The sequence below is a fragment of the Lemur catta genome, chromosome 14 (genome assembly GCF_020740605.2).
Source record: "Lemur catta isolate mLemCat1 chromosome 14, mLemCat1.pri, whole genome shotgun sequence".
In the NCBI taxonomy this organism is placed as follows: Eukaryota; Metazoa; Chordata; class Mammalia; order Primates; family Lemuridae; genus Lemur; species Lemur catta.
Window position 1 is genome coordinate 24,481,875 of NC_059141.1, and position 144,179 is coordinate 24,626,053.

Genomic DNA, 144,179 nt, shown 5'->3' on the forward strand with positions numbered 1-144,179 from the left:
TTTCTTTCTTCCTTCCTTTCCTTCCTTCTTTCTTTCTTTCTTTCTTTCTTTCTTTCTTTCTTTCTTTCTTCTCTCTCTCTCTCTCTCTTTCTTTCTTTCCTTTCTTTCTCTCTCTCTTTGCCTCTCCTTCTCCCTCTGTGTTTCCTCTCCCTCTCCCTCCCTCCCTTCCCTTTTTCCTCCCTTCCTTCCTTCCTCCCTTTCTTATTTCCTTTCTTCTTTCCTTCCTTGCCTTCCCCCCTCCTTCTTTTCCTTCTTTTCTTCTTTCTTTTGACAGGGTCTCATTCTGTTACCCGGGTTGGAGTGCAGTGGCATCATGATAGTTCATTGCAGCCTCCAACTTCTGGGCTCAAGCAATCCTCCTGCCTCAGCCTCCTCATAAGCTGTATACCACACCCAGCTAATTTTTCTATTTTTTAAGGAAGGGGTTTTGCTATGTTGTTCAGTTTGGTCTCAAACTCCTGGCCTCAGGTGATCTTCCTGCCTTAGCCTCCCAGGGCTAGGATTACAGGCGTGAGCCACCATGAACAGCTCTTTTTTTTTTTTTTTAATAACTTAAAAAATAATTTAGGGCCGGGTGTGGTGGCTCATGCCTGTAATCCTAGCTCTCTGGCAGGCCAAGGCGGGAGGATTGCTTGAGGTCAGGAGTTTGAGACCAGCCCAACCAAGAGAGAGACCCCATCTCTACTAAAAATAGAAAGAAATTATATGGACAACTAAAAATATATATATAAAAAATTAGCTGGGCATGGTGGTGCATTCCTGTAGTCCCAGCTACTTGGGAGGCTGAGGCAGAAGGATTGCTTGAGCCCAGGAGTTTGAGGTTGCTGTGAGTTAGGCTGACACCACGGCACTCTAGCCCAGGCAACAGAGCGAGACTGTCTCAAAAATAAATAAATAAATAAATAAAATAATTTAGGATTCACAAGAAGTTGCAAGATAGTACAGAGAATTCCTATGTAACCGTTTTCCAGCTTCCCCCAGTGATAACATCTTACCTAACCATAGTTTTTTACTTGTTTTTATGTGGCATTTAAGAACAAATAATTTATCATCTCTTATGGTTCCGGGTGCTGATGAGCTCAGTTGGATCTCATGGGGGTCTATCAAATGCTTCAGCTGCTGTCAGCTGACAGCTGAGGCTAGAGTCATCTGACAGTTTCTTCACTCGTGTGAAGCTGGACTGGCCAGGCATCTTTCTCCATGTGGCCTCTCCAAGTGGGTAGCTCAGGCTTTGTAACAGAGAAATCCGAGTGATCAGATTTCTTATATGGTGGCTGACTTATTCAAGAGCGGTTGCTCCAAGAGGCCTGGGTGAATGCTGTAAGGATTCTTATGACCTAGTCTTGAAAGTTCCAGAACATCACTTCCAATACATTTTATTGGTCAAGCAAGTCACTAAGGCCGGCCAGATTCAAGGGAAGACAAATTAGACTCCACATCACAACAGAAGTAGCAAAAAATCGAAAGCTATCTTCAACCCATCACAACTGCCCTGTAGTCTGGTGGTCTGCAAATGAGCGGACAAGTGTGCTAAGGAAGAGATCATTAGAGCTGTTGTGATGGTCACTAACAGGGTAAGTCCTTATGTCTTATTGGCCCTATGAAAATTTTCATCCAGTTACAGTGTCACAGCATCAGTAGGCAGTAAATATTCAATAAATGTTGTCTGACTGAGCACTTGAATCACTGTCTCAAGTGAAAATACGTAGCAAAGTAGCGAATATCTCTGTAGACTTTAGGGTAAATCCTGGAATTGGCCTTGCACTGCTATAGCTTCTGTTCTCCAAATAGGCTGGAATCCATCAAATATTTTTTGCTACATTTGTGTCTGTTACAAACTAATCTGCCTGGAATAGCTGAAGCACTGTGCTAGGTGCTCTGCAGCAGCGCTCCAGGGACTGGTTTTGTGGAAGACAATTTTTCCACGGGGTTGGGGGATGGGGGGGTATTAGATTCCCGTAAGGAGCCCTCAGCCTAGATCCCTGGCTTGCCCAGTTTAGAGTAGGGTTTGTGCTTTTATGAGAATCTAGTGCCGCCGCTGATCTGACAGGAGGCGGAGCTTGGTACTGATGCCAGAGATGGGGAGCAGCTGTAAATACAGATGAAGCTTCCCTAGATCACCTGCTGCTCACTTCCTGCTGTGCAGCATGGTTCCTAACAGGCCGGGGACAGGTACCAGTCCTCAGCCTGGGGGTTGGGGACCGCAGCTCTGCCATATGCCAAGGTGACTTAAGTATGGCTCCTGCTCTCAGGAACGTTGATAACAATTCTCCCCCACCTTCCGCTGGGGTCTTATTTTCCAGCCTGTGTTAAGCAAGACTGGGAAAATGGGGAGCACCTAGGTGGTGAGGGGCAACGATGAGGGGAAGGAATTGCCACAACTGTCGTTGGGGTTAGAACAGGTTGGCACGGTCATTCTATACACCAGCAGCTTGCTTCTTCACAGCAGGCTTTGTGCGCCTGTTCCGCAGGGAACCATCCCTTCTGGTTCTCTTACGCGGAAAGCAGGGAATGGAGATTGGCATGTTGGATCTTGACTTTTTTCCTAAAAAATTTAAACTCTTCTGTGCCCGGAAGTCCAATTATCCTTGGAACAATTCTTTGAGCACATATTGTCTGCGTGGAAAGAAATCTTCCCTGAGCGGTGGGGAACATCCAACTTACAATGGGTGGGTTTGGGGAAGGCAGGCGCACAGCGAGCTTCAGTGGGAGCTGGAGACGCGAGGGGAGTGAAGAATGAATCGTGGGCTTCCTGAATTAAGAAGAAATCACGAACTGAGCAACTCAACTGAGCTGGTATTGAACATACTTCCTGTGATCCTCTTCCTCAGATTAAGGACGACTACAGTTCCAGTCCTGGGGTTTGTGGGGGAGGAAATTCAGTGGAGAGGAAATTAGGTAGGAAACGTGAAATGGGCGTGTCTAACGATAGCAAGAGAATTGAATGAAACGGCTCCACCTGGAGGCCTTTCTTGGTGGTGGTCGCGGAAAAGTGGGAGCCAGGTGTGTTGGGGCAGCGGTTTTGGGGTATGAAGAAGTGAGGAGGAAGGTTCTTGGCCTGAGACTCCTTCATAAATGGTGTCAGATTGTGGAGTTCTAGGGCGACAGAATGTGTGGGAAGAGAGCTGTGCCTGTCTGAACCCTGGAGTGTTATCAAGGGGAAGGGGGAGAAGCCGTTAGCCCAATGCCAAGGACTGGGCTTGGGGGCGCTGTATCAGCTGTGGCGTTGCCGGTTCTGTGAATGTCCCTGCACACCTCCGTGCCTTTGCCCATGCTGTTCTCTCTGCCTGGAGTACTCTCCTCTCTTTCTCGGGCCTGGATGACATGAGGTTCAGTAAGAGTCGACTGAAGCATCAGGACTATAGGGGGACCTTTTCTGATCATTCCTAGTTTGGATTAGGGGCCCTTCTTCTGTGTCCTATGTGACTTGGATCCCAGGAGACATAAGCTCCATGAAGGTAGGGATTGTGTCTGTCTTGCTCATCGTAACATTCCTAGGGCCTAAAACTTGTAAATTCTCAATAAATACTCACTGATGAAGTATCTCTGTTGTAGCAGTTATTATAGGCATTGATTTTTGTTTTGAGACAGGGTCTCACTCTGTTGCCTGGGCTAGAGTGCAGTGGCACCATCACAGCTCACTACAACCTCAGATTCCTGGACTCAAGCAATCCTCCTGCCTCAGCCTCCCCTGTAGCTGGGACTACAAGTACCTACAACCACACCTGGCTAATTTTTCTATTTTATTATTATTATTTTTTTTTGTAGAGACAGGGTGGGGGGGGCGGTCTTGCTATGTTGCTCAGGTTGGTTTCGAATCCTGGCCTCAAGTTTTCCTCCCGCCTTGGTCTCATAGTGCTAGGATTACAGGCATGAGCCACCACACCTGGCTTCAAATTGTGAGTAGACTTGTCTGTCTCTTTCACTAGACTATGAACTTCCTGAGGGTGGGGACCATGTCTTATTTATCTTGGTATCCCCGGCACATTAGTTCAGAGTCTGGGAATACAGGGTGGCTTATCAGTATTTGTTGAATGAATATTAGAAAGGGAGGGGGCAGCTGGGGGTACCCCTAAGGTTAATTGGTGATTCTAAGCTCTGGCTCACAATAGGATCACTAGAGGAATTTGAAAATACTGATGCCTAGGCCTCACACCAGACAGATCAAAACAGATTCTCTGGAGAGGGTCCTACGTATCTGTATTTTTAAAAGCTCCAAAAGGGATCTTGATGTTAAAAACCTCTGGGCTAGGCTCTAAAGGAATGTCAGAATCCAGGGCAGCCCAGAGGACATTCCAGAACTGAATCCCTGTCTGCTGGAGAGGGAAGGGCTTTAGTTCTTTCCAAATCCATGCAAGTATTGGAGCAGAAGAGAATAAGGAAGGCTGGGTTCCATCCTTACACTCAGTGGATTCTCTCTGCGAGAAGACTGAGGTATCCAAATATCCTCTGTTTTTCAGAAATTAGGGCATTTCCAAGAACAACTGTCTTTGGCCATAATTCCCAGGACCAACAGAATCAGCATTATGTGGGAGCTTATTAGAATGCAGAATCTCAATCCCTTCCCAAATCTATTGAATCAGAATCCATTTATACGAGATCCCCATGTGGTTCCTGTGCACAGTGAAGTTTGAGAAGCATTGTTCTGAAGTAGTTGTTCTCAAAGTATAACTGGGACACCAGCCCAGCTAATTTCTTTCTATTTTTAGTATAGACGGGGTCTCGCTCTTGCTCAGGCTGGTCTCAAACTCCTGACCTCGAGTGATCCTCCTGCTTCGGCCTCCCAGAGTGCTAGGATTACACGCTCTCGTTGTTGTTTTGAAGTTTGCAATGTATAATTCTTTCACACTTTTTGTCAGATTTATATATAAGCATTATATTTTGATACTCTAATAAATGGTATTATTTATTTAATTTAAATTTCCAATTGTTCATTGCTAGTGTATACAAATGCCATTTTTTTTTGCATATTTATCTTTTATCACGCAACCTTGCTGAACTCACTTATTAGTTTTAGAAGATTTGTTTAGTAGATTCTACATTGTTATTTTTTAGATAATCAATTGGTTTTTAAAGAGATTTAAATAATCTTAATAAAACTTACATTTTTACCCATGTAGTTGCCATTTCCAACTTTCTTATTCCTTTGTGTGGATCTATATTTCTATTTGTTGTCATTTTTCCTCTGACTGAAAGACTTCCTTTAATAATTCTCTTAGTATGAATCTGCTGGTGGTGAATTCTTTCAACCTTTGCTTTAGAAAGACATTTTCACAACGTATAGAATTATTGGTTGATACTTTTTTTTCCTTTCAATTCTTTAATGATGTTGCTTTACTGTTCTCATTTGCATCATTTCCAAAAATAAATCTGTGGCCAACCTATCTTTGTTCCTCAGTATGTAGTATGTCTTTTTTCTAGCTAATTTTAATATTTTCTCTTTATAATTGATTTAGACAATTTGTTTATGATAAGCCTTGGTGTAGTTTTTCATTTGCCTTGTGCTTGGGGTTCACTGAGCCTTTGGATCTATGGGTTTTCATAATTTTGGGAAAAATTTTGGCCATTATTTAATGTTTTTGGCCCTCTCCTTTCCTTGGAGAACTCCAACATATATGTTGGACTTCTTGAAGAGATTACTGATGCTCTGTTTTTGTTTTTAAAATACTGTATTTTCTTTCTGTTTCATTTTGGATAGTTCTGTTGCTATATCTTTAAGGTCACTATTCTTTTCATACTATGTTTAATCTGCCATTATTATCATCCAGTGTATCTTTCATTTTACACATTGTTTTCATGTCTACAAATGTGATTTGGACTTTTAAAACATATGTCTTCTTCTTACAACTCAGCAACAACAATAAAATAATCCAATTAAAAGTGGGCAAAGTGTTTGAATAGACATTTCTCCAAAGATGCTATGCGAATAGCCAACAAGCATGTGAAAAGGTGCTAGATGTCACTCTCTAATCATTAGGGAGATACAAATCAAAACCACAATGAGATATCACCTTATACCCATTAGGATGGGTACTATAAAAAAACCCCAAAGAAATAGAAAATGCCAAGAGTTGGTGAGGATATAGAGAAACTGAAACACTTGTTCGTTGTTGGTGGGAACGTAAAATTGTACAACCACAGTGGAAAATAGTGTGGTGGTTCCTAAAAAAATAAAAATAGGATTACCACATATGATACAGCAATTCCTCCTGTGGGTATAGATCCAAAAACAGGGGCTCAAAGAGATATTTGCATAATGCTGTAAATAACAGCACTATTCACAATAGCCAAGGGGATGAATGGAGAGGCAAAATGTGTTGTATACATACAACGGAATATTTTTCAGCCTTAAAAAGGAAGGAAATTCTGACACTTGCTGCAATATGTGTGAACCTTGAAGACATTATGCTAAATAAAATAAGCCAGTTACAAAAAGACAAATACTACATGACTTCACTTATCTGAGGTATCTAAAGTAGAATGGTGGTTTCCAGGGACCAGGAGGAGGAGGAAATGGGGAGTTGTTTTGGAGAGTTTCAGTTATGCAAGATGAAAAATTCTGGAGATCGGTTGTGCAACAATGTGAATATACTTAACACTACTGAATTGTACACTTAGAAATGGTTAAAATGGTAAATTTTGTTATGCATTGTTAACTAGAATAAAAAAATCTATAACAAAACACAAAAAAATCATAAAGTAAAAAAAAAAAATAAACAGGAAGTCTATTAATGCCAAAATATTTTTGGGAAAAGTAACATATTGTTTGTCTCTCTAGAAAGTCCATTTTTAAAACACGTTCTTTCTAACCATATAATTATAAATAAAACAAATGATATTTGTTTTTTAAAAATATATATCTTCCATGTCTCTACTTAACTTTTGGAACATATGTAATAGTTATAATAACTGTTTTTGACACTCTTGTCTGCTAAATCTAACATCTGTATCTGTTGTGTGTCAGTTTCAATTGTTTTATCTCCTTACTATGGATTGTACTTTCCTGCTTTTTTGATGCCTGGTAATTTTTTACTGCATTGCAGGCATTTGAGTTTTATTTTGTTGGATACTAGGTATTTCTGTATTTTTATGTATATTCTGGAGCGTTGTTCCAGGATTTGGCTAAATCACGTGGAAATAGTTTGATCCTTTTGGGTCTTGTTTTTCAGATTTGTTAGGCAGGACTGGAACAATGTTCAGTCTAGGACTAATGAGGCCTTACTCTTCAGGCATTGCCCTTATGTATACTCTACCCATCACCACCCCTCCCCCGCCCTGGAATCTTGAGGTTTTCAAGCCTGCCTGGCGGGAACAGATGCTAACAGATGCTATTCCCAGCCTTGTGGGAGTGCCAGTCACTGTTACCTCTAATTTTTTTGGATGATTCTTTCTCTGGCCTCAAATAATTTCCTTATATGTATGTGCTGATTGGTCCTCAGCTGAACACTAAAGTGGGAACCCTCTGCAAACATCCAGAACTTCTCTGTGTGCAGTTCTTTACTTTCTTGTACTCTGTTTTGAGAACTCTAGCAGCCTTGGTCTCCCCAGACTCTCAGCTCCGTATTCTCAACTTAGGGGGTTAGCTTGGCTCTGCCTGGGTTCTCCCTTCTTTGTGCTGTGGCTTGGAAACTCTCAAGAAGTAAACTGGGGCAATTGTAGTGCTTGCCTATTTCATATGTTTCACATCTCCCAGGGTTCATTGTCTCTCTTTGCCTGATAGACAGTGTTTTTCAAACTGTAAATATACATTTGTTTTGTTAATTTATTTGGTTGTTTCAGCTAGGAGAGTAAACTAATCCATCTTGGCCAGAAGTAGAAGTCTGCCTTTAAACTTTAAATGCTTTTATCCTAAAAGTTATTTATATGTTTTATAGAATTAAAAAGAATTGATTTCATGTATTTCTCAATAAAACCATAGTTTTGTTCCCCTGAAAATTAATCCTCATCAAGTGAATTGTCCTTTGCTTTAATAGCAACCCCACTGCTGACTCCAGGAACAGAACTGCATCTGAGTGTGAACCGAACTGCATCTGAGTATGAACCAAACTGCATTAAATCGCTGTGTGTGTATTTCTCAGTGACTGGTAACACACTGTAGCTCTAGGCATAGCCACTTGAACTAGAGCAGCGGCGTTAAATCTTTGCCTCACTCAAGTATGGCCATTCTGTGGTTTGGTTTACTGCTGACACGTCAAAGACATTATAAGGAAGAAGATATAACTCAAAGGTAAGATTTATAAACATGCTCCCTGCTCTTAGATTAAGTGTCCCTGAAGAATTCAATGTAAAGTGGATCTCTCTAAGTCAAAATCCTGATCATGCACATGCTGATTCTTTTATCTGGATACCAGTGCGAACCGTTAAGTGACTTTGTAAATCTGATGATGGTGGAGCAGAAGCGTTTATTTGATGCTGTTGAGTGTGTATCTGGGGGGGGGGAGGTGCAAAATGTGAAGCGGTAACAAATGGAAACTTCCTGTAGACACTGAGGGATAACAAGGATATTTCAGGCACATACTGAAGTGTTAAAGTGTAAGTGCACTAGACAAAGAATGAGGACTCTGGAGCCTGGATTCAAATCCTCTCTGTGACAATTATAGCTGTGTAATCTTGGGGAAGTCACTTAACCTTCCTGTCTTAGTTCACAAAGTACTATCTTGCAGGGCCATTGCAAGAATTTGAAATATAATAATGGGTACAGGGGGATGGACATGCTTGAAGCTCTGACTCAGGCGGGGCAAAGGCAATATATGTAACCTAAGCATTTGTACCCCTGTAATATGCTGAAATAAAAAATAATTGGTGCAAAGGGCTTAGAATAGTGCCTGGATGCAGTGAGCTCAATATAAATGTTGGCTATTGGTATTATCATCATTCCTGTTGTTATGGAGAATTGCATGTGCAAGGGCAGGAATGGATGCAGAATGTGTCATCAACAGGATGGCCTCCTCACGGAGGTGGAATCTGACCTGGGCTTTGATACACAGAAAGAATTTCCAGTGATGGAAATGGCAGTGATTCTGGGTATAGAAAACAGAATGAGCCAGCGTCCAAGGGAAAAAAAAAGTGTTTGAGATATGCTCAGAAAAAAAGTAGTCCAACTAGAATGAATGGTGTTGCTGGACAATAGAGCATGATAAGGCTGGAAAGGAAAAAAATTGCAGGATTCAGAAATATACTGATGTGGCAAATGAAGAAGGAGGTGTCATGTATAACCCAGATATAAGCTGTATATCCACAGGGCCCAGTCTCAAAGCAAAAATGAACTAAAAAAACCAGTCTAACAACCAAGAGCATCTTAAAACTAATTCAAAATTTTACTTGCCATTCTCCAAAAACATTAAAAAGCATACAAATTCATAAGCTTTAGGAACAATTCTTAAACTTCCTTTTCCTGGTAAAACACAACTGGGGTTCTAGGTATAGCCACTTGAACTAGAGCAGCAGTGTGAAATCTTTGCCTCACTCAAGTATGGCCATTCTGTGGATCTCCTTTGCTCTAGAGCTTCTCACTCTCTTAACCTCTCACTTTCCATTTCTTCTTCCCTGAAACTCGCTCAAAAGCCTCAGCCCATGAGGCCCTTGTCTTTTGTTCCACTCCTCCTTTCCATCTGCCTCTTCAGTCTTGTCTTTGATTATCCATTCTCTTGATTTTTGAATCGCGAAGCCTAGGAACTACCCTGAAAAAGGCAGAACTCTCCCAAGGGGACAGGCTTAGTGCAGCTATCAAAGACAACATTCTCTTTATGGGTGGGTGGTAGAGAGGCTGGGAAAACTCTCATGTCATTACATTTTTAAATTCATTACACAAAGATAAGACTAAAGTTTTGAGCCTTGGTAATAGGATGATGGAGGGATACCATTAAAGAAATAGAGAAGCCGAGAGCTGGAAGAGCTTGGGGGCAAGATGTTGAGTTTGGGACTGAACATGAGAAGGAGCCGGAGCATCATCATTCAAGAGTAGATGGGCAAAAGAAACTGGATAAACAGGTCAGGAATTTAGAAAGATTTGAGCATCATCCCCAAAGAGGTGATAGTTGATGATGTAGGAATGAATGAGAAGAGAAATACAGAAAAAGTATAGAGAAATATGAGAGTTACAGACAGAACTTTAGAAAATGCCTTCATTTCAGAGGAGGAGTTGAGAGGATTTATGAAAGAAGAGCGAAATCCTCATGTCCAGGCCTCATGCAGCCAGATTCCATCAGAATCTCTGGAGGTGGGATTCATGCATTAACATTGTTTAAAGCTCCCAAGTGATTTCATGTGCAGCTAAGGTTGAAAATCATGTTCTAGTAGCTTATATGATGCTTAATGGTTTTCAGGATTTTATAGGAAACTATAATAGTTTTTAAGGAATAAAGTTCATTGGATTTAAAACCCCCAAACTCCAACATTCTTATTCTGCTGAGAAACTTGAGGCTCAAAGAGATTAATTAAGTTTGGACCTTAAACAAGACAGTTAATGAGTTTCCCACCTCCTACTTACCTCTCACTTACTGTCACTGATGCAAACCCCTCTCTTCCCTCTTCTCTCACTCCACTCTTCCTCACTCCAGCCCAAGTCCTCTACTATCCTTACCCTGGGACTTCTTGCCACTCATTCCAAGGCCATTGCAGTCCTTCCAAAGCCTCTTGGTTCAGATTTTAGAACACAACATTTCTGTCGGGTTAAAGTTTCACTTGAGATACCTTCTGGAGCAACAGACCATACTGTCAGAGGAACTGTTTCCGGGGCACTCTCCACTTTATGAGCCTGGGAGGGAGGGTTAACCTCCAGAAGAAAGTGGGAGGGGGCACCCTGTATTTTGAGGTGCTGGAGGTGAAGATGCTCTGACTTCTAGCACAGCCCCCTCCTCAAAGACTCCAGCAGTGCCCTCCCAGCTGTTTATAAAATGGCGTCAGAGTCTGGGGCTGTGTGGTGAGTCCTGCCAGAGGACACAGCATTTGTGGGAATTCTGTGACTCAAGAGGCGAAGGGTCAGTTTCTTTTCATTGACAGTGTTCTTGCTGCCCAAGGGTTTATCTCGGGGAATCTTGACTGGCTTCCAGGGTCAGGCTTCACCTCCATTGTTATCTGGAAACACAGGAACAGCGCTTTTGTCGTGCCAGACTGGGTTAGACAACCGCACTCCCCCCAGCACTGTAATCACGCCCTTCCCCCATGAGTAAAGTTCCACACACTTCCAAAACAGTTTGTGTATTAAAAAAATACACAAACCAGCTCATGCTCTTCTCATACGCATACATTTGTGCTTGATTTATATACTCCCCTCTGTGCTTCATTTTCTCTCTGGCTCCACAAAGTTACCCATGAATGTGATCTAACGTCGGAATGCACCCTGGAGCTTGAGGACACGCCTGGAATCCCCTGCAAACACCGGTCTTTCACTCATCCTCATGCACAGAGAGGATATGCACCTATAACCCCTGAACTCCCACGTGACTCCCCCGGCCCACAGTCACACTAAAAGTGGTTCGAGTTACATATGTGCTGCTTACACCTCTGCTCACACAATCCCTCCTGGAGGTTTGTGTACACAGGGGCTGTTCGTTCCTAGCAGAGCTAGCATCTGTGTTCATGGCCACATCCAAAACACACCTTTAGCTTCCTAAGAAACAAATGGGAACAGAGAAGGGAACCAGGGCAGCTGAAAGAATGGACTTGCTCCTTCCTCTTCTGTCCTGAAGCAAAGCAACCAGGGGCTTGTGGGCTAACTTGGTGTGCTGGGTTTCAGTGTAGATGCTCACAACAGACCCTGATTCTACCCCAAGGCCAAGAGCAGCAGTCTCCTCCCCAGCCATGTCTGCTGGGTTCCTCCAGCTGTCTCCAGGGCAGTTCTCCCTCAGTGCAAACTATTAGCATTTCCTGTTAAAACATTTCTAATAAATAAATGAATACATCATCTTCCGAACCCAAAGCAGGTCTCAAAAGAGCCTATGAGCTACTCTGAGCTAAGGACGGACATGGACCACCCAGCACTGGCCCAGGACCAATGCTGCTTTTGTTTGAATTCCTGCATGAATAACTGCTCAAGCTGACGCCAGCCAAATTCAGTGAAATATTATTTTTAATATTAAATAAATAGATGGTAGGGTGTGTTGATCTTTTTTTTCCTCAGTAAATTGCAGCATCCCAACCTAGAAGACAGCTCTTGTATCCAGATTTCTTCAGACAGCAGAATGAAGGTTGACATTCTCTTTGACCTTCCTCATGGAGCACTTACCCCCCAAGAGACAGAAAAGTCCCAGTTGGTGTTGACAGGACCCTACTTGGAGCAAGTTAGGACTTCAGATGGTAACAAGGCTTGGGAAGGATCATCAACCATTTTTGTTAATTTTTCGAACTTATTGTTTCCTTTCAATATACAAAAAACACATGCTCTTTATATAAAAATCAGAAAGCACAGATAAACAAGAGGAAACTGAAATGAACTACCCAGTAAATAACAATTACTCCTGAATTTTGGTGAATATTCTTCCCAGCTTTTATATATTTATAGGAATATATCACACGCAGTGTACCTTGATATAACAGAAAAAATGGGCTCACACTGTTGATATGTATATTTGTGGCAGATAATTAATGTAGGACATCTATTTTATGCCAATAAATACTATCCTAAAACTCTGGTCTTCAGGGCTCCATAATACCCCATCATATGAATATGCCACAGTGCACTCAATCGGTCTCCCATTGTTGGATATTAAGGTTGTTTCCAAGTTTTTCCCATTATAAACAACACTCCAGTAAAAAATTCCTTGTAACTAAATCTTTGCTTACATCCTTAATTATTTTCTTAGGCTAAAGTCCCCAGAACTGAATTTGAAGGCTTTGGCTACATATTGCCAAATTGCCCTCTGGAATGATTATACCAGTGTGCATCAAGGAATCAAAATGTTCCCCTGCTTGTATCTCTGCCACGCTGCATATTATTCTTCAAACCCCATCTTTGACAATTTTTTTTGGGGGAAAAAAAGCAACCAACCTTAAACATTTAACAAGAGAGGTGAGCAATAGCTTATAGAACTTGAGCAAATCAAGTGGTAGGTGGCTGCAGTATTGGGTGGTGAAGAGAGCAGACCACAAGGGAGATCCTGGCTGTGACGGCCTTCAGAAAGGCTCTGGCAAGTGAGGAGATGCTTTGACATTGGCTTGGCTGAGTGAAATGAGTGCTCGGAAGCCCCAAAGTGAGCCAAGACAAGAGGCTCTACCATGGAGATTCTGAATGAGTTTCATTTATCTGGAGGGAAGAGACACTGAGGTCAAGGAGGTTTAAGAGAGCTGGCGAGGTGGCTCACGCCTGTAATCCCAGCACTTTGGGAGGCCAGGCCAGGAGGATCACTTGAGCCCAGGAGTTTGAGACCAGCCTGGGAGACATAGCAAGACCCCCCTCTCCCATCTCTACAAAAAATTAAAGAATTAGCTAGGGGTGGTGGCATGCACCTGCAGTCCCAGCTATTTGGGAGGCTGAGCCGGCAAGATCTATTGAGCCTGGGAGTTGGAGATTACAGTGAACTATGATTGTGCTGCTGCACTCCAGCCTGGGTGACAGAGTGAGACCCTGTCTCAGGAAAAATAAAAATTAAAAAAAAAAAGAGAGAGAGAGAGGTTTGGGGAATACTGGGATAAGCCGAGTTAGGTCAGTTTCTCCACGGCAGGATTTGTCAGAACCTGTGGAACATGCCGGCAGGCTGCCACTCCAAGAGGCCGACGTGGCTTGCAGTGTTTCCTGAGCTTATTCAACCCCAGATCCAGCCCCGCTCCGTCGTCGTTATTTTCCACAAAGCATCTCATGGATTGAGTGCTTGGTGGAACACAGTTTTGGAAACACTATCTGATGCCATAAGAGGAAAATGATTTTCACAGAAAGGGCAGGGAATGAGAGATGGGACAGAAAATTAAGGGGTGAGGGAGAGAGGAAAACAGGGGAGGAGAAAAAGCAGGGGCAGAGAAGGGAAATTAGAAAAAAGAGACAGGAGGGAGACACAAAACGGAAAGAAAAGGAGAAAGAGATGCAAAGGGAGGGAGCAAAAGTTTAAGGGAAAAAGGAAAAGAAAGTGGGTAGCAGGAAAAGTACCAACAGAGTCCCCTGGTTACTAACCACCTCCATTGCTTTCAGGAGGGACCTGGGTGCCTGTCATCTCTTCCGGGCCTGTTGCCCCTGCAGGCCACCCCAACCTCTGCCTTTCACTCTCTAAGGCGGTTCTATCGGAAATGTTCCCATGTCACAGCCCGTTCCTCAATGGCTATTACTGAAAATGCAAGAATTCATTTGCAAGGGAAGCTCAGAACATAGAAATAAACGGTAGGCCCTAAAGAAACCCAGGAAAAATAAAACAGAGTAAGAAATTCCAAAAATATTTAATCATAATGTCTTTTATTGTTGTTGTGTAGCTTTATGCTGAAGCACAATAGGACATGCCCAAGTCAAAACAAACGCGCAAATTGACAGCTTTTAAACACCATGCTGGCCTGCTTTCCAGCAAACTGAAATCACCAGAGTGGTAAAATAAACTCCTAAAAGCATAAATGCAGTGCATGTACACAGCACATAAACCTTTTAGACTTCCACAACAAAAAGACTGTTAATTATTTAATAGAAGCTATTTGTAATTTTTTAGAAAGTCTTAAGTAATGCATGCTGAAATAGAAGTAGGCATTTTGAAATAAACTCATGGCGCACTCATCCAAATCTAAAACCCTTAGAATTCTCAGACATATGGGATAGGATTTGAAGCAGTTACATTAGGATTGACATCACATTTCATTAGAACAGTGATTCCCAGCCTCTCAATCACCAAGATTCTTTTTTTAGTATTGTTCCCTGCAAGTGGTCACTTCTCTTAGGTCATCGCTGTGTATTCATGGCCGCAGTTGCTCATGGGTTCAATTGACATGCTGGACTGGCAGGTGGACCCATAGCATTCCAGCAATTTCTGTGATTTCAACAAATGTAAATCATAGTGACTAGCATGATACACCCAGGGTTAGCGAATGGAGTTGATATTATTCTATTCAAAAGGAAAGAAACTTGACGTTAAGTTAACCCAGTCAACCCTATCACAGATAAGGAGTTGGGCCTTCATATTATCAGAAATAAGACATAAGCCACTATTATTGACTTTGTAAATGTTCCAGAAATCCAAGCCCCCAAGGAAAACCGTCTAGCTTTCAGTAATTGTGGCATTTTTTAGAGCTGATTCATCTTGAGCCTCTAACCCAGGGATGGCCAGTGATGGCACAAGAGCTGCTGTTTCCACTCCTCTGCCGGTGCCGACATCTCTAGCCCATCTCCACTCTTTCTTTTCTCTTTTTTTTGAGACAGAGTCTCACTCTGTTGCCCAGGCTGGAGTGCAGAGGTGTCGTCATAGCTCACTGCAGCCTCAAACTCCCAGGCTCAAGCAATTCTCCTGCCTCAATTTTCTCTTTAAAACTGTCCACTTTAAACTCTTGACTGTGTCTGGCACATGGCAAGTTCTCGGTAAATATGAGTTGTCTGACCGCCCGCGTGCCTGTGCATTAGGAGCTATTGTGAACATCCCGGGAAGGGGTCATAATTGGACGGGTCCTACAGGAAGCATAAAGGGAAAGAAATGCCGTCAATCCTAAAGTCAACACCCCTCTGAATTCTGATGTTGTGGCAACACAAAGGAATCCAAGAAAGGGGCAGAAGTTCCTGGCACCAAAAGCTTCATTTAGGGTTTCACTGGGATCACATTGCACCTGCATCCACTCCCTCTTCCAGATCTGGGAAGAGCCATTCCCGTTCTTCTTTCATACAGAAATTGGCATTGGGTCGTACCAGCCAGGTAGGATCTGAATTTTTACCTTATTTAAAACATTTACTGTGGCTTATATCCATAAATCACTTTGTAAATGACTTTGGAACACATCTAGTTTAAAAGTTGGGAGTCCATTATGCTAAGTGAAATAAGTCAGTCACAAAAAGACAAATACTGTCTGATTCTACTTCTTTGAGGTACCTAGAGTAGTCAAATTCACAGAGACTAGTAGAATGCTGGTTGCCAGGGGCTGTGGGGAGGAGCGAATGGGGAGTGACTTAATGGGTACAGAGTTTCAGTTTTGCAAGATGAAAAGAGTTCTAGAGGTGGTGACAGTTGCACAGCAATGTGAATATGCTTACTGCCACTGCTCTGTACCCACTGCACTGTACACTTAAAAATGGCTAAGATGGCAAGTTTATTATGTGTATTTTACCATAATTAAAAAAACTAGGAGTCATGTGTGGGATTTCCTTTTTTACCTTTTACCATCATATCTAAAAAAAAAAAAATTGTTTTTTACATGGGGTCTTGCTATGTTGTCCAGGCTGGAGGGCAGTGGCTATTTACAGGCGCGATCCCATTACTGATCAGCATGGGAGTTTTGACCTGCTCTGTTTTCGACCTGGGGCAGTTCACCCATCCTTAGGCAACCTGGCGGGCCCCTGCCCTTGGGAGGTCACCATATTGATGCAGAACTTAGTGTGGACACTGATTGGCATAGCCCACTACAGCCTAGAACTCCTGGCCTCAAGAGATCCTCCTGCCTCAGCCTCCGGAGAAGCTGGGACTTCAGGCATGCCCCACCACGCTGGCTTAAAGCTCTTTTCTGTTACTATTTTAAACATCTTACTTGGACAGTAAGCAAACAAGAGGATTTTTTTTCCACCCCAGGCACCAAGATTTTTTTATTAAAGGTTAGGCCTTTTATTGAGGGACTCTAGATTATTTTCTAGATTTACTGTGTTATTTTTCTTCTAAAATCTTCCTTTACATTTTTACCCATCCTGATAATGGAATTCTTTTGCAGTTTCTTTTTCTTTTCCCAGAATGGACTAACTTTACTGCCTATTAGAGTTCCATCATCACATATCTTCTTGGGAAGGTCAGACTAGCCTGGCCAAGTTTTGGGTAGCATACAGCAAAAGCCAAATTCTACCACTTACTCGGGCTGTAGCCTGAGTGTCACATCCTTTGTCAGGGGCTCAACAGTCACCTACTCTGCCAGGTCCTTTATGAACATGATTTCTTATGATTGTCATGGCTTCCTTGTGAGGTCTGCATATCATCACCGTTATACACCGGGATACCAGAGATCTTAAATAACTTGTTCAAATTTTACAGCTGGTATCCTTGGCTCCAAAACTTGGTAACGTCTTTCTTTCTATACTACACTGCCTTCACCCGGTCTTTTCCTCCTATTCCAAGGCATTATGATATCCCCATATCTGACCTCCGGGGGCACTGACTGCCTTTTGCAGGCAGCTTGCTGGGAGGAGCTGGTGGTGGCATCCTGCTGCGAGAGATGAGTCATCACGGCTGGCAGTGCCCCCCCCCTTCTCCCCTCTCCATCTGCCCAGTTCCTCCTGCTTCCCGCAGGTCCCCAGCTGCCATCACCACACCTAACCCAAAGGACACTTTGATCTTCCCCTTGAGACAACCTGGGTGGAGACAACCCACCTTCTTCCCTTTGTTCAGCAGGAACAAGGATAGCACTTTTCACAAGTCAAGGAGCATCTACTAGGAAAGTAAGATGAAACCAAACCAAACTGCAACCAGAAAAGACAGAAGGACCAGAGTCGATGGACTGACTGATCCTCTCCACAATTTAACTACGGTCCTTCCAGAGAGGCTAGGGCTTGACTTAGCTGCAGTTCTGCTCCCCATCTGCACCCTCAGATCCCCTCACAGGGAAGCAGAATCCCGATTCCTTCATCCTTCCTGGGCCAGCAGGAGGTCTGAGTGGCCGGATGGACCACTGCCCCTCCGGAGTTACCTCCACATTTCTCCATGGTTAAAGTTCTACCACCATTTTCCATACCTGGAACCTGGAGTCCTTCTCTCCTGTTAAGGGGTTGGGAAAGTGACATATTGAACACTTGGTATGGGAAGAACTTGACAGGAGTTTAAACCTCAAGGCCACTCCCAAGAACAAGGTATTGTAAAGAAAGTTAAGAGTGTGCTCAAATTCCAGCACTACACACTACCCGCTGGGAGACCTCAGGCTGGGCACATTGTTTAGCCCCTCCAAGCCCACATCCCTGCATGTAGGGGATCGGGGGTTTGAAGAGGTCAGCATGCACAGCACTCAACAACCCCCTAAAATGTTCACTGTAGTGACCTTGTGAGCGAGGTGTCAATACTCCAGTTTTACAGATGAAGCAGGCTTTGAACCCAGGTCTGCTGAGGTCAAGGCCCACATTCTTTCTATTTCCCCACTGCTGTGGCCCTCATCTAAGCACTTGTTCTCATACTGTCTTGCACTGTTACCAGACTGTGCATTTGTGGAGGCCATCACAGCCTTAAGGAAATAACTATTTGAACTGAATGCATGAGTTCTCCTGTTAGTAAAAGGAGAGGAAATGATTTTAATTTGAGAGACAGCAAAAGCACTCATACCAGAAGCTAATAGATTAATTCATTTAGACAATCAGTTAGTTAATATTTACTGAGTATCACAGAGTACCTGGCCCTATTCATACAGATTCCATTATTTTAGGTGCCTGGAGGGACTGGAGAAGGCAAGTGGGGTCCGCTGGAGGAATCGAGAAGATGGTCTAAAACACAAAATCTGAATTATTATCTTTTAATATTATTTTATTATTTTTAGATAATTGTAATCCTCAAAGTGGGCTAAATATTATTGTTAGCTTAAGTAAAAAATGATAATACAATATGATTTGTAATAGCTGTATCGTTGTGACAGGAAAACATTTTTATCCTCTTCAGTCCTCAAATCCTCGTTACATGAATACTTTGCATAATCTTACAAAGCTAATGGTTTTAAATTCTAAGTGTAGAGTCCAAGTGAAGGTTTTTATTGGACTGTTGCTATGGGCAGAGAGTAGTTGAACAGGAGACACCATGCCTAGGATTGGAAGACAAGATTCCAGAGAGCAGGACTTCTTACCCTTGAAGATGGTTTATGGTCCTTGACTCAGTCATTCATTTGATTTAAGAAGGGGACAAGAGGACAGGTAGGAGTCCCAAAGGTCAGGGGCATCTATAGTTCATTGGGGGTAACACCACAACTGCTGGGAAGGCTTGATGCCGTCCAGGTTGTAGACAGATGGGTGAAGAGTGGGACAGAGAGGGAGGATCCCAGGGCCAAGAATCCCTCAGTGTGGGCACCTGCAGGTACCAACAGGTAAGAGAACAGACAGGTTAAAGCAGGTTGGATCACAGATGACACAGTGAGAAAGGGCCTATAGGAGCAGCTCCTGAGCACAAGTCCTCAAAAGCAGTGTTAAAACAGGAGTGAGATGAATCTTGGGACCTCAATTCTCTTGCAGTCAATCTTGAGTCATTAAATAAATTTTGGTTGAGGCAGAAAGGGAACTTGCCAAGGCATCCTAGTAACATCCCTCCAAGCATACAGTATTTGAATTCCAGTCTGTTACAGGCTGAGTGATCTTGGTAAAGTATTTCATCTTTGGGCTCCCACTACCCTGTCTGTAAAATGGGGCTGACAACAGTACCTGCCTCATTTGGTTGTTATGAGGATTAAATAACTTGTTGAATGTCACATGCTTAGCATCGTACTAAACACCTAGCAGGTGCTCAGCTCCAGGCAGCAATGGTTATTGTGAACATATAGGACCCAGTGCTGCCACATTTGGTTTGTGGTCTCCCCAAGGGCAGGTTCTATGATTTTGTCTTTAAGTACTTATTAAATTACTTAGTGCATCATCGTTGTTGTTAATAAAATAACTATGAGCTATTTTGAAATATCACTTTTGCCTCCAATGGGGACTAACACCTGATACATCTTTGTGGACCCAAAACCAACTCTTCCAGGTTTTCTCCAATAGCGAAGAGATAGCTGAACTGTAGCAATATAATTAAGCTGTCACGTGAGTCATTCCTGTGCCTGTCACATTTCATTACACTATTCCCTAAACCTCAAATCCCAGGGAAAGAGACAGCAGAGAAAGAAAGAAGAAAGAAATATAACAGCAGAAGTAGAGAATTATTGACTCAGAGAGTTGAAAGGGATCTTGAAGGTCCTCCAGACCAACCACCCACAGGAATAATAGAAGAAATAACAGTGATGTCAAGCAGGAAATGGAGAGACATGAAAGGAGGAAGGAAGGAACCCTCTCCAAGGAGAGGCAGGTGTAAAGTGTTTAAGGTGGTTCAGCAGAAGCTTGTTTCTAATTACAAGGTTATTAACTGCTCTCCTTTCTTTTGGATGGGTTGAGATCTTTGGGGAATAGATAGGAGGTCTCTTCCCCAGATACTGAGTTCTCTGGCTGAGAATCTCTTGCAAAGAGGCAGCTATCTCTTGTGGATATTCTCATCAGATAACCTTGTTTAAATTATAATAGACTTCTATTTTTTTTAACCTAAATACTCTTTTTTTTTTTTTGAGACAGAGTCTCATTCTGTTGCCGGGGCTAGAGTGCTGCGGTGTCAGCCTAGCTCACAGCAACCTCAAACTCCTGGGCTCAAGTGCTCCATCCACTTCACAGCTGCTGAGCAGATGGCAGAGATGAAGAGGAGAAGTGGTTGCTCTTAGGTAGTCGATGTAAGAGAACTTGCCCCAGCTTTCTTTCTTTGCAATTTTTACATGTGAAGTCCCTCTCTACATCTCTCTTGCATTTAGAGTATAATTTTTTTTCTGAAAAGTCCTTTCATTTCTTTATTTTCTCTCCCTCTGCTTCTCCAACTTTCTATCATCTGCCTTTTTGCCCTTCTATTCTTTTTTTATTAATTATTTTCTTTTCCATCTTATACTTCATTCATCTTGCTTTAAAACGGCATATGAATTTCAACTCCTATTCAGGTTTTTATCCTCAGCCCAAGATAACACCATCTTTTCACTGGGAGGAAAAGCTAGAGATTCACCCTTGGACTGGAAACCAGAATTCTGGCCGTTGCCTTATGGTGTGGCTTTGTCATTCCCTCAGTGCTTTCAATTCTTAGGTCTCAGAATTGGAAAGAGGTAATAAACCAGAGCATTGCTCAGTAATGTGCTCCATGAGTCACCTTTTAACTAAAGGGTTAGAGGACACAGGTTTGCCATTTAAGGTGTAAGATGTTCTGGGCTAATATTATCCTCTTGTAGGACTAGATGTTCTGGCCGAAGCCCATTCTCTGCTGCTCCATTGCCACAGGCATCGGGACACTTTATAATTCTGGGTGGGCTTTGCTTTAGAATCAGAGACTTTGGAAGGAAGTTTCTTCAAAGTCATGCAGTCCATCCAGCCATCTGACGTCTGAATCCCTGAATCCAGGGAAGGGACACTCAGTACTTCCCAAGGCAGCCTATTCCTTTCCATGGCCAAATAATAAAGTCGACTTTTCAGAGTAAACATGCCTATGTTTAGTCATGGTGGTTGTTTGCTTAGCAAGCTCCCCTTCCATGAATGATATTTATTTGTAATTTTCAGTAGCCGCAGCTCATTTCATTCCTATCAAGGTCATTGCAAGAGAAAGAGCTTTAAAGTTATCAGAATACGGGATTAATACTGGATTGTTTCTTTTTTAAATTTACAGATGTGGCAGTAAGAATGTGTTTGTAGTGCATGGATCCATCCTCATCATCATTCCAATGACAATAATTACTAATACTTCTATAGAAGCTAATATTTCTAACATTACTATGTGCTAGGCATTATTCTAAGCATTTTGCATATATATGATATCTAGAAATTGTCATTTTTCTAAACAACTTTCCCTATTTGCTTCCCTATCAAGGCCCAGAATATGATGAAACATCAACAAAAGAAGGACTCTAGATGTCATCTAGTCCAATCCCCAACTGTCCAGATAAGTCTCAGAGAGGGTATGTGCCTTACTCAAGATCACACAGCTGTTAGTGGTAGTCAGATCTTCCGGCCTCTGGGCAGAAAACATCCTGAGCACTTCAAACATCTGAACAAGAACAAGCTGACCATTCACAGCCAGGATCAAGTAAGGTATTTAGGAACCTGAAATTATTTTTTTGTAAGAATCGGTCTCATTTTGCTCTACTTGTGGGTAATACTATGCCACAAAGTGCCAAAAATCACCTTTCTATTTTTTCCTAATTTTTTTTTAATCCTTAAAAGTAAGCCCTTCTTTGAATTTTCTTTTAGGCACTTATATCATCTCTGTGCTATGCTGTCCAGGTTGGTCTTGAACTCCTGGCCTCAAGTGTTCCTCCCCCCACAGAAACTCCACCTTAACTTCAATAAAAATTCACTTGGGTGCGGTTTCTGGATTGAGGACATTGGAACTTCTTTAACAATGACTTTCTTATCAGGACTGACAAACCTGACTCGGTTGACATATTCAAGATCTGTTGGATCTTTCTGTGTGGCTTGGGGCAAGGGGAACCCTAGGTGGAGCAGGCACAAAGATAGCGTTTTAGCTGGCTGCATGTTGAGCAGGACACCTCTCCCAGAGGAGAGAAACGCTGGCTGCTGGCTGTTTGTGTCTGCGGACATCCATCGGAATTCTGCTCCTGGGGCAGTCCAGGAGCACCATATGGAAACTCCTTGCCCAATTCTGGTTCTGAACATTTCTTCCCAAGAACATGTGCCCTGCTCACATTTGGAACTGGGTCTGCCAACATCAGTACAGAGAAAAGACTTTTGTCTTCTCAGAATATGGGAATATTCTAAGTCAACAGCAGCTTTTCGATGGGGGTTTGGTGAATCAGTGTGTGGACTACATAGAATATTTTAAAAACCATATTTGCCTGTAAGCAGTGACAGCTTTAGAAACAGCATGGGGATGAACACACTTGTAACTCTGACTTGGGCGGGGCAAAGGCAATATATGTAACCTAAATGTACCCTTGTAATATTCCAAAATACAAATAAATAAATAGATAAAAAAATTAAAAAAGAAACAGCAAGGACATGGACAAATGAGTCAAATCAATTTAAAACTAATGCTAAAACAATATCAAAACCATCTTATTGTATATTGTCCAGAATTTGTATATTGGGTTTGATCTTTTAATTTTACAAAGAAATTAAATTGTTGGGAAAAAAGTACTGAAGATAGATTAGTTGATTTTTAGTTAGGTTTTGGGCAAAAAGTGTATTTTTCCTAATTGTCTGAATTTTTCTTTACTTTAGTAACTAGAAAGGTGGGATTTGTCTGGGTTTTAGAGGCACACACACCTGGAGCTCAGTCTCCATTCTACCACTTACAATTGTGGGAGCTTGTTTATATTATTTAACTCTTTGAATCTCTGCCTCCTTACATGTGGCAGCACTTATCTCATAAGCCATGGTGCGTTTCAAATAAGATACTGCACATGGAATAAGTTTGCAAAGTGCTAGGTATATAGACACTCGGTAAATGTTAGTTTCCTTCTGTGCGTGTGTGTGTGTGTGTGTGTGTGTGTGTGTGTGTGTGTTCGGAGAGAAGAGGAGGAATTGAGTTGATGAGTATGAATTCAGGACTGTTCCAGAAGTAAAGGATCTGTAAACAATCATATTACCTAACTAAAAGCCAAGTACAAAACCAGAAAGGCACACAGGTGAGAAATAGAAGTCTGGAAAAATGTTATCAACAACAAATATTTATTAAGCACTTCCTATTTATGCATTTAGGGTCCTCTGCCAGGTAACCAATTATGAGACCTAAGGGTAATTCTTGTCCTCAAGGAGCCTACAGCCCATTTGAGGAGAGAAGACTTATTCATTCTTAAAAATGATAATTAAAATGCAAAGGAATAGCTATTCTAGTAGTTGAGAGGTGAGAGCAATCTCTGTATTTATTGTATCTTTGGAGACCAGACTGAAGTTCAAAGGTGTTGTGGGTAAGAAGAAAGAGCAGTTGAGAACATTTTGAAAGGACCAGCCACTTTGAGTCTGATGACAGAGACTTGTGAATGTCTACACAAGGGGAGACATTTGGTTTTGTTAGAACAGCAGCAGTGAAAAATTATCTTAACATTCTCAGAAGCAACAGAAAATCCCCAAACAAAGCTAAACGGGGCCTGGTAGCATCACTGGGCTTATGCCAAGGGGGAGGGGACAGGTGGACAAGCTGAGATGTCCAGTGAATCCTCCTGGCTTCCTTATTCGCTCTCAGAGACACCAATACCCTTTGTAAAGTTACTTATCCAGATCCTCTTTAAGCTCCGTTTCTCTTTTCCCAGCAGATCCCTGGAGAGATGCCCTTTCAACCCTCCGTCTCTGCTAAATGCCTGTTGGATCCCAGCAGTAGAGCCCATTAGATGGTTGGTTTTACTTAGAACAGACTATGATGAAGGCCTGTTTGAGTTGGTGAAAAAAATTCTAGCCAAATCTTCCAGGTTAGAAGATAAATGACAGCTCTTTCCAGAGGTATTCCGATGACAAAGCACAGCAACCATCCTACAGAGGGTTAATATTCCCCCCTCCTCTGCCCCCCAAATTGCTGTCAGAGATCAGCTAATCTGATAATTACGGCAACAAACACAGTTTAGACAAACAAGACCTGACCCTGAGGGTTTGGAATGAAAACATTTACTCTCTCCCTCCCCAGAGAGAGGGTGCCTGGAGCATACACAGGGAGAGACACTGGGAAAATACCCTTGTGCTGGAGCAACAGGGTGAAAACATCTGTGTTCCTGCGCTGCTTAGGAAGATAAAGTGAAGGCAGCGGGGGAGGCAGGAGGAGCAGGGCATGGCGCAGTCCAAGGGCGTGCGTGTTTGGAGTAGATGGAAAATGTACCCATAACTGGGGCTGTAAGCGAGTTGGAATGGACTTTATGACAGAGACAGATTTGAGAGGAAAGGTACAAAGGAGACCGATGCAGGATTCGAGTGAAAACCTGGGGAACGGCTAAAGGAGACACAGCTTAAAAAACCAAAGTAAGATTTATTCCTGAGCGCTAGAGGGGAAGGATATTCAATGTGGTCCATGATTCTAAGTGAATTTATTAATAATACCTGCTCTCAGCAAATTCAAACAGGCTACATTGTCTGGTCATCCTTTTCTTGCCCCTAGTTTTGCTTCTAAACTGAACAACATGCCCTTTCCCCCTTCATGCCTGCCTGAAAATTTGTCAAGCTGTTTTCTCCCCTTTTACTTCAAAAATGCAACTTCCTAGAAGAAACTTCCCTGGGTTGCTTAAACCAGAGATTCTGACTTGGGCCTGCCCTCAACTTGGAATTCCAACAGTTACTTCTCTCACGACCCCACCCTCAAGTTCCCACCTATCCATGTCCTAGTGCCAAACAGTATTTTCTTTTTACACGTGGCTGGTGGTGTGACAGCTGATAAACACTCCTTGCCCCTCAGCGCCCTCCAAATTACCTCTGGGCATCCGAATCTTTGGTGGGGGTGCGTGCTGCAGAGAATATGTACAGATGGCACTAAGCTAAGAGGCATAAGTGCTGTGATTGATGATAGGCTCAAGATTTAAAAATAAATTCTGTAAGCTGAAAGATGGTCTCAAATCAATAACACAGAATGTGCCAGTAAATGTAATGCGTTGCATTTAGGTTCAATAATCAGTTGTGCAAATACAGAATGGAAGACCTACAAAACAATAGTTTATGAAAAAGCAAAACAATTTTTGGTTGGCAATTGGTTCAGCATGAGACAATAATAAATCTATCTGCTTAAATAGTGAATACAATCACAGTAGGCATTAATAAAGATATTGTGATCACATTAATACCATGTTCTTAACAAGGGAAGGGTAGAATAGGACTGAACAAATCTTTTCTTTTTTCTTCAATGTTTAACTGTTGGCTGACCAATTACACAGAGTCCAGTAGGCTGTGCAGAGTGATTTTGTTTTATTTGTTGTGTTTTCATTTAATTTCAGGTTCAGGTCTTCTATCACAATCTATACGGGGTCCACCTTGGCGAGTGTGAGTGGCTAACCGTCTCCTGTTCCACTTGCTCCTGGGTTTCGAATCTCACTCGGCTGCCCCTGTGCTGTGGGAGGGTCCCCCACTCCCGAAGAGAAACACCTCTTTCCCAGCGGAACAGTCTTGTCACTGTGCCTCTCACACACAGCGGTCACTTGTTCATTCCTCCATTGAACATCCACTATGTACCAGGCGCCGTTCCGGGAACTGGGGATTCGGTAATGAGAAAGAAGGACGGAGTCCTTGTCCGCATCAAGGTTACGTTCTTGTGGAGGTAGGCAGACCCTAAACAAAAACTTTAGAATATCAGATAATAAGAAAGTATAAAGAGTTTCCAGTGCTTGAAAGGCCTTCTGCCTTCTACCTAGACTTGTCAGAGTGTCACCTCCTGCTTCCTAACCCAGCTCAAGTTGCACTTTCCCCTCGGAGGCAGAGAACTCCTCTGAGCCCTGTCTTTCCTGAACTGTTGCCCAGGGGCTTGCACCGCGTAATTTAGCACTCAACTGCTCTGTAATTGCTTCCCTAAGACTAATTCTGCTTCCCCAACAGACTGCAGGAGACTGTTAGCTCTTTAAGGTTATAGGATATACCTTCAATTTAAATGTATTCAGTCAATCTCTAGCAAGGGTGCCCCTTAAAGGGAAATGAAGAGCACAGTTCAAACACGACTTTAGGTTTCTAAGCTGATTCCCAGATAACAAAAGAGCTTCTTCCATTGCTCCTGAAATCCTCTAAAATAAGAATGTAAAGTTAGGACAATAGTTTTTTTTTTTTTTTTTTATTTGCTGAACTTACATCCTCCAAAGAGTCCTAGACTCTGTAAGGTAAAACAACAAACATACCTTAAACTGAGTAATAGCAAGATTAGAGGGAACAGCAGGAGGGAAACATCCAACAAGCTCAAAGGAGGAATGGGAAGGACAAACAATGGCGAATTCAGGAAAATGCTTAGTTCAAAATTTAGCCCAAACAGCATTCTTTTGGGCCCCCTCACGTCCTGTAGGATAAAAGCAGAAACAAGGCAAATGGCCATCAGTAAAGGACTGGTTAAAGGAATGATGGCAACTTCACAACATGGACTGATATGGGGAAAGAACAAAGTAGGTAAATCTATACCCACTGACATGAAAAGATTGCCCACTACATAGTTTAAGAAGCAAGAGCAATACAGATAATATGATCCTTTTTGTTTAAAAACTATATTTATATATGTACAGAAAATGCATGTAAGGGTATATACCAAACTGTTAATGATGGGTATTTCTGGGAATGGGGTTAGAGGTAATGGATTAGGGGAGATGGATAGATGGGGGGATTTAATAACTTATTTTTACTTTATACATTTGTGAAATGTTATATATTCTGCATTTAATTATATATACTTTTTAGAATGAGCATTTATTATTTTAATAACATAATAAGCAAAAGAAGCAGCCAGAGTGTTCATTAATCTGTCTTTTGGAGAAGACACACATGTTGTAGGGAACAAGATCATTACTAAGGTAGGTTTACTCCTTGGAGAACTGTGGATACCCTGGGTGGATCCTGGATTGGCATAGGTGCCCTTGTGCACCTGTGTGGGGACCTCTGCACAGAAATCCTAAGCATTTGTCAGTGGACTGCACATGGCTATACCTTAGGGCTGCGGTCCCCAGCCCTCCGGTGGTAAACCAGTACCAGTCTGTGGCCTGTTAGGAACCCGGCTGTACAGCAGAAGGTGGGTGGTAGGCAAGTGCGTAAGCTCCGTCTCCTGTCAGATCAGTGGGGGCATCAGATAGATTCTCATACGAGTGCAAACCCTACTGTAAACTGCACATGCGAGGGATCTAGGTTGGGCTCCGTATGAGAATCCAATGCCTGATGATTTGAGGTGCAGCTGAGGCAGTGATGCTAGCACAGGGGAGTGGCTGCAAATACAGATGATCATTAGCAGAGAAGTTTGGCCGCACAATAAGTGTAAGGCGCTTGAATCATCCCGAAGCCGGATAGCTCACTAGATTGATAATTCCATGAAGGCAAGGACAGTGCAGTCATCCCTTGGTATCCATGGGGATTGGTTCCAGGACCCCTGCAGACACCAAAATCTGGGGATGCTCAAGTCCCTGATATAAAATGTTATGGTATAATATTTGCATATAGGCTCCATTCATCTTCCCCTATACTTTAAATCATCTCTAGATTACTTACACCTAATACAATGTAAATGCTATATAAATAGTTGTTATGTTGTATTTTTAGTTGGTTTTTTTTTTGTTATATTGTTATTCAAATTTTTCCTGAGTATTTTCCATCCACAGTTAGTTGAATCCATGGAGAGGAACTCATGGATAATGAGGACCAACTGTATTTGTCTTGTTTTTTCATTGTGTATTTAGAGAATAACCCCTAATGCTGGCACTTAACAATTTCATAATAGGTATCTGTTAAATGAAGTAGTGTAATTATTAATATGAGTAAGGTGATATAATGGTTAGAGTTGGGCTGTGGGTTCAAATTTTAGCTCTATTGCCTCCCAGCTGTGCAATATTTGGCGAGTAACTTCTCTGTGCATCCGAAGTGCTTACAACAGCATCTGGCACATACTAAGAGCTTAATAAATACTATTATTATCACTATAATTTTTCATAATGATAAAAATAATCTCTAGTTTTAAAAGTTTAGGTTTTTGAATATAGATTTTCTGAAGCCACAGCATATTTGTGGTTGGTAAGTCAGAGAGTCTAGTAGCTTTTCCCTCTAGGAAGGTATTTGAATACGTGGGTGGAAAATTATTGGGAACATTAAGACAGTAAGCAATTGTGTTTAGTGTTAATAACATTTGAGATTTCAGCTTTTGCAATACAATGGTTGGACTTTTAAAATAATAGTGTTTCTATGATCGTTGTTTTTGTTCTAGATGGCAGTTATTAAACTTTGGCGTGCGTGATCATCATCTGGTAGCCTGAGAAACTACTGATCAACAGCTTCTATCCTAGAGGTGCTTTACGGTTGGAGCCTGGGTCCGTGGACTTTTACCAGGCTCTGCTGGTGATGTTGGTGCATACTGAGGTTTAAAAACCTGGGATTCAATACAAAACAATTGGTTAAAATCAGCAACTACTGTGACAAAACCATACAGTAGCAACAGGCTCAACAGGGGCTTTGTTGGGAGTTGCCTGCCAGAGGGGCTTCTGGGAGATGACTCTGCTGTGGGGAGTGGCCTTTGCGGGCTGTTGTTACCTTCAGGAGAATCCTGGAGGTGAACTGGCTCCACCTTTAAGCGGGAACAGCTGCTGAGAACCAGCTCTGGGCTTTGCAGCCAAGAGGGAGGGGAGCTCTCTCTCCCTAAGAGGTGCTGCTGGAAGTGCACTCAGGAGCCCTTGCCGGAGGTGCTGCCCAGATAGCAGAAGGTAGTAGTGGTGCTTCTCCAAGTGGCCCCAGGATCACCTGCATTCAGAATCATCTAGAGAGTTTCTTAACATACAGATTCCTCAGCCCTCTCCAGACCTTCTGAATCAGGATCTGCGTTTTAAACAAGCTTCACAGATTTTTTTTCTGAGCTATGTTAAAGTTGTAGAACCACTTCCAGAAGTTACAGCTGAGGAGACCTTGAGATACCAGCGTGGCCCAGCCTCTGCTGTCTGGAGTGGAGAGCTGTTTTTGTTTTGTTGCTCTCCCCTTCCTGCTAATCTGGCAAAATTGGAGGCCCAGACCCTCTGCATGGAACTTCAGACTGACTTCTCAGATCTTAAATGGTCCCCAACCCTCCAAGACCAGCTGGAGGGTGCAACCTGGAAAAGATTTTTGTAAATCTAACTTTCTTTGCGCTATTAGGCATTCTAGGCACTTTTCTGAGGACAACTAGAATGGGCATTTGGTTTTCAGAAACTGTCTTTTTAAAAATGATTTTCTTTTGGGAGAAATCTCACTTGTAGTGGATGAACCTTGGTCTGCATTCTTCTTGTTGGGTCCTTTGAGGGTGACAGGGCCATCCTGGCACACTTGGTTCAGGTGAGTGAAGTGTTTTGTAGGTGACATCAACTCTCTTTAACTGTCAAACGAAGATGGATGAGCAGGGACTCGGCTGCCTTGGGGGACGTTACCACCTTGGTTTTCCCATCAAACTCTGTCAGACTCTGTAGCTTGAAGAAATGTAAGGGGAGGTGGAGAGGGACAGTTCCTAACAAGCTGTCAGCAGGGCCCCACTGTGGGCTGGAAGCCTCCCTCCCTGCCCGCTGGCCTCAGCCCTTTGTTCCAACACTATTAGGGCAAAATCCTTGCGTTTCTCTCAGAGAAAAAGAAGTGGCCTGGGGCTGAGAGACATAGAATCGTAAGTTATACACTTCCAGTGTTTAATCACCATTTCAAAGAGGAAGAGCTATCACAGCAGACTTGGAGAATTTTGCCCTAAACGGGATGCAGAACGCTGTCCTACAGCTCAATCAGCGTGCTTTTCTCACTTGCCTGAAATGGGGGACACCTGACTCTCAGCGAGGCTGTTGTAGGTGGCCTTCTGTCCCCAGTGATTTTGGGGGGTGGGCTGAGGCAGACTTTACAAAGATCTAATGTAGACATCCTTCTAAAAGTGGAGTCCGCTCACCTGGGTGAGCATCTGAGGAACCAGAGAGGTTGTTAGTGTCAACGCCAAGTACAATGTTGGTTAGGGAGGAGATCTAGAGAAGTCAGAGCAGCATGAGTCTAGGAATCTAAGAGTCGAGAAGTGACAGGTTTATTAACAAAAGCCCTGGGTGTCCTAGTGGTTTTTGTTTTGAGTAAGTATATAGATTTATTTTTTCAGTCGCTGTACTATTTATTATAAAATTATTCATTTGAGATTATAATATTAAAATAATAATTAGTTTAAATAGTCTATTATCCAGGATTACAGATGGTATGATAGCCAACAGCCCCGGAATGTGTTTTGAATAGTCATACAAGTAGTGCATGAACACATTCTTGTCGTAAAATATTTAGAGGTTTACACAACGGGACAGCAAAATGTCCCTTTCACTCCCATTCCTATTCCCAGAGTCAACAGTTGGTGAGTGACCTTCAGTGATATTTCTAAACATTTACAAACATATGCATATATGTCTGTACCTATCTTTTACATAAATGAGATCATAGTCACATATCGTTATGTCACTGTGTTTTGTTTTATTTTAATAGTACATATCTTGGAGATATTTCCATGGTAGTACATACAGGTCTGCTTTATTCATCTTAATGTTAGCACACTATTGCATGGTATGGATGTGCCCTACTTATGTAATCACTCACTAATTGGTGACATTAAAGTTGTTTCCAATATATATGCTATTACAAACAATGTTGCAATGAGCCTTCATGCACAGACATCTTTGTACACATATTTTGGTAGGACAGATTCCTGGAGGTAGAATTGCAGGGCCAATGGCAAAGCTCAAGCTGTTTTTTCCAAGCCATTTTTTAGTTCTATTACTATTTCTACGTTTGTTTATTACATGATGTGTCCAACTGCTCATCTTCTGATTCATCTCTTTAAGTGGTTCTCAACCCTGGCAGTATGTTAGATGTACCTGAGAAACTTTTAAAAATTATATATGCCCAGGTTTTGGATTTTCAGAAAAATACTAAAAATTCTAATATGCAGCAAGGATTGAGAATAATTGTTTTAAACATAAAATAAAACAGAACTCTAGAGCATTTTAAGGCAGTATAACCAGTTGTTATGGAAACAGTCAAATACACACTGATTAATCTTTAATTGTTTACTCTAAAAACAGCTTGAGTAAATCAAATTGTCTAGGTGAAAATAAACTGAATGTTTAATAATTCTATAGCACTTTTATCTTTTGAAAATGCTTTTTTTTTTTTTTTTACATCTCAGAGGATCTTCAATTCAAAGCTGTGAGCAAGATGGACCAGGAATGACCTTATCCATTTTATAGTCCAGGAAGCTGATGGGGGTAAAATGATGCTTCTTAATTTATTGTGTTTAGGAAAAATCTGAGAATCTTCTTAAAATGCAGATTCTGATTTAGTAGGCCTAGGGTGGGCCTGAGATTTTGCATTCCTAACGTGCACCTAGGTGGTACTATGCCGCTGGTCTGAGGACCACACTGATTAGTAAGCACCAGATAAAAGGTAGTGAGCACAATACACTAGAGAACCAAATTCTACAGAAGAAACTAGATGTCACTGAAAGGATAAACGCTTGGTAAAACCAAGGAGTGAAAGGCGAAGCGAATACAGGGTGGGGAAGGATGGAGGGCAAAGAGGCCCTTCCTCTACATCAGCTAGCAAGGATGCCCTTCACCCTAGCGTCCCATGCTCTTAACTGGGGCACATCCTGAATGTGACATTAAAGGCATCCCAAGGCTGCTGGCAGTCACACCATCCATAATTCTGGAGCTTTCCCAATATAGTTTCTTGTCTCTGACTCTATATAACCTTCCCTTCTGGGGGATCCTAATGGGAGCCTGTGCACCCGTTACTGCTCATCCGCTGCCTTCCATGCCTCCCCGTTACAGCCCAGTGCTCCCCTGGGGAACCAGAGGCCCCAACTCTGAACTTGATCTGTCTCTGCCCATCACCTACTCTTTTGGTACAGTGGTCTTCCAGAGAAGATTTTGCAACCCTGCTCTGGCCACCACGCCCATCACACAGGTAGGAGACATTGCAAGGCTTTTGGTGATGTCCACATACAGCCAATGACAGGGCTGTCCTCTTTGGGAAGTGCCAGTATTAGTTTTCCTTGCAACCTTTAAGGCTTCTCATCCTAGTATTAGTAAAATAAGAATAAAACACACAAATAAATGTTTCTAATTCTCTCTTCTCTTGATATTTGTTTCTTTAACTTAAAAAAGATCTATGTTATTCTTGGAGTCAGTTTCTTATTTGCTTCACATTTCTCAACTGAATCACAAAGATAAAAGTGCTTATATCTTATGAATACAAATTAGATTTTTTTTTTGAGACAGAGTCTCACTCTGTTGCCTGGGCTAGAGTGCCGTGGCGTTAGCCTAGCTCACAGCAACCTCAAACTCCTGGCCTCAAGCGATCCTCCTGCTTCAGCCTCCCAAGTAGCTGGGACTACAGGCATGTGCCACCATGCCGGGCTAATTTTTTCTATATATTTTTAGTTGTCCAGCTAATTTCTTTCTATTTTTTTTTTTTAGTAGAGACAGGGTCTCACTCTTGCTCAGGCTAGTCTCAAACTCCTGAACTCAGAGGATCCTCCCGCCTCAGCCTCCCAAGTGCTAGGATTACAGGCATGAGCCACCGCGCCCGACCTACAAAGTAGATTTTTTAAAATGATGTTTTTGTATTTTTGTCTTTTGGAAAAAAAGAGCTAGAAGCAATAATAAAATAACAAAACAAAAAATTAAACATATTTTTAATAAACATTATTTTTAATGGGCCATTTTCTCTTGAAAACATTGGCTGCCAAAGTGGACTCCAGAAATTTAAGATTAATATGTGTGAGCTGTAGGGTCTATGAAGTGCTGCTGGGGTAGGAATTAGAAGTGAATGCTGTCCCTGCTGGAGGGAATATTCTGAGGGAGAAAGAACTGGCCTCAACTAGATTAATTATTCCCTATTTTATGCTCTCATGTACATTTCCATGAACATATGTAGCACTTACCATGGCTGTGTCTCAGTAATTTCATTTGTGTCATGATCTTATTATCTGACTTCTCCATTAGATTGTAGAATCCATGAGGAGGTATTTTGTCTTTTTGTTTACCATGTTATTCTTAGCACCTACTGCAATGCTGGCATGTAGTAGATGGTCAATTAATATTTATGGAATGAATGAACAAATCATGAAGAAAAAGAAACACTGGCATTAACTTATGGAATGAAGTTAAACTGAGGTTAAAACTAAAACTAAAAAAATAAAAAATAAAAAAGCAAACTCTAAGGAAGTCTACAAAGTTTAAGTACAGAAGAAAGATTCCTGACTGGAAAAGGTGGAGACCCATTGCTCTAGCTATGTGAAAGATTAAAACACACACACAACACCTTACTCCTTTAAATAATTTTGACAGTCTTATGCGATTATTTTCTGTAAGTGCTTAGGCCTCTTCCATTTCTAGAGCAACAAGTTTCTCTGTTGGGACCTTGGAACTGTTGTCATGGAAATTAATATGATGTCAGAAAGCAAATACAGTGACCTCATCAGAGGAATAATGACCTCTCACGTTCTTTTTAAAACACAATAGTGAACCAGTCATACACTAAAAAATGTTTTTAAAAATATGCTATACCTTAAAGAGAAGTTGTGGGAATGATTTAACATCATGGCATGATTTAATATAAAATATTCTGAGCTCCCTGGGACAAAAGCACAATATAATTTCAAAACACAGTAACACCTCGTTCATTCTTTCATTCAATAAATTTTTACCACATGGGACACAACATGGCACAGACTGTGTTCATATCCCCATCACTGTCTAGCTGTGCCATCTTGGGCAAATTGCTTAATCATTTTTTGCCTCAATTGCCTCATCTGTTAAATGGGATAGTAAGGCCACCTACTTCAGTTGTTATACAATCTGAATGTTAGTGTTTGTAAAGCACTTAGAACAGTACCTGGCATATAGTAAGTTCTCTATAAATGCTTTAAAATAAATAAACCCCTATGATGTGCTAGACAACTGTTAGGCACCCATATATTTCCAGGAAAGTAGTGAACTAGTATCTACCAAACACTTACTATATATTATCTTAAACACTAATCATTAGGCAGTTTTGCCTCAATTCTTGTAACAACTCTGATGGAGGTATCATCCTCATTCATTTCTTCAGCCAACATTTATTGAGTGTCTGCTAGATATCAGGAGCTCTTATGTCCTTGGATATAGCATCTTGGAATTTACATTTTCAAAATCACTATTTTATTAATAAGTGATTTTCAGTAGCTTCCTAGATTTCCAGATTAGCTCTAAACTATAGCATAGCACATTATTCTTTATTAAAAAGGAGTTTCTCATAATGTCTGAAATTGTAAATTTCTACATTTATAGTGCTTTGGAGAACTATTTTACTTTTTCCTCTGTCTATTCTACTTAATTATCACTGTTAGAAGCTATCTTAATTTGTATTCTTGTGAAGTGTCTTTTAAACCTGTTATTTTTTCAGTAAAACTTGATTTTTTAGGTTATAAAAATACATTTGTTTGTTATTTTTCTATTAAGGCAATGCTACAAGGCATATACCTCTGTATCTATCTATGTTTGCAAGCTTATATTAATTTCTTTAGGATAGATTCCTAGGGGAGAAATTGCTTGGTCAAATAGTGTATGCATTTTAATTTTGACTGATACTGCCAAAATATACTCTAAGAAAAGGCTTTATTGATTGACACTCCCTCAATAGTGCATGTCACTGCTCTTTCTCCTCAATACTATTTTTCAATATTTTTAATTTTTGACAGTCTGATGGGTAAAAATTGACAAAATTGGTGTGGTTTCAATTTAATAATGAGGATAATTTTTGGCATGTTTATTGGCCATTTGTATTTATTCTTTCTGATTGATTTCTTTATATCTTTCATTCATTTTTCTACCAATACAATGAAGCTCTGAGTATAGAATAGATGTGACTGATAAGCATGTTGCAAATATTTTTCCAAGTTATCACATTTTTATTTATGGTACCTATCACCATACAAAGTCATATTTATTTTCTTTATGGCTTCTGAGATTGGGTCATGATTAGGAAAGTCTATTCTGCCCCAATACTATGTTTCAAAAATCCTTATTATTTTCTCTGTTTTGTTTGTAGCTTAAAATAATTAAATCTTATATCCATCTAGAGTTTATTTTGTGCAAAGGAGAAAACCAAATTTTTTTTAATCCCAAATGAATTTGACATGATAATTGACAGTGACAACATAAGATCTGTGTTTCTCAAGCATTGAGAAGGAGCAATGTTTTTAAAAGTACATGTTGAGAGTTAAATACAGTCATGCCATCCTGAGAGTGTTCCAGAACTCTCTACAGCTAATGCCAGGTCCTTTTCTGGGACAGCATCTCTCTACACTCCAGTCCTCACACATATCAGCTAAATAAAATCCTACTGTCATAGCAATAGTGATTAAAAATAATACTTTATTTTCAGTAATTAACAAAAGTCAAATGTCCTGAAAATCAAATCCTTAGCAAATAAGTTTTTTTCTTTTTGACCTGATAGTTTCCTTCTCATAAATGTTGAATTATATGCTAGACATAAACGACTTGTGAAAGCACTTTATAGAGGCAGCTTCTTTCCTGGCATCTATTTCCAGGTTTATAGAAAATGGCTAATCTACAGATTAGAGAGAAAATAGGGCAGAACCTCCAAGAGGGGAGGATGAATTTAAAACAGACTGGAAGTCTTTTGATTACTGTATTCCATGTATCTGTCACCGCACAAGTGAAAGTCCTATATTCCTTTCTTGTTTTGTCGAATCAATAAAGAAGCTCTTTGGAAACTAGATGCCAGTGATGTGGAAAATAGTTACTAAGAATTGATTCTGTATGAAAAAGTTCTAAAGATGTGTTGCACAACAATGTGCATATAGTTAACACTACTATACTGTATACTGAAAAATGGCTAAGATGGTAAATATTATGTTTTTTACCACAATTTTAAGAGTTAATTTTGCATTATAGTTTCTGCTTTTAATCAACCAACAAATACCAAAATACCTTATTGCTGTGAGGGATACCAAGATGTGTAACTGATGGTTTCAGGTCTCAAGGAACTAACTAGCAATCAAGTTGAAAGAAAAAGTTAAGTACACGTGAAAATTGACTAACAATCTCAGGCAGGATAATGATACCAATTGAGGAATACAGACAAAGTCTTACAGGCAGGAATCTTTTGGGGCTACAGTGATAGAAATATTTATTTGGTACTTAAATGGCTTTCAAAACATTTTAATATGTATTTTCTAAATTGACCCTTTTATAAATCTAGGAGATATTATCTCCATTTAACAGATGAGGAAACAAAAGCTCAGAGGTTGTAATTTGCCCAAATTCACATGGCAGAGCTGGGAACTAGACTCAATGTCATCCAGCTGTTATTCCTAATTGGATTTATTATACTTAAATTGGCATTAAAGATTTGCTGCCAAAAGTTTTGATGGTTAGAGCAGAATTCAAATGTGCTAAAAATACTGTGATTATGTATTTGCTAAAATTAAAATTATTCTGTCCTCTCTGTCATCCTGCCAGCATCTAGTAACTTTTAATAGAAAATAAGATTCTTTTCTTGCTATTTATTGGATAGGTAAACTCTAATCATACTGTGATAGAATGAAGACTAGCATTCAAGTCTTTTATTTCACTGCTATTTACACACAGCCATTTAGCCAACTGCAGTCCCATGAAAGACATTCCTTACCTACCATATCTGCCATCATTCTTTAAAGTCATAATATATATCCTATATTTGAGATAGTGCTGATCTGACCCAGGTATGACAGGGAGGAATGCTAACACAGCAGACTAAAGGCAGTGAATAAGAATTTAGAAGCAGTTATCAGGGCTAAGACTATATGAGTTACACATATTTTTAAAAACCACATCCTGCTATTTCAGTAGATTGACTTCTATCCAGAAAGTGCAGGAGCATTAGGTCTGTTCATACAATAACCCTATCTGATTACCCAGGGTCAAGCTACTGTTTATCTTTGCCAGACAGAACCCATATCCTGAGTGGGGAACTTAAAACCTTCTGTGTTTTTCACCAATTACCTGGACTACCACTTCAAGGCAATAGTCTCTGACGTTCTTTTTATATAATCGCCTAAACAACAAGAAAAACACTAATTTTTTTTTTTTTAAGTGTATGGTAAAAGTAAATACAGTGGTCAGAAGCTTTGCTTTTATTTTCCGTCTCGGGAGTGCTCACTTTGCAAAAGAAGGGCAGTGCTGCCCTCTACTGCTTAATGTTGAAATGTTATTAATACACTTCTCGGCCCAGGAGCAGTGGCTCATGCCTGCAACCTTAGCACTTCGCTAGACTGAGGCGGGTGGAACCCTTAAGGCCAGAAGTTTGAAACTAGCCTGAGCGAGAGCAAGACTCCCCATATCTACAAAAATTAGAAAAATTATCCGGATGTGGTGGCGTGTGCCTGTAGTCCCAGCTATTTGGGAGGCTGAGGCAGGAGGATCGCTTCAGCCCAGGAGTTTGAGGTTGCAGTGAGCTATGATGATGCCACTGCATTCCACCAGGGGTATGGAGCAAGACCCTGTCTCAAAAAAAACTAAAAAGCAAATGAACAAAAACCCTCCCACTTCCATATCCCTGCTACCCATGTGTAATAAATAATGTTCTTTTAAACTATGCCTATAGGAGATGTTTAAAAGAGAGTGTGTTCTTGGCTAACAAGTTGAATTTGTTTCCTTCATTATCTCTTCATCTACCTTCATCTTGTACCAAAGCATAGGATTTTAGGATTCGACCCAACCAAAAAAAGGACATGATGACTTGGGGGAAAAAAAAAGCTTATGTCGTGGGTGTAAAGGTAAGAGACTGTATTTGTGATATATTTAGGGAGAAAAAGGGAAAGGACAGGAAATTTCTTCTGACTTCCAGGTCTGTAGCCTTCCCATTCTTCTGTCATTTGGAGTGTCTTGGTTGGCTATTTGCTAAGGCAATCCATTTCCTTCTTTATGTTTCTTCAACTGGAGAAGACAGTTGCCCCAGGACGTTGACAGAATAGTGGAATAGTGTTTCTGAAACATCTTTTATTCTTCAGAAAAGGATAATATAGAAATACAAAGGGCTATTGTTAACATATTTAAATTTTAATTAATATTAAATGTTATCTTGTTACCTTTAAATTGCTTTGAGATTTTAATTGCAACATCTGTGATGATGATGATTATGATCATGATCCCAGTTAATACTTATTAAGTACTTACTGTCAGGTACAATTCAAAGAGTTTTACATAAAATCATTTAATTACATTAAATCATTTAATCCTCACAGCAACCCCATGAGGTAAAACTATTATTATCCCCATGTTACAGATGAGGCATACAAAGGAAATCTAGTTCTACAGGCCATGCTTTTAACCATTATGCTACACTGCTTCTTAAGTAAAGTATAAAAACTATATAGCCCAACAATTTCTAAATGGTGCCATGGAATCTATTTATATTCAACAAGTAGACAAAACCATCAATAGTTCTCAGTGCTATTGGTGTATCTGCTATACAAAGGCCCCAGCAGCTTCAAATAACGTTCTTGTACGTGTGGGTGCCCAGTTCAAGGACTAACTTTACACCCTGTCCACACTTGGCCTCAGTGGACATGCTCTTCTATGAGGCCGGAAGCAGAAAGTTACCCTTGCTTAGTGGCTTGGGGAAGGAGTCATACAGAAGGGAGGGAGGGAGAAAATCGAGGGAAGCGAAACAAGAAAGTATGATGTCACCAAGGCACACTCAGAAAACAAGCCAGTTAATTTGAGGGAAGAGGTTGATAAAGGATCGTTTTCCTTAGCAAGAGTAAACTCATTACAGTGAGACAACAGCACCACCTTAGGAGCTCTATGCTTATTGCCCACTATTTAGCCACACTGTGACTCACAGATCTCTGCGTACAGCTTTGGTTTTTAAAGAAACATTTGTTCGGCACACAACTCAGCTTCTAAATATTAGTAATGTTAGGATAATGTTATCCTTAGTGACAGCACATACCCGAATATAACCATTCCAAAACACTTTGTGCTTGAGTGCAAAGGGTTGATAAACTCCTCTCTCCCCTGACTTGTTCCTAAGTTTAGACCTGTGTATTCAGGGACATGATTAAAATAAGCAGGTGTGGCTTTGCTTATAGGACCATGCAGTGCCCCCTGTCGTTCTTGCCTGCTCAGTCCTGATGGCTTCAGATTTCCAAGAGAGCATATTCTAAAGCAATTCATTCCAGATGACACTGTTGCTGTGTGGGTTCCCCGTTGTCTTTTTCAATTCTTTTGAAAAGAAGGCAGAGGGAGAAGGCAGAAGGAAGATGCTAGGGAGGACGCTTGAACAGAGAGTCATAAGGAAGTAAAGAGGAGGTGAGAATACCAGCCCCTTTCTCTTCTGACTCTTACTGCCCTTTCCCTGGATACTCACTTTGGACAGTGTTCAGCTCTTGAGTCTTTTGCTTGAATTATCCATTTAGCAAAGAGGCAGTGTTGAGTTGATTCTAAGTCAAAGTGTTAAAATTAGCAATGACCTGGAAAGCATCTTGTTTATTTCAAGATTGGCATTTTACTTACAGGGGCAGCCCACAGGGCTCAAGACAGTAGGGTACTGAACTTAAAATAATCTCCAGGAATCTCATATTTCCCAAGAAAAAGTTTGAGACCTGGATCCTACATAGCATACAGTCTTCCCTCCCCACCCCCAGTAACTGCCCTTTCTATTAAGAAAATTCAGGTGGGGGCGGGGCAAAAAAAAAAAAAGAAAAAGAAAAGAAAATTCAGAACCAATATTGTGGGGACATGAAGAAAAACTGGATATGGCACTTTCTTTGTCTCTCACAGCATTGGCTTGATTACAGAGCTGCTTAGGTTGTCAATAAATATTTATTTGGTCTTAGCCAAGTTGATAGTGTTTAGGTAACCTAGGGTTGTTTTTCCCGTGGGAATGACATAGAGAGTGACCATGATGCTGTTGGCCAATGCTGTGAAGTTCACACTTTTAAATCAAATTCTGGGAGGAGCAGGCTATATAGAACACCCCTCCCAGCAGTTGCCCTCTGCTACGTCTGCTTTCAGAAAAACTGAAAGTTCACTGTCATTTGACCTTCAGTGCCGAACTTGCAATGCTTAGAGAAAAGTGTTAGCTAAACACTGTGGGCAGTTACCTTCAAAACCAGAGGTGACATTTCTGAAAAGAAGCAGATGTCACAAAAGTTTCACAGGTGTTGCACAAAGTTCTTTGGCTTGTATTTATTACTTTGAATGCACAATTCATTTTGAGATCTGTAGTATTATCCATTGAATAGAGGCTGTGATACTGTTTTCTTCTGAAACACCAAGAGAATTGACTCCTTCTTCGGCCATCTGTTGAATACTTAGTAAGTGCAAGAAACTGAGGGAGACTTATACAGGGTCAGATCCCTAGCCAAAACAAGCTTACCATCTATACAAGGGGTGTGGCAGATGGGCAATGATAACAACAGCTACCATTCAGGGAATGCTTATTACATGCAACCAAACACTTTATACTATTAACTCACGTAATCCCCACCGACAACCCTGAGGGAAATACTATTATATTATCTTCACTTTACAGAGCAGGAACAGAAAGGTTAAATAACTTGTCCAAACCTGCTCAAGTTAGTAAGTGGCAGCCCGAATCTAAACCTCGGCAGTCTGGCTCCAGAGCTGGGTTCTTAACCACAAAGGCATTTAATAAAATTGTAATATTGCCAACAAGGTACAGAAGCACAGGAAGGAGAGACAGATTTTCACCAGAGTGAGGGTTAAGTAAGGGAAGGCTTTATGGAGGAGTTGGCATTTGCTTTAGGTCTTGAAGGTCAACAGGTGGAGAGGGGTGTGGGGAAGAAGGACTCTCCAGGGAAGGAACAACCTAGAAGGGACAGTTTGGGTACCAGACAGCTAACGACAGTAAATAGTGTGTGTGCAGAGGAAAGCTGGAAAGGAAGGCCGCGCCTATATCCTGCAGGTCCTTGAGAACTAGGCCCTCTCTGCAACGAATGGGGAACGAAAATCTCAAACAAGAGCAGCAGAAAGGAATTCCTGGTCACCCCTTCCTGTTGAGGATACCCCGCCCCCGCCAGAGACCAAGGCAGGCAGCACACCCACATTTCCCTCCGGCGACCCGGCTAAGATGGTCAAGGTCGCCCGCGCGGGCTCCGGAGCTGCACGTCCTGGCCGAGGACTGGCGTCCCGAGGACAGACGCCAAGGATTTGGCTGCCAGCCCGAGCTGGCCAAACTGGGTCACGAACGTGCGCGCTGCCGAGACTGGCAGCAAAAACACCTGCTCAGCGGGAACAGGAAGACCTGTCCTCTGGAACTCCCGCTGGCCACCTCCCCGCTGTCTCCTGGCTGGCGAAGGTCGAGGAGACAACACCGGCCGCTTGCTCAGCTCCTTCCCTCAGCCCGGCAGATCCCGGGAATAACAGCCTCCGCGATAGGAGCACGCCCTGCCAATCAACCCTAGTTTCCGCCCACGCCCCGGCCGGCGTAAATGGCATTGGTTGCATCATTACCAGCCTTCGATAAGATTCTCTTCTTGGATTGGCTAATAGTACCCCCTCCCTTCGTCCCCTTCTTTGTCAGAAGCTCGCAATTGGTTAGCCGCGTTGCCAAGCTCCGGATGCTGCTCGACCATTGGAGGCCGCAGGCCCGCCCCTGCCAGCTAGGTGAAGGTGAGAGTCTCCTCCAGTGGCCCCGGCCAGACCGGACGGAGGAGCTCCAGGCGTGGGGTGAGACCTCTGGACAGATTCCTGTACTCTCGCCATGGCGCCTCCGTCCGTCTTTGCCGAGGTTCCGCAGGCCCAGCCGGTCCTGGTCTTTAAGCTCACTGCCGACTTCCGGGAGGATCCGGATCCCCGCAAGGTCAACCTGGGAGTGGGAGGTAAGGATGCAGCGCCCTGCAGTGTGAGCAGCTTGAAGAGTGAAGCGGACCCAACCTGGGCCGTAGGGAGTGTGGAAGAGGCCGAGGCCCAATTTGGCGCTGCCTGGATAGGGGGTCGCCGGACAGAAGGCAGGGTCCAGGAGAGCTTCTTTTAACCTGCCTATTTTACAGATGAGGACATGGAGTCCCTGGAAAGTGGAGATGTGCCCAAGGTCACCCAGGACAGGTGTAGCAGCCAGGACACAAACTCAGTCTTTCTGATTCCCCATCCTGTGTTCTTTATACTACATCCTCCAAAGAAATGGGGCGGCCAGGGCTTGTAATGAGAGGGAGGAAAATAAGAAGCCTGTTAGACTCAGGTCTTGGTTCTTGGGAAATGGGTAAAGGAGAACTGTTAGCCCTACGGAGCTCTGGTCTGGGTACGTAAATATTTGAGTGAGCACCAGGTATCAATCAGGTACCTTATTAAGCCTTGTGGGGAAAGACTGAGGCTTGGTTTTGCCCTTAAGGATTTTAAAGTCTGCAGATGTTACACTATGCTTTGAGATGGGTTAATGCATCCTGGAGGGATCTGGGAAGATGGTCTGGCCCTCACAGATGTGGTAGGCATGGGTAGAGATGGTGGAAAGGAGTAGGAAGAAGTATGGGCAGTAGAAGCTCACTTTCTACACATTCTTGTCTTCATTTCTTGATTGTATTGCTTGGGCCTTGGGTAGCTGAGAGCATGGGCCTCAGTTTACCCATCTGCCAAGAAGATTTGTATTGGAGTGCCTCTGAAATGCCTTTTAACTCTAATCTCTGATGAATTTGTTTATTCCTCTCCCCGTCATTCGGATGTTTGAAGCCCCATAGACACTTTCTCCATTTGGATTTTGCCATATACAAAGACCAGCCAGAGAGATAAAAATGAGTAGGGTGAAGTCCTATGTTAGGAAACAGACGTAGAATAAAAGGAATAGAAATTTTGAAAGAGCAAGTGGAATTATTTTGTTGCAGAGGGTGACATGAAGGAGGTTCAAAATCAGGCTTCCCATAGAGAATGTTTGTGTCTGTATGTAGCATCTGTTTAAAATCATCACCAAAGAGTATGGGAGAGGGTTGGGTAAGGAAAAAACCATTAAAAAGTGATGGTGTGTTGAAGCTGGGTGATGGGTATGTGGACATGCAGTATATTATTCTCTCAGCTTTTGTGTAGGTTTGAAATTTTTCATAATAAAGCACTTAAAAAAATAAGTCAGTAGTACATAGTTTCACTGATGGAGGGAAAGTGATGTTTTTAGCAGGCAGCAGAGTAGGAGAAATATGGAAAGATTGCCTCGAATTGAATTGGAATGGGCATCATACAAGCTCTTAATTTAAATCTAATCCAAAACCTCCAAGTATTTTTTATAGCCAGATATATACTGAAGAACTAATATTCATGTCAATCTAAATATATTTTTAAAACATCAGATTTTATTGGCTCGTTTACCTTTGAACTATCTCACAGGGTTTTTGTGAGGGTTAAGTGCATTTAAAGTGTTTAGAACTGTATCTGGCACATAAGCAGGATTTATCTAAGTGTTAATTATTACTATTATTGTTGTTTTGGCATTTTTTGGGTGAGCCTCATAAAAGATGTTGAGTAAAAATTTTCAGCTTAAGAACTGTAAAATGACATAATTTGACATTGGTTCAGAAATAAACTGCTCATGCAGAGAAAAAGCATCCTGATAGCCCAGCCCAGAAGTGATTGGCTCATAATCGTAGTCATTCATGCAGATGGCCACCTCAGCTGTGATGGTGCCTTTGTCACGTTTTCTAGGAACTCAGGAACTTCACCTCCTTTCTGTGAGCAAATGATTTGTGCATGTAATCTCATTTCATGCTCACAGCTATGGAAGGTTGTTTATTACAATTGCTTAAGTTTAGAGGTAAGGAAGCCAAAGCCTTGAGAGACGAAGCAATTTGCCCCAGGTCATATGTCCTAGGTGGTAGAGCTGGCATTCCAAGCTAGGTCTCTCAGGCCCCAGGTTCTCTGCCCACTCCTCTGTTTTGGGTACCTTCAGATGGTCTGGCAGGGCTGGGGGGTCGGGCAGCCAGTGCACTATAGTGGGAAGAGCCAGGAGACCTAGGTACAGACCCAGCACTGTGGTGCAGTGATGTGACCTTGGATGGGTTATTTAATATCCCTGGGACTCACTTCTGTTAAATGAGGAGCCAAACTGAATAACCTCTCTCTAAAATTCTACTCTAAGATTCAACTCTGCTAAAAGTCTACCCCAAGATTCATGGGCACATTCTATGACTGTAGTGTAGGATAATTTTACTGGCTTCATCAGTTGACTAAGGAGTAAATGAATAATTATGTGTGAAGTATATGTAAATGAAAGTGTTATACATAAATGTTATTTTTAATAATCACTATGACCAGTCTTTGTGTGGATGGCACGTGTTTAGATAAGGTTCTAATTAGAGTAGGATAAAAGGTCTCTTTCCAGCTTTTGTATGTCTTAGCCTTGTTTATACACATCCCAAAATATACCCATTGTGAAGGAAATGTAATTAACCACTGACTTTGGGGAAGCTACTTTTTTTTCCCCTAAATTAAGTCTCCCACGTCTCCTAATGGAAACTATCTAGCTCATGTTCTAGCGATGTTGAACATGTTTAGAATAAACTGCAGCTATAATCTCATACAGTTCCTACTTGCAGATAGTTTCCTCAGAGATTTTCTTCTTGCTGTGACTTCAGTAATTGCTTTAAACAGGAGAGTATTACATTTTCTGCTGAGCATGATGCTTTCTGAGTTGATCACTTTTGTGTTTCTCAAAGCTTCAGACTGAAGTGGCTTTATGGGTGTGGAAGACGTGGGCCCAACCTGATGCAGCCGATAGCAGGAAGTTTCTTTATTGACTCCAGTCTGTTTATTCATGTGAACTTAGCTTTCTTTTGGCCTAGATGAACTGCACTTGCTTTAATATTTGTTGTTTCCAATGTGGTTTCCCAGCATCTTCAGATAAAATTGTCAGAAAGATATGCTATATCAGGTGTTTCTGAGTACCCCTGATTCTCTCCCCAGTATCCTAGTTGGGGAAGGATCTTAGAGGCACACCCTCATGGGCTCTTAGGGGAGGATGGGTGAGGGAAGTAGAGATCTTAGGAGGAAGATGAGAGTGATGGTTTAGTCATTTAATTTTTTATATTCTTCCTTTCCTTCTGCAAAGCAAGACTGCTGGGCCCACCTGTAACCTGTGTAACTTCTCTAAAAGGGCTTGTACCCAGGAAGAAGGGCAGTGGTGCGTGGAGTTGGGGAGCATGTTGATGTTGATAGAAAGGCCACTGACACAGTCCCCTGGGGTCTGCTTGCTTTAGGTTTTCTCTAGATACCTCTTCCTCTTAAAAAAAGAACATGGATCCATGAACTTAATAGTATGGCAGCCTAGCTCTTATTATCCTTGTGATCTTGGGCAAATTATTTGACTTTCCTTTCCTTTTCTTTCTTTCTTTCTTTTTTTTTTTTTTTCTGAGATGGGGTCTTGTTTTGTTGCCTGGGCTAGAGTGCAGTGGTGTCATCATAGTTCACTGCAATCTCCAACTCCAGGGCTCAAATGATCCTTCTGCCTTAGCCCTCCGAGTAGCTGGGACTACAGGCACACACCACCAAACTCAGCTAATTTTTAAATTTTATTTTTGGTAGAGATGGAGTCTTGTTTGTTGCCCAGGCTGATCTCCAACTCTTGGCCTCAAGTGATCTTCCTGCCTCAGCCTCCCAAAGTGCTAGGATTACGGGCATGAGTTACCACACCTGGCCTATTTGACTTTTCTAGCCTCTGTTTCCAGATCCCTAAAATAGGCATCACAATATCTATTTTGTGGGTTGTTATAAGAATTAAATGAGTAAAGAAATGTATTTAGCACAGTACCTTGTATGTACAAAGTATTTAGTAAAATCTTTGTTGTCATTACTATGACTTCAGCTACCTTCAATGTCCAGAATTATGAAACTTTTCTCTCCATCCTGGACTTCTTTGAGTGCAAGGTCCATACTGGACACATCCTACAACACCCTCAAATTCAACATGTTCAAAGCACAACTCATCATTTCCACTTTCCCCTTGATCTTTTCATTTTTCTTACCTTTGTATTTTAGATCTTGGTCAACCTTACCACCACTATCCACCAAGTATCCAGACTAGAGACAGACCTTGGAGTTATCGGCAACTGTTTCCCAATCCATGTCTATTTATTTGGTCAATAAGTTCTGTCTCTACTACCTCATAGACCTATTTTGAATAGCTCCCCTTTTCTTTATTCCTGCCACCACTGCCTGAATTCAAGGCCTCATTATTTCCCTTCTGGATTATTGCAGTAGCCTTCTGACTTTAGCTACTCCCTCTGTCCTCTCCAGTTTATTTTCTGTGGTGTCACTCAAATGATCCTGTTAAAATGTGCAGCTGTCCATGTTACTCTCTTGCTTAAATGCGTCAGAGATTACCCATTGAAACCGAAGTTCCTTAGAAGAGGCTCCAGAAGTCTTCCATCTACTCCCTGCTATTCCTCCATGGATCCCACATCTGAGCCATGAAAATGTGGATCTTCAAAAACTTCATGCTGCCAAAGCCTCCGGGACCTTGCACAGGTGTTCCCTCTGTCTGGGATGCCCTTCTTCCCTTCCCTACCTTTTAAACTCTTACTCATCTTTCATACTTCATTCTCTGTAAAATCTTCTCTCACCCCTCAAAGCAGAATTAAGGGTTCTATGCTCTGTTTTATGGATGGCAAAGAGGATCTTATTTTATCTTATCTGTCTCTGTCACTTCTTCCAGCCAGTGCTTGGCTCATGCGAGACTTAGTAAGTCCATGTTGAATGAATGAATGAATGAATGAATGAATGAGAAACTCATGGATCCAACAAACAGGAATAAAAATTCTCTGGGAGAGCAGGAATAGTGGTTGTTGGTAATGCTTGACCTCGGTGCTCCAATCACCCAAGAGTAATCTGCCGTCTGCTTTATTAGGATGGTTAGGCGAGACATTGGGAACAAACCTAGAACTAAACCTGGGAGAAAGCAGGCGATGGAGAAGGAAGGGGAGGTGTAAATTGGCCAGTTTCTCTTTAGTCACAGTACAGACAGACAATGCCTCTCTTCCCATCCCAATTCCCAAGTAGTATTCATAGAATATGTTCATAGAAAATAAAGCTTAGAAGGTTATACACCAAAATTTTTGTTTCTCTTATCTCTGAGTGTTGGGATTACATGTTGATTATAATGTTTATTATTTACTTTCTGGGCCTTTCTAAATTTTCTACAGTCAACATATGTTGTTCAGTAAACAATAAAGACCACCCTAAAAAGTGATTTTTTTTCCAAGTCAGTGATTCACATTGGGCAGGAATCAACAAGATACAACTTAATCAGAACTACTCTAAAATTTTGTTTCAGTTTCAAAGTCACTTGCGAAAGTATGGGATTGTTGGAGACCTAAATGTGTGAGCATAGAGGCAAATGACCCCTATCAGCAATCCTGCTCAGAGAGATTATTGGCTTGGGTGCAAGGCCAAGGCAGCTGTCCTTCAAAGCTGTAATCCTCACATAATCATAGAGTAGTACAGGAAAAAAGTCAGTGATAGGATAACTCTGAGGGCCTAAAAATAGTTTTAGGGTAGACGAAATGCTTAGAGATTTACAATAGAGCAAGATTAAATATTGTGAAAGATCAATTTAGATCAATGAAAGGGTGAGGCAGTTGAAATGGGATGAATGTTCAAAGTGGTAAACATTGGCTGATGTCAAAATACAAAGAGAGGATGAAGAGGTGTTTTAGTGGATCCTTGGGTGATTGTGTAACCTAACCAGCTGTTGGAATCTTCAGTCACAGGCATGTGTTCACTCTTCATCCTAATTCTGCTCTTCTAGGACAAGAGGAGGGATGGGCCTCTTAGCAATATTGACGTGGCATTTGTAAGACGCTTTTTAGTTTGCAGAGTGCTTTCCCATGCTTTCTCTCACTTGACCAGGCTCTGTAATGTCCCAGTTTTATTTCAGCATTCTATTTTTGGAGGTCACGTAGTTAAGAGCTGTAAGTTTCATAAGGATGGGAATCATGTCTGTCCTATATGTTTGCCCAGCACCTAGCCCAGTGTCTGGCCCAAATTAGGTGCTCAGTAAGTGAATGAACTTTAACTTCAGTTCCCTTCAATGTTTTTTTTTTTTTTTTTTGACTGGATGGTGGTAGAATGCTTCTTGTTCACAGTTACAAACTGTTACTTAGACACAGCCTAAGACTCCTCTGTATACAACCCTTTTCCATTCTCTAGCGTATCGCACAGATGACTGCCAGCCCTGGGTTTTGCCAGTAGTGAGGAAGGTGGAGCAGAAGATTGCTAACGACCATAGCCTAAACCACGAGTATCTGCCGATCCTGGGCCTGGCAGAGTTCCGGACCTGTGCTTCTCGCCTGCTCCTTGGGGATGACAGCCCAGCTCTCAAGGAGAAGCGGGTGAGTTTGGGGTGAGGATATATTTTCTCTTTAGAAATTGTGGAAGTAAAAACAGGTTGAAAATTCAATTTGTTTTAAAGTACTAGGTATTATTGAACTACCAATGAATAAGGGTTTCAGTAGAGTAAGTTCAGGAACCTGACAGTGCACATAATGTGGCCATACACAAAGCATGGGCTCTTCGATTGTTCAGTTTTGTCCAGTAGATCATCAGATTTCAGCTGCTGGGTTTGAAGCCGTCAGTGGAGATGCCGAGTAAAGGAGATTTAAAGGAATGATAAAAGAGACCAGGGTTGTAGACCCAAATCTGCCACTAGTTTTGACCACAGGCAATTCATTTGCCCCTCTGGCCCCTATATCTACATGTCAGAACAAGACTACATACTTTGGGTTCATGACCCCATAAGGAGCACTTGCATACGGGATCTTTTAAGGGGCCTCTGAGCCCCCTGAAATTATATGATTTTATGTATACTTAACTCCTGGGGAGAAGTTTCATATCTTTTATCAGATTTTCAAAAGGTGTCTGTGGTTCCCAAAAGTTTAAGAGCCACCAGTGTACATGCTATCTGAAGTCCCTGCGAGTTCTAATATTCTTTAATATTTCTAGCCTTGATCTCAGCATTTCTCATTTAAATGCTTCCTGGTATGTATTCTATGTATAAGTAGAGACACATGGAGGAAGAACACATGTGGAAGTGAGATAGGCTGGATACAGCAGGAAGTGGTATGGGACTGATTCTCAGTGTTGTAGGAATTCAGAGGAGGGGAGACCCCTGAGGACTGGAGGTGGGACTTGAGCTAAATGAACCTTGGAGAATGTGTGAAGGAGGCCAGGATACTGGTCCTCAACTCTGGCTGTACATTAGTATCGCCTAGGGAGTTTGTGCAACCATATTAATGGCTGGACTTCATGGACCCCATGCCAGGCCAGTTAAATCGGAACCTTGAAAGGCACCACCTTTCCCCTCTCCTTTTCACCACCCCCCATTCCTGCCCACCATGGGCATATTAATTTAAAAGCTCCCCAGGTGATTCCAAAGTACAGCCAGGTTTGAGGACCAACCACAAAGTAAGAAAGAGGGACAAAAGGAGGGGTATTCACCTTGAGTGGTAGGAGTTCAGGGACAGAGGTATGGGGTAAGCAGATCTACCTGATTAGAGCAGGGAACATGTTTTGGAAAATCAGGCAGGTCGATTTTGGCAGCTAGGGCAGAAGAAGCCACCTGAAGGTTTGAACAGTGAAGTTACCCAATAAAAGTGTTATTTGAAGAAGATAAACCTGATCGGATGGGTGGCAAAGGGGAGAGCTCAGGTTTTTGCAATAGTCCAGTTAGGTATTGTGCAATTGCTGCCTGGGCCAGTGTTGTAGTACAGCCTGTGGGTCATGCATTGAAGGGACCACATCTTAGAATCGTCTGATTTATTCCCCACAAGGTGTTAACAGCAGGTTTTTCGTTTTGTATAGCATGTTATCCAGGTACCCTGATAAGCAGAACGGCAGGGTAAATGAAGGTTGCACACATGTAACATTCATATATGTATCAGGAAGGAGAGTGGTTCTGGTGAAGGTCTTGGAACTCAGGTCCATGACTAGGCAAATAATGAACTCCATTAGGGTTTCACCTGGACTGCTTTGAGAGACTGTGACTTGCCTCAAGGAACTGAAGGCATTTGAGTAGAAATGTTGCGAATATAGAGATTATAGGTCACATTGGGAAGTTGCTCTGAAAACCCAGTGTTTCCACAGAGGTAGTGGAGAGTCCTAATGAAGTTTGAAAGTGGGGAACTGAGGGAACTGGGGGCCTATCTTCTGAAATGTTGTAAATAAATTAGCTGGAATTCTGTTGTTGATAAATGAAAACAGATTCTGTGTTGGGAGCTTCTTCCTCTAAAACTGTGCATTTCTTATACAGTTATTATTAATAACTATATTGGGTAGATGCTTGTTCTTCTGCTCATTGATCCCTGTTTAGTCACTTAACAGTATAAGGCTTGAGGCCACTGCTTGTGGCCTTGACCTGGGAACATAGCCCTCCCTTGTAGTCTAGTTCATCCTGTTGTGTTTTTGATCGTAGAACAGTTTTAAATGGCAGTCTTCATGGCAGCAAATATTTGAAGATACTTTTTTGGACTGGCTTGAGATACTCTCTTAGTGTCTGCATCACCCTAGGTACCAGTTGCTACTGAGCCCTGAGCCTCTGCTCTTTCTCTGGAAGTCCTCACCACCCGCAGCCTACTGTCTTAGTTCAGTAACAGCCTCCTAATTGACCTTCCTGCCTCTGGTCTTTTCCCCATTCTAGTACATTCTGCACACTGCAGCTAGAATGACCTTCCTTAGCAAAAACTGATTATGTCACCTGTTACCTCTGCACCCCACACAGAGTAGCTCCCCCATTGCCTACAGGGTAAAATCCAGACCTTGAGCTTGGCATGCAGTGGATTTAGTAGACGGCCCTCATCCTGTTCTTCCAGTTGCTTACTTCCCTTCATCGCCCTGGGGGTCCTGCCAATCTATGAGCCTTGCTGTTTTCTAGACCCACCAGGCCCTGTCAGGACTAAGCCTTTTCCTGGCTCTTCCTTCCACTTGGAATGCCCTTCCTCACTTCTCCAACTCCTCCATCCCCACCTCTAAGTTCTTCAAGACCCAGTCAAGGTTCAACTCCACACCGAATACTTAGCTTTCTCAGGCAGAGTCCTCTGAGTTATCATAGGACTTTGTTCACAGCTTGGTCATAACAGCATTTAGTGCGCCTACTACGTTGTATAATTTTATAAGTCTGTGTCTCCCACAAGACCATAACTTCCTCTGGGGCAAGGATCATTCCTTACTTATCTTGCAGATCTGCAGCATTTAGGTTCTAGCCTGGTACCTCAGAGATTTCCAGATATTTCAGTTCACTCATTCGTTAGTCACCAGATGCTCACCACAAGAGCTGGGCACTGTTCTAGGTGCTAGAGCATAGCGGTGATTCAGACACACAGAATCCCCTGGCTTTGGTTTCAGTTTTGTAGAGAGAAACATACTGTAAACATAATACGAAAATGACATAGTATATTAAAGATAATAAATGCTCTGAAAATGAGCAGGGGGAAGCATGTTAGGAGTTCTGGGGGTTTTAAGTAGGTGTTCATGGTAGAAGTAGAATGACATTTAAGCCAAAACCTAAAGCAGATGAGGCATGAATGAAAGAATGAATGAACAAGAAAACAAACACTAATCTTGTCTTCCCTTAGATTTTTCTTCTCCAGATTTAATATTACCAGATCCTTCACCCATTTTGAGGAGACCTATTTTCTAGACTCCTCACTACCTTGTATTAACTTTTCCACTTTCAGACCTTAGGATTCAGGCAAATGTCCATTCTTCAGCTCTTGCATAGTACTGTTTCAGCTTCTGAAATGACTGAGCCACTGTAGATAGGAGGGTTCGGGTGCTGTAACTCCTTGCCACGTAATGCCATCCCCCTCTCTTGCTTTGACCATTGCTTCTAGGAGACTTGGGACTTTGGCTGTGGCTCAGACCTTTTCACCACTGTCTCCTTTCTTCATCTGGTCCAGCAAGTGTTTTATGTAGTACCGTGGGCTAGACTCCGTGAGAGTTGCCGGGGGTACCTAGATGAATGCACCGTGGCTCCGGCCACAGGCAGCTCCTGTGGGTCAGTTCTCCTACTCACAGTGAAGTTGTAACATCAGCAATTTGTGATCTCTGACAAGGGTTCTAGAATCCAGCAATTATATACTGATACTTCTAGTAGACATAGAGGTCTACTTTGTCCAGCTTCACACCAAGTCTACAGGATTTCCCTTGTTCTGGATATTCCTGTCTAGCCATCCAGGTCCGGTTGCCTAGCTTCTTGAGAAGTCTGTACTTACTTCCTTTGATATGTAATATCCTTTATTCCAGATACAGGGCTTTCTTGGGCTCTAGGACAACTTGCCAAAAATCAGTTCATAGAATGACCAGATTGCTCCATTATTGATTCACCAAAAACTTTTCTGTTAATTGCTGGTATTTAGAGCAACTTTTGTTTCACTGAAGCCATTGAGCTTTCAATATATTTTTAGGGAATGATAATTTCTTGAGAATTTGATATTTCAAGTGCCGTGTATATATATATATATATATCTATCATGAATGTCAAGGATTAGTTAGTGTTAGTGAAGTGAGTTTATGTCTTCCAAGTACATTTTCAATCTAGTCTACTGACTTTCTAACTTCTTTTAATGAATTTGCTTTCTGGAGTGAGAGAGAAAGGGTGGAGTTAAAAGTTGAGCACAGGGGCCAGGTGCAGTGATTCATGCCTGTAGTCCCAGCACTTTGGGAGACTGTGGTGGGAGGCTTGAGCCAAGGAGTTCAAGAACAGCCTAGGCAACAGAGCAAGGCCCTGTCTTTACAAAAAGTATTAAAAAAATTAGGTATAATGGTGTGTGCCTGTAGTCCTAGCTACTCAACAGGCTGAGGCAGGAGGATCACCTGAGCCTAGGCATTGGAGGTTGCAGTGAGCTATGATCATGCACTGCACTCTAGCCTGGGCAACAGAGCAAGACCCAGTCTCTAAAAAAAAAAAATTGTGGAGCACAGGAAATGAAAAATTATGCCTGGGAATGTTTTCACTGGCATCCATATACATCTGTCATATTTCCATGATAACTTAAAACTGTGTTCAAGGGAAACCTTGCTCATTTGCATAGGAAGTATTGGCATTCCAGGATTGCTTAGGAATCTGAAATGTGAAGTAATACATGAAATTGACATTCAACTTAGCTGGATGGCAAGTCCATATCGCCTTGATAGGGATTTGTATGAAGAATCCAGGTAGACCACAATGTGGGGGCAAAGTCTTTAAAGTAATGGTGGGGGACCAGTGCTTAGTAGGGGTCACTGTAAAGAACAGAGAAGTCATTGCACCAGATTTTGCGTACACTGACTGTTTTTGCCTCAGTCCACTGCCTTTGCTTCTCTCTGAAATGTACAACTTTCAGTTCCTTGTCTCCTTGAACTTCAACTTTGCTTATGTTTCACACTTCAGATAGTGTGAAACAGACCTATGAATACAAAAAGAACATTGGTGAATAGTAGTGGTGATAGTTTATCATTGTTTTGTTCTGGGCTTAAATGGGATTTCTGCTCATGATTCATTGTTCATCATGAACCTGATATATGGGTTGAATGAATTTTTTCAGTTATTTTTTAGGAAGTATCCATTGTTTTCTGTTTTAGTAAGCATGAATATCAGGAATGACTAAGCTTTTCTTATCTGTTATGATGATCCTTTGGGTTTTCTCTGTCTAGCAGCATGACAAATTTTATAATACATCTCTTAATCATGCATTCATGGGATGATTGTCACTTAACCAAAGAGGTATTTTTTAATGTACTATTGGATTGATACTGTTCATTAATGTTTATTTGGGAAGTTAGTATCAGGATACACGAATGAGCTAGGCCTCGTGCTCTCTCTCTCTCTCTCTCTCTCTTTTTTTTAAAGAGACAGGGTCTTGCTCTATTGCTCAGGCTGGAGTATAGTGGCGTGATCATAGCTCACTGCAGTCTCGAACTCCTGGGCTCAAGTGATCTTCCTACCTCAGCCTCCTGTGTAGCTGGGACTACAGGCGTGTGCCCCTATGCCCAGCTAATTTATTAAATTTTTTGTAGAGATGGGGTCTTACTGTTGCCCGGGCTGGCCTTGAACTGCTGGCCTCAAGTGATCCTCCTGCCTTATCTCACTTTTCTCTGCTTTTTTTGCTTTATTATCTTTTGGCATCTTTGTTATGTTAGGTTATTAAAAAGATTTAGGAAGCTTGTCTTCTCTATCTAGGAAGACTTTTTTTACATTTTGATCGGGGAAATTTTCAAATCTATATGAAAATAGAGAAAACAATATAATGACTCAGTCCCCATGTATCTATCACCTAGCTTCAGCAATTATCTGTACATGGCCAATATTGTATATTTCCCTCTTTTCACCCTCCCAATCCTTCCCTACTGCCAAAGCTGGATTATTTTACTGTAAATTCCAGACATCTAAGTAGGTTTTAAAAATTATTATAAAAATTTACAAAGAATACATGAATACATTCTTCTTATTTAAAAAAACAAAAACAAAAACAACTTACAGATTAGGCCAAAGTCTCTTTTGACCACTATTCCTACATCCTGGATACCCCCTCCCCAGAGGTTGCTGCTGTTAGAAGGTGTGTGCCCTTTCTTTTATTTAGATAGACATTGTCATGTGATCTTTTTCTTCCTTTCTCCTTAATCCTTTAGACAAATTAGGCAACATGGTTTATGACATTTCTCTACTGAAAGAGTTATGCTGAAACCTAATTAGAATTTTGAAGGAGCAAAATCAAAGGTCTACAGGCAGAACTACATCAACAGGACATTGTGACTCGATCTAGAATGGAAAGACTGAGATTTGTGCCCAGCCTTGCCTCTCACTAGCTGTGTATCCTTTTGCAAACCACTTCTCTGAATCAGTTTCCTCATGTGTCAATTGGGGATCAAATCAGAATGTATGCCTAAGCATTTTGTAAATGGTAAAACCCAAGACTTTTATTACCGACCATATTAGGTCACTTTAAGATGAGAAGAAGCTGAGAGAGGAAAGCAGTATTAAATATTTGCATATTACCTTTGTTTTGTTAGAACATAATTCTGAGGATTAGTAAGCTCGAGTTCTAGAGATGAGGAGTACCGCAGATTGATGTCAATGGCGAGCTAGAAACACTATTTTACAGGCTTCTGCTGGAGGGAAATTTTGATTTTGAGATGGGTGACATCAAAACAGACGGATTTTCCTTCCAAGGCACACATACACGCTAATGTGGCCTCCGTGTGGCCTCCACCTCTGTGTCCAGAAGGGAAGCTCCCCCAGACCCGGTCCTCCTGGGTTGAAGACCTGTCCCTCTTGCGTGGTAGCTGGTAACTTTTTGAGCAAAAAAGGTGCTTCTCTTCTCTCAGTTTCCTCATTTGTAAACATGGGCAAATGATGGAACCTTCTTCACATAGCTGTTATGGGACTTTGATGAGATAATGCAATTAAAGTGCTTAGCACAGAGTAGGCACAAATTAAGTGCTCATTATTACCTAATTTTTCTAATATTATGTGACCTCACCACTATCAGGCTGAGACCCTGCTTCTTCCTTTTCAGGTAGGAGGTGTGCAGTCTTTGGGGGGAACAGGTGCACTTCGAATTGGAGCCGACTTCTTAGCACGATGGTACAATGGAACAAACAACACGAACACACCTGTCTATGTATCCTCGCCAACCTGGGGTGAGTCTTCTAGCTGCAGCGAGAGGAGAAACAGAAGTTAGAATTATCCTCATGACTCTCACTGTTTATGCAGAAAATGTAATTCTGCCTGGAACAACTGACCTTTGGCAATGGCCTGAGCGGTGGATCAGTGTGTGAGAAACCCGGTGCTCAAATGCAAAATAGGAAAACTCTTTCCCAAGGCTCTTGGTAGACTTATATTTTAGCCTTTGTTGAAACTCCCCAGAGGAGGCATAAAATGTAGGTGCAGGAAGTACCATTGTAGTGGGATATAAGTTTGTCGTTAATGTGACTGGATGAACTTGTTCTTGTTAACAATCATTCTATCATTCTTCTGTATCTTAATCCCTAGCTTCAGTGACGCCCAGTGGACATTGAACCTGTGAGGGCCCTGGAAGCTGACTTGTATCCTTTCCAATTATACCTCCTAGTGTTTGTAAAAGTATTTAACATTTTACAACCTTTTGCTTGCAGAAAATCATAATGGTGTATTTTCCAACGCTGGTTTTAAAGATATTCGGACCTATCACTACTGGGATGCAGAGAAGAGGGGACTTGACCTCCAAGGTTTCCTGAATGATCTGGAGGTGGGTGATGTAGAAGAAAAAGTAAAGAGAACTCCAAGGTGTCAGGAACAGCAGGGAAAGTCTTTGGATAAGTTGATAAGTGAGAGTCAGAGATATCTTCCCTACACCAGATGGTGGTTTTTGAAATAGCAAGTAAGAGAGAGCACAAAAATAGCACAAAAGAGAGACATGAAGGAGTGATAAGAACATGGTTGCCCTGTGCCCCCATTGCTGACCAGTATGCTGCTGACTCTGTCTCCTGATACTACTGCCAGCGTCAGAGCTGACATAGCTTCCTTCTCCTCAGAATGCCCCTGAGTTCTCCATCATTGTCCTCCATGCCTGTGCACACAACCCGACTGGGACCGACCCAACTCCGGAGCAGTGGAAACAGATTGCTTCTGTCATGAAGGTAACTGCCCTTTTAGAGCATCTCTTAAAAAAACAGTATGTATTATTATTTAATGTATTCAAAAGCAGTACCTGTTTACTGAAGAATTTGTAAAAATGGAGAAAAGTCTGAAGAAAAAAATATTAACTATAAATCCTATCACCCAAGGAAAAATACTGTTAATGTTTTGGTAGATAGAATATCGGGCTTTGGCCTGATGCTGTGGCTCGTGCCTGTAATCCTAGCGCTCTGGGAGGCTGAAGCAGGAGGATTGCTTGAGCTCAGGAGTTCGAGATCAGCCTAAGCAAGAGCGAGACCCCATCTCTACTAAAAATAGAAAAATTAGCCTGGCGGGCATCGTGGTGCATGCCTGTAGTTCCAGCTCCTGGGGAGGCTGAGGCAGGAGGATCGCTTGAGCCCAGGAGTTTGAGCTTGCAGTGAACTAAGATGATGTCACTGCACTCTACCTGGACTGACAGAGTGAGACTCTGTCTCAAAAAAAAAAAAAAAAAATCAGGCTTTATGTATGGGTACAGTTTTAAATTTAATATATATGTTTTACAAAGGTGAGATCATTTTGTACTGTTCTGTAAGACTTTGTTTTTCATTTGAATTTCTTTATATACATGTCATAAAATGTTTTACAGCATCATTTTTCATAGCTATATTATATCCCTTTCTTGGGTATGTCATATTAGGGATTGGGTAAATCAGTTGTTGTACATTTAGGTTTATTTCAGATTTCTTGATCTTATGAACAATTATGTAATAAAACTTTTTATTGTTTCTTTGATAGAACTTTCTAGATTGGAATTTCTAGCTCAAAGTGTGTATATTCTTCACTAACATGTTTATGGAATATTTGTTGAGGAAGTGTTATGTACTGGGTGCTGTGGGGATACAATAGTGAGCACAGCAGACATGGTCCCTGCCCTCACAGAGCATACCGCCTGTTTGGGGAGACAGATGAGTACTAGGGAGGTTACGATACTGCGAGATATCTGTTGATGGGGCTCATAACAGGGTTCGTAGCCCAGATTTCGGGCAGTGTATATGTGGAGGGGGCGGGGTGGCAGGAGCCTTCCTGGAAGAAAGGGTTTCCATGTTGACACTTGTAGGATGGGGAGGAGTTAAGAAGGCATCAGCAGGCAGGGGTGGGCAGGGAAGTTTCCTTCCCTGCAGAGGGAAGAGCGTGGTCAAAAGACACAGGTAAAGAGCATAGCTCAGTTAAGGAAGTGAAAGTAATTCTTACCATGGCCTGGAGTTCAAAAGAGTTGGGCAGTGTGAGTGCTAAGGGTAGAGGGTAGATAGAGCCAGGTCCTGTGCTGAGGAGTTGGACTTTGTTCTCAGGGCAGTGGAGAGCCACGGAAATCTTTGAGGTCACGGAGTGACATGATTGGATGTGCATTGTCTTAAGGTCACTCTGACTGTGTAGCAGGGACTGGCTTGGAGGGAGGCTGCATTAGGCAGGCTGAGGGAGCAGGTAGGAGGCTAATGCCATAATCCAGGTTGGTGTTGATGGTGCCCTGAATGGAGAAAGTGGCAGTGTGGAAATTCAAGTGCAGAAGGATTCTGGAGCTGTCAGGAGACAGGACTGATGGGACTTGGTATGTGATAGGATGTGGGGGATGAGCTGCAGAGGAGGAGTCATGATACACCCCAGTCTCACCCAGTCGGGATACACCCAAGGCTTTGACGGTTCCAGGGAGGGAAGTGGCGTCCACTCCGAGAGCGCAATAGCAGGAACAGCTTCAGTGTGGGCAGCTCTTTGAGAAGATAAGAGTGATAAGACCAGAGACTACTCTGTCCACTTTGTCTTGAGTACCCAGTAGAATAGCCGTGAAGTTGTGAGGAGGCCCTGGAGGGATGCCAAGCCTACACTTGAGCAAGCTTATCACATAAGGAACTCAGGGAGAAGAATCCACCAACATGGGACATTACCACTGTGCCTCAAAAATAAGCCCTTTTAGCAAAGCTGCATTGTGACACTCTAGGACAATGTACTTTTTTTTTTTGGGGGGGGGAGACAGGGTTTTACTCTGTTGTCTGCGCTAGAGAGTGTAGTGGTGTGATCATAGGTCACTGTACCCTCAAACTCCTGGGCTCAAGCGATCCTCCTGTCTCAGCCTCCTGAGTAACTAGGACTACAGGCGTGTGCCACCATGCCTGGCTAATTTTTCTATTTTTTGTAGAGACAGGGTCTCACTCTTGCTCAGGCTGGCCTCAAGCAGTCCTCCCACCTTGGCCTCCCAAGGTGCTAGAATTACAGGCGTGAGCCAACACACCTGGCCTACCGTGTACTTTAAAAAACCAAAGTTTACTGAAATTGTTACATTTGTTGTTTGGTATTTAGCTGAACAGAGAAAGAGACATAGAGTGGTGGTTGGGTACACATAGACGAGAAGTAGGTGAAATGGACAGTCAGTAATTTCCTCCCAGGCACCAGGTGGGAAAGGAAGGTCGTCCATGTCTGAAGTTGGTTCCAGGAGGATTTCCTGCCCTGACTCACTTTCCTTCCTCGCAGCGCCGGTTTCTGTTCCCCTTCTTTGACTCAGCCTATCAGGGCTTCGCATCTGGAGACCTAGAGAAAGATGCCTGGGCCGTTCGCTATTTTGCATCCGAAGGCTTCGAGCTCTTCTGTGCCCAGTCCTTCTCCAAGAACTTTGGGCTCTACAGTGAGTGCTCTCCCGAGTCACAGCCGCCTCCCTGCCTCACTCCCCGTCAGCACCCACAGCTGATTCTCATCTCTCTCTGTAGACGAGCGAGTGGGGAATCTGACTGTGGTTGGAAAAGAAGCTGACGGCATCCTGCGGGTCCTTTCCCAGATGGAGAAGATTGTGCGAGTTACTTGGTCCAACCCCCCTGCCCAGGGAGCACGAATTGTGTCTCAAACCCTGTCTAACCCTGAGCTCTTTAAGGAATGGTAAGGGGCTCGCAGCCTGCTGGGTGAGAGGTGGGAGGTGGAACAGTCTTTGTCCCATTACATTTAACTGTGTCTCTTCCTTTTATTTAGGCAGAGACAGGACAAAATTACTTTAACCCCTTTGAATATCAAATATTTATGTAAAATAGGGCTGATCCCTACCTCACATGTGTGTAACACAGCACCTGGAACCCAGGAGGACCCAGTGAGTGGTGGGTTTCTCCACTCCCCACCTCCTAGGCTTCCCACAAAGTAGGAAAACACAGGAAGGAATTCCTGATAGAACGGAATATCCACCTTCAAGGCAGTGTGGCAATTTTGGGGCTCTTCATTTTTATCTCTAATTTACATACATACATTTGTCTTATTTTGGAACAGAGTTATTTTTATACAGTAGCTAAATCTGCAATCTCTGTTTAATTTGGCCTGATAAAAGATATTATCCTATCTATATCGGGACCTCAATGGAGCCTGAGAGAAAACATTGGTGTTTTATGGCCAGCATACCCAAGATAGCTCTAGACTCCCTCAGTAAATGCAGCCCTTTCCTTCTGCCTGCTGAGTCTGTCTGTCTGGTCTGTTCATCCACCCATCCAGCCATCCACATACCATGATGGGCAGGTTGTGACCCCATTTTCAGCTTATAGTTTAAATTACAGTTTTTAAACCTGCATGTTTTCGTGTACCATCTGTCCTGTCTGGATTGCTATTTATGTTGCTGTCCATGCTTCAGGACAGGAAACGTAAAGACAATGGCTGACCGGATTCTGAGCATGAGGTCCGAACTCAGGGCACGACTAGAAGCCCTCAAGACCCCTGGAACCTGGAATCACATCACTGAGCAAATTGGCATGTTCAGCTTCACTGGATTGAACCGTAAGTGGCCGCCACCACCGCCAGCACGTTCCTGCTGTAGACACACATCACTTCTCTCAGTTGCAGTCCCTGGTCTTGAACTCACCTCCATTAGCCATTGCCTACTTGGGCAGCCATTATGTTGGACCAAGTTAGGTTTTCTTAGGGTGTCTCACCATCTCCTGAACCCCTTGAGTCTCAGAAAAGCATTGTTGTGGTTTGCCCTGCTGACCCACAGCCAAGATATTTTCATTTTTGTAGGCTGGGAAGTAGCTCAGAGCCAGGTGGGAAGTAGCAGGATTTGTATCTCGGAGCCTTGATTTATGAAAGGTTTCTCATAAGTGTTCAGGTACCTTTTAGTTTTACTTTCATCCTAAGAATAAATATATATGATCATTCAGGGACATAATTTCTTAACAGGTCTTTCCTGTCACCAACTCTTGCCCTTACAGAGAGGTTACAAAGTTATGTTTCCATTTCATAAATAAAAAACTTTGATTGATAGTTAAAATTAAAAGCTGAAAAGTTAGTGGGCAGCCATGCACTACTTTGGTCAGCCATCAGTAGGGCGTATCTGCCATCAGCAGTCCCTTCTGGTAATAGAGGATTCATCTATTTAATAGATAATTCCCAAGCACTACTGGCCGAGCCACCAGTCGCATGGTGCCGATGTGGCCCTCACCTGCATGTCCCAGTGGCTCTAGGGAGGGATGTTCAGCTGGCATGGGTTGTAGGTAGAACATCAGAGGCCCCAGGGGTACTACTGGTGCCACCAGAGTGCCAGTGTGAAATGGGCTCAGAAAAAAAGGAAATAAATAAATGAGAGGTGACAGAGATTGTATTGTTGACTCCTTAAAATACTTTGGGGTAAAATGAGGCCACCCAGGAAAGTGAAGGAATAGCTCAGTTAGCTGTAGGTGTCCTCACGTAGGTGGGGCGAAGAATTAGTTCACTTGTGTAAGTAAAGTCATCCTTATACGATGTATTTTACATTATATTAATGCAATGTTTAACGTAAAAATATTAAGTATAACGGAAATAGTCTTTAGTAGTAACACTCTTAAAGCTCACAAGATGGAGATGTCTCCCTATAAAATATCCATATCCTTCTGCTATCCAGAGTAGGAAATTAGTTTTATTATATATTGAAAGAGAATAGATGAGAATAGAACTGTGCTTATAACACAAAAATTATATTTTTAGTGCTTGACATCATTTACCCTTTTTAAAAACAGGGTTTGTTTTTTTCCCCCCAACAATTTGTTAGGAAAAGTTTTAAACATACAGAAAAGTTTGAGGAATTATGCAGTGAACCACCCCCTATACTCACCACCTAGTTTCTACAGTTTTCATGTTAAAAAATTTACTACATTTTATCTGTTGGAACAGGTGCTTTTAACCTGGAGTCTGTGGATGGACTTTAGGAGATCTGTGAAGCCCATGGAATTATATTTAAAAAATTATGTATGTGTATATTGGCCTTTTTCTAGGGAAAGAGTCTATAACTTTTACTTACTTCTCAAACTGTAATACTTCCTTTCTCCCAAAAAGTAGAAAAGTCTCATTTTTATTTAAAACAAAAACAAAAAACAGAGTAGGAGCCCTGTAACCACAACATGATGCATTTCTGCAAATGTGGGAAAACCCTCCTGCGTCTGAGAGAGAGCGAGCTAAAAAATGGACCAGCGTCTCATGGTGCCAGGTCAGAGAGGTCTGTGTAATTTTTCAGTTGGTTCATTCACACAGCATTTATCAAGAACGTGAGGCCTTGTCTGATGTAAAAATGTCAAAGGGAGGTGGCTGCTAGATGCTCAGGGACAAGAAAACACAGGTCAGAGAAGGGCTAAAGGAAGCACTTCGTAACCAGTTTTTCATCTCCATGGATAATTCTTAAGTCTGATGGTTGTTTTGGTTGATAGAAGCGTCCTGGTGAATGTTCTGTACAAAGGCTTTATTGGCAGGTAATCCCAGATTAAAATTCCTATCAGAAGTAGCCATATTGAACTTTGTGGGGATTAGAAAGTTAACTAATAAGAGTACTTTTCAGAATCTAGTGAGTGTACTTTCCTATTTGTCAGCTGGACAAAATAGCTCCTTTTGATTTGCCTCCCTATGTTAAGGGGAAGGAAGGAAAATCATATTTGCCATATAATTGCTGAGCCTCTACTGCTTTAAGGTTCCCTGCTGCTCTGATTATATCATCTTTTGGTTTCAACAGCCAAGCAGGTTGAATATCTGATCAATGAAAAGCACATCTATCTGCTGCCAAGTGGTCGGATCAACATGTGTGGCTTAACCACCAAAAATCTAGAGTATGTGGCCACCTCCATCCATGAAGCAGTCACCAAAATCCAGTGAAGAAACACCATCCCGTCCAGCACCACCAAAGCGGTTCTCTGCCACATGTGTTCCCTGCCTGCACAAACCTAGATGTATATATCATGGATTAGAGACTACAGAAGGACTAAAAAGGTTGTTCTGGTGAGATGGCCTCTGTTTAAATTGTCCCCATGTGAAGAGGACATACCTTGAAATGAATTGGAGGCCTGGGATTAGAGCCTTTTGGAGGCCAGAGCAAATTAAGATTTTTATTTAAGAATAAAAAAGTACTTTGATCATGAGACGTAGGTATATTGCCCCCTTGCTAGAAGCAGGAGTATTGCACATGTGCTTCTACATGTTGCTTGACTCTGTACAAAGTCTAGTCCCAAAGATCAAGTCGTCTGAAGGAGCCAAAGTGTGAGTGTGGGAGTTGGCTGTGGCATTAAAACTCTTCATCTCAACCCATAGTGTCTTATCTCCCTGCTCTTTCTGCATGGTTGTGTCCCTAGTCCTAAACTTTAGTTCTTTAGGGTGACTGTGATTAAGAAATATATTTAATCATGACATACTCAAAGGTACATACACATATTTAATTGAAATGAAAGTTTCACAAAACAGTGTTTATTCTTGTTATGTGTAGTGCATTCTGATATTTTCTAGTCCATTTTATTGTGTTCTACTTCACTAAAAAAATAAAAATGCTGATCAAGACCTATGGAATTGATTTTGTGATCCACTAATACGATGTGACCCATGGTTTAAAATGAATGCTTTCAAGGGATTAAGTAGTGGCTAAGGAAAAACTAAAATGTATTCTCACAATATAGCTCCCTTTAGTGAACCCACCGCACATAACTTGGTCGGTTTTGTGGGCTTGTCATTCAGAGGCCAGCTGTCTTGTTATATTACTTTAGAAACTAGACTTCTGGACTCACAGGAGTGATGACATCTCTCAGGGTGATTCTGGAACACCAGTCGCTCTCATAGTTGGAATTCTTCTTAGTCTATTGAAACAATTAGAGCCACTTAAACAAAGACCACAATTTCCAGAGAGTCCACGGGACTCCAAAGGGCAGTTTTGTAGAATCTGGTGGGGTTGAAACTTATTAAAACAAGAGGGTTACTATTTGAAGTTTAAAAATTATTTAGTTAATTCTTGTTATTTTAACAGGATCTGCCCCTTTCTAGGACACGTTTGAGTTATAAAATCCTACAGTCTTGAGGGATGATTGGGGTCTTAGAAGTCAAGTCCGTCCTTTCTTCCTCAGTGAAACAGTCTCTTCCATGTTGCCCCTGATGCAGCATCGCCAACCAGGGGTTGGTGGTCGTGGGTTCTTTCGGTACTTGGAGAGGCATCCATCCCATTCTGCTGATGGAGCCCCTTAATAATAAAGATCTTTTACCTTGAACCAGAATTTGATCTCCTTTGTCAAACTCCCCTGCTCCTCCTTCCTTCCTTTCAACCATAGACAGTAAGTCTACTGGCACTTCTAACTGATGACCTTTCAAATATTTGAAAGTAGTTGTTATTCTTTGATTATGGTTTTCCGTGTGAACCCTCTCTCCTCCCATTCTTCAGTGTTTCTGCACAGGATATGGTTTCCAGACCCTTCCTCATCTGGCTGGCGCCCCCGCAGTCCTTCAGAGGGCACTTGCTGGGTGCGTGTGTGATGGGGCTGGTGGATGTGAACTGACTGAGCGTGATTCGATGCCCTCTTACTCATCTCCTCCTGCCTTCCGAACAAATCAGTATTTGTTCTTCCAATTTAAAGATGCTCGTAAGGGAAAGCAGCCAAAGTAAAAGTTGAATAATTCTACCTTGTGTCAATCCTCTGTCGTTCTCTGCAAACATAGCTTTAAAGCATGCATTCACCAAGGGAGTGATAGTACTTCCACGAGGGCAAAAGTTGGTTCTTTGGGCAAAAAATAGTCTGATATATTAAAATGGTCTGTGGCTCTCCAAAGAGCAATCCTACCTGACAACATCTTATTTATTAGTATTTAATTTCTCTTATTAGGGATAATTTAAATTTAATTTTTCTCTTTAGTGGGGTGCTAAAGCCATTAAACATTTCTTTAAACCTAAGTGCCAGTACCAAAGTGCTAAAATGTTTTTGGCATTTAAAAAAAGCCCCAGTCTCTCCTATTCCAGCAGCTGTAGCTAAAACAAACAAACAAACAAAACCAAAAAAACAAAAAACTCCAGTCTTGATGGGAATTTGGCCTTCTTAATTCTATTTTTACAGATCATTTGGTTAGTGTGGCCCCCACTGTGTTCTAGTTTCCCCTGAGTGTTTAGAGTGTTTATGTGAAAAGGCTCTGTCTAAGTTTGGGAAAAGCTGCAGGACTCTTCAGGGCCCCTAACATGCAGATATTCACCGTGAATTTCAGAGGTAGGACTGTTTCACAGACTTTGCCTGCCAACCAGGAGGGCACTTGGACCTCCTGGCCCTACCAGTTCCCAACTGTGTAACCTTGAGCAAGTCATCCAACCTCTCAGTAACACCCCCTTCCTAGTGTGGTTTTGAGAAAGAAACGAGCTAATGGATACTTAGCATAGTAGTTGGCACATAAAGCCCTAAGCAAAATAATTATGATCATTCATTATTATTGTTAATGAAATGAATAGCCTCTATTGAGTTTCCTGAGAAGAATCTTAAGCCGTCTGGCATAGGCCACTAATTGTCCAGTTTGCTGGTTTGAGAAATTAGTAGTAGGTGTCAGATTTCAGCCTTCCTTCTACACAGACATTAAATGCCCAAACACAGCTTCCCACCTGTCCGGTTGTTCCTGCCCGCTTGCATTGGTTTAAAACTGACCAATAAGCCTGACCCAATCCTGTGTTCCTTTCCCCAGCGTTTGGTTGGAAACTGCTGGGGTTGTGCCACTTTGACTCCTTTCTGCAGGGTCTGCAAAAGCGAGCCATTGTGACCAGCACATTGTCTCAGGGGCTTGTCTGGGTCTAGCCTCTTAAGACCTTGAACTTGGATGGCACCCAGTACCGTTTTTCACCCATCACATGGGTTCAACAAATGCCAGCCCTTCTCAGTGTTTTCTCAGGCCTCCTACTTTGTCTCCATGCACACTCCAGTTTCTTGTTTGGGTTTTACTTCCCATTTCTGGCATTTGCTCCTGCAAAATCTTACCCATCTGACCTCCCAAAGTAGAAAGGCAGGGCTTTACTGTAACCTTACTGCAGCCTCACACCTGGCCTTGAGAGGCGTGCCTTTCCAGACAGCTGGGCCACCGGTGAGATAATTACACATGTGCATCGCCCAACCTGCATCTCAAAGGAAGCCACTTTGAACTCCGACATTCCAGGGCAAGGAAAACAGCCACATTCCAGGAAAGGCATTTTCATTTTATTTAAAAATTATTTACAATTATTGAGCCTTCATAAATGCTTTATTTTAAAATTCTTTTTTTTTTACCTGAAGAAAATCTTTGCTGGGGATGGGGGGTTATATATAGGGAGAGGAGTGGTGACAGGCTCCTTAGGGATTCTGCAAAGGGATGGATGTAATGCGACAGCAGTGGCCTGAGCTCCGTGGCCTGTAAGGGGTAATGAAAGGAAGGCCAGCCAGGCAGGCCCTCCGGGCCAGTGGCCAGCTGAGCAAGAAGGCTGTGTGATGGCAGTTCTTGCTCAAGACTCACCGTATACTGGTTTGCGACTGAGGCACCCACCACCGAGGGCTGACACTGTCTGTTCCTACCAGGCAAGAGCAGGTGTTGGGAGGGGTTGCTGTGAAGTTCTCTAGGAGAAGTCATGCACTGCTGAGCTGCAGACCGGCCCGGCCAGGCAAGGGTGCGCTGAAGTCAACAACACATTGCCGGAGAAGGCATCTCTAGCTCCAAAATCTGCTCCCACATGCTGTGGCCCTCCTGTCTGCAGCACCTGCTCTGCTTTGCTGGGGAAGTGGGGACAAAGTTATATGGGGTGTAAGATATTCTAGAATGTGCCAAGAATTTCTGAGGATTCCCACTTCTTGGTGGGTGGCAGCCTCCCCCACTGGCTGATGGCCACTTGAGAAGACCACTCATAATTAAAAATCTGTCTCGAACTGCCCAGTATTCACTTCACTCTGCATCGCAGAAACTCTGGGCTGAAAGCTCCACTATTTGAAATAGCGGGTTTTTTTTTAATCCTTTGTAGGTCTAAGACCTCTGAGAATATTATGAATGCTTTAACGCTCTGGAAAACACACAGAAGACTACATACACTAAATTCTGACAGTTCTAGGGGTTTCACAGACCCTTTGAAGTCCAACTATGGACCCCCTGGGGTGACAGACCCCCAAGTTAAGGACCCCTGAGTTAAAGGTTCCTGTGGGTAAGCATTTTCTTCTGAGATGCAAATAACCCAGAGGAATTATCAGTGCAACCTCCCCATGTGATTACTGATTGAATGGGTGTGGGGAGGTGGAAGTGATGGTTTTGGAAGAAGGGGAGGGAAGGTATGTATACCACAGGGAAAAGTTTGGGAATACTTTAAAGATTCAACAGACAGCACTCGATCGCTGGGTACCTGACTGAGGGCATCCAAGTAGTGGGAGATAGATCAGAAAGGGAGACAGATGTCCCAAAGACAAACTTCACTTCGAAGTTTTCCCTAAGGCTGGCTGTGGTTCCTGATTAGAACTATTTTAATCTTGGAAGTAGGTATGTGGTGCAGTCTTTCTGCCATCTCGTGGTTATGCTCGGAATTGCACCTGCCTCAACATCCAGGAGAAAAACCAGAGATCTAGTAAGTTTTTGGAATAAAGTATACTCAACCGATCTGCTAGGGTGTAGTAAGGGGTGGGAGGTGCAGATGAATGAATGAAAAAGAATGATTTTTTCAACGTTCCTGTGTAATACACACTGCAGTCCCATGAGAGCATGCATCTTTCCTGGCTGACCTGGGCACTCTTTGGTTTGTCATGGCTAAACTTGCTATTAACGGCTTAGAATTTTTCCATGTAAGGTTTTTTTAATTGGTTTTTTTCTTGCTTTGATTTTTCACTTAACACCTGAAGTTCCATCTCTGGCTCCCTACTGGGTCTCTCTGCTCCCCGCTTTCCACTCCTCTTCCAGAGCAGATTGACTGACTGATTAGTAACTGTTGATTGGGAGCCAAAACAGATGTCCCTGGGAAAAACAGTGACTTGAGGTTCCATCTCACATTCTTTCCATTCTAGCTGAGACTCACTTCCTGAGAATGCTGAGACCCTTGTCCAACAGGGAACCAGTCACTGACAGTTTTCTGTGCTGCAACATCAGTCACCTGCCGACATGGCTGAGTCCTGCTGCTCTGAAGTTCTGGAGGAATTCTTGGTCTGTCCCCTGAGCTAAACTCCATACCTCCTACTCCATCCTCCCATGTGCCTGTCTGCGAGTGGCACCTTCTGAGTTAAGCTAAGCATAAAATATGGTAGAAAGTTATTATTTTGTTCTGGAGGAAAGAATGGTGAGTTGCAGCACATGGCATCAGGGTCCCAAAGTGGCATTGTCAGCTTGGGGTCATCTCTTCTCTAGCCCCAGACTGTGCTGTAGACAAAACCATTTCTAGCATGTTCCATTAGAGGCACTTCCTTCCGTTATGGCCACGGCAAGGCTCTGAGTCAAATTGGAGGCAACAAGGGAAAATCTGCCAAATCGACAGCTAGGGGAGAAGAGGTGGAAAGGAAGGCAGAATGTTCTGTCACCTGTGGGAGGCCTTGGGGGGAAGCAGATGATGGGAGGGTGGGTTCTCCCCCAAAGCTCTGGAATATCATGTAGCCAGCAAATGCTGGCTTTGCTGTCATGTGATCAGAGGCGTTAAATTGGAGTTCTCCTCAGAGGTTCTCTCTCCATCTGGTGACCTCTTCCTTCTTTGACCACCTGAAAAACACAGTTTGTAAGTATCAGCCTGTAAGACTGGGAGGACATCCACACTCTCTCAGTGGTCTGAGCTCTCTTCCAAATGGAAGCAGAAAGGGACACAGAGCCCTTGACAGCTTGGCTGAAACTAATCTGCATTGTATTCTGGTGCTGATATTGGCATGTTTACATCTTGAAGGATTAGGATACACCTTCCATGTAAGACGATATCTCTGAAAAGCCACAAACCCAGGCTAGTGCCTGGAATTGAGATTTCCTGGAAGGGACTGAGTAAAGCCCATGTGGTACCTCAGGCTCATGCCTTCCCCACCCCTGAGGGCCCCAGCCCCACTGACTGCCGCGTACGCTCTGAGAGAGGATTGGTCTCACAGTCTTTGATGTCCCATGAGCAATTTCCAGGGACCTAGATTCTCTAGTTCAATAAATCTTTATTTATAAAATCAGGAAGGTCAGAATTGACGTGCGGGCATGGTTTGCAGACTGCTGTCCTAGAGGACCAACAACTGAATGGGATAGATTCCCAAAGCATCAAGGGTGCAGTACTGGCCCACGCCTGACTGTGGATTTCCATGACTGGACCTCATTAGGGTTCCAAAAGGAGTCAGCGGTTCCTCCTGCAGGAGGAAGATCCTAACATGCTTTGCCTACTAACAGGCTGCAGTGTGGCTTTCATGTAGGTGAAGAACTAGCTACTCACTCAGGGTTCTCAGCAGCCTCCTGCCCATGGTTTCTTCAAAGTCGCCACTGAGAGGGCTGGTCTCTGTATCCAGGTTGATGTTACAACATTCACTATCTGAGGATGAGAGAAAGAAAAGAAGAGAGAGCTCAATTTTTTTCAACCCACGAGCTCAGGGATCAAGGCAGGGTGATTCCGGGTGATGTCCCTCAGGAGGTGAAAGTTCCAGACAAGAGCCAAGGCAGGTGTGGGCATAGCAAGGAAGGATGCTCAGGAAGGTGTTGGTTCTAATTAGTGAGCAAGAGGCATTTTAATGCTACAAAAGAAACAGAGATGGAGCAGGAATCCAAAAATCCACGCAGAGTCAGAAATGATTCCCTCTCCTCAAATACTGTTTGACAAGAGAGAGTGGAAGAAAACAATATATTCTCCACCCAATATCTTTGCCAGACAAAAAGCACGTTTGAGGACAGGTGGGGATATCTCTTTCCTCTACTTGCACAAACCCTGGAAAGCCACAGAGCTCAGTAACAATTAAGTGCATGCCCCTGTCTTCTCCCACAGGACTCTGTGAGGATTCAGATAACCACAGAGTCTCAGAGCCCAGGAGAAGGCCAAGCCTTACTGCCAAAGCAGTAAGAACCTAACCAGGGAGGCAAAGTGCTGTGTTGGAAACTGCACTGCACCAAACGCCATGAGGCGAAGTCCACTTCTAATGCAGCATCTGGATTTGGGCAAGTCATTTCCCTTCTCTAGGCTGCAAGGTTCCTCAGGTATCACATGAGGAGTGTAGACTAGATGCTCTCCAAAGACTACCCCATCACTTTATTCTTATTCCTTTGCTATATTTTCTTGCTACATGCTTTAGCTACTAAATTTGGTGTGTGGGGGAGAAAAAAACATCGCTTCTAAATTCAGGTCCTGGAATGGTGACTATGTGTGTCCCACATTTTCTAGGTTAGCCACAAGTTCAAACATACTGTCTCATTGACAGTAAAGATCTATGAGTATTTTTTCAGGTCATTGCTCTGGACTTGAGGGGTCTCATACTATGGATTTACCTGAAAGTTCAGGTAGGGGAATTGCTGGCCTGGGGGTGAGCACAGGGGGCTGCTGACAGCTTGGGCACTTGGGCACCTTAGTGAGGCAAACACAGGAGGACCTCAGGATTGCTGGGACCCTGAAAGCCTAGAGCAACACCACTGAAAAGGGGGACACATTCAGTGTCTCTAAGGGAGGTGATATGATCTGAGACCTCAGGAAAGGTCCTACAGACTATCTTTGGTCTCCGGGGCCCAAGGGAAGGGAAGGGCCCTGCCAGTAAGAGTGATGGCTGACTTCGGTTTCCTAACCTGTGAGTAGGTCTAATAATAACTACCTAACATTTATAAAGCATGGTACCAAACACTGTGATGTGCCCTTTATGTGTTCTCTCATTTATAACCAAAGCTACTTTATGAGAGAGCTACCATGATTTATACCTACTAACATAAAGAAACTTATCTATTAAGGTGTAGAATCTGAGTGTTAGGTTAAGTACTTGCCTAAAATTGGACAGCCCCTAAACGAAGGAGACAGGGTCTGAATCCAGGCAGAAATCTAGCTCCCAACCCTGCCCCAGACAGTTTTCCCGGGAGAATGAATTAGACAGGGCCTGGTGCGTGGTGGGTGCTCAGCAAATGTTAGTTTCCTTTCCCTGGCTGTGTAAGGAGGTGGGAGGTTTAACACAGGGCTGGTGTCCCCGGTCTCCCCGCACCCAGCTCACCCTGAGCCATCCCAGTGCCCAAGGACGATGATCCCCCTTGCCCCTCTGGGCCCAGTCTACCCTCCCTGACCTCTCGTGGGCACAGCAGCAGGTGACAGCGAGAGCTGCTGTGCACTGTGCTCCTCGAAGTCAGTCATTTCCTCCTGGGTGAAGGCCATCTCCTCCATCCTCAAGTACACCACCTCGCCGGGGCTTCGCAGCCCATCTGAGCGGCTGCCTGGGGAGGACAGTCAGGGCATTATCTCTCTGCCTTGGAGAAGACCTGGAGCTCCATGAGGCGCAAGAGATCAACTCTGGGCAGGGCTGGGGAGGAAGGCAGGGACATGCTCCCCAGACACCAGCCCAGCCCATCTGCTCAACAGACTTACACGGCAGACTGCTCCTGTTGCTCAGGAGCGTGGCGACAGGGTCATCCTTGGGGGTCAGGGGTGTGCCCCGAGTGGTGGGGGCCTTGGTGGAGTCTCCGTCAGTGAAGGCCTCCATGTCAGGGGACTGGGGTGAGCTGTCCATGTGGCAGGCGGTGAGCGCATTCTGATACTGCTGCCGTGTGATCTGGAAGGAGGAGAGCAGAGGCTCAGGAGCAGCCGGGCAGAGCCCTCCCTGGGTGCAGCCAGCCTTCCTGAGCTCAGAAGCAGCCCCACTGGGATGCTGTGGAACCCCTGGCCTCTGAGGCCTGATCCACGAACAGGGGGCCTTACCCACACTGGACCAGCCCAGCAGCTGAGGGACAATGAGGGGCCCTTTGCTTATTTGCCACCAGGTCCCACTGTTCATTTTTTATTGGCACCTGGAAGAGCCAAACCTTCTCCTGAGACTGTGGAGAGGACAGAGGGCATCTGCAGTTAGCAGGGAGTTGCCCATGGAGGAGTTTAAAACACATTTACACAGACCAGCGCCGTGAATCCTTGTTTCCAGTGAAAACAGCTGAGTTTTTGTACCACCCAGTATAGGAATGTGATACTGCTAATCAATGACTGCCAATGGGGGGAAAAATGAAAATGGCACATGGCACAATACCCTTGCCAAGTCCTACTATTTCCTAAAGTGTTTTCATCCCCTCGTCACTGCATTAAAGCTAGAGAACTGGCAAAGTACAAATTCTGCTCACTTTGCCTTCAGGGGCGGGACTGGCATTACATGTCGGAAGAGTCAAGATTTCCGGCTGGAAATAGGAGAGGAGATGATGGTTCAGGTTTACACCCTGGGACAGAGAGTGGGCCTAAAGTTGGCTTGCTATCAGGTAAGGTCTCTTTCCACAGTGGACTCTTGTCTACTGCTGACAAGACCCATTACTTTCCTGGATGTTATCAATCCTTTCTTCTCTAACAAACTTCAGAATATTTTCGTATGAGAACCAAGCAAATTCTAAGCACATCTAATCCAATTACAAAACACAAATGAACAACGTATGTCTTTATGCAACACTTATGGGACACATATATGCAGAGATTCCAGGCTTCTAATCATACTATACCATCCATTTAAGTGGGCAAATATAGTTCTCTTGATGGTTCAAATCTCAAACCTCATCATCAGAATTACCTGAAAGGCTTATTAAAACAAGATTGCTGGCCCGACTGTCAAAGTTCCTAATTCACTAGGTCTGGGGTAGAGACTGAGAATTTGCATTTCCAGCAAATTCCCTATGATGCTGATGCTGCTGGTCTGGGGATCGCACTTTGAGACCACTGACCTAAGACCTAGTTAGAATCAGACATAGGCCCTACTCAGGGTTTGTTTCTTTCCCCTCTAAAGGATTTTAAAGGATAAAGAGCAGCGAAGTGTTAACAATTGGCTTTGATATTTTTCAGGTCCATAGAACCATGTGTCTCCACTTAGCACTTACACAAAGTCTTCAACAGACTCAATATTCTTATTGAGAACACCTGACTTTTGCAGCCCCTTCTGTTGGGAAGAAGTCAGGTTCCAAAATTTACCCAAAAGATGGGGAAATTTGGCCCTAACACCAAAGGATAAGAACATTTCCTAAATGACACTTGATAAGCCCAAAAGGAGCTGATCTTACTCTATTTGGGTTCTTTAAAGTAGTTAGTATAGATTTGGCTTCTAGTTTAGTCAAAAAGGCCAAACAACCCTTCACCTAAAAACTATGGCAGGAAACACACTGCCTGCTCAAGGCTAAGGTTCAAGTCCCAGTTTTGCCACTTTGAAGCTGGGGACTTTGGCCAAATCATTAACATCTCTGAGCTTGTAAAAGAGGCCCAGAGATAATGAGATCATGTAAGTGAGTGTGTTACACAACTACTGGGAACGATTGTTTAAAAGATGTCCACATACATGTCCCACAGTTTGACTTTATAATGGGCACACATTTCAAAGACAGGGTGAAACTTACCATCTCATTATGTCTAATTGTCCACAGCACACCATGAGGTGGGCACGGGGGAAGGAGCAGTGTCCCCTCTGCCCCAAGAGCCAGTGTGACTGGAAGTGCTGTGAAGGCAAGACTAGGTCTTGGGAAAGTAAACCCATAATCAAGAAAATGAAAGAGAAAGTAGGGGATGGAGGGAGATTACAAGTAGGGACCATGGGAAAAGGAAGATGGAGAAGAAAAGAGACAGTGAGTGAAGAAAAGAGAGGAGGAAGAGAGAAGGAAGGAGTGTGTTTTGGTTTGATTTTGAAATGGATTTGCTGGCTTAGGGCTCCTATCGGTTGGTAGATTGGCTGTGTTCCCCAAGCTATAATAGCCTCTTGCGAGTGACGACTGCTGCAAAATTCTCTCTCTTATTTAACTAATTTACTCATTTTGGGAAAGGTTCTGCCCAGGTTGTCCCAGCAGTGAGCTGTACCACTCTCTCCTTGTTCTTATGAATCAGTGATATGCCCCTCCAGTAACCTGGAATCAAGGATCCAGGAACTCTAACCCTCGCTTTAAGCATTGTTTTGGAGGAAAGGATGGGAATAAAGTATTACTCTTGGTAATAATACTGAGTAAATGGAATAGGGTTCCTTGTAAGGTGCTGAGTTCCCTGTTGCTGGAGACATTCACACAGAGGTTAAACCACTACTTGTCAGGGATGCGAAAGAGAAGATTCAGCCAACCACCTCCAGGATCTAGTATTAGTGGGAAGAAGCACAGCAGGGTGTATGGGGTGAGCTTGGGGGGTGGTCAGCCAGGTACAAGGGGAGGGGCAGGGGTTGGGGCAGGGTCTGCACTGTTGGTGGGTGGTTATATAAAAGGAAAGGTACTACCTAATGGTTACCTCCTCTAAGTATCTCACAGCCTTGCTTTCACACTGCTTCCTCTTTTTAAATTTAAAAAAAAAAAAACAACAACAAAAAACCATGAACTACTGCCATGTCAACCCATTGCCTTAAAAAAAATTGTTGACAAGGCACCACTCTGGAAAATGCATTCAGGGAAGCAACCTGTGCCCGGCTTCTCCCCATTTCTAAATTCAAGCACCACTTCTTGTGTGTTCCCTCCCTTTGTTAAAAACCTGTGACAACTTCTTTTTATCTAGCATGGCACTGTCGAATAGAAATATAACATGAGTCACATGGGTAATTTAAAATTTTCTAGCAGTTGCATTAAAAAAAACCAGTAAAAAGAAGCAAGTGAAGTTAATTTTAATATTTCATGTATATCCCAACATATCCAAAATACTTTCACTTCCACATATAATTAATTTAAAATTATTAATGAGGAATTTTCTTTGAAGTCCAATGTGTGTTTTATACTTAAACAGCACATCAATCTGGACGAGCCACATTTCATGTGTTCGACCACCACCTGTGGCTGCTGGCTGCTGCGCTGGACAGGGGAGGTCTCGCAGCCCAGCCTGAACTGCTGTGCCCAGGTTTGATAACCTGGCCTTGCCTGGCCAGCAGCGTTCTCACTGCTCCACAGTGCAGGGCCACTGGTCCAGTCTTGCTCCTCTCTCTTCACAGTCCCTTGAATGCACGGAGTCTACCTGCCTTCTTCACTCCTGTTTAGGGTGTCCCCCCTGCATAGCATTGCCTGAACTCCTCTCTTATTCTTTCCCAGTTCCCAGCCAATATAGAGCTTAAAAAATGCTGCATAATTTTGTCATCGATTAGATACTACCCTGCATGGGTCACTGTTATTTAACTTAAGCTTCCTCTCTTTAACCAGATTTTAATCTACTTATAAGGCAGAGGGTATATTTTAATATTTTTGTTAGATTTAGTATATCTCATGGTATCCAGAACCATTGTTAATGCTAAACAAATATTTATTAGTTGATTGAGGGAATCAAACCACTTTTCAAAAGATAACATGTTTTTCTTTTCTCTTCACTGTTGTAGGTACAACCATTAATTAGAAATAGTGTGAATTCAAATTGTCTTCTCTTGTATATTGACCAGTTAAGAATTCAAGCACCCTCTAACTTACAGAGGAAATGGAAGTGTATTTATCTTTAAGCTAGCAAAAAGCAAGGATGCCCTTTTGGACATTTTCCCTTAGCAACCAAGGTGTCCAGAAGTTAACCTTTAGGCTACCGTGATGTCTCCTGTCATTTTATGATGTTCTGCTTATCTTTTCAACTTTCAGGCGGTTTATTCATCCCTTAAAACATGATGCTGCAATTTAGGGATTCAGCCACCAGATGGTGATGGGCATCTTGGTCAAGGTTACACAATCCAGAAGTTCTGTTTGATTTTCCTTTAATATTTCAATTTCTTTAGTGAATTTTTCCTCCACATGTAGAAGACTGAAACAGGATCTGCACCTTTCACCTCTCACAAAAATCAACTCATGGTGGATAACAGACTTAAACCTAAGGCATGAAACTATAAGAATTCTAAAAGAAAATGTTGTAAAAACTCTTACAGACATTGGCCTAGACAAAGAATTTATGAAAAAGACCCCATAGGCAATCTGAGCAACAATAAAAATAAATAAATGGGACCTGATCAAATTAAAAAGCTTCTGTACAGCCAAGGACACAATCAATAGAGCAAATAGACAACCTACAAAATAGGAGAAAATATTCACATGCTACACATCCGATAAAGGGCTGATAACTAGAATCTATACAGAACTCAGGAAAATCAGCAAGAAAAAATCAAACAACTCTATTAAAAAGTGGGCAAAGGACAAGAACATAAACTTTTCAAAAGAAGATAGACTAATGGCCAACAAACTATGAAAAAATGCTCAACATCTCTAATCATCAGGGAAATGCAAATCAAAACCACAATCAGATATCACTTAACTCCAGTGAGAATGGCCTTTATGAAAAACTCCCAAAACAATACATGTTGGCATGGATGTGGAGAGATAGGAACACTCATACACTGCTGGTGGGACTGCAAACTAGTACAACCTCTGTGGAAAGTAATATGGAGATACCTCAAAGAGTTACAAGTAGAACTACCATTTTGATCCAGCAATTCCATTACTGGGCATCTACCCAAAGGAAAAAAAGACATTTTATAAAAAGGACATCTGCACTAGAATGTTTATAGCAGCACAATTCACAATTGCAAAGATGTGGAAGCAACCCAAGTAGCCATCAATACATGAGTAGATTAATAAAATGTGGTATATGTATACCATGGAGTTCTACTTAGTCACAAAAAACAATGGTGATCTAGCACCTCTTATATTATCCTGGATAGAGCTGGAGCCCATTCTACTAAGTGAAGTGTCCCAAGAATGGAAAAACAAGCACCACATGTACTCACCATCAAATTGGTACTAACTGATCAACACTTATGTACACATATAATAGTAACATTCACTGGGTGTCGGGCAGGTGGAGGGGGGAGGAAGGGATGGGTATATTCACATCTAATGGGTACGGTGTGCACTATCTGGGGGATGGACACACTTGAAGCACTGACTCAGGAGGGGCAAAGGCAATATTTTCAACCTAAACATTTGTACCCCCGTAATATGCTGAAATAAAAAAAAAATTCCTGAAGTGCTTAAAACAGAATCCAGATTCTTTATTAAGGCCTAAAGATCCCAGGCAACACTGCCTCTGAAACTCCATTCTCATTGTGCTCCAGCCTCTGCCTTTGCACATCGTGGGCCAGCACTCAGACCCTCTGTCTAGCTCCTTCTTGCCTCCATTGTTTCTATCTTGAACATTCTCCCCACCTCCCCTTTCAGGTCTCTGCAAAAATATCCTTTTCTTAGCCTGCTCTGACAGTCATTTCAAGAGCAGCCTACCTGCCTTATCTGCCCAGTAGCTGTCTATCCCACAGCTCTGTTTATTTCCTTCATGGCCCTTATCACTGCCTGAAATTACCTAGGCTATTGATGTGGTTGCTTGTTTATCATCTTTCTCCCCATTAGCATGCAAGCTCCTGAAAGGCAGCAGCTTGCTGTCTTCTCGACAGTACCCCATCAACGCCTCACACAGAGCAGGCATTCATGACATATTTGTTGACCCACATATTCACATTATGATGTTCTTTTCCTTTTCCCACAAACCAAGGTCTGCATTAGCGATGATAGTGCTTGGAGACTGGAAGCCATAGAGGGGGATTCATGGGCTGCAATTTTCTAAGGTTTAACCTCCTTGTCACATTAGACTTGGTGAATGTCCACAGTCATGCACACCCATGAGTGTTGCTTGGTTAGTTCCTAAAGTCACTTCTTCCTGGCTCCTTCAGTTCTGATTTCCTACAACTCTCCCTAAAGCAAAGTGATTTCAGGGCTTGGACTCTGGAGGCAGAAAGACTCAACTTTGAAGCATGGCTCTGCCACTTCAAAGTATAAGCCATGTGACCTTATTCTCCTTAAGCCCCAACTTCTTCATCTATAAAATGGGAATGAAGTAGTACTTACCTCATCAGTGGCTGTGAGATTAAACAGATAATTCAGACAAAAGGCTCAGCAAAGTGCCTTGCACAGAGCGCCCCACAAAGAGTAGCTACTACCCACCCTATCCTCTAGGTTCTATCCCCTTCTCTGGTAGCTTTCAATGGTTACTTTTATTGGCTGATATCAGTTTTAGCTCAGGGTGTCCACACAGTTCTGGAACATAGAAAACCAGCCAGCATGCACTGTTCTCCAAATAATCAGGGTGTGTGTTCTGGATAGAAGGGAAGGAACTTCTCCCAGCTCTGTGATTTCAGTATACCTCTCAGCCTACAACTGGGACAACAGTTACCAAGTGAGCTCACTGGGTGTTTTGTTGGACTGGGATAAATGGGGCTCTAGTCAGAGCTCAGGCCTAATTTTATAACGGTTCCCAGAATGCTAGAAAACAAAACCAAACCTATGGAAACAAGAGAAAGGGGGAAATTTTAGAAGGCTTCTGTGCAATGCCAATCCCAGTGAAGGACATGAAGAAATAGCTCCCCTCCTCTTTAATTACGAGGCAATGAGCCTTGCTGCCTCTCTCCACAGCATTTGAAGACTGGTTCTCTCCGAATAGCTCAGTGCTCTTAAGGGGGTGTTATTAGTTACTACAAAAAATTTTCAGTTAACTGACAGGCTCAATTGTGTTTTAGACTTCAAATATTAAGGTGTAAAAATATACTATCATACGTAAAATTATAGCATGGTTTCATCTATACACGTGGTTTATTAATCACCTGTAAACCTAACTTGAAAAAAAAATGAACAAAACCAAATGAGTGCCAATCGTGGGGGGGGGGGGGGTCCAAAGGAAACAGTTCTGGCAGCAACCTGTCTCATTGTCTCATGCAAGCTCATCTTAGGATGCTTTGTGCCTCAGTTTCCCCACATGCAAAACAGGGGTCAGGAGATCTTTAAAAATTGACAAATAATGATCAGTAATAAAGCTTACTGAAAACAGGGCCTTTATAAATCCAGGAGCAATTGCCACCCACATTACTATATTGGAACGGGGGGAGTGGGATGCACGCTGTGCCTCTGACGCAGGTCTCCTAGTCCCCACTCCCCCAGCCAACTCTGCCACCAGGAGAGAGGATTGCGTTCCTGGGGGAGTTACCTTCACAAACTGCACATCGCTGAGGATGTGGACTGAGTAGTCCGGCGTGTAGAGGTTGTTGCTGCTGCTGAACAGCTGGGTGTTGCTGCCCCCAAAGTCGCTGCGCTCACGGTTTGGAGACTCAGAGCGATTCAACCCGCTGCAGCGAGAAGGGGACCGGTTTACTGCAGATGGAGAGGGAGAGGGAGAAAAGACAAGGGGTGGGTGGGGACGAAGGAGAGGGAGTGGAAAGAGGGAGAGAGAGGTGTTGTTTACTGAGGTCCCATAGGACTTTCAGGCAATGGCAACAGTGCATGGTGGAAAGGGGCCCTCACCCTTCCCAGAGCCCAGGAAGGAGCTGAGCTGCTTTGCTGATGTTTATTCCTATGAGGACCAAATACCCAACAGGAACTCACGGCTCCCTACAGCCTCACCTAGTGAGCAGTTGGTGCATTTGTTTCCCCAGACAGGTTCTTGTCCTTGTCTTCAGGTGAGGTGCGGGAGGACCCCACATGAGATGAGGCCGGTGCTGTGAGCGTGGTTTGCTACCACAGACCACGAGACCCCCCTCCATGGCGAGGTATTTCACACAAGCTCCACTCACACACCTTGTCTGAGAAAGGCCAAGGCCGCAGGTGTGCCCTCAAAACCACAGCACAGACAGCCAGTTCCCACCGTGGTGGTGCATTTTGGTGGGGATAACTCGGGCCTGCCGCAGCACTGGCAAGGCCTGGGACAGGGGTACACATAGGCCCACAGACCATGTGGATAAATATCTACAAGCTATAAATCACATCAGTAAACTGTTAAAATATGTTCTATCCTTGTCTTTGACAAATGCTCCTAACAACCCAGAAGGCCAGGTTTGACTCCTTAGTATTTTGTGCCAGAAAACAGGGCTGCGTGGGGAGAGCCAGCCCTGACCCTAGGGCTTTGGGACGCCTCCCCATCTCTGGCCCCCGCCCCTGCCAGGGCTGTCTCGGTGGGGAATTCTGGGATCCTGGATATCTGAACTGTGGTCTGGAAAGAAGGACACAGGCTCTGGCCGGGCACATCCCCTTGGCCCTGTAGACTCCTTGCCCCACACAGAAGGGCAGGACTCTGATAAGGGCCAACATGGGGCCCTCTACAGTGTGGACCCTGGGCTGGGCTCTCTCTTGCACAGGCCTAAGCGGGGGACTGGAGTAATCCACAGGTCTTCTGTAAAAGACCTCCTAAATGTTCAGGCAGGTTCTTTTTATATTTTGAAGAAACACTTCTCAGGAAAGTTCAATTAAGACCATGTTACTTGGTTTCAAAATGGACAACACAAGAGAGGGTACTGAAGGTGACCCTAACATTCTCTCAACCATGGAATAAACCCGAATGAAAGACTGTAAGGCCCCTTGATCCCTCTCCTTCCCAACTGATACCACTCTGCATTTCTTCTAGAAAATGGGGAACAGGAGGCTGTCAGCCTCTCAGAACACAGATTTACTTCCAGGGGCTCAAATGAAGAATCAGATTCTTCATAGATTCTGGTCCTTGCTCTTTCAGACAGAACCTTGGGAATCTAATCCTGTCTCTTGAGATAATGCTGCCATTGATCAAAATACTTGATTAGCATCTATTTGGAGTGAGCCATGGATGACTGATGATCTGTTTAGCTGCCAAGCTAAATAGCTACATGGTTGTCTGGCAAACCATGTAGCAAAAAGATTAAAATAACAACAGGTTGAATATTTTCTCATTAGAACCATAATAACCACTGCCTTGATATGATTATAGAATTGCAGATTCCACTTCCAGTCTTCCCTCTTCTCAGCAAATATCATCCACATCTATGCAGTAGCTGAAACCAGAAACCTGGGGGGTCACCCTTGACTCTAGTCCTCAGCCCCACATCAAGCGCTGCTGTCTGCCTCTGACACAATGAACCCATCTGTCCTATCTCTGTCTCCGCTCAAGTCCCCGTGACCATCACCTTCACCTGGGCCAGTCTCCCTACTTACAATTTATAATCTGCTTTTGTCTCAGCTGCTAGAATCACATTTTAAAAACAAATCAGCTTCCTATTGTATCTGAATATATCAAACTCCTTGCGTGGCCCTTAAAGCCCCATGTCCTGGCCCTGGCTTTCCTGTCTGATCTCATCTTGGGGCCTCCTTTCTCCTCTTCCGCGTTGTTCTAGCCCATGGGCCTCCGTGGGCTCCCTCAGTCACGCAAGCTTCCCTCCCCACCAACAGATGCCACATCCCCTGCTGCCCCACCCCGACCTCTACCCCCAGCTCATGGCCACTTGCTTCTCAGGCATTAGCTCTCACCTGAGATTCCACCTGCTCGGAAGACCTTGTGTGGCCACCCTGAGAAGATCCCCCCTGCTTTCCTCTATCACTGTTCATTCCTTCAATGCACCTTTAGTAAGTATTAATTAATTATACATTTGTACTTATTCGTTATGTTTACTTAATTCAATTTTAAATTCCATGAAGGCAGAGACCTTTTCTTTTCTGGTCATCACCACTGTATGCCCAGTCTCTAGCACAGCACCCAGCCTGGAGAAGGTACTCAATAAAAATGTACATTAATAGAATGAATGAATCAGCACCTAAGGGTTCTTTAAGGGGACCCTTACAATTTAGAATCTCAAATTTGTTCAAATAACCCTGAAATCAGAAAGCCTTTCCTTTGCAATATTTTGGGGAAGCTGACTTCTCCAAGAAGTTGGGGGTGGCAGGCAGGACACTCAGGAAATGCAGCCAGATAGAGTTAAATAGTGTGCATCTAGAATCAAAGGGCTCCAAGATGCAAAAGACCACAGGGAACATCAGGACTTTCTGTTTGTTTAATAAGGGCATGTGAAACAGAGGAGCCTGGAGTCAGGTGCCTAGGGCTCTACTTATCCACTGGGTGATATGGGCCAGAGTGACCAAGGACTGAGAGGGACAGGGACAGTGACAGTGCCATGGAGAATACAGCAAAGCACCAGGGTAAATGGCAGTAGTGTTAGGCAGAAAAAGGTGCCTCTCATTGCTGGTCCTGGCCCTGGTCCCTTGAAAAGAAACCGACAAGTTCACCCATTTGTGGCTGTCTTAGTGTGGTAGCTGGCTAAGAAGGTCAGTGTTCTTCCCTCCTGGCTAGTTGTTGTGGGAAGGGAGGCAGGTCTTCCTGCAGGAGGGCTGCTTCTTTGGCATGAGAGCAGAGTCTGGAAAACCGTACCTTTACCTGGTAGGTCTTGACCTCAGCTCAGTTTGGGCATGACCAAGGGGAGAGAGTGAGAGCAGAGCCTGAAGCTTCAGTTACCCCAAGAAGATGCCATCCGTCCTTAATAAGCCTCCACTTTTCCTAGCCAGACATGGCTTCATATACCTCACACCTGCTGTTCTGCCTTCTTATCCTTGATGTCACAATTCAAGAAACATTCAGGGAGGATGACAGGGTAACAGCCCTATCTTATCTACTAAACTTCCATCCACAGAAACTTCTGTAGAATAACTTCTACTCTCTGTTGGAAACAGAGGTAATAGTGACATCCCAGTTCCCCCCAGAGTTCTCATTATCTCACTGGTACTGAGCGCAGATGTCACCCACAGGGCCTGGCACGTCAAACACAAGCTGCATCAGTGTTACACTGGGGGGAGAAACATGTCTTTTCTTTTAAGTAAAGACAATGCTATTGAAAGTTTATTCCTAAAATCCTAAAGGATTCCCAACGCCAACAAACACAACTGTCTTACAAAGGCAGGGTCTACAAAAGCAATTTTTAAAAGAAAAAAGAACTGTCATTCTATCACAAAGAAAGTCTCGGCTCATCTGAGTATTATGCAAGATCCATGTTTTTGTGTCCCAGAGTCTAACATTCCTCAATAGGTAGGATGTTGATGAGTCGGCATTTTGGTAATTGTGCACATACACTCAGAGGTTTCAGAGTAAGGGAAATGGCAATGCTTTTAATAAAAAAGCAGAAGAAATCAGTAACAGACGAGTGTCCCAGCAGCATGGCAAACTAGTTCAAAGTTGTATATCCCCCTTGGCATTTCCTAAGAGCACAGAGGCACAGCTTGGGGGAGTGAAGTGAGGAGGAAAATCCTAAGTATAGTGCGAGGAGGTCTGAAAGGAGACAGATCAAACAGTGACGCATAAAACCGACCGCAGGACCTGTTAACAGGAGGTACGCCAAGCTGCCAACACATCCCTTGCCCACTCTTGTTTTTATATCAGACCCTCAAGTTGGCCCTGGTGTGACTGGGTGGTAGGGAGCAGGGTTTTCTTCTCCAGACCCCCAACAGCTGTGGAGAAGTGTGGCAGACTTCATTCCTGCCGCCTTTGAGTGGTCAGTCTGCAAGAGATATCTGTCCAAGTTGGCTACTCGGAGTTACTGAGGTTGGGTGGAGAAGACGCTGGGGTAAAATTGGGGGTGGGGTGGCAGAGAGCATGGAGGAGGATTTCACAGTGTAATTGGGGTTGGATGGAATCTTCTCTCACTCTGCACTAATAGGCAGGGGCCCTGAAAACCTATACATAGCTCTGGGACTCTTGCTTCACTTGTGATACCTGCATCCTTCACAGTCCTAGCCTGGAAAGCAGGATCTAAGATACAATAGTAGAATGCCCTACTCCCCTTTTCTGTGTGGGGATTTGAGGGAAAAGGAGGGTTCAGTGGCTGCCTGCCTAGGTCTTCTGCGGCATCAGCGAGGGGCAAGAGGGAACAGCCTACTTTGGTCATGGTCACTGTGCCACAGCCATCTGTGTTCTCCAGAATGGATGGGGGAGTTTAACTGTATAAGCTTATAAGAGTACAAACTAGAATTATTAAAAATTCATCATTCTGGGGTAACAGTCAACATCAGACAGCCAAATGCCAAAAGCCGCCCTCTGCCAAAGCTACAATGTGAACTCTGCAAGTCAGCCCAAGTTAGGATCCCAGATGAACTCGCTCACGTTACATGGAGCTTTAATGGTTCCCAAATGTTCACTGCACAAGAGCCAACCCAAAGGAATATTTCCACTTCCCACATTTTGCAAAGTAAAAAGATTATTTTTAGGGACTCTCTGTATATTCTAGGAGAAAACTCTATCATCACTGATCTCAAATCACATTATGTAGGGACATCGAACACTGAAAAAGAACCCTTGGTTCCAATGCCTCTCGTGTCTTTGTGCTTTTGTGGATTTGAAAGGACAGTCGCTGGGAACTCAGAATTATCTCCACTGCCAGGAGAAAAAAGAAGGAATAAATCTGGGCAGAGGGAATGATAACAGCAGTGGGGCTGTGTACTTTCAGGGGCTGATCAGAAATTTCATTTTTAAGTGGAAGCACCTGCAAAGTTGGCCAATTACACCACACTCTGGAGGTAACCCACAAACCACTGTACTCCCCTTATTTCAAACTAAGGCTCAAGTAGAAAGAAACTCCCTATGGATTATGATGGCAATATTTGGTGCAGGGACACCTGGCCTCAATCCAGTATGAGCCCAGATTCATTAGCATGGCTACTTTCAAAATGCAAATAAATTCTAGCCCTCCAGGGGGTGCGATGTGCTTGTGTTCAGAGGTGCAGCCAGGTCCCAGGCAATAGGAGAGAGCAGGATCTCAGAGACTCGATTCTAGTCCTCATCCCTCTAGCTACTTACTACACGCAGGACTCTGACCCAATGGCTTCCTTTCCCAGAGCCTGTTTCCTTTTCTGTTGTTGTCCAACAATAATTCCTGTCTATCTCCCAAGGTGGTTGTGGGGGCCAAATAAAACGACGACAGAGTTCTCTTAATGTATCTAGATCAGAAATCAAGTATAAGGCCAGAAGGTGCCCAGAACTTCTTTTTAAAAAAGTCCAGGCCTCTTGAGGCCACTTCTGGTGATATGGAACAAAAGTGATGGAGATAAAACCATAGCATAGTTCCTGGGGATGTCACCAAGTCACTGGGAGGACTTGGTGATTAGCTATAGAGACCAGACATAAGAAGGTGGACAGGAAAGAGCTGAAGGAGAAGCAAGGCACCCTCCGCCTCTCGGTGTTTCCCCTGTACCCTGCATTGCTCTGCCTGCAGAGTTAAACCAAGGCGGGAATAAGCTGGCCTTGCTCTCGCCTCTTTATCAGTGGGTTTCTGGCTGAGTTGACCCTGTCTCCTGTTGGGTTGAACACCCACAATCATGGAAAGTGGGGAGGAGGTTGAAAGAGCTCTCAGGGCACATGGCACTGCACCAGCCAGAATTAGATCAGAAGTCTCAGCACTTCCTGGGGGTTCTGCACAGCAGGAATGAGTCGCTTCAATCTCTGTCTGACACTGGGTTACCATGAACTTTTTCGTAATAAATACTGATGAACTAGAATTAACCTTCCTTTAACTGGGAAGTCACAATTAACTAGGTCATCTGGTTAACTGAAGGTTAATTAAGAAGGAAAATACACCCCTGCTTTGATCCTTTTGGCTGAAAAGCTTTAAAAAATGTGCATCTTTCTTTTCTGCAGAAACTGCACAGCACACCCTTGGCATTCACCAAGATTCACTGCACATGAAGGATCGTGAAGGTCCATGATGTGGTCATTTCTAAATCTGTCGACATGTAGGAACAGATCATTTAGCTGGTGATGGCACCAGATTGGCATTTCACACTGACTGTCCTATCCTGTAGTCATCAGGAAGGTGTCAAAACCTCTCACAAAGCAAGAAAAAATTTATGTCTTAGTGGAAAATCACCATTACCATCAAGAGAAAGAGAAAACTTTGGTGAAATTTGAGAAGGGGATTAACTTGTCTTGTACAGATAAACATGGGAACCAGATAGTTTTTGATGGAAAAATGTGATTTGGGAAAAAACAGGAGTCAACATAAATACTTCTGAGGTTGCAGATTTAGGGGTTTGAGGTCTCAGGCAATAGCCTTTTATATGTTGAGGGTCTGCTATCCAGATGAGAAACATAACTGGATTCTTGATGACTGAGGATGTGGTGGGGCTTCAGAATTATCACCCCAGCACTGGGATAAGGAATACAGATGGAGAGGGTATAGGAAACTGGACTGTGTTCTAACTGCATGGAAATTTAACAAATAAATCCCAGGTTTTGTCATTACCTGCTCTATGAGCCTAAGAGAACAACCTCTGGAGATGAAAACAATATCAACAGTTTAATTGATCGTTCAGATTTACTGCATTCTACTCAGTCATTAGGTAATTGTGTAGCTCTATGAGCTCCTTTACTTGATTAAAAAGAAACCCAGTAGCCTTTATTTAATTAACAAGAGAGGTTAAACTTAATGAAAAGTTGTTCTGAAATTTTTAGATATAACATCCTTTGCATGAACAGAGCCAGAGAGAGTATGATCGTCACATAGTAACATTAGTAGGAAGATGAGGTCATAGAAGGAAATATGGAAGGGAAATAGGTGGGAAGAAAGCAGAGTATTCCATTATTTCTTCCCATTTCTGTCCTGCTGCATTCCTCGTTCCATCCCTCTGCAGTCAGACAAATGATGGCAAAAAACACTATCCCTCACCCCACCATTTTCCCGTATACATACACAGATACATCTCTGGGAAGTAAATTCACAAATGATGCCATCGGACCAGCAAAGCCTGGGCTCTGTATATAAATGAGTGTTACTGGTGCAGTGTGTTACACGTTAGTCATGGGAGTCCCTGTGGAGAGACTAGTTCTCATGCAGGACAGTGACAGAGACCAAAGGCTTCTTGTAAACCCCACTGAATCTGTGGAGACCCGAAACACCCATACATGTTTACCTGGGGAGCCTGCCAGAGAGTCCCCTCTGCTGAAGGCGAAGGTACGAGACACAGAGACGGGCACTAAAGAGTCAGGGGCCAAGGATTTCAGAGTTGCGAAGGGGAAGATAAACACAAAAGGAGAGAGACAAAGAGCAAAGTGGGTGAGAGTCTGTTCCTGGATCTTCACAATATCACATTTCTCTGCAAAAAAGAATCTTCCTTCTGAATACATGGGAATTCGCACCCTTTTACAAAGTCACTCTCCAGAAAGACAAGAAAATAAAATGGACTTTGCTGAAGGTCTTCTGAAAAGATGTGCAACAATCTTGGAATCAGAGATGCCAGTGACAAGCACAAGGAGTGCCCCAGTGGGGAGCGTTTAGGCAGCATTGTCTGGGCACCTGTTTTGAGCCAGCAAACATGCCGGGAGCCCAGAGCTGCATCCCCTCCAGGCTCTCCCAGCTGCCAGGCATCCTGCTCCACTGCAGGAGGGAGCCTGCACAGGCATTCACGGGCCTGAAAGAAGAGTGTGCGCTCCTGCTAGCCTGAAAGAAGAGTGTGCGCTCCTGCTAGGGGCCCTTCTTGAGGGAGCTGGATCCTGCCTCGGACTCCTAGGAGCTCCCTCTGTGGTCACAGTGCTGGTGAGGAACTGTGCCTTGCTAGAGGATCAGGACAAAGGAAAGATGATATTTCCAGCAGTTTTCATGTGAATCAAACTGATGAATTGAATCACAGTCACTTTGTAGCAAGTTTAAGTTCCCTATAGCACTTCTCTTTCTTCCACTTTTCCTTCCCTTTCTCCACAGAGTCTGAAATGGTGCTGGCTATCATTTGGGGCCTGGGTGGGGTGGAGTATGTCGCAATAGTCTGGTCCTTTCCCCCTTTTGATCCTGATCATGTGGTGTTTGGGCATGGGAATCTGTCTTCATTTCTCTTATCTGATCATTCCCAGAGTTTCTTTCAAGGAGCTAAATGAAGCCAGTCTGCAGGTGACGGACGCTGAAATAGGCAGCTTCTGCAGTCTTATTTGCTGCACTAAATGAAAATTCCCTACACGTGCAGGGGAGCACAAGTGGGGAGCTATATAACTACCTGATAATTATTTACTCTGACATGAGATATTAGTGAATATTTGAAGAGGCCTCTAATATTGTGAGACACACTGTAGAAACCCTATATTCTCAAGAAGGACCATAGTTTTTCTTAAATTAAATGAATACACAGCCAAGCAGATAGGACACTTGTTCTCTCTCTGTCTGCACACCTCTGTGTGCACCTGTCCCAGCTCCCCTGAGCTCGGGCAGGGTTTCTCTAGAGTGTCAGGCTCATCATGGTCCTCCTGGGTTCCCCGGCAATCAGAATCAAGATAAAGAAGACAGCGTGGATTGTGTTCCCTTCACCCCACACAGGAAAACCAGAGACTTCCTTGTAGCCTCAAGTTCAACTTTGCAGCATAAGCCACAGGGCCAGTGTTATGGCAAACTCATCATCTCACTTCTCACCCTCAAAGGCTGATTAAGGCTGGGTGTGGTGGCTCATGCTTGTAATCCTGGCACTCTGGGAGGCTGAGGAGGGAGGATTGCTTGAGCTCAGGAGTTTGAGATCAGTCTGAGCAAGAGTGAGACTCCGTCTCTACTAAAAATAGAAAAAATTAGCTGGGTGCAGTGGCATGCACCTGTAGTCCCGCTACTTGGGAGGCTGAGGCAGGAGGATCACTTGAGCTCAGGAGTCTGAGGTTGCTGTGAGCTAGGCTGACACCACTGCATTCTAGCTGGGGCAACAGAGTGAGACTCTGTCTCAAAAAAAAAAAAAAAAAAAGAAAGACTGACTAAGTTGTTGGCTTCAAGAACAGGAGGAGTTGGCTAGGCCAAGACCCTACAAGAGTTTATTGCCTTGTGGCTCAGGCTTAAGCTCTCCCTTTACCTATAGGCTGAGGTTCTTGGCCAATGAAAGATGCTGGGTGCCTGGACCCTGGGCTGAGCACCCACCTAGAACAACCATGGGGTGTGGCCTGCCTTTGCAGTTATTTCACACTTCATGAAGCAGGGAGGGCTTGGGGGAGGATGAAAACTGTTTCTTTACCCCTACTAGCTAATAATATTTCTTTTTCCTCCTGAAAATTTATAAAGATGCTCAGAAGCATGGGAAGGAAAAGAGAGTTTAATGCTTCCTTTTACTTAACTGGTTTTAAAGGAGAGATCAGTGTTGCAAATTCAGTCCTGTCTCACTGATAAAGAACTAGAGACAGGAAAGAAGGAAACGAGGAAATCAGACAACATCTTCCTCCTACTTAATTTTTTTTTTTTTTTAAGAAAGAAAGTCATCTAAATTGGGTAGTCTGGAGAGCCTTAAAATATAGGTCTTTTTTTTCTCAGAATTCCTACCTCTTGTTGTTTTAGAAGAGCCAGAACAAGGACAGCATTTCTAGGTAACATTGGAATCCCAGGAGTAATCCCTAATGTGATGGACACTGGAAATCTCCTTTAGACAACTAAGGTTTACCCAGTCCTGTTGCCTGTCCCTGGCCCACCCAGAGTTCTACTGAGTACTGATGCTTCCTTCATCAACCTTGCTTGAGGTTTGTTGGCTTATATAAGTGTAATATAATATATAATAATATACCAGGCTTTTAAAAATTTTACAGATCTCCTTCAACTCAAGTTCGGCAGGTACTTAGACTTCATTTCAGCCAGCTGTTGGGCTAGGATGTGAAATAACACTGTAAATTGTTCCACTATTTCCACATAGAAATTGCATTCTGAAACATGATGGATCTAAAATCTGTATTTCATTGCACTGTGTGAACTAGCCAGGACACCAGGATGCCTCTAGGTAGGTTACTAGCCTGCTGGGTGATTTGGACCAAGTCATTTCCTTAGTTTCACTCATGTTAAAACAGTCTCTACCCTGCCATGTTCCGGGGACTATGATATCAAGTTCTGGGACCCTCTGACAACCCCCAATATAAAGCACTAAGTAAAATCTTTTTTATAATGAGAGGTAACATCCCATTTGGCCTTAAAGTGGCTACTGTAAACACTAAAAGCAAAATTCAGACCAGTGAATCAAAAAGAAATAAAGAGAAATAATTCTTTCTGGATCACACTTATATCACAATAAATGCCATGCTCTCTAAACACAAGTGCAATAACTCTACACAGGAAACAGTGAGAAGGCACAGCACAGAAGGGGCAGAGCAAACCAGCCATCAGCCCTGTGCCAGCACCCCACCAACAGCATGCACGGCCAGCTGGCAAACATCTCTCCACCAGCTGAGTGCTGGTGAACAAGGAAGGAAGCAGATAAGCAGCATATTGCACCAGCCTGGGACTTAGATCCCCAAATCTTGCAGTCACTTCTTACTGAGGACAGACTCCACAGACACAATAGTAGCATATGCAAGTTTTCAAGTAAAGGCCAGTGGGTGAATTACTGCTGCAGAGAAGGAAAGGCTGAACCTTCACAAAAGCACAGGAACCACCTGCCTGCATTCCCTGGCAGATGGCAATAAATGGTGCCTCCACTCACAAGCTGCTCACCCCACTCCAGCCCCCAGCCCCATCACTGTTCATCACTTGCATGTGAGCAGAGAAGCTGCAGAAAACATTCCAGACACACAGAGCCTAAGCCCCCATAGTCTGTGGGTACCTGGCAGGAAGCAGTGTTCCTGGCAGAGCATTACAAAGAGGCTGCCAGCATTTGTCTTAGCCCCAGCCCAGGCTCAAAGTGCTTGGTCCAGGTCCCCAGAGTGGGCTGAGGCAAAACTATGATGGGGAGGACGAGGAAGGGATTTGAGAAATACATACGAAAGACAGAGGATCCAGCCAGGCTTCCAACCTTTCGCACGTCATTATCTAAGGACAGAAGGATGCAATGGGTTTCAGAGGCAATTCAGAAAACACAGCTTATAGGAATCTTCTCTCTTCCACTCCACCCCAGATCAATTAACTCTGTAAAAACTAGGCAATCAAATGGAAGGGGAGGCAACAAGTGTAAAAAGCAACAAACAAACAAACTTGTTTTTTCATACTGAAATATACCACTCTCCATCCTCAATACTTTATGTGATTGCTTTTTCCAATTTAATTTTTTTCTCGCTTATTTTTTAAAGCACAGACTAACTCAATGAAAAGTGATACTTGTGCCTATTTTGCAGAAGAAACTAAAGCCAAGGAAGTTAAATTGCTTGTCCAGGGTAACAGGAGTGAAAATAAGAGTCAAAAGAGGAGTCACGACTTGAGCCTAGATGTCTTTTTCTACAATATCCCATTGATTCCCCAGTAAGCAAATGAAAACTGGAATACCTGAGCATGCAGAGGTCATGATGGCTGGGACCCCATAGTAGGTGAAGGCTCCATTCTCGAAGCGAAGGCCTTCCTTACCAACCTCCACTTCCACTTTACCCTGGAGAAAGAAGGAAGTGTACTAAGTGTGTATGATCACTTCCAGTTATGTTACTGACTACAACCCTAAGCACTTCTGCTTGGATAACAAGTGGACTCATGTTCTTATCACAGAAGGCTATTAATTCTGTCCAGGTTTATGTTTCAGAAATAGCACCTCCATATTTGGTAGCTCTTTGTAGTAAACTCATTGTTTCATTGTTCATAAAGCAGCATCTAGTCATGAATAACCAAGCTCTCCTTGCTACTACAACGGCCTTCCCTGATGCAAGTCCAAGCACCAGCTCACCTAGGGCCTGGTAAACCTTCCCACTGGTTTAGTCTAAGGTTAGACCATTTCTAAGTTGGGTTGAGTTAAAATCTAATTCTGCATGAAGCTTGCTTAATTCATCCCCAATAACACTGACAGCTAATGAGTGGTGTATCGTGTGTGTCTATGGACCTGATGCTGTGTTATGTGTACTGCATGGATTCTCATGTAATCAGCCCACAACCCAATGAGGTCCACACCACTCCTATCCCCAGTTTACAGAGAAATCAATTTTGAGGCTCTGAGAGGTTAAATAACTTGGTCTACGTTAGTTAGGAAATAGCAACGTTGGAATTTTAAAGCTAGATCTTTCCGATTTCTGAGCCTTGCTACTGCATTTTATTCTCTCCATATCTTACTTGAAAACTGTTAAATTTGTATTAAGCACAAGACAGTAGATTGTGTGTGTTCATTATGCTATATAAACAATGTAACAGGAAACTTCTTAATTTCCCACAGTGAAGAATGTGACTCGGTTTCTGGAGAAGCAAAGTCATTTTATTGAGGCCCTTTGCGAGGATATATGTGAGGCAAATCGTAATGTAAAAGCAGAGAGGTTGGAGATGGACTGTAACAAAGACCATTTCTAGGTTAATGTGAGCTTAATCAAGATTTTAAAACAATCACTGTATTTAGGGGCCGTAAGATTCTGTTGGGAAGAGACAGGGAAGCAGTGATGGAGCTAATGGTGGAGCAGGATGGGATACCGGCAGTTACAAGCTGGAACCACGCCTGACACTTATTTAAGACAGGCCTATCCAGGCACGCAGGGCAGAAAGTGATCGTACTTATGTGGGTACTGGGAAGATGCTGCACTTCTTTCACTCAGTCATCTTTTCCCCTTCCTGGTCCTCTTAAGGGGGAGACGATTCCAGGGACTGCAAAGGCTGAAATGCAGCAGAGAGAATGAACGTGTCCCACGCGCCACCAGAAAGCACAGCCAGGACCACCGTAGAAGTCAGAGGTGGTGAGAGTCCAGCTTGACAGAGGGTTTAAACAAGAATTGTCTACAGTTTAGGAGGAGTGGACAGTTTCATTTTGGGGGATGTTCAATCAGAGACAAAGAAGTTATTAGGGACTCTATAGGGCAGCAGTTTTGGAAGTTCAGAAGCAGAACCCCTCTATTGGAGAGGGACTCACCCCACCCCAAACATAGGTGAGGGGTCTGACTAAATGTCATCAAAGATCCCACCAGTCTTCCATGGCCCTCCTGTGGGTTATGCACAAATGCCCACCCCAACTGGCCCTGTTCCTGAGGCAGCCAAGTTTTGGAACCTGGCGCTGAGGGAGGCATGGCTCTCCTCTTCACCTGGACATGTCCTTGTCTCACTCCTACAAGTTCCCTGGCTTTCCTACTCACCTGCAGAAGCAGCACAAAGTAGTCCACGGGGCGGTTGCGCTGGTAGAGGTAGTGTTCTGGGGCCTTCTTGTTCTTCTCATCAAACTTCAGTTCCTGGATCACGTTGGGATGTTTCAGGAGCCGGAGCAGGATCTTCTCCGAAAGGTACAGAGACTTGAAGGGCTCCACCTCTAGGGGAGGGTGGGAGGCAGGGAGGAATCAACACCCCCCAGGTCCCACCTATGCCAGCAGCGGCAGCTCGGGGGAGTCACAGCGGGCACAACTAGCCCATTCACGCTCCTGGGCACCAGGCTGGCAGAGCTTCTACGGTCCTTCTGGTGGGGGATCCTAAACCCAAATGTGCATCTCAGGGCCTTCCTTGTGCCCTCTGGGGGGATGTGTCCCTGCACTGGCATCTCAGGAGAAACAGGTCACCATTTTGGAAATGTCAGTTTTGTTATTAATTTTCTCTTTTATTTAAAATTGGGCATGGATAACTAAGCCAAGTGAACAACATAGGCTTAAAGGCTATAATCCAATGAAATACAGAGAATTTAATCTGGCTTATTTGTATAACATATATCTGCTGAATGAAATGAAATCCCAAGTCAGGTAATTATTTAAATAAGTTATTAATAATGTGAAGCATCATATTTACATATTAACATATATTATTACATACATTAAATATTATACCAAACAGATACAGCTGCTTTGCTCTGGGAACTCAGACAGCCAGTAGTTAAAAGAAATCTATATTCAGAACCTAGATAACACGTTGAAAATTCTCCTTTAAAGAAGCTCCAACTTAAAATTTTCTTTTTGGCACCTGGAACAAGGCTAGCTCTCATTATATACTTAATAAATATATGACAGATTAATTAATTATTCATCTTAGTGATGGATATGATCACTCTAGGTCAGCACATTAACTAGGCATGGAGGTCAGTGGGTTCAAAGACAAACTTTATCTTCTTCACAAGAAGGAGTTTATTTTTGGATTCTCTCACCTTTTCTACTTTCTAAAGACCCAGAGATTCACAATCCACTTTTGTATTTTAAGGATTCATAGCTCACAGGCCTGTGTTACTTCTGGAGGGTACTGGGCCCCAGAGTCTTGTTGCTGGGTAGGACAAGGCCTTTCCTTCCTCGTTCCCCGACAAATACTCTGGGGTACCCCAACTCTAACAGGACAGGGGATGGCCTCAGGCTCCAGGCAAGAAGCATGTGGACAAAGGGAAAAGTGCAGCAGTGGTTTCTTTAGCTCTTTCCTCTGTAGAAGAGAGAGTTGGATTGTATTCACTTCCTCCCCTGGAAGATCAGCCGCGATCTTCTCAACGTGACAGTAGGTGGCATCTGTTACTCTAGCTAAGGCAGCCTCCTTCCTAGCAGAGTGGTTCTCAGTCCTGCTGCACACTGGAATTAGGTTGGAAGGTATGAACAATCATTGGTACCTGGGTCCCACTCTAGAGATTCTGCTTTAGCTACTCTGGGGTGGAGACTCAGGTGGGAGAGTCCTACCTGTAGCCATGAAGCGGTGTGTGGCCAGCAGAAGCTGTGGTGAGATCTTCACCCGCATCTCCGTGTCAGAAAGCTTAAACAAGGAGAAGTCATGCCGCTTCCTTTCCCGGTGCGGGACCCTCTGCTTTTTCCGATTGTCAGCTGCAGAGTCACAGGGGACAGATTGCAGCTCTCTTAGAATCACTGTTGGTCTTTGGAGGCTTTCCCAGAGCCACAGTGACAGATAAATCCTCTGGAAGCCTACACATTTCTGCAATGTCAACTTTAGGTGACATTACAACACCTCTTTTCCATGGAGTGGAAGGATGTTGGTGAGGGACAGGCAGTGGGAGATCGCCATCATCATCTCTGTGTTATTGACACTTAGCTGGGGTATAGAGGAAAAGGGGGAAAGATGGCTCGGGACATCCAAATCCAGGATTCTGGGGCTGGCTCGCCTACTTACTGGCTGTACAACCTCTCTAAGCCTCAGAGTTTTTGTTTGTTTTAGTCTATACAAGGTTAATAGTATTCAATAATAGTGCTTCTACTCATCTTGTACAGTTATTCGGAAACTTTAACCAGAAACTACCTGTGAAAGTGGTTTTATAAAGTCATACAAACTTGAGGAACTTGTATTCTTAGCATCAAGAATATTGGTGGGGCCCTGGGATTTCTGCCTCTGTCCCCCTCCTATCCCCAGAACTGGGCTCACCTGGTCTCCTCCTGCTGCTTTAAACCAGGCTCTGAGTGGTTCCTGAGGATGCCACTCAAGGGATGAGGGTGGTCGCCACCTCTTACCACTCCCAATTCTCCTGCTTCAACTCCAGCCCCTCCACTGGGAGAGAATCAGGGGAAATACAAGGAAGAGGAGAGGAGAGAAAATAGGAATGGATATATAATCTATAAAAGTGGGTTCTCTGGGTAGGGGCCTCAGGCAGGGAGGGCATGGAACCCCCCCAAGAGCCTATATATTGGACATGTGATTACTGGTTGAGAAAATTTCCTTTTTCCAATTTAACTTTAAATATATATATATATATGTAGATATATATATATATATATATATATATAATTTTTTCTTTTTTGGTGGGGGGAACGTTTTCTTTGGTCATTTCTCTTTTGTTATCTTTGAGTTTTGAGTTAAATTTTGAAACTGCTAGCCTATCTCAGCTGCACTAAGGGGAACAGGGAAAGGGATTTAAGTTTTCTCCAAACTTGGCCTGGAGAAAAACAGGGTGGAGGGGACTTCTAGTGCAGGCAGGAATGATAGGGAATGAGCCCCCAGGGCAGGGAAATTGGGCCCCAGGATCTGGCTCCCTGGTAAGCTCCTCTCCTTTTGGAGCTTGTGTCTGCCAGATCCTTTGGGTTTCCTTCTAGAAGAGGAAGAATGCCCTTCCACCCATGCAGCTCTTTTGTGGCCTGCCTCTGACTCAGCCTCCATAGTCACCTGGCCCCTGCTTGGACACTCCTTTTGCTTGGGTTGCAACAGTGGATCCAGACCCAGGTGAATGGATCATGTAAGAAGTCAGGGTCATGCAAGAAGAAACACAGTACTCCTGGCTCCTTGGCCTTTTCACAGGTCTTAGAGAATCCTGCTGGCAGCTCATTAAAAAGGGTGGAAAAACCCTCCTGCAGAAAGAGCTTCAGCAAGAGAGTAGTAAATACAGGGATAAGACCCAGCTCTTTTGCTCTCACTGGTGAGCAATCCTCTGATCTGCGTGATATGTTTGCCTAAATATCCCCTCTCTCTCTCCATCAGAATGACACTTAACATTTCATCACTAGGGAATCATTCCTCTGATCTCCCCTTCATTCCTTTGATTTTAATAGCAGGTGTTTGGAGCACGAAGGTTGTACAAACAAGTGCTCTGGGAGGAGCTCACTCATTTAGACTACTATCAGCCACGAAGCCCTTTGCGTGAATGTCTTCACCAGTTATCTACTGAGACTCCCGGGAATTCTAAAGCAAGAGAGGTGGACAGAGGCAGGGGAGGGAGAGGGTGTTTCTGAGCTCACTCAGGCCCGCAGCACAGCAATACCAGGTTCCTGGAGCGGGGGCGCTGTGACACTCCTGCTAGTTTTTGCACGGCGTGGCCCACCTTTTAGGCTTGATCTCTTCTTAGTCCAAAGGGAGGACACTCATTCTGCGCCACTCACTGCCTTATGGTACCAAAGCTCTTTCCACCTGGCCATTGTCCAGGAGCCAGTTTCTGAAAGGCTGCTTCTAGCAAACTCAGGACAGAGGCCTAAAATGTGTTATCTGAGGGAGAAAGAGGGATGATTGCCTCATGAGATGAAATTCTGGGGAGGAAACACTTCCTGGCCTAGGGCCTCCCATGCACTTAGATAACACTCCCATCCCAGAGACAAAGCACGCCTTTGTAATGTGTGCAAGCAAAGCTTTGAAAAGGTTCAGTAACACAAAGTCACTATCAGCATACAAGAGTCCATGTTGTTCCTGAGGGGGTTTGGGTAGGAGGGTGAGAAGACAAGAGAGGGGGCAGGAACAGGAGGAGCAGGGACCCTGGTGACAGGTCTAGGGGAGGGGGAAAATGAGAAACCCAGGGTGGTGTGGCTGAAAGGCACAAGAGGGCAGAGCATGTCTGAGAAGAGTTATTTAAGCTTCTGGCTTAGGTTGGGGGTGGGCAATCTCATGACAGTCCCCACTGCTCACTAATGTTCTGGTGTCAGTGGACTGTGAGTGGAGCCCCAGGGGCTGCTGGAGTCTGCATCTAGGTGGACAAAGAGACAGAACAGGAACAACACAGGGGCTAGAACCAAGGGCAGAGAGGCCTCTGGGCACCATCCTGGGTACACTTTGTTTCCTTTAGTCCCTTTCAGGCCAGGAGGTCTCCTTTTCAGTCTTGGCTCAGTTCCTGTGATAAACACTTAGCTAGCCTGTTCCCAGTGACTCAGGTGATTCTAGCCAGGGTACCCTGCCACGCCAGTACCTGGCACAGGTGGCTGACACACATCAGTGCCCTGACACCCTTTCTACATGTCAAACTAAGCTGTACCTGAGAGTCTTGGAGGCAAATAAGATGACCTTGGAGAATGACCTTGGAGAATGACCTTGTAGAATGGCCAAGGCCGTGCACTTACTGTAGAGATCAGTCTCGTCCAGGATCTCCGACTTGATGATCTCCTCTATGATATCCTCCAGCGTGACGATGCCCATCACCTCATAGAATGGGTCCCCTTCGCCCTCATTATTCACCCGCTGGACAATGGCCAGGTGAGATTTTCCTGGAGAACAAACCAAACCACTTTAAGTATCTGAGACATTTTCTGATATCTTTCTTGAGATCTTTCCTCAGAAAATGATGTCTGACCAATCTGAGGATTGAACTCATATCAAGACCTCTTTAAAATATGAAGTTTGTATGCAAGCTCTTATGCACACCTTATACTTTAGATCTCTGTTTCTTTCTAGGGAAGTTACTACTATTCCCAAAGCCAGTAAAATTTTTTTCTTTAAACTTTGACATATTAGAAAGTATATATTAGCTTAAGGAGGCTAAATAATCTAATTGAAAGAACAAGAATGTAGAGTCAGAATAATTATGTTAGAAGTCATTCTTCTCCCCTAAACACCGCTTCCCCTTAACTATCCCAGTTACTATCCCTGGGAAAATAATTTAATATCTACTGAGTTGCAATCTCTCATCTAGAAGTAGGGAATAATCCTAGTGTGGTGATTTTAAAACATAGCCCCCAAATTCTTTGCTGTGCCTCCCATGGAGAGGTGTGGTCTACATCCCCTTCCTTGAATCGGGCAGGCTTGTGACTGCTTCAACCAAAAGAGGATGGGAAGTGTCTGCTATGGGACTTCCCAGACTAGGCCATAAAAGGCAGACAGCTTCTGCTGTGAGAACACTGTAAGAAGTCTGGCCACTACCCTGAGGTCACCAAGGTGGAGAGGCCATCTGTAGGTGCTGAAGTGACAGTCCCAGCTGAGCCCAGCCTTCCAGCCATCCCACCAAGGTACCAGGTTAGCAAAGAAACTCTCTTAGAGAAGTGGATCTGCCAGTGTCAGCTGATCCAGCCCGGTCCCTTCCATCCCCAGCCTTTCAAGCTGTCTCCAGTTGCAGCCCCAGACACTGTGAAGCAGACGTAAATCATTGCCACAGTGCATTTTTGGAATTCTGAACTCACAGAATCTGTGAGCATAATAAAACATTTTTTGTTTTATGCCTCTAAGTTTTGGGGTGGTTTGTTAGCAGCAATGGTAACTAGAGTGACCAGTACTCGTAAGGTGATTGTAGAGCTCAAAAGACCTGGTGGATATGTGAAAAGGCTTTGTCAACTATAATGTGTCACAAGCAGACACTTCATTTTTATTGCCCAACAACTGAGTAATAATAGTTCACATTTATTGAGCTCTTACTCTGTGCCAGGCACCATTCATAACACTTTATATGTATCAATTTAATCCTCATAACAACGACTGATGCGACTACTAGTATCCACATTTTACAGGTGGAAGAACTGAGGCACAGAGTAGTTAAGCAACATGCCTAAAGTGATACAGCCTGTAAGATGCAGAGCTGGACCGCAAACCCAGGTAACTAGGTTCAGTTCTAACCTAGGGACTGAAATCTTATCTAATAGTTCTGTTTCACATCAATTTGTTTTCTTCGGCTGTATAGATGCATTTCCTGGTCCTGTTTCTAAAATGAAAATCTGGGTGGTTCTTTTCTTTGGCTAAGAGACATTTAAGGAAAAAATCTGGGGTACTGACTCAGATGTTATTTTTAACAAAAAAAAAGAAGAAAGTTCATGCTTTATCAGTGTTACCCTTTATAAGCTCTGGCTTGGTCACTGCCAAAAATATCAGACAAGAGGAGCAGTTTGCCAGAGTCATAATTAACCGTTAAAATTTAAATACATGAATTTCTGTATCAAATATCTCAAATCAAAAGATTGGGATTTTTTTTAACTGAAATTGAAAAGATGGCATTTGTATCACCCAAGAATGGTCTCTAATTTTCCCCCCACCTTCAACCTATTTCTAAACTGATCTGATCATGCCAGAGCCCTCCTCAAAAACCCTCCATGTCTCCCTAGTGCTTACAGAATCAAGTCCAGACTCACTGGTTTGGTATTATCAAGACTGCACAATGTGGCTCTTCCTGATCTTTCTTACTGTATGCTCTGCTCCATCCTCATCAGTCTACACTCCAGGTGACCCAGGTTACTGTCACTTCCTCAGTTCCCTCCGTGTACACTTTCTAAATCTTTGCTCACACTATTGCCTTCCCCCACCCCATCTCTGCTGGCCCTTTGAGGGGCCAGCAGACTTGCCCCATTCTAAACCAACCTTTCCTTGCTTTGTGCTCCTAAATCTTTGATAACTCCATTAGAGCATTTATCAGTGTGTTTCTTCTTATAACTAGCAATGTATGTGTCCTACGCTAGATAGCGTTTCTTCCTCAGATCATGAGCTCTTTTAGGACAAAAGATCATAAATTTAAACAGGACTCCCTCTAATATATCAAACAGCCAATCAGTACTGTCTGAACTGAAGACTGAATAAACACCCATAGTTTGTACAGTAGATGATATCAAAATCAGATACTAAAATGCTTGTTTTTTTTAATTGATAAAATACTATGTGTTTAAAGTAAAATTTAAACTCTGCACCGGTGGTTCTAAAATTACCCTTCTTTGAAACAACTGCCTCCAACCCAACTGGACTGAAGTACTTTGAAGCTTAAATTAGGTTATGTTAATTGTTAAAATGTGCTCAATTTAAAGTTTTTCATTTCCAACACATTTTTCTTAACTTATGGCACTTGTTCTCACTTTTCTGCTAACATGTGCTAGCAGATGACAAAACAAATGACTAGTATAATGGAAAAACTTGGAAAAGTGACTTCTTAAAATTTTTTTCTATAATTGGTTATTTTTTATAACATGGAGCCTAGAATATGTATAATACAGCTATACTTCCTCTCACTAAAATAATTAGTTCAGATGATGGAATTAAATAAATTAACATTAATGCTGTAAAATATCAAAAACTTTAAAAGCCACCATTGCTTTGTACTATAAAAGTTCAATTTGAGGACACACTATGTTATCAACAGGGAAGAGAAATTTAAAGTCTTAATTATACAATATTCAAGACGATGTACTTATGTAATCTATTTAGAAACATTTTAAAATTTATTAAGCCTCTAAGATTCCCTCCCAAACCTGTAGAGATCTTCTACAAACAAATGAAGGCAGCCGTCCTTTCTTAGGGACAGACTGGGACAGGGATCATATATAACCCTGTTCTAAGCAACATTCAAAGGGACGAGAGAACCAGCTGTTCCCATGACACACATAGCTGAGTTTCTTCCTTTCTCAAAAAGCCTGGACTTTTAAGAGCCCTATGTCTGCACCCATCCTCTTTCTGGGCCCCAAAGGTATTTGGGGGTGGCCCCAAGTGAAGCTAATCTTTAGGCATAGAAAAATTAGTCACTCCCCGCTGCCACAGCACTTTGTAATACCCAAAGTAGTAGCTATTATTATTATTGAAGCTTCCGTTTGCTATACACACTCTAGGGGCCAGGCACAGTGTCAGGCATTATACACATTATTTCACCCTGTTCTTGTTTTCTATTTATATGTGACCCCCTCACCAGGAGGTAAGTTCCCTGAGAGCAACAGCTCTGTTCTACTTACCTCTGTTTCCCCAGAATCTAGAATAGCACCTGGTTCATCATCCTCATTAAGGAAATATGAGTTAAAATCCTACAACCTATAAAAAGATAGCTTTTTACATAAGAGTGAAAACTATAAAACTCTTAGAAGAAAACATAGGAGTAAATCTTTGTGTCCTTAGAGTAGGCAATGGTTTCTTAGGACACCAACAGCACAATTGAAGGGAAAAAAATAGATAAATTGGACTTCACCAAAATTAGAAATGTTTATGCATCAAAGGACGTCATTGAGAAAGAAAAAAGACAACTCCCAGAATAGAAGACATTTGCAAATCATCAGATAAAGGGCTCGCATCCAGAATACGTAAAGAAATATTGCGACTCATAAAAATACAGCTCAATTAAAAAGTGAGCAAAGGATTTGAATAGATATTTCTCCAAGGAAGATACATAAGTAGTCAATAAACACATTAAAAGATGCTTAATATCACCATCATTAAGGAAATTCAAATCAGGATGCCATGAGGTACCACTTTATACCCACTAGGATGGCTATCATAAAAGGTAATAACAAATGTTGGTAAGGATGTGAAAAAATTGAAATCCTCAGACATTGCTGATGGGATTGTAAAATGATTCACCTATTTGGGAAAACAGTCTGGCAGTTTCTCAAAATGCTAAACATAAAATGATCATATGACCCAAGCAATTTAACTCCTAGAAAAATGGAAACGTATGTACATACAATAATTTGTACACAAATGTTCAGAGCAGCAATATTCCTAATTGGCAAAAAGTGGAAACATTCCAAATGTTTCCAAATAAACAAAATGTGGCATACCCATATAATGGAATATTATTCTGCCATAAAAAGGAGTGGAGTATGTGCTACAACATGGATGATCCTTGAAAGCATTAGTGAAAGAAGCCAGACACAAAAGGCCACATGTTGTGTGATTCCACTTATGTGAGATTTCCAGAATAGACTAACCTACAGAGGAAGAAAGTAAATTCATGGTTGCCGGCAGCTGGGGAAAGGAGGATGTGGGGACTGACTACTAGTGGGCCAGGATTCCTTTATGGGTGATGAAATCTTCTGGAATTAGATAGTAGGGATGCTTGCACATCTCTGTATATACTGAAACCCATTAATTTGTGCATTTTAAAAGGCTGAATTTTATGGTATGTGAATTTTGTCTCAATGAAGCTGTTATTTTTGAAAAGAGCCAATTTAAAAAAAAAACACGCCTGAATGAGCAGGAAATTGGTGGGGCTGAAAGTTATAACCTACACACAGGTAGTAAAAGTAGAGACTGCTTTATAAAAGGAGAATAGCTGAAATGAAAGAGCAACACTGATTTGGATATGGGTAGCAATGCTGGTAAAATGTTAATGTGAGAGCACTCATCATCAGTTTGTGCTCTAGGATGTAGAAACCAAAAGTGGACACGGGTGAGGCCATCAGACCAGAAATGGGGGAGAAGGCACCACATTATTTCTGTGCAGGTAGAAATGGTGAACAGGGCTGAGGGATTGATCACAGATGGGAAGGGGAGAATTTGGGAACAGAGAGTTGCCAGCTTTGGACGTAGTAGGTTCACATCTTTTACCAGAGACCTCATCAACTTTGAGGGATGATTGTGAGTATTTAAAACTCCTAAACTGGGTCAAACTGGAGCAGTGGAGCTCCAATTTCCCAAGTGTTTCCATCTTTCTCTGGGCAAATGCTGGTTTCTGACGTGCATTATTTCCCCTCCCATGCATGAGTGTTGTGTTTACTTTCTAATGGCATACTTGGGGGAGTGGCTTAGATTTCATCTATTCTCCTTGTCTGCCCTCCTAGGGGATTCTGTGAGTAGAATCTGTGGCCTTTCCCGTTGAGCCATCTCTCTGCAGACTAGCAGAAATTCTCAAATGCCTTCTTACAACTGTTAGTTCAACAGTCCCGGTTTCCCTCCAACTTTCTAGAAAAGTGGGATGGCTGTGAAATACTTTGGGCTAATAATGATGATGATCATTATCATTTCTGCTGAACTTCACAGTCTGTCAAGACTTTATACGGAGTACAGAAGAGTGTTGGAGCTCGTGAGATGTTCTTGGGAACTTCCTGTAACCCTCATTGTGTGAATCAGAAATGATTGGATAAGCTCCCAGCTTTCTCCAGAATCTACTGAGAAACGTGTCTTATTCATATTCTTAAACAAGTTAACCTCTTTCTCAACTTCCATTAAAGGGTTCTATCTCACTTGGTGACTATTTTCCTTGGTAGGGGGGATGACCGTTTTACCTTAGGATCATCACTGCAAACAAGATCACACATGGAGAACAGCAAAGCCATGCTGAGCTCCAGATGTTGAAGAGTAGACTAAGCTAAGTGATTTGCTCTGCACACTCTCAGCACGAGGCAAGTTCAAAACAACTGGGGCCCTGGAAAAATCACCCTTCTAGTTGCTAAAAATACCAAAAATAAAGTGATAAATTTTAAGCCCGCTAAGTCCAAGGGCATATTAAGATACAGCAGAGGCAAAAGATACTTCTTTAGATAGAAAACTCTCGAGTGTTACTACTTTATGAGGTAATTTTACATGTCTCTTGAGCATTCCACTGTGGCACTGAACATCAATGGGAAATCTCTGAGCTGAGTTGAAAGGTAAAGAAACAGTGAATTTTATGGGAATACACTTTCAAAAAATGAAGGCTACATCTGTCTCTGAGTTGTAAGGAGCATATTTTACTCTGGGCTCACTGCTCTTCTGAATTGGCAATGGCAGATCTCTGGCCTCTGGCTTGAATTCCTGCCATGTTCTTGGTGATCAGTCTCACCAGAAGCCCAGCACTGTCCTGATGGCTTGGCTTGCTGACAGTTGCCTTTCCTGATTTCTAGCAGCCATGGGCTCCTTAAGCCTTGGTTTGCTTCCCTGAAGCCTTGACTACTTCCTCCTAGCCTCTGATTTACAACCTCTATCTCCAATCCTGCCCATACCCTGTTGAGACACAAAGTAGAGCCTTGTGGCTTGAGCTTTGTTTAGACTACAGTGTTAGGACCGTTTTGAGTGGAAATGGAAAAGTAATTGTCAACAAAGCATCAAGGGTTAGAGTCATGCCTCTCCAGGATTAAGTGATATTTATAGTGACCCATCTTGCCTCTATTAAACAGGGCTACTTGGTAAGACCCTCCACTCCCAATGCTTTGGAATGCATTTCACCTAGCTCAATGGTTCTCAATGCTGACTGTACATTAGAATTACCTGAAAAGTTTTAAATACATTCTACAAACTAGATCTCACATCCAGAGATTCTGATTGCTTTGGTTTGGGATAGGGCCATGGCATAAATAGCTTAAAATGTTCCCCAGGTAATGTCCAGCCAAAGTTGAGAACTATCTTGGTTAATAGCAATGGTTCTCAAAGTGTGGTCAGCCCCTGGACATCAGCATCCATGTCATTCGAGAATTAGAAAAGCAAATTCACAGGCCCCACTCCAGACCTAGTGAATCAGAATTTCTGAAAGTACATCCCAGTAATCTGTGGTCTTGGTGCAGGCTAAAGTTTGAAAATGAAAACCACTGGCTTATGGGTAGGCTTTATGTCACTCTAAGTATGAGGAAGGGAAACAAGTACTGAGATGTCTAGTAAATTCTGGTCCCTTCAGTGCACCTGGTTTAAGGGTCACAAGATGCTAAGTACTCATGAAAAGACAGAAATGAACCTCCTGGAACAAAGTGCGGTTGCAGTGGCAAGTTGATCGATGCTTTCTCTCATATGATGTGGGTGGGTATGGTATTTTGTTGACATGGGGAAAAAAGTAGTTGTTGACTGTTCATCACTGGTCTTGGGAAGGGGACTCTTGAGGCCTTTGTACCAATAATCTCTGAGACAGGCTTGAGGTACTGCATTACCTATTAGGCTCTTGGCATGTCTGAGGTCAGTAAAATTTCCCATTATTTAAAGTCAAACTGGTCCTTTCTGTTGCCCCAAGAATCCAAAGGTCAGTCCTAGTACTGGTTACTGCTAGTGGTCTGCCTAAGGCTCTGTCGTATTATCACATCACTACCTGGTATCCACATACCCAAAATATAAGTTGGATTTCGTAGTAGAGTGATGAGGTTTTCAGATGTTGCTTTTAAAGTAGTGGTTCTCAGTCGGGTTCCCTGCCGCTGCCCTGGGGACATTTGGCAATGTTTGGAGACAATTTTGGTTGTCACAACTTGGGGCAGGGGATGCTACTGGCATTTAGTGGCTAGAGGCCAGGGATGAAGCTAAACGTGCTACAATGCACAGGACAGCCTCCCACAACGAAGAATTATCTGGCCCCAAACATCAATACTGTTGAGGTTGAAAGCTCTGCTTTAAAAAGACAGAAAATTAGGCAGCGGTAGCAACATTACAACTATATCTTGGTATTTGAAGAAGCTCAAATATCCTCCAAAGGTCTTTAATAAATACAGCCTCATCTGCTTGATATGGTTTAGGCACATCCAGACAGAAAAGCTCTCCAGAACCCCGTTAGCATACCACCGATGCCTTGGGGGGAAAAAAGCAAATAATTGATTTGCTTTCCTCTCTTTCAAAAATAGCTACAGCACTTTGGTAAGGTAACTGTTCCCAAGATAGAATATATTATTAATAATAGAAGCCAGGAGGAAAGCATATTGCTTGGAAACAGAGAACTAAGGAAAGCAGAAATCATTTTATGGTCTTATGGTTTTTGCCTCACTCATGACCTTCACCTTGTAAAATACAGCGGCTTTTGCTGCGTTCGTCATCTCCCTGGTGTCCCTGCAGCATCTTTTTTCATTTGGTAGGCAATATTGAGTGTCTCCTCTTTCTTGCCATGGTCTTGGTACCTCACTATCACTGAAACAGAGTTCCTCAGAGCAGCAGCATGAACACTACCTGAGTGCTGTTCAAAATGCAAGTTCTGGGGCCCCACCCCTTCCCTATAGAATCAGGATTGGGGGGTGAAGTGGGGCCCGGACAGTTGTTTTAAGGAGCTCTCCAGGTGATTCTTATGCATACTAAAGTTTGAGAAGCACTGTCCTTGACACTGGCTACTCAAAGTGTGGTCTCTGAATCAGAAGCACTGGCATCACTGGGGAGCTTGTGAGAGACGCAGAAGTTCAGGCCCCTATCTTAGCTCTTTGAATCGGAATCTGCATTTCATCAAGATCTCCAGGTGATTCTCATGCACATTTGAGTACAAGCACTGGTCAATACTATCTTGGTTTTCTTCCCACACTTATGACTGATATTTCTGTTTCCATTTTGGATTCCTTTATTTTATCCTCAGCTGCAGATATATATATATCTTAAAGACTCTAGCTCAGTGATTCTCAACCCTGGCTGCATGTTGGAATTACCCGAGAAGCTTTCAAACCTATTACTGCCTATGTCCCACCCACAGGAATTCTGATCTAATTGAGGTGTGGTCAGGACACTGGGATGTTTAAAACTTCCTTCAGTAATTCTAATGAGCAATTGTAGTTGTAATAAGAATCTCCGCTCTGGTTTTGGATCCCCTGCTTTTCTTGCTCAGTTAAAGATTCCAAAAGAGTCCATCACTTTAAATATCACCATCACCTTTATTGGGAACTAGATCTATATCTTAACATCAGTGTCTGTTTTGAACTCTCATCCTGTTTTAGACATTTTGCCTGAGCTGTCCTGTCTTGTCAGTCACTTACCCAAACAGAAACTCCTAATCTTCAAGACCCACCATCCCTGCTCTTCCCCACTCTTCACTACAATAAATGGCACCATCAGCCTTCTAGTTACCCAGAGGCAAACCCAAGAGTCATCTTTTACCTTTTCCTTTACTGCTATTTAGAAAAAATCCCCAGATTATTCCAATTCTTCTTCCTTTATTCTTCAACAACAAGTATTTATTGAATGCTTACCACACACAGTATTCTTCTAGGCACTCAAAACGCAGCAATGAACACAGTGCACAAAATCATTTTCCTCCTGCAGATTACACTCTTGTAAGTGGAGGTGAGAGATAATAAGCCAGATAAATATATAAAATATATAGCACAATACTAAGGAGAAGAACAAGGAGGGAGTATATGGGAGTAAGTGAGCAGGTGTGACAATTTCAGGTAGGGGTTACCAGGGACAAACTCCCTGAGAAGGTGATGTTTGAATAAGGTTCCAGAGGTGGTGAGGTAGGGAGGTTCATTGGTATCTGGGGGATATCTCTGCAGTAGAACAAGATGCTAGGGCCCTGAGTTGAGAGTGTGACTGATGTGCTTGAGGAATGGCAAGGAGGCCAGTGTGGTGGTTGTAGATATTAGTGGGAGCCAAGGTCAGGAAGGTGAGGAGTTGGGGAAGTAAGATGTGATAGAGCCTGGAAGGCCTTTGTGTCTTATGCTAAGTGACATAAAGAAACCATTATAGAATTTTGTGTTTGTGTTTTTTTTTTTTTTTTGCAAAAAAGTGACATGATTTGACTTATGTTTTAAAAGGAACTCTCTAGCTGCTCTGTTAAGAATAGACACAAAGCGGGCAGAGGTGAAAGCAGGGAGACCTGATAGGAAGCTCTGGCAATAATCCAAATGAGAGATGATTGGTGGCTTGGACTGGATTGCAGGAGTGCAGGTGGAGAGATGCTGTCAGATTCTCTAGACAAGTTTAAAAGCAGAGCCTACAGGAGGACTGGATGTGGGGTGAAATATAAAAGAAGTTTTGGTCTGAACAACTAGAGGAGTGGAACTGCAGTTTACAGAGTTTGGGAATGTTGTATAAGGAGTAGGTATGGCAAAAAGAGCAGGAGCTCAGATTAGGACAAGTTTAAGTTTGAGATGCCTTTTCAACCTCCAAGTAGAGATGTCAAGTTAGAAATATAAGTCTGGAGATCGGGTTGATGATATCTTTGGGAGAATGAATGAGATCAACATGGGAGTGAGAGTAGACAGAGAAGAGATCCATTTCTGAGCCCTGAGGCACTCCAACATTTAGAGGTCACAAAAATGCAACATTCCTGCAACAAATATTTGAGCATCTGATAAGAGTAGGCACTGTTCCAGGTGCTGAGGATGTATCAGCAGATATGATGTAGGCAGAACCAGTAAAGGGGACTGGGAAGGCATGGTCAGAAGGTAAAGTTTCAGATTTTTGTCCCCCTTACAATTCCAAGTGTTCTTAATTTCCATGCCCTCATTCTATCTTGGACAACTGCACTAATATCCTAACCAATCCTCTTCGTGTTTTTTTTTTTTTTTTAGCTCTAATCCATTCCATATACTAAAATGAGATTAACTGTCCCCCAAACTCTGCATTTGTGAGATATGAGTTTACTCCCCATCTCAATAACATGTACCAGTTACTGAGGAGGATAGTTTCTGAACTCTTGTTCCTGGCACTAAAGGCCCTGATGGATTTTTGGTATATACTTTGCTTTCTTTCCCACTATTCTATCAAAATGTACTGTGCTTATTCCCCATTTATAAAATAACTGGTCCAAGGATACTTAGTTAATAAACGGTAGAGACAAAATTTGAACTCAGGGAACTGAATAGGGCCCACCCTGGCTAGGGTTTGTGGAAAGCTTCAAGACCCAACTAGACAAGACTGGATACTTTAACCCCAGGCCTATCAAACACAGAGTTGGTTTTGGAAGCTGCCTAGAGTGACAGTTTGACTCTCTCCAGGTTCAGACTAAACATAACCAGGATTCCCTGCTTAAAAATCCCCATGGTTTCTGCTATTGCTTAGGATATTTTAAACAAAAAAAAAATTTTTTTAAATCATCATGGTGACCCTGAATGATTTGGCTAATCTTTGGCAGATGGTGTCATTCTCAGGCCACCAACTAACCTCAGATATGAGGTAGACACACTGAAAGGCAAACAGGGCTGCCCTTAGTCATCCAGCAGATTGGTTAGTTCTGGGCTGTGGTCAAACTAGGCTAGTCTCTGGAAGAAGTGAGATATGTGGGCTCTCAGGGACTCTATTTGAAGCAAGTTAGACACCTGAAATGACTTTAAAACCCACCCTTTTGAAAGTTCTCATTGCAGGTGAAGACAGCCTAAGTGACTCCAGTGTTCTCCACACTTTTTTTTTTCAAATCTAAACCAAGCTGACTCCCAAGAGCATGGGTCAACATTTACTCCATTTTCTAAGGTTTGCCATAGTGGTGACCACAATACCTATTGTACACTAGGTACATATGTTACTTCTAGTCTGTGTAATATCTCTGCAAAATGGGGACTGTTATTACTAATATGGAGATGAGGAAACCAAGAGTTAGAAAAATAAGTGACTTGTCCAAGGGCAACCATTAGTGTGTGATGGAGCCAGGAACAAGCCCAGGTCTGTCTGCCTCCCCAGCCTATGCCCCTTCCAACACAAGGCAGACTCCACGTTTCAGGCCAAATCTCAGGTTTACTATCCCTGATGTATTAAGGGCAATGGGAACATATTTTGTTAATGTCCAGAGGCTGCAGGAACAGGCAGAGCTAATGCCCAGCACCTCATCAGCACGTTAGCAAGGGAGGAGAAGGTCACTGAACTGGGAAGGGGAAGGGAGTCGCAATCCCACCTCCCCACTATACTTCTGCCTTCTGGTCCAATCCTTCCTATGTTTAGCCTGATATATATTTTATTCTATAGACTGCTTGGAGCTTTGAGGGGTTTTGTTTATATGGCTCTGATGTTTGTTCATATGGTCTTTTTTTTTATTTGCCTGAGATGTCTGAGGAAGGGCAGAGTGATGGGGAAGGAAACCTCATTCTAACTGATGACAGGATAAAAGAAATATAAGGAACCTACGACAGTTCAGTTTTGGTCTCCTGGGCCCTATCCAAAGCAAACAGCTCTCAATTTTGTTTTCTTATTATATACAGTGAGTTTTACATGGGCTGAATCAGAGAAAGGACTGGTTACATAAGATGACTAACTATATACAATTCATTTGCATAGATCAGGGAGGTAAGAAGTGAAAGGTGGAGTGTCCTAAGTGCTACAAGGGAATTATCTTTACCTTCATAGTAGACTTAGAAAGTAGTATCATTATTTCCCTTTTAAGAAGAAGAAAGAAAAGTCTTAGAGTGGTAGAGTGACCTGCCGCAGTCACAGCTAGTAAGCAAAGGAGGTGGGACCCAGGTCCAGGCCTCTGGGACCCTGTGTGTCCTAGTCTCCCCGGTCTGAGACAGCAAGTCACAGATGTGGGTTGTAGTTCCACCTCGGTCACTAACATTGAGCAAGACACTTGAATCTTTGGAACCTAGGTGCCTCATATACAAAACAGGAAAAAAAATGCTGACCTCATATTCACAGTGAACACAAAATGAATCGCTGAATGAGAAATTTTGTTTATATGACTGTGATATTTGTTTATATGGTCATATTTTTTATTTGCCAATAAATAAATGTAAAGGCTTTGCAACTATAAGGGATTATCATTGCTATTTTTACTATTTGTCCTTTCTGAGCCTGTTTTCTCAACCTTTAAATTAAAGGATGGGACCACGTGATTGCCAAGGTTCCTTTTCTGGCTCTAAAATTCTATGCTTTAAGTCTAAACAGCCCTGGGCTACAAAAACAGCTTGGTTTTACAAGATGCTTCTTTGTGATAATATATAAGAGAATTTTAACAGTGACAACAGTTAGAGCCTCTTCTGTCTACAAAGGGCTCTGAGCTCCTAATATTTATATCTTAATATGGAAGAACTCCTTTGGAATGAGGTGAGTAAAAGCTACTTTTTCGCATGCTAAGTGGTTTTTATCTATACAATCAAATAACATCATTGTCTGCCAAATCAGGAAGAGAAACACAAAAATGTTATCCTACAGATCCTTGCAGCAACCACCTTGATTTGGAAAAACAAAACTGTGCCTTTCTCATTTTTTTTTAAAGGGCTGCACTTTGTGGTAATTGTCCTGCTCTACTTTATAGGAAATAATCAACACCTTTATCACAAAAGAATTTCTTGAGCCACTAAAAGGCAATTATAAAAAAATCAACCATGTCATCCAGAGCACCATGGTAACAAACATCACCAGGGCATGAAAAAATAGCTGTTAGTCACTAGAATTGAAGCTGGTTGGCAGTTTGGCTTGCTAAGCAACACTGCAAAAATAGCAGGGTAACAGCCATTATCTGGAGGTTTGATTCTGCATGGCTTTGAATCTGGTCCCAGAAGGAACTGTCCCTGGTCCCTATACCAACTCCATACCCTAGCCTCTCAGTCAAAACCTAATTAATTAATCATTTATCCAGCAAGTATTTATTGAAGCTTATTGTATATCAGGCATGTGATTCTCAACATGGGTATTTACTTGGTTTCTCAGTTAAATAGAAGCTGTAAGTGAGATGCACACAGGAACAGTGGTTTTATGAAGGCAACTGGGGAGCAGGATTTGCTGAAGGCAGACTCAGAGAGAACTAACAGCTGTCAGCCAGAAGACAGAGAAAAAATTTAACAGTAGACAGACAATGGCTTTATAATACAGCATAAAATAACTACATTCTCATGACCATGATCCTGCGTCATCAAGAAAAGATTAAGTTAATTTAGGATCCTTTGTTAAGGAAAACAGGAATGGGTATAAAACATGTTAGAAATATCATCAAAAACGGTTAAAACATACAGTTTCGGCATTTGAAAGGAAAAAAAATTATGTCTGACAAATCTCCCGTCTGCCTAGTTCCCCATTTTGCTGGAAGAAAAGCATCATTATGATAATGGCTTTACCAGCAATTTAAATGCAGCGCCAGCTCCTCCTCCGCCTTTATGTTTCTAGTTTAAACTCCTGCCTCAGCTGGAATGCTCTTTCCCTTCATAATTGCTTATCAGAGTTCCTCTCCTTTCAAGGCCAAACTGAAATTCTACTTTCTCAGAGTTTTCCCAGATCATTCAGGGACTTATTTCTCCCTTCCCTTATTACCCGCAGATGCTTTCTGGCTGCCTCTGCCTATACCCCAGGCTGCCTTGTACTGTCATTTCTATCAGGGCCCTTCCTCCCTTCATGTTCCTGCACAGAAGGGTCAACCCACATTTATATCCACGTCTACCTGCCAGAGCCCTGGTACTCAGTGCGTGTTACTGAACTGAATTGCCCCGACACTCGACAGTCACCGGGGGCAGAGGGAAGGATGGCTGGGAGAGGTGGTGCTTTCCCTAGTGGATGTTACACAGCCCAGGGGGCCACGTGGCACCCGCTCTGGCCTGTCTTCCTCAGGGCCTTTGCACGTCTGCTCCCTTCCCCTGGAGCTCTTCCTCCTCCTCTGATGAACTTCTTACCACTTTTAAGGATTCAGCTCAAATACCACTTGGGGAAGGGGGAGTCTATTTTTACCCATAACACCACGTCAGGGGCCCCTATTATATGCTGTTATAGCTCCCTATACTTTTTCTTCAACTCACTTACCACAGTTTATAATTATTTCTTAGCTAATGTTTCTCTCCCTACTCAACCGCAAGCCCCAGGAGGGCAGGAATGGTGTTCGTCTTGTCCATGCTGCATCTCCTGTGCCAATCACAGGCCTGGCATGGAATAATGCCCATGCGATATATGGAGGAAGGAAGAGAGGGAAGGAGGGAAGAAGAATTAGGAAGAATCTCTATTTGGAAAGGAACACATAGTAGAAAATAAGAGGAGAATTGAGAGTTGTTATTGAAGGTCCAGGGATCCCCAAATGTGGGCCTAGAGGTAAACCAGTTTAGAAGAATACTAGGAAAACCCACAGACCCTCTTCTGAGACACCCGAAAGCTTTAAGGGAGCCAGAAACACAACCAAATGTATTTGGTGGTTAAAAATGGAACAGATGAGCTATGACATTCTTCAAATAAAAGAGACATTATGAAAGATAATAAAAAGAAATAGAATTTAACTGCAGCCTGTGGGATTTAGATTAGATAAAAAGATAGTCTGACTATGAAGGCTGGTATGGCCTGGAAAAGATAACTAAATCCAAAAAAGTAAGGGCAAATTAGGTTCTCTCTCAGGTTTTTTAGTACCCTTTCCAGCTTGGATTCTATTGTTACCTGGCATTTCTTTTGCCAGGCTGAAAAAAGAAAAGGAATATTGTGTAATATTATAACAATTATAATGAAAATGTTTAAAGAAAAAAAAACCCCACAATTTTACCATATTACATAATTACTTCACTTTTCCTTGTGTCTTTTCACTCTTTCTCCCTGTACATGAAGAACTATGCTTTGTTTACTATGTGCTCTATTATTTAGAAGGTAAACATGTAATTCTAATTTTTGCTAATTATTATTTAAAACATTTTAAAGAACATTACATCTAATTATACCAGTGAAACATAACTCTGAATGAAAACAACTTTTTCTTTTAAGGAAGACAAAGAATATAGCACCAACGTCTTGGCAGGTTTTTATAGAATTAATCAATGGAATGCTTATTCTTCCTGGTAAAATATTGCATCTTGTTAATCATTGTCTTAGTAGTGAGGGAGGCAGACTGGAGGGACAGTGGTGCCATTAATTAGGACAGAGACCCACCAAGAGGAAGAGGGGAGATTTGCTGTGGTCAGTGGAATAATAGTAATTATTCTGTACTTAGGGTTAACTGTACTCAAACATAGAAATACAGGATTAGCTATTTAACACCATTTATCCAAGAAATGTTTACACATCCCCTAGCCATGTTGGCCACTGTGCTTGTCCTGAGAATACAAAGTAAATAAGATTCATTCTCTGCCCTCACGGAACTCACAGTCCAGTGGGGAGAAATACTATTCCCTTTTGTAAAGCTAGCACACTAGCTGGAAAGACCATTTTCCTTTTCCCTACTCCTAAAGACCTGCAACTCATAAGAAATATAGAGATAACATCCCATATGGACAAAGAGCTTTGGAGTTACATGACCTGGGCCCTGAATTCGGGCCTTGCAATATACTATTAATAGTTGAATGATGATCTTAGACCAAATAACTTTTCTGGGTCTTAGGACTGTCACCTATAACTACAGCGTTGTTTTAAAGAGTGGATAAGAGAAGGTATATAGAAATGTTCTGTGAAGTACAATATACATATTAGCAATTATTGTAATTATCAAAGCTACATTTCTAACCTGCAGAAACCAGAGGTGAATCAGCCAGACATGAATCAGTCAAAGGTGAAAAGGCCACCTTTGAATTCTGTCGGTGGCAAGAATTCCAGGATAAAGGAAAAAACAAGACTGGTGTCATAGAGAAAAAAGAACAGGCTTTGGGGTCCTACAGACCTAGTTCAAATCACAATTCAGTCAGTTATTAGCTATGGAAAGTTGAGCAAGTGATGTTATTGATCTGAGCTTTAGTTTCTTCTTCTGTAAAATGGAGTTAATAATACCTACTCAGGAGGGTTCTTTTGAATATGTAAAGGGTTTCTGGTGTGGTGCCTGGCAGAGTTGTTGCTCAATTAATGGTAACTGTGCTCTTATTAGTATTATCATTTTCCTCTTCTGCCTCTTAAGGGATTTGTTTAGGTAGTTAATTTACTTGAGATACAAGGAAGTGAGGGAAATGGAAGAGCTATTAAAGACTTGCTTAAAAAGTTATTTTTAAACGTAAAAAAAAGCAGCTCAACTCAGCTTTCCTCTCCTAACCTAGCACAAAAATAACTTGTATAGAAACTGACCACTGCATTATAAGAGTTGGAGCCTGAGAATAGCCACCTTGTTAATTACTCCTTGTACTCTAAGTAGATCTATCAAGCACTGTTAATAAGGGTTCTCTAAAAGAAATGCTTCTCAAACTTTAATGTACACATGAGCCATCTGGGGGCTTGTTAAAATGCAGATTTCCACTTAGTGTATTTAGAGGGAGGCATTTCTAATAAGCTCCCACGTGAAACTCATGCTGCTGGTTCGTGGACCATACTTTGAGGAAGTAGGAAGGCTCTGAAATATCTTCCTTGGCATGGTGTTCAGTGTAATGGCTTGCTTCTCCTTAGCAATCTACCTAACTACAAGCTAACTATTACTGGAACACTTAACAAGCTTTTTTTCAGACCAGATTTAGAAATTTTGTACAGGGACTCGTTTCAGATCAATATCAATTTTTTGAGCAGCCTACTATGTATGGCACTGTGCAAGGTGCTAGGGATAAAAAAGGTTAATGACACAATTTCTACTTCTAACGATTGCTCTTATTCTAACACTGTATGCCCTCTAGGCTGTTAACCTCCTGAGGACAGCCTTGCCTCCCCTATTGCTTAAAGCTGTATAGATAATAAATATTAAATGAATGAAAGAATGGGCTCACAGGAGTTTCATTAAAAATGTCTTCTGGCAACACAGGACAATGAGACACTATTTTTTTTTGGATAGGGTTTCGCTCTGTTTCCCAGGCTGGAGTGCAGTGGCACAATCACATCTTACTGCAGCCTCAAACTCCTGGGCTCAAGTGATCCTCCCACCTCAGCCTCCTGAGGAGCTGGGACTACAGGCACACATCACCACACCTGTATAACTTTTTAAATTTTTTGTAGATGAGGTCTCACTATGTTGCCCAGGCTGATCTCGCTGGCCTCAAGCAATCCTCCCACCTCAGCCTCCCAAAGTGCTGCAATTAGATGCATGAGCCCATTGTGCCCAGTGGAGACATTATCTTAACTGCTCTCTATCTTAACTATCACCTGTAAGAGGTGAATGAGTTAAAATGAGGCTATTAGAATGGGCCCTAATCCAATCTGACTGATGTCCTTATAAGAGGAGAAAATTGGACACATGAGGAGGCATCAGGGATGCACATACACAGAGGAAATAGCATGTCTGCAAGCCAAGGAGAGGGGCTTCAGAAGAAACCAAACCTGCCAGACACCTTGATCTTGGATTACTGGCCTCCAGAACCGTGACAAAATAAAATTTTGCTGTTTCAGCCACTTGGTGGTATTTTGTTATGACAGCCCTTGCAAACTAATACAGATTTTTCACACATTTAATGCCCAGATCCAAGACCCTACTTCTGTAGGATACACAAAATATAATTCTAAGACAGGATGAATGAACCTCAAAGTGCAGTGAGAACTATTAATGCAAGGATTAGGGGAGATAGAAGAGGGTAAAACAGCAGCCCAAATTGGGCTAAAATAGCTGCCATACACACATTTCTCTCCCCTTCTCATAATACCAACACAAAATCTGGAGCTGTTCTCTCCCCAAATCTGAGACTGAAAGTAACTTTTTTAGACAGTTTCCCCCTTCTCAGGCTACATTTTAATATTTAACATGATTTCAAAATATTGGTGGAGGAAGATCCCAGATTTCTCTCTGTATTCAACATCCTGAAGACTACTTGTGATGATAGGTAATGAGACTGAATTTTCGACAAATAAAACGTCTACAAAATGCACAAATTAGAGTCCTGCGAGCCACAGGGAAACTACATTTGAAGCCTAATTCTAAAGTAAGAGATTTGTTTTTTTTAATTTTGCTTTCTGTTTTTAATAACATGCCAACTGATATGTACATACGGGTGCCTCTTTTAAAATAATCATTCTGGAAAGTCCTATCCTTATTCTATCATGTCATTATTATTTAATTATGTCAAGTTCCTTTTAGGGTTTGTGAGATAGTCTTTGGAGTGCTCTCAATGTTGACTCTTGAAAATAGATTTGATTTTCAACAACAATCTGGTGAATTAGGGGAACAGTTAAACTGCGTAATGCCAAAAGGATTGACTCTAAAGTATCTAGGCTGACTTTTCTTGAGTGAATTTGTACTCAACCCCAGAACGTGGTTTGCAAAAACAAACCCCAGACATGAAGTAAACATGTTATAGGCATGACATTACGTTTGAGGGTGGGAGTGGGGATGGTGACTGCACTGAAGGAAACCCCACTCATTTGGATATGCATGTTTTCTAGGGTCTTCTCTTGTCAGAATATTTCCTCAGCTCCAGATCTATCCTATTTCACAGGACAAGTTCCCAGGAGTACAAGGACTCCACTGCCTTAGTCAACTTTTAATCCCCACCTGCGTACTTAATATACGTTGAATGAATGATGCAAAGTTAAATATGGGGAAGAATGTCTAACAGGCTCACTCTATATGACTTGAAGGGCAGAACTTGGAGGCTCTGGAGACATAAATTTCTGCTCCATGTGACACTGTCAGAAGCTGGAGCTGTCCAGCAATGGAGTTAGTTTGCTCTGGAAATAGTGAGCTTCCAGCGCTGGGAGTTTAAAGCAAAGGTTGCTTGTTAGCGGAATCTGTAGGGGTGCCCTCTATAATGAGTGAGGAGCTATACACTGACCTCTAAGGGCTATCCCCACAGTCCCACCTACACAATACCTGGCACTTGGTAGGCCCTGGAAAATACTCAGGAAACAGAATGAGTGAGGAATATGGTGTGTCTTGTGAGCCAAGCAAAGGAGAAGAGCACTGGGGCTCAGTCAGCTGCGAAGAAAGTAGAGAGAAGTGAGGTGAAAATATCGAGGAAGCCAAGAGATAGGGTCTTCCTTGAATTTTTGGTACCACAGGAGAGAAATTGCTTTGGGTACCTAAAGCCTCACATGGTTATGAAAGGATGATGATACCTTTGAAGGGGATAAGAGTTGGGGGAGGAGACAGACCACTGCTCACCCTTCTTAAACTCCTCCAGCACGGTGTCCAGCCGGGTATCATTGAAGACGCAGTGCAGGGGCCGGTTGTAGAAGCGGGTGACGGTGAGGAGTGGGGTGCAGTCGTCGGGGTCCACGAAAGCCAAGTCCTTGACAAACAAAATGTCCACAATGTTGTGCCGCTGGTCGCCCTCGTACACCGGGATGCGAGTGTAGCCGCTGCGCAGGATCTCGGAGACAGTGGCGAAGTCGAGCACCGCGTCAGAGCGCAGCATGAAGCAGTCTCCGAGGGGGGTCAGCACCTCCTCCACCACCTTGGTGCGCAGCTCCAGGGCGCCCTGTATAATGTTGAGCTCTTCCTTCACGAGGTCGCTGTAGGGGTCTGCGGCCCGCAGCGTCTCCAGCAGCTTCTCCCTCGTGTAGAAGGTGCTGATCTCCTGGCGCAGTGCCCAATCCAGCAGGCGGCCCAGCGGGTAGCACACGGGGAAGGCGGCCACCATCAGAAGCCGGGTCAGGCACACGCTGTGCGAGGCGATGGCCAGCCCGTGCCGCGAACACACAGAGTAGGGGCAGATTTCAGCGCCCAGGAACACGGCGCCGGTGCACACGAGCGCAGGCAGCCATGGGAAGTGAATCCCCACCTCGCTGTAGTCTTCCTCTGTGCCCCCGACGCCCGGCGGCAGGGAAGCATAAAGCCAGCCCGCCAGGGCCGCGTTGGCTCCGGCTTGGCCCAGGAGCAGGGTGCACAGCAGATGGGTCCCCCTGCCGCGCACGGCCTGCACGCGGCGCGCCTGCTCCTGCTCCGCTGGCGAGCCGCTGTTCCGCAGCACCCGTAACTCCACCGGGTCCAGCGAGAGCAGGCTCAGGCGCAGGCCGCTGAACAGGGCGGACAGAGCGAGCAGGAGGAGCGCCCCGAGCGCCCGCAGCCAAGGGGGGGCCAGCAAGTCCCCGCCCGGGCCGTAGAGTCGCGGGCGGACGCGCAGCAGGAAGCCGCCGGCGGCGCCGTGGTGGTGCCAAGCGCGCCCATCCCAGGCGCACAGCGAGAAGAGCTTCCCGCCACCGCCCGCGCCGCCCCGCTCCGCTTCGCCCTTGCGCAGCTCCCGCACCCGCACCTGGACCAGGGCTGAGCCCGCCACGCCCCCGGGGCGCAGAGGGCCCAGGACCTCCACGTCCGATGCCCAGTCGCTCTGCTCACGGCAGCGCTGCGGTCCCGGGGGCCGCGTGGGTACCGCACTGGGCGCTACGCCGCTGCCGCCCGGGGGCTCCTCGATAAACACTAGCCGCGGAGTCCAGTCGCCGGTGCCGTTCTCCCCCGGGGAGAGGGTGGGTGCGGGCACCCGCGCGGCCGGCGCCTCGGGTCCGGGCTGGAAATAGACGCGCAGGAGGAAGCTGGTGCCTTCGGCCGCACGCAGGGTGCCTCCTTCCAGGGACACGCGGCCTCCAGCGGTGTCCTCGGGCCGCAGGCCCAGCAGCCAAGCGGCGGCAGCCGGGGTCCGAGGAGAGAGAGAAAAGAAGAGCAAGAGCACAGCGCCTCGGCTGCAGCAGTGCCGGAGCCTGACACCCACCGCTGCTGCTGCCGCCGCCGCCGCCGCCGCCATCCTGCACCCGGCGCGGCTGCACGTGATACTGCAGAAAGCCGAGCAGGAGCTGGAGGGAGGAGGAGCCGGAGCCGGGAACCCAGCCCCAGGCAGGTCACCACGTGTATGCCCCCGGCGCGCGTAGGCTGGAGGCGGCGGAGATTCAGATCTTGCCTGGGCTGGGGGCCCCTGCTGGGGGTTGGAGATGGCCACGCATCATGGCCCCATGTGTAGCCGGTACACACTTCAGTGTATCTGAGCTGCAGCCTGGGGAAGGCTTGGCTTGGAGATGGCCTTCTACTTCAGCAGTAAGGCGCCTCTCCGTGAGCTCCTACCCGGCAGCAATTCCTTGCCGGCCCCACTGCTTCCCCATTGGTCCGGGAAATTTCCCAGGTTTACGCTTCTACTCCTGCCACTTGCGTTCCCCCTTCTGGCCAAAATATAGTCTGGAGGCAAGTCTTGGATCTGAAAACTTGTAGTATTTGGTATCAACTCCAGCTGACCTTTTCATATTATAAAAATTTCCTAATGATTTAAGTTCAATTTCTTTTTTTTTTTTCTGAGACAGAGTCTCGCTGTGTTGCCCGGGCTAGAGTGAGTGCCGTGGCGTCAGCCTAGCTCATAGCAACCTCAAACTCCTGGGCTTAAGCGATCCTCCTGCCTCAGCCTCCCCAGTAGCTGGGACTACAGGCATGCGCCACCATGCTCGGCTAATTTTTTCTATATCTATATTTTAGTTGGCCAGATAATTTCTTTCTATTTTTAGTAGAGACGGGGGTCTCGCTCTTGCTGAGGCTGGTCTCGAACTCCTTACCTCCAGCAATCCACCTGCCTAGGCCTCCCAGAGTGCTAGGATTACAGGCGTGAGCCACTGCACCCGGCCAAGTTCAATTTCTTAAGATCTGAATGTCCATCAATAAGAAATTATTGAAATAAATCATGACACGACTATGCAATGGGATATTATGCAGCAAGAAAAAAGAATGAGGTTGAGCCATTGTATATGTGTTATGGAAAAATCTAAGTAATTGTAGAAAAATAGCAAGGTGCAGAATAGCATGTATAATATTCTACATTTATGTTAAAAGTACTTTTTCATAAATTTGTATACACACACATATATGCATTTTAAAATGCAGAAGATACACAAGAAACTTGGGGCAGTGTTTACCTCTGGGAAGCAGGATTAGAGTCTGGAAGTTTGATTGAGAGAGACTTTTAAAAAAGTTTAGATTAACAGGAAGTTGCAAAGATAATACAGAGAGATCCCCATACCCTTCATTTAGTTTCCCCCAGTGGTTACATCCTAACTATAGTACAATATGAAAAGCAGGAAATTGAGATTGGTACAATGTGTGTGCATAGTTTTATGTCATTTTATCACATGTGGATTTATGTAACCATCACTGCAATCAAAATACATATCTATTCTATCACCACAAAGATCTGGGAGGGAGGCTTTTTTTTTTTTTTACTGAATTCAATTTATTGTTTGAATTTACCACGGGCCTATGTTACATTATTTTTATTTTATGCATCTATTTTTAAAAATTATATAGTAAGATTCACTTTCTGGTGTACTGTTCTATGAGTTTTGACAAATGCATATCCATGTAACCATCACAATTAAAAATAGTTCCATTATCCCTCACCCCCAGATTCTCTTACTATCCTGCTGTAGCCAACCCCTCCCTCCATCCCATCCTCTGTGAATTAATGATCTAGTCTTCCCTATAGTTTTTTTTTCCTGAATGTTGTATAAATGGAATAATAAAGAAAGTAGCCTTTTCGGGTCTTGCTTCCCTTACTAAGTTAGCATAATGTAATTAAGATTTATCTATGTTTTTGTGTTTATCAGTAGTCCATCCCTTTGGGTTCAGCCATCTGAGTAGCATTCCATTATATGGATGTGTCACAATTTGTTTATCCATTTATCAGTTAAAGAACATTTGAGTTATTTCCAGCTTTTATCAATATAATAAAGTAGCTATAAACAGTTGTATGGAGGTCTTTGTGAAAACATAAGTTTTTGTTTCTCTTGGATAAAATATAAAAGTAACAGTAATTTCACATATTACCTTTGGCACCTGTGACTAATGTAAAAAATCACTGCTAGGTGTGAAACCTTATTTTCTGTGGCATTTGTGAGACCCTAAAGACTCTGGCCAAGAAGGCTTGCAAAGGACAAAGCCTAATACAAATGATCCCAGGTAAAAGTTACTTTCTTTTCAGAACAAACTGTTATGACCTGGAGTGGAAATAGATTCTTCCCGGTTTGGGATTGGATAGGTCTTAGTAAGGTAGGCTGCTGGTCACATTCTTACCTGAGTTGCCTTTCACATTCTGCAGGGTATTTGAAACAACCTACCATTGCCTTAGAATATGCTAGACTTTGGCCATTGCAAGTTGCTTCTTGCATGGGCTGCTTAAGAAACAAGAAGGGAGGTTTAATCTGAAGAGGGAACATTGAGGCATTTATTGGAAGTATATGGGAAAGAGAGAACTGGGGTTAACCATATGATACTTTTTCTTTAGTGTTGGCAAAAAAGTTCTCATTCTTTCTTGACACTTCAGGTTTTCTCCCTTCCCAACCTAAACCCCTCAGCACAAAGATACCTGTTATCGTAAGGATTCTCCCACCTCTTGTAGGCCACCGAACTTTATCATCTTTACAACACCACCTAATGCCTTTATCAAGCTTTAGAGTTACAAAGGAATTTTGTATTTATTATTTCATACACACAAGAGCTCTGTAAAGTAGATATAATTATACCCATTTTACAGATCAGGTTACACAACTGGTAGAATTTCTTTGTATTCTAGGTTGATGCTCCCTCTACCTGGTAGAACTGACCAAAACAAACCTTTCAAAAATATTAGAGCAGGAATTAAAAAACCTAAATTTTTTATTATAAAGTATTACATACTTACTAAAAATAAATTTTAATGCTGAAAAACAAAATAAAAATAAACTATGACCCCACCAACCAGAGATAAACACTGCTAATATTTTGGCATGCTCCTTTTTTATTTTCTACATAGATAAATAATTGAGAAATACACACACATACAGTATGTGTTCTCCATATATTTATATATTTTATAATTGAATAGATATTATATATAATTCTAGTCTTCTGTCACTTAACATACCAAGAGCTTTTTCTCCAATGTAATAAAAATTCTTTAATAAATGTAATTTAATTATATACACTATATATATATTTTTTTTTTGAGAAAGAGAATTATAAGAATGATCCTATTTTGAATTGCATCAGCTCTAATATTAACAAGTGCTAGGCTTGGGAAATCAATTCAGTTTTCTGGGCCCATTTCCTCATTCGTGAAATGCAAGACAGTTTTAAGGTCCCTACCCTTTAATGAGTCAGTGAGTAGGGGCTAATGTACACTCGATGAAGATAATCTAGAGAGACTGAGTACTTTTCCTTTCACTGGCAGGAGATTCTGGAAAAGTACTGGGTTTCCACAGCTCTGCTGTAATTGAAAGGATTCCTGGGGACAGGTTCAGACAGTGTGATTGTCATAAGGAAGAGCTGCCAAAAATAGCTCCCCAGAATCTGAATGTTCACTGTCTTCCTAGCTTACAAGATGGGCACTTCCTCACTTTTCAGAGAGATGGAGGAAATACTCACAATGCTTGCCTCTAATATCATAACTATGTTATTTCATAATGTACATGTTAAATGTTTTTATTTTATTTCTTGTTCATCTATTCCATAAATATATGTTAATCAACGAAGTACCAGGCTCTGTGCTGGATATTGGGCATATCTGACACTATCCTTGCCGTCTTGGAGCTTAGATTCTACTGAGGAAGACAGACATGAACCAGAAATTGCTTCCCTACTTAATTAATTAATTATTCCTATGAAGGAGATGTTCAAAATGCCAGGAAGGTGGTTACACTTAGGGACTCATCTAGATAGGAGGGCCCAGGACTACTGTCCCTAAAAATGGAAATGTTATGAAAATGGAGGAATTTATACACTAGGAAGAACATGAAAAATTCTATATTTTGTCTTCTATTCCTTTTTATACTACTTTTAAAACTATGACAATGTATCACTAATATTCCTAGTAATATAATCTGTTAACATTTACTGAGTGTTTATTATTGTGTCAAGTACATTATTCCTTTCAATTCTCACAACAGATGACAAACTTGAGGCTCTGACTGAGTGACTTTGTGAAAGTCACCTGATTAATGGGTAGTGGAGCCCAACTGGATATACGGTCTGAGTCCAGAGCCTATAGTTTAAAAAGTTAGGAAAATAATAATACCAGGTAACCCTTACGGAAGGCTTATTATGTATTAGGCATGAGTTAACTCATTTAATTCTCATAAGAACCTTTGGAAGTAAGTATTATCATTTCCATTTTACATGAGGAAGCTGAGCTACAGAGAGATTAAGTACATTGGTGGCCAAGATTATACAACTGATGGTTGAGACACTGCTAGTATACCCCACTATCTTATATTACACTACATTAAAGCTATCTGTTGTAGTTTTGTTTGTTTATATACATCATTTTACATAGTTGCACTTACAGTGTTCCTACAATTGAGGTATTCTGTTTCTTTTTATCTATTATAGCATAAATATTTTCCCTCATTAAAGCCATAAACATTTTTTTCTGTTTTCCTTCTCTCTCCCCACCCTCAGTTGTTGTTGGTGGTAATGGTGTTTATTTGTTGGTTTTACTACAGGCACAGAGGATTGAGTCAATCATCTTCATCAGTTGATAGTTGATGGTATACTATCATCATGGACTGAAAGGCCTCCCTGACCCAATCCTATTCCGCATTCCCATCCCCTCTCCCTTCAGTCAGCCACTCTAATATTGCTATGTCCTTAAATATGTATGTATTATAAAATACTTAGTATTGGTTTATGTGTGTGTTTTTCTTTTATCAAGATATAATTCACATACCATAAAATTTACACATTTTAAGTATACAATTCAGTGATTTTTAGTATATTCACAAAGTTGTGCAACAATATCTAATTCCAGAACATTTTCATCACCCCTAAAAGAAACCCTGTATCCATTAACATTCGCTTCCCATTCCCTGCCCTAAGCCTCTAGCAACCACTAATCTATAATCTACTATCATGTATGTGTTTTCAATTTGCATAAAATGTGCTATAGAACTTGTCCTGTTTCTTACATTTTCACACAACACGATGTTTATAAGATCTGTTCATGTTGCTAGGTTTGGTGTTTCTAAAATGCTGCATGATATTTCATATTTTATACCCTGAATCTAATTTTTACCCATTCCCTCAGAGATGAACACTTAGATTACCATCAACTGCCCTCTACTACGAACAGAGCCACAGTGAAATCCTTGACCATGACCCCACTGGACCTGTGAGGCAATTCCTGATGTACCTGCTGTGGGACTATTGGGTCACAGTGCATGCACTCACTCAGAACTGCCAGATTTCTCTCCACCAGTACTGCCTAAGGTTTCCTGTTTTCCTGTATCCTAGCCCACACTTAGTATACTCATTTTCCAATTTGGCTAAGTGGTGGGTGTAAAGAACTATCTCATTGTTTAAATTTGAATGTCTCTGATTCCTAGCAATTTTGTGTCTCTCTTCATATATTTTTTAAACTTTCAGGTGTGAAACTGGGGGCTAAAGTTTTGGGATGGCATTTAAGATACATCTGCTCTCTTTTATAGGACATTCTACATTCAACAGTGCTTCATATCTGAAAGCATGAGCCCATGCTTTACTCTACTTCAATCTCTCGTTCCAACTCAGAAAGAAGTTTGGACATACAGCTTCCATCGCGTGGTCTAGAGTTGGCTGCTTCTAAACCTGCCAGTGGAGCAGGTGTAAGGTAGCTTGGACTTGTTAAAGCTCACAACAATTAATTGTGTGCACAGCATTTTTGAGATACAGGTGTTTATATTATCAGTGAACAAGAGAAGCTCCTGCCCAGGGTAGGGAGGTGTTTTTGTTTTTGTTTTCCCAAAAAGGTCAAGAGGTTGTTTACTGAGAGAATGATTAATCTCCAGCATCTAGGCGGTCATAAAGTCAATCTCACTTGGGCCACCAGGTAATCAGTTTACTCAACACCTGAAACAAGCAATCCAGTGTGGGGTACTAGAAGAAGTCACACAGAGCTGGAAGCAGAGATGATAACCTCTAGCCAAACAGAAAAAAAATAATGAAGATGCTTTCTTTACTGAGAGGAGATGAAAAAGTTGAAAGTTGTTCATATGTGATTGGCCTGACTGTTGTTTTCAGGATAATTGAGTTCTCAGATGGGTGGGGGAGAAAAGTCAGTCTGGTTGAGATAATCTCTAAGGCAGTTAAACATTTATTCTTTTCCTTTATAGAGCAATGATTATGATTCTCAAATTTCACTGTGCAAAAAATTTATATAAATCACCTGGGGAGTTTTTGTTTGTTTAACTTTGCTTTTTTTGCAGATTCTAAAAGAATACACAGAAGTCAGGCAAAGTGACTGTTGTTTATAATCCCAGCCACCTGGGGAGGCTGAGGTGGGAGGATGCTTGAGGTCAGGAATTCAAGACCAGCCTGGGCAATATAGCAAGAACTCATCTCTATAAAAATAAAAAAAATAAATATACAGAAAATTGGTAAGAGTGGCTGCCCCTCTGAAAAGAAACTGGTAGCTAGGTAACAGGGATAGGAGAAAGACTTTAGCCTTTTGACCTTCTAAATTTTGTACAATTAACATACATTTCTCCTACAAAAATAATTAACATTTAATTTTTAAATGCACATTCTTAGATTTCAAAATAGCTAGGAGAGAATAATTTGAATGTTTCTAGCACAGAGAAAAAATAATTAAGGTGATGGATATTCCAAGTGCACCGATTTGATCTTTACAAATTATATTAATGTATTAAATTTATCACATATACCCTGAAGCTATGTGCACCTATTATGCATTGGTTAAATAAATAAATAAATAAATAAAATGCACATTCCTATCTCCATGTTCATTCTGTGTTTCTGGAACAGGACCCAAGAATCTGCATTTTAATAAGCATCTCATGTGATTTCAGTACAGCTGATGTTGGCTCACCCTTTGAGCAACAATGGCATAAATCTGTGGTTCTTAACCTTTTTTGGGTTTCCACACTCCCATGAGATTCTAATCAAAGCTATGGGCATTTTCATTAGAAAACTGCATATCTACTCAAGGAGGTAACAATGTAAATACAGTTGCAAGGGGTTCGTGGGAACCCCAGAGTATCATGTTTATAATCAGGGGTCCCAAACTGAGATAGAAGTTTTATTCATGGCAAGGAGTTTTGTGGGGTTTTTTGTTTGTTTGTTTTTTGAGAGAGAGAGGTTCAGGGAATTGAGAACAGTTTTAAGAGAGAAAGAGTGTGTGTAAGAAAACAGCAGAGGTGAATTCTCCGTTTGATGAAGAGGTTCTTTCTCCATTTCTAGAATGAGTACCTAGCTAATAAGGGAGCAGAAGATGAGTCCCTAAGTAATTCCCTTCTAGCTACATCCTGTCCACAACCATGTTAATGAAATTTTCAGATGACCCTAAATGAAGACATGTTGCAAACACCAGGAAAGCCAAAGAAATTATATAAAACATTAACAATATGGCAAAGAGAATGACACTCAATTTGGAAAAACTCCAAGTAGAGGCATCTGGGGAAAAGTAATTGGAAAGAAAATTTTTCATGGGGAGGGCAACACCTGGAAAATAATAATAGCTGTAAGAGGCCCAAGGGTGATGCTAAACAGCAAATTAGATACATGTCAGCTGTATAATATTGTGAGAAAAATATGACACTGGCCTCTTGTCATAAACCAGGGAGATAATGGCTCTTTCTGTTTGGCCCTAGTGCGATAGCACCTGGGATGCTGTTTTTAGTTTTGGACACTTCATTAACAGAAAATTGGTGATTAGCATTTGGGAATTTAGAGGTAAGAAACAAGAACAATTAAAAGCGTTTATTTGATGGGACTCAACCATTCAAAACCACTGGCACAAAGGGAAAAAGAAATAATGAAACTGTGTACTTAGAGTATGTTGCTGAGAAATCAACAAAATCAAAGGTGTCTTCATTTCAATTTCAGCATAAAACCACTGATTGTTGGAGCTGGGAGGGACTTTGGAGATGAATTTTCATGACCTTTAAGTTCCTGGGTAGTGCTTAAATTTGGTTAGCTGGACAACTTGCTCTTCCACAGAGATCTAGAAAGGGTCTTATTCAAACATAGGCTGGATAATATTATTTACCTGCTTAAAACCCTTCAATGGCTTACCATGGCATTTAGAATAAATACAGCCTCTTAACAGGGTGCACACAGTCCTGCTGAATCTGGCCTTTGCTTAAACCTTGGCTTTAGCTGCTACCAGTCTCCCCTGAGCTCACCAAACTTCAGCCACATTGCCTCCCTACTGTTTACAGAACTCTCCAAACTCTTTCCAACCTTATGGTCTTTGCATTCACTGTTTATTCCTCCAGTTCCTTGTATTGTTGTTTCCTTCTCATTTTTCTTCCTTCCATGACAATCTTATCTAAGGTCTCTATCCCCACTCCTTCATTCTGTTTATCACATTATCACAGTCTGTACTTATCTTTATTCATTTGCTTGTTTATTATTTTTCCCCCATTAAGATGTAAAGTCTAGGAAAGCAAGGACCTTTTCTATCTCACTCATTCCGATACTCCCAGTGCCTAACATGTAGTAATAAACACTGAGTTCTTGCAATATTCCTGACTCTGTTTGAGGTTTTACATGTATCAACTCATTCAACTCTCACAGCAACCCTATGAGATGGGGCTTTATTATCACCACCTTACAGATGGAGAAACTGAGGTGCAGTGAGGCTGAATATAACCTGACCAAGGATACACATCAAGTAAGTGGTTGAGCCAGGATTTGCATCTCAGAAGTATGACTTCCCAGGGTCTGGAGAGCAGGCAATGGATTAATTACTTGGATAGTTACGCACTATTATCTTCTCCTCTATGAGAAATTCTAGTGAATAAGAATTTGCCTCCATATTTGAGAATGTGTGATCTTGAGTCATTCCTTTAGGGGATAATGAGGAAAGGGAATAGGAATAAAAACAGGAGGTAAAACGTGGCAGAACAAGATTTGAGCTTTTTGTGATACAGTCTTGGGGGAGGCATAGGAAGCTAGAAGGAAGTAAAACAAGGACTAGTTTTATGGTCTATTAGGAGGCAGGGAATTGGGCTGTTGTAAGAAGAGTTGAGGGCATGTGCCTTGGCATGAACTTGTTTATCATGTGATAAAACAAGACCTATATAACCCTGTATTTTGGTGAGAGGATTAAGAAATACCTATTTATCTAGGCAAAACAAACTGACTAAAGTGTGCTGAAGGCCTTCCTGTATTGCATATCCAAGTGATTTTGTCTCTTGGATATGGATATGAGAGTCAATGATGACCTTGTGTTATAAAATCAGAAAGACATATTTAGATGGAGGAGCCAATAGGGACAGCATCTTAGTTTGCAGATTATCTGTAACTAAGAAAAACAAATTTCCAAGCACCCAAAGGTTTTCATCAAACAAGGATGGTAAATTGAAATTATTTGGACATACTGCTATAGTTCACATAGGTGAATGCTAACATTAACTGCCTTCACGGTTTTTTCAGCAGGAATGAAAATGTACATATGAGGGGCTTCAAGTCTATTTTCCCTAACTCCAGTCTTGCTTTGTTTCTCTCCTCCATTCTTCACAATGCAGAGAGTAATATTTATAAAACACAAATATGATTACATTAATCCCCTGCTTAAGGCCTTCCAATGGCTCTCTGTTCTTCTTAGCATACAGTATAAACCCCTTAACGTGGCTAATCAAAGTTTGTCACCAGCTGCCTTCTCCAGCCTTTTGCTTCATCATATTGCTTCTCAGTAGTAGTAAGTGGGATTTGAACCCAGCTAGACTACTTCCAGAGGCAACATTTCTTTTTTTTTTTGACACATGGGCTAGAGTCCAGTGGTGTCACCATAGCTCTCTGCAACCTCAAACTCCTGGGCTCAAGTGATCCTCCTGCCTCAGCCTCCCATGTAGCTGGGACTAGCTGGGACCACAGGCATGTGCCATCACCCCCAGCTAATTTTTACATTTTTTTTAAGAGACAAGGTCTTGCTATGTTGCCCAGGCTGGTCTGGAATTCCTGGCCTCAAGTGATCCTCCCGTCTCAGCCTCCCAAAGGTCTGGGCTTACAGGCGTGAGCCACCACCCCAGCCCAGAGCCAATATTCTTAACTACTTCCCTGCATTGTCCCCACATTCAGCCACATTGAATTTCTTTTAGTTTCTCTCACGAGCCATACTTTCTCCTGTCTTCAGTCTTTGCTACATGCTGTGGCCTCTTCCTCGAACTTTCTCTGTCCACTCTCCTTGGCTTAGAAAACCGCTCCCTATTTATCCTTCAGGTTTCAGCTTTGAAATTTCTCCAAGAAGCATTCCATGGTTCCTAAGTCTGGGTCTGAAGCCCCTGCTCTGTGTTCCCATAGATTCTTGTTCTTCTTCCGACATCTAATTTATCCATTATACTATACCTGCCAGTTTATCTATCTACCTCCTTCGCAAGAATTTGCATTCTATGATTTCAAGAACTATGATCATTTTATGTGTCACTTTATCTCCGGCGTCTGCCACAGGGTAAGCATTGGAAGTATATTTTTTGCATAAACGAACAGAAAATTTAAAATTTAGTAAGAGGGAAGTCTACTCTGGGAAAGGGAATACTGCAGTTATTTTTTCCGTTTGTATCTCTTGTGGGAGCCATGCCAAGCACAACTGAGAGAGAACTCAATGACAGTGGAAATGCTGAGGAGAAAGGGAGACAAACATGGGGGACGGGAGGGATCCGGGGCTGTTTCGCTCCGAGGGTTTTCCCTTCAGCAGCCCTTCTTTGCTGGAGGATTAGTATTTTGGCTGCGTGGGGCTGAGGCCACGAGGCGGGCGGCTGCGGCGGCCACACCGTCCCTAGGGGGCGCCCGCGAGCCCCGCACAGGCCGCTCCCCTTCGGCCCGGACCCCTGCGGAGCCTCCTCACAGCCACGGATCGTTCACCTTCTGGAGCTTTCCCAAGGCTCATGGAAAGTTCGGGAACTCCCTCACAGGTCATTGACTGAGCAGCGACCCTCCAACACGTGTTCCGCTTCTGTCCTGCCCTTCCGTGACTGGAACACTCCAGAACTCCGGACCTGAGCAGACAGAGCCCGCGGAAGAACGGTGGTCTCCCGACGGGAGCCCCTGAGAGGAAAGCGCGCGCGGGATGGCGCTGGGAGCAGCGACCCCGGGCGGACGCGGGCCTGTGCCCTCCGAGGGGCAGAGGGCGGAGGAGAAAAGAGAAAACCGATGGCTGATGTCAGAGGGGCGAGAACGCTCTACTTACAAACAAGAGGGAGAAGCCAGAGGGGATTATTTTCCACGACCAGCAATGGTGAAGCGTCCTGGGGTCGCTTGGACAGCGGAGGCTGAGGAGGCTGACGGTAGCGACGCCGACGCTGGGCTGAGGGACCCCGAGAGTCGGAGAGGAGAGCGGCAGGTGGCGGCTGAGAAGATAGGTGAGCAGACCCCTCTCTGAGGACTCCTAGAGGAACTAATGGGGAGGTGGTATCCTGAGCAAATATGGACTCCCTGCTGATTCAGGGGGTGGGGACTGAGAGCACAAGGTTTGGGGTGTGGCTGGGAAGATGTTGTTATAGGTTTACGCTCACCCTTAGGAAAGACGGCGGAAAATACTGGTTGTGTTTGAACTTGCAGTTGCTGTAACCCGGTGACCCTATCTATGGAACAGAGGAAGAGGTTAATGGGTAGGACTCAACTGAAGAAACTAGTTGTTATAAAATATTAATATAAAATCACCATAGAAATAACTACAGTACTGGCTATGGATCTCCAAGCTTTTTACTCAGCCTGAGCCCAGAGATCTATTTCTTTGTTGCTTGTCCTCATTCCGTTCCTCCTACCTGTCCTTCTTCCCTTCTTCCTCTCCTCTCTTTGCACCCCTCCCCTGGCTGCATCTCTTCTCTGTCATTCTCTTCTCCATCATTCCCTTCATCCTTCCATTAAGCCAGGAGTTCTTAACCCTAGAATTCTGATGGTCCATGAATGAAGGTAAAGAAAATCCTATCTTTGGATTGTCTAACATAAATAAATTTTAGCATCTTCTTCAATTATGAGAGCAATCACAAACCTCAGTAATATTATCAGTACCCGTGACTATGTCACCAATAGAAATCACAGTACTGGTAACACTACCTGTACCTTTGTCACCATAGAAATCACAAATATTGTCATTCACATTGTGGCATTTAGAGATATTTTTGCTCACTATATGAAATTATGGGTTATTTGACCTACTGTCTGATCTTTCATTTCATGCATTTAGACTGAAACATATTTAATACTATTTCATTAATTTTTAAAACTATATTGATAACTATAGTTAAATAGAATTGGTTTTCTTTGCATTCATTCCTAATCTTACTATGATGCATGGAAGGAAAATTGTTGCTGGTGTTGAGAAAGTGAATGATTCAAATCATTTGGCCAAAAATCTTTTCTCAATTTAGGTGGTTTCTTTCAACAAAATTGAAGAAGGACATAATGTAGTTGTTATGTGACGGATAATTAGAAGTAATTTTTAATGATAAATCACTGAGATATTTGACATATAACTCTGGAGGAGATCAAAGAATTAGGTCAGGTTGCCATAACAAATGGTTACTTTTCCTGTCTACTTATTTATGTAAACAGGCTTTCTCAGAGCTTATGTTTAAAAATAAAAAAAAGGATTGATTTTGTACAGTGACTAACACTATCAGTAAGTGCATCCATAGATTTGTTAAATAAAAGCCACATTTGTCTCGTTAAGAGATAACAGGCATACCTCAGAGATATCATGAGTTTAGTTCCAGAGCACTGCAATAAAGCAGGTCACACTATTTTTTTTCATTTCCCAGTACATGTAAAAGTTATGTTTAAACTATATTATAGTCTAAGTGCACAATAGCATTGTGTCTAAAAAAACAGTGTACATACCTTAATTTAAAAACACTTTATTCCTAAAAAAATGCAAGTGATCAACTGAGCCTTCATCAAGTTGTAAGCTTTTTGCTGGTGGAGGGTCTTGCCTTGATGTTGATGGCTGTTGAGTGATCAGGGTGGTGGTTGCTAAAGGTTGGGGTGGCTGTGGCACTTTCTTTTCTTTTCTTTTTCTTTCTTTCTTTCTTTTTTTTTTTTTGAGACAGAGTCTTGCTGTGTTGCCCAGGCTAGAGTGCTATGGCATCAGTCTAGCTCATAGCAACCTCAAAGTCCTGGGCTCAAGCAATCCTCCTGCCTCAGCCTTCCAAGTAGCTGGGACTATAGGCACTCGCCACTACACCCAGCTGATTTTTTGTTTCTATTTTTTAGTTGCCCCACTAATTTTTTCTATTTTTAGTAGAGATGGGGTCTCACTCTTGCTCAGGCTGGTCTCCAACTCCTGACTTCAAGTGATCCTCCCTCCCCACCCTCCCAGAACGCTAGGATTACAGGCATGAGCCACTGCTCCAGGCTGAATTTCTTAAAATAAGACAACACAATGAAGTTTGCCTTGATTGACTCTTCCTTCCAGGAAAGACTTTTGTGTAGCATGTGATGCTGTTTGATAGCATTTTACTCCTAATAGAACTTCTTTCAAGATTGGAGTCTATTGTTTCAAAACTTGCCACTGCTTTATCAACTAAATTTGTGTACTATTCTAAATCCTTTGTTGTCATTTCAACAATGTTCACAGTGTCTTCACCAGGGGTAGATTCCATCTTAAGAAACCGCTTTCGTTGCTCATCCATAAAAAGCAAGTCCTCACCCATTCAAGTTTTATCATGAGATTACAGCAATTCAGTCACACCTTCAGGCTCCACTTCTAATGCTAGTTCTCTTGCTATTTCCACTACATCTTGAGTGACTTCCTGCACTGAAGTCTGGAAGCCCTCAAAGTCATTCATGAAGGCTGGCATCCACTTCTTCCAAATGCTGTTAATGTTGATATTTTGACCTCCTCCCATGAATTATGAATGTTCTTGATGGCATCTAGAATCATGAATCCTTTCCAGAAGTTTTTCAATTAATTGACTTTGCCCAGATCCATCAGAAGAATCACCATTTATGGTATAAATAAAATGTATTTCTTTAATGATTTATAAGTTGAAATTACTCTTTGATTCATAGGCTGCAGAATGGATGTTGTGTTAGCAGGCATGAAAACAACATTAATCTCCTTGTACATCTCCATCAGAGCTGTTCAGTGAGCAGAGGCATGGTCAATGAGCAGTAATAGTTTGAAAGGAATCTTTTTTCCTGAGCAGTAGATATCAACAGTGGGCTTAAAATATTCAGCAAACCATGCTTCAAGCAGATGTGTTGTCATTCAGGTTTTGTTGTTCCATTTATGGAGCATAGGCAGAGTAGATTTAGCATAATTCTTAAAGACCCTAGGATTTTTGGAATGGTAAATGAACTTTCGCTTCAACTTAAACTCACCAGCTGCATCAACCCCTAACAAGGAGTCAGTCTGTTTTTTGAAGCTTTGAAGCCAGGCCTTGACTTCTCTCTATGTGTGAAAGTCCTAGAGGGCGTCTTCTTCCAGTAGAGGGCTGTTTTGCTACACAGAAAATCTGTTGTTTAGTGTAGCCTCCTTCATTAATTAGCTTGATCTTCTGGATAACTTGCTGGAGCTTCTACATCAGCACTTGCTGCTTCACCTTGCTGCAAGGTATGAAGACAGTTTCTTTCCTTAAACCTCATGAACCAACCTCTGTTAACTTCACCTTTTCTTCTGCAGATTCCTCATCTCTCTCAGCCTTCATAGAACTGAAGAGAGTTAGGGCCTTGCTCTGGATTAGGCTTTGACTTAAGGGAATGTTGTGGCTGGTTTCATCTTCTATCCAGACAACTAAAACTTTGTCCATATTAGCAATAGATCTATTTCACCTTCTTATCATTCTTGTGTTCACTGGATTAGCACTTTCAGTTTCTTTCAAGAACTTTTCGTTTGCATTCATATCTTAGCTAACTGTTTGGCAGAACAGGCCTAGCTTTTGGTCTGTCTTGGCTTTTGGCATGCTTTCCTCACTTAATTATTTCTAGCTTTTGATTTAAAGTGAGAGATGTGTGACTCTTCCTTCCACTTGAATATGGAGGCCATTGTAGAGTTATTCATTGGCCTAATTTCAATGTTGTTGTGTCTCAGGGAATAAGGGGGCCTGAGGTAAGGGAGAGAGATGGGGGAATGGTGGATTGGTGGAGCATTTAGAACATACATAACATTTATTAAGTTCACCATTTTCTATGGGCTTGTTTTGTGGTACCCCAAAGCAATTAACAGTAGTAACATCAAAGATCACTGGTCACAGATCACCATAACAGACATAATAATAATGAAAAAGTTTGAAATATTGCAAGAATTACCAAAATGTGACACATAGATGTGAAGTGAGCACATGCTGTTGGAACAATGGCACTGATACAGAGTTGCTACAGACATTCAGCTTGTAAAAACACAGTATCTGAAAGCACAGTAAAGCTAAGCACAATGAAACAAGGTATGCCTGTACATTGCCAATAAAATTTTTCTTATGTTCAATATCTATATAAGCTTTATTACATTTATGCTATTTTGCTCAATTGGATAGTAATAATAATTGTAATGACGACTCAGAAGAACTTTTTTAATACTCTGAGTCTTATGGCCACAATAAGTTAAAATATTAAATTTATCATACTTTTGTTTAAAAGAATTATGATAGGATGATTAATGATATGATCAAACATGAAAGTGTAATATGCTCAGATTTAATGCAGTGGGAGAAGTGAAATGAAAAATCTCATCATAGGAGAAATAAAAATGATATGCATTTCTGAAGATCTTGTTATATTCTGAAAAGAAATGATGGTAGGTGGGTATCAAATTATTACAATATTTACATTCCATTGGGTAGATTTGAAGGGATGAATAAGAGTTTTTCTGAAAAATACCTTTAAAAATTATGCTGAAAATTACCATACATCTTTTCCAACTATTTACACTTACAATGAAAACTTTTAGATATTAACTAATAATGTGCAAAAAGGACCATAGGGTTTTCTTTTTTTTTCTTTTCATTGAAGTATAATACACACAGGAAAAAGTAAAGTAAGTGGTCACAAGTTTACAACCCAATGTGTTTTATGTTTTGGTGACTCTACGTACCAAGGAGTGGAATTATTGGTAGGCCAATAATGGCTCCCCATTTTCTCATCTCAGGAGAAATGCGAATGTACCTTACTTGGCAAAAAGGTCCTTGCAGATGTAATTGAATTAAGAATTTTGAGATAAGGAGATTATCCTGGATTATTCAGGTGGGCCCTAAATGCCATCATGAGTGTTCTTATAGAAAAGGGTCAGGGGGAGAATAGAAACACATAGAGGAGAAGGCGATGTAAAGACGAAGTGATACAGCCAACTGAGGAATGTGGACAGCCATGAGAAGCTGGACAAGACAAGGAATGGATTCTCTTCTAGAGCCTTTGGAATAGGTGTGGTCCAACTGATACCTTGGTTTCAGACTTCTGGCCTCCAGAACTGCAAGAGAATAAATTTTTGTTGTTTTAAGCCACTGAGGCTGTGGTAACTTGTTACATCAGCCACAGGAGACTAATAAATAAACAGGGCATATAGTGTATGTAAACATTTGGTTATAGTAGATACTGCAAATAGTGGTTGTACTAATTTATAACCCCAGTAGCAGTGTATGAGAGTTTTGGTTGCTCTACATCCAGGGTTGGGGGCCAGATATTAAAGAGCTAAAGAGTAGATATTTTAGGCTTTACAGGCCATATGGACTTGTGGCAGATACTCAGCTCTGCCACTGTAGAATGAAAACTGCAGACAATAGAATGAATAAGCATGACTGTGTTCCAATAAGACTTTATTTACAAAAATAGATCATCATCCTAGTTTGCTGACACCTGTTCTGTATCTTCCCCAACACTTAGTATTTTCTGTCCATTTTATTTTAGCCACCTGGTTGATGTGTAGTAGTATCTCATTATGGTTTTAAATCACATAACCCTGATGACTAACGAAGTTGAACGTCTTTTCATGTGTTGATCATTAAATTGTACTCTGTTGTGAAGTACCCATTCAAATGTTTTGCTCATTTTTAAATATAATAATTTTGTTGAGATATAATCCACATGCTATAAAATTCATCCTTTTAAAGTATACAGATCACTGGTTATTAGTGTATTTATAGAGTTGTACAACTATCATGATTACCTACCCTGCTTCTCAAACCCCCCATGCCCATTAACAGTTGCTCTCCACTCCTGCTATCCCTAACCCCTGCTAACCACAAATATACTTTCTGTTTTTGTGGATTTGCTAATTTTGGACATTTCGTATGAATGGAATCATATAATATGTGGTCTTTTGTGTCTGGCTTCTTTCACTCAATGAATTTCACATAATGTTATGGCATGTATTTATGCTTCCTTTCTTTGTATGGCCAGATAATATTCCATCGTGTGGTTACACCACAGGTTTTTAATGATGAGAATTTGAATTGCTTCCATTTTTTGGCTATTTTGAATAATGCTGCTTTGAACATTCATGTACAAGTTTTTGTGTGGACATATATTTTTAATTCTCTTGTGTATAGATGTTGTAGTAGAATTGCTGGGACATCTGGTGACTACATATTTAATACTTTGAGCAACTTGTCAAAGTGTTTTCTAAAACAGATTGGATCAAATTGTGAACCTTTCTTTCAGTTTTTTGTTTCTTCCCACTGTAGTAATTTGTGTGTGTGTGTGTGTGTGTGTGTGTGTGTGTGTGTGTGTGTGTGTCTTTTGGACATAATCCTGGCAAGGGGGGCATCCACTGTACTATCTTTTGAATATATGATCCCATCCTCTCCCAGCCTATAAGTTTTCTGGTGAGAAATATGCTGTTAGTTGAATAGGAATTCCCTTTATATGGGACTTGATGCTTTTCTCTTGCTACTTTTAAAATTCTTTCTTTGTGTTTGACTTTTGACAATTTGACTATAATGTGCCTTGGAGAGGACCTGTTTGGGTTGAATCTCCTTGGGGTTCTTTGAGCTCCCTGGATCTGGATGTTCATCTCTCTCTTGGGAAGTTTTCTGCTATTATTTCATTAATTATGTTTTTCCTGCCTTTTTCTTTCTTTTCTTCTTCTAAAATGCCCATAATGTGAATATTTGTTTGCTTAATGGTGTCACATAAATCCTGTAAGCTTTCTTCATTCTTTTAAGTTATTTTTTCTTTTTGTCTACATTTGTCCACACTCTTTCTCACCCCCATACCCGCTGCTGCTCCCAGCCAGTGACTGAGTCAGCTGTGTTGAGCTCTAGCTGTTACTAGAGTTGGACCATTTCTGTCCATTGTGGGACTCCTCTGATGGGCAGTCTTTGCTTGTACATTCCATGTTGGCTTGGCCAAGACTTTCTCAGAGGTATGCTCTAGTCTGAGGTTCTTACCTAATTCTCCTTCCTTCCGTTCTTTCACAGGTGTCCTACCTATATCATAATTTGAAGGTTCTTTTCAGTTCCTCTTGTTTCTTCTCCCCTTAATCCTTCACAGGAATTTCCCCCAATAAATCTCTTGGATGTCTGATTCCATCTTGGTACCTGCTTTTCAGAAGACCAGAACCAACACATTTGGTATTTACAGGATTAACTCTAAGATAATTCAACAAGCATTTAATGAATTTCTGCTGTGAGCAAGGCTCTGTACTAGATGCTAGAGGTACAAAGATAAATGAAACAAATCTCTGCTATTATGTGGTTTGAGAGAGGTAGTCAGAGGTCTCCAAGTGTAGGATAGTGATTAAGAGACTGAATTTCAAGTGAAAATCTGTGTACCATTTCTTACTTCAAACTTTCTAAATGCCATTCTTCCTATCCAAAAAAAATGGGATGATAAAAGTACCTATTCTATAGTGTTATAGTGAGAATTAAAGGAGAGATTATCCTATTAAACAGTTTGCACAGTTCTAAGCATTTAATACTACTCAGGGAATGCTGGTTGGTATTAACATTAATGTAATGGGATGTCTTAAATATTTTGTTTTTTAACACATTGATTTTCTTCACCTATAAAGCTTTTTTGTTGTGATGAAATATATATAACATAAAACTTGTTATTTTTACCATTTTAGGTGTACAATTCAGTGGCATTAATTACATTCACAATGTTGTACATTAATCACTATTATTTCCAAAACTTTTTCATCACCCCGTAGTGAAACCGTGTACCCATTAAGCAGTAACCCTTATTCCCCCCTTTCCCTGGCCCCTGGTAACTTCTATTCTATTTTCTGTCTCAATGAATTTGCCTATTCTAGATATTTCACATAAGTGGAATCATATAATATTTGTTGTTTTGTGTCTGGCTTTTCCCACTTAGTATGTTTTCAAAGTTTATTCATGTTGTAGCATATATCAGGATGTCATTCTTTTTTTTGGTTGAATAATATTCCATTGTATGTAAATCCACATTTTCTTTATCCATTTATCTGTTGATAGACATGTGGGTTGTTTTCAGCTTTTTGGCCATTGTGAATAAAGCTGCTATGAATATTCGTATAGAAGTATCTGTTTGAGTCCCTCTTTTCAATTATTTGGGTATGTAATGAGTGAAATTGTTGGGGCATATTGTTGGTAATGCTATGTTCAACTTTTTGAGAAACTGCCAAACTGTTTTCCACAGCGCCTGCTTCATTTTACATTCCTGTCAGCAATGTATAAGGGTTCTAATTTCTCCACATCCTTGCTGATACTTCTTTTCTCTTTTTTTTGTTTTTATTGTTAGTAGTTCTCCCAGTGGGTGTGAAATAGTATTTCATTGTGGTTTTGATTTGCATTTCCTAATGACTAATGACTGGTCTATGTTTTCATGTTTTTGTTGAGCATTTATATATTTTCTCTGGAGAAATGTCTATCAAGTCCATTGCCCATTTTAAAAATTGAGTTGTCTTTTTATTGTTGAGTTGTAGGAGTTCTTTATATATTCTGGATAAGAAACCCTTATTAGATGTATGATTTGCAAATATTTTCTCCCATTCTGTGGGTTTTCTTTACATCTTCTTGATAGTGTGCTTTAATATACAAATTTTTTTAATTTTATTCTAGTCCAGTTCACATGTTTTACTTTTGTTACTTGTGCTTTTGGAATCATATTTAAGAAACTATTGCCAAAAAAAGAGAAACTATTGCCAAATCCAAGGTTATGAGGATCTACCCATGTGTTTTCTTCTAAGAGTTTGATAGTTTCTTCAATTAAGTCTTTGATCAATTTTGAGTTAATTTTTGTATATGGAATTAGATAAGCTCCAGCTTTATTCTTTTGCATGTGGACATACAGTTTTCCCAGCACCATTTATTGAAGAGACTGTTTTCCCATTGAATGGTCTTGGCACCCTTGTTGAAAATCGACCATAGATGTGAGGATTTATTTCTGGGATCTTAATTTAATTCCATTGGTCTATATATCTTGTGCCAGTATCATACCATAGTTTTGTTGCCTGGGCTAGAGTGAGTGCTATGGCGTCAGTCTAGCTCACAGCTCCTCCTGACCTTGAGCGATCCACCCACCTCAGCCTCTCAGAGTGCTAGGATTACAGGTGTGAGCCACCTCTCTTGGCCTCCATTCTTATGTTTATTATTTTCTCCCTTCTGATACCTTTGGGTTTGTTTTGCTTTTTTTTTTTTTGTAGTTCCTTAAGGTATACAGTTAGATTATTGATTTGACATATTTCTTCTTTTTAATGTAGGCATTTACAGCTATAAATTTCCCTCTGATCAAAGCTTTTGCTGCCTCTCATAAGTTTTGGTATGTTATATTTTCATTTTCAAGTGTCTCAGTATAGTTTCTAATTTCTCTTGTGATTTATTCTTTGATCTGATTGTTATTTAACCATGTGCTATTTATTTTCAACATATTTGTGAATTTTCCAGTTTTCCTTCTGTTGTTGGTTTCTTGGTTTCTTGATACTGTGATTGGAAAACATGCTTTGTAAAATTTTTATCTTTTAAAATTTGTTCTGTGGATTAATTTATGGTATTTCTTGGAGAATGTTCCTTGTGCACTTGAGAAGAGTATGTTCTGTTATTATTGGGTAGAATGTTCTGTATGTCTGTTAGGTCTTTTTTTTTTTTGAAACAGAGTCTTGCTCTGTCACCCTGGCTCGAGTGCAGTGGTATCATTGTAGCTTACTGCAACTTCAAACTCCTGGGCTCAAGCCATTCTCCTGCCTCAGCCTCCCGGGCAGGTGGGACTACCGGTATATGCCACCAAGCCTGGCTAAGTTTTCTATTTTTTGTAGAGATTGGGTCTCACTCTTGCTCAGGCTGGTCTCGAACTCCTGGTCAAGCAGTCCTCCCACTTCAGCCTCCCAGAGTGCTGGGATTACAGGTGTGAGCCACTGTGCCTGGTCTAGGTCTTATTAGTTGATAGTGTTGTTGAAGTCCTTTATTTCCGTATTGATCTTCTATCTGGTTGTCTATTATTAAAAATAGGGTATTGGCCGGGCGCGGTGGCTCACGCCTGTAATCCTAGCACTCTGGGAGGCTGAGGTGGGCGGATTGTTTGAGCTCAGCAGTTCGAGCCCAGCCTGAGCAAGAGCGAGACCCCCGTCTCTACTAAAAATAGAAAAGAAATTATACAGACAGCTAAAAACATATATATATGGTACATGCCTGTAGTCCCAGGTACTCGGGAGGCTGAGGCAGAAGGATTGCTCGAGCCCAGGAGTTTGAGGTTGCTGTGAGCTAGGCTGACGCCATGGCACTCTAGCCTGGGCAACAGAGTGAGACTCTGTCTCAAAAAAAAAAAAAAAAAAATGGGGTATTGAAGTCTTTATTATTGTAGAACATCCATTTTGCCTTTCAATTTTGTCAATTTTTTTTTCATTTATTTTGGGGCTCTTTTTTTAGCTGTGTATATGTTAATAATTGTTATATCTTGATAACTTAAACCCTTTTTCAATATAAAATGTTTTTATTTGCCTCTTGTAACCTTTTTTGACTTGGAATCTATTTTGTCTGATAAATAATATAGCCACTTCAGCTCTCTGTGATTATTATTTGCTTAGAATATAGTTTTCCATCCTTTTACTTTCAACCTCTTTGTAATTTTGTATTTAAAGTTAGTCTCTTATATACAGTGTATAGATGGATCATGCTTTTAAAAAATCCATTCTGCTAATCTCTGTTTTTTAATTGGATAGTTTAATCTATCTATATTTGAAGTAATTACTGAAAAGGAAGAGCTTACTTCTGCAACTTAGTGATTTGCTTTTTGTGTATATGTTTTTTCATTCTTCAATTCCTCCACAGGTCTCAAAGTTTGGAGGAAGCGAAAGAATTTTGGTTTTAATACTTAACACTTAAAGGTACTTTTTGAATGCATATACTTTATACCATTCAGTACCAACATGAGAAAAGTAAGCTATCAAATGTTAGTTTTTAAAAGAAGTAGAGCATTCTTGAAAAAGATGAAGTTATTTAAGAGGTTCGTTTTTAAACAACTACTTATTAGGCACTTAATATTTACAAAATACAGTGCTGAGCTCTGTAGAGATGTAAAATAAACTAATAATAATGGCAGTCACCATTTGTTGGGCAAGGACAAGTACAATATTAAGCCATTTTGAATGCCAGTTTATTTAATTGTTACAAAACCCTGTGAAGTTAAGTAGTGTTATTATTCTCTTGTTCTTTCATTCCATCAACCAGTTTTCTTGGCTCTACTTCCAAAATATATCTCATTTCAGTCCACTTCTTGATACCTTTACTGTTACTGCTCTAGTCCAAATCCAATAATTTCTCATCTGATCTCCCTACTTGCATTCTTGTCTTCCTGTGATCTTCTCTCTACACAGTGTCAGCATAAACTTCTTAAAAAATGTCAATAAGATTATTGCATTCTTCTTCCTAAAACCTTTAAATGACTTTCTGATACATTTAGAATAAATTCTAAACTGTTTACCATGATCTACAGGGTCTTACACAATCCGTTCCTTGCTTATCAGTTTTAATTTAAATGAGACAAGGTCTTTTAATAAGGAATCAGTAGAGTCACAGGATTTATCACAACCTTTAATGATAAAGGGAAGAAAAAGGAAATTTCAAAGCTTTTTCTCTTACTTAAAGAAACTTCTCAAGCATCGTACTTTTCAGAAAATAGATAACAATTCAAATATTGTTACAGGAATAATAAGTTATTAAGTGAAACAATCAGGAATGGAGAATCTTAGGAGTCATAGGGTACTCTCATAGGACAAAGCAACGATTACTGACCTCTGTGTTTTTACAAATGAAACATTTATTGTAACAGAAAACAGAACAATATTATATGTTTTCAAGTGTCCTCATAGTAGGTAGCAGAGTAAGTTGGATATTTTGTGAATTTTCCCTATATAATACTTTATTAAATATGGTAATAATAAAAATAACAATAAGTAACGTATATTACCTATACAATGTGCCAGGCACTATTCCAATTTCTTTACATTTGTTAACTCTTAATCTTCTGACAACTCATGTTAAGATACTATTATTATTATTATTTTACAATGATATTTGAGATACAAGGTTTAAGTAATCTGTCCCAAATCACACATTTAGTAAGTACCAGTATCAGGATTTAAACCTAGGCAGTCTGGCTCCAGAGTCCACACTTTTCACAGTATGCTGTATTGCTTCTCAAATATAGTACACTATATAGCTTTTTGTTATGCAGTAGAGCCTTCTTTTCTTGCAGCTGTATGGTAATACACCATCTTTTTCTTTACTCTCTTTCTAAGACTTCTTGCTCAAGTATTTTTTTTTTTTTTTTTTTTGAGACAGGGTTTTGCTCTGTCCCTCAGACTGGAGTGTAGTGGCATAATCATAGCTTACTGCAGCCTCAAACTCCTAGGCTCAAGCGATCCTCTAACCTCAGCCTCCCAAGACTGGGACTACAGGCACGTGCCACCATGCCCTCCTAATTTTTTTTGTTTTTTGTAGAGACGGGGTTTTGCTATGTTGCCCAGGCCAGTCTCAAACTCCTGGCCTCAAGTGATCCTCCCACCTTGACCTACCAAAGTGCTGCGATTACAAACATGAGCCACCATATCTGGCTGCTCAAGTAGTTCTTTAGGGAGTATAGCTTCAAGGCTAAGGCACTGGAATTTCATTAGAATTGAGAAGAAAGAGCAAACCTGAGAATCTTAGAACATTTGATACAGAAAGGGATAGAACAGAATTGTAAAAAATGGAATATTAGGCACACATTGTTTTGCATTAATATTCTCCAACCTAATCTCTTACTACTACTACTCTCTCACTCTCTCTTTGATTTACTAAGCCCCTGGCACAGTGTCCTTTTGGTTTGTCCCAACACACCAAGCTGTGACTGCCTCAGGATCTTTGCATGTGCTCTAATTTCTGCCTGGCATGCATTTCTCCCAGTTCTTCCAATTGCTGACTTCTCGACATTTCAGTTTTCATTCAAATTTACATCCTCAAAAAATACCTTGTCTCACTATCCCATCTCATGTTGCCTTCTCTCTGTTATTCTATATCACTTTGCCCTGTTTTGTCTTCTTTTTACAATTAAAATTTTTTTAAATTTATTTTTTCTTTTTATTTTTTTAAGAGATAACGTCTCACTCTATTGCTCAAGCTGGAGTGCAGTGATTTGATCATGGCTCGCTGTAGCCTCAAACTGCTGGGCTCAGTTGATCCTCCCG

General features: G+C 42.3%; 2 protein-coding genes across 2 annotated transcripts; one reads left to right on the forward strand and one right to left on the reverse strand.

Moving 5' to 3' along the window:
- Positions 1-41,974: 41,974 nt before the first annotated feature.
- GOT1 (glutamic-oxaloacetic transaminase 1) lies at positions 41,975-64,596 on the forward strand. The gene is made up of 9 exons (XM_045568671.1): positions 41,975-42,365; positions 48,667-48,848; positions 56,007-56,130; positions 56,605-56,717; positions 57,004-57,108; positions 59,612-59,762; positions 59,845-60,010; positions 60,744-60,886; positions 63,084-64,596. The coding sequence occupies exons 1-9, from the start codon at positions 42,248-42,250 to the stop codon at positions 63,221-63,223; spliced, it is 1,242 nt and encodes a 413-aa protein (XP_045424627.1). The 5' UTR covers positions 41,975-42,247; the 3' UTR covers positions 63,224-64,596.
- A 4,060-nt stretch (positions 64,597-68,656) lies between these two features.
- On the reverse strand, positions 68,657-119,402 carry CNNM1 (cyclin and CBS domain divalent metal cation transport mediator 1). Its single transcript, XM_045567904.1, has 12 exons — positions 117,827-119,402; positions 97,743-97,886; positions 94,659-94,799; positions 93,159-93,328; positions 91,390-91,489; positions 90,892-90,939; positions 87,104-87,166; positions 79,404-79,567; positions 71,856-72,039; positions 71,558-71,704; positions 69,744-69,848; positions 68,657-69,046 (listed from the first exon to the last, which is right to left on the reverse strand). Exons 1-12 carry the CDS (start codon positions 119,400-119,402, stop codon positions 68,967-68,969), a joined length of 2,922 nt encoding a protein of 973 aa, XP_045423860.1. The 3' UTR covers positions 68,657-68,966.
- Between the last annotated feature and the right edge of the window lie 24,777 nt (positions 119,403-144,179).

Coding starts and splice junctions, on each gene's coding strand:
- GOT1 (XM_045568671.1), top strand. CDS start 42,248: ATGGCGCCTCCGTCCGTCTTTGCCGAGGTTCCGCAGGCCCAGCCGGTC. Junction 48,849..56,006: donor CAGCTCTCAAGGAGAAGCGG/GTGAGTTTGGGG, acceptor CTTCCTTTTCAG/GTAGGAGGTGTGCAGTCTTT. Junction 59,763..59,844: donor CAAGAACTTTGGGCTCTACA/GTGAGTGCTCTC, acceptor CTCTCTCTGTAG/ACGAGCGAGTGGGGAATCTG.
- CNNM1 (XM_045567904.1), bottom strand. CDS start 119,402: ATGGCGGCGGCGGCGGCGGCGGCAGCAGCAGCGGTGGGTGTCAGGCTC. Junction 94,800..97,742: donor GGACGAGACTGATCTCTACA/GTAAGTGCACGG, acceptor GTGACTCTGCAG/CTGACAATCGGAAAAAGCAG. Junction 79,568..87,103: donor CTCTCTGGCAGGCTCCCCAG/GTAAACATGTAT, acceptor CTCCATCTGCAG/TAAACCGGTCCCCTTCTCGC.